A 120,289-nucleotide genomic window follows, 5' to 3' on the forward strand; every position below is an offset into this window, starting at 1 on the left:
AGGAGCTTGCGAGAGCCTCTCCCTGCCCACCGTTTCTGAGTCTCTTTCTTCACTGACTGCCCCTCTGTCTGTCTACCACTCCCTCACACCCTGTCTTTCTGTCCCCTCCTGTTGTCTGTCCTTGTGCTGTTTCTTCTGCCTGCCTGTCTCTATTTGGGATTGTTTCTCTTCCTATCGCTGTCTCTCCTCCTGCCATCCATCCCATCCTGCTGTATGTCTGACCCCTGAGTCAGTTCTGTCTGTCTGTCCCTCTCTCTAGGAGTGGATCTACTCCCTTGATCTTTCAGCCCATCTCCCCCACCTCCCCTGAAAGCTCTGTTTCCCTCCATGTGGGTTCAGATGAAGGGAGGCACACCCCCCTGCCCACGACTTCCCCCTGCTCAGAACCAGAAGAGGGAAGCTGAATTAAAGTTAAAACTTTACAGGAAAAAAAATCCGCCTGCCAGATGGGGCCCGGCCAGGGCAGTGCTGATTAGCTGCCGAGCAAGCCGGGCGGAGTTGATTGGTCAGAGGGCAGGCGAAGGCAGGGTCTGGCTGAGCGGGAGCCCTGCCGCCCGGCGGGGTCCCAGAGCCCTAGTTCTGAGTTGCTGCCGCTTCAAGAGCTGAGAGGAGCAGGGAGGTGAGAAGGGGGTGCTGGCCATCTAGGGGGGCTCCTGAGTCCCCAAGGCACGAATGGGGGTCCTGGGAGAGGGCTCAGGGGTTTCCTGGAGGCATTTTTAGCACTAGTGCGGAATTGAATGGGAGGGGGAATCCTTTTGGTACCCTGATCCCAGGAAATGAATTCAGGAGTGGGTGAGAGGCTCCAGAGGGTGCTCATGGCTGACGATGGGGCTCCTTGAGAGCCTTCCCTGACCCAGGAAGGGGATTCACGGCTTGGGTAGGGGGTTTCCTGGAGGGGGTTTTAGTCACGATGGGGACCTTGAATGGGGGTTTCTGAGATACGGCATTCCCAGGAAGTGAGTTCAGGGCTGGGGGCTTCTTCAGAGACACTCCATCCAGAAGAGGGTGGCTCCAGGCTTGCGTGGGGATTGCAGAGACACCCCACCCCAGGAAACACATCAGGCCCTGGGAGGGGGCTTTTGATGATTGTCTCAGAGACAGCTGCTCTTCAGGAGGGGAAATTAGGGTTTGGCCATATTCCTGAGACACCCCAAGCCCAGAAAGGATCTCAAGTCTGGAAGTGTCTCTAAAGTGACTTCTACTGGAATAGGAGTGTTTAGGACTTGACGAGGGTCCCAGAAAATACCTCTCTAGTCCCTAGAAGGGGGATTAAATGAGGGTCCCTGGGTCACTTCTATCCCTGGAGGGGGTTCAGTTTGGGGAATTGCTTTTGGCCTCTAGTGAGAATATTCAGAATTGTGGCAGAGAGCAGTTTGCTGCGTCCAGGGGGTGGGGGGCTGGGGTCGCTAAACCCGCCTCCCATCCTCAGCCCCTCCAACAGGTTGCATCAGCTCTGGGCTCAGGCTGGCGGCCGAGGCGGGGAGGAGGGGGGTAGGGGGCGTTAGGAGGGGTGGGGCAGTCAGGCGGACACGTGTCCCTGTAAGGAGTGAGAGGCATGACCACGCGGTGAGGGTGGAGGGAGAGGGGGGTGCGCGGGGGACCGGGGAAGGCAAGAGACAGACAGCAAGAGAGAGTGAGTCTGGGGTCTGGGAGGAGAGGCTATCCCAGCTCCAAATGGCCATCTCATCTGCTGAGGGGTCGGTATCTCTCTCTTTCTGTCTCTGTCTCTACCCCTCTATCTCTTGCTGCCCTCTTTTTCTCCATGTCTCAGTGAGTAACTGTTGGCGTCTCTCCCCTGAGTCTCTCTCTCTCTCTCTCCCATCTCTTTCTTTGTTGGCCTCTCCCTCTTGTCTCCAATTATCTCCACTTATGTCCCTGTCTCTCTAACCCCTCTGTTCCCATTCCCCTCACCTCATCTTTGTGTCTCTGTTTCTATATCTATCGGACCCCCCCGACCCCCTTCATTCAGTTCTCCCCACTTTGTAAGCCCCCCTGCTCCATCTCTGACCCCCCACCCCATTTCTCTGCCCACAGGATGGAACTGCAGGATCCAAAGATGAACGGAGCCCTCCCCGGGGGTGCTGTGGAGTGAGTCGGGGACCCAAGGGGGTTGAGGTCAGGGATCAGAATTACCTTCTCATCAGCCTCTATTTCCCTGCCTATTCTAGCTACAGGCAGGAGCACGAGGGCTTCCTGCCCAGCCATAGTCCTTCTCCTGGGAGGAAGCCAGCCCAGTTCATGGATGTGAGTGACCCCACAGGATCTGTCCCAGCTGCACCTTGCCCGGCTCAGCCCCTCCCCTACTGCTCTCTCTTCCCGATTATTCCCTTCAGCTGTTTTGCCTCTGGTCGCTGCCCCACCCTGCCCTGTTCCTCTCCACTTCCAGCTGCTCCCCTGTAAAATCTCACCTAGCCTTTCCCTTTCCAGCTCTCCTCGTCTTCAAATCCGTTTCCTTCCTCGGATGGCCCTTCCTGGGCTTCTCCTCTGCCCCAGTCGCTTCTTCCCTAGTCTTTCCCAGGCCCCAGCACTGGTCTCCTTCCCTGGTCCCCCTCCCCATGTGTGCCCGGGCCTTGCCCCTTACCCGCAGTTCGAGGGGAAGACATCGTTTGGAATGTCAGTGTTCAACCTCAGCAACGCCATCATGGGCAGCGGCATCCTGGGGCTGGCCTATGCCATGGCCCACACAGGGGTCCTCTTCTTCCTGTGAGTCCTAGGCAGTCGGGGGTGGGGGAGGGGTGTGGTGGGCAGGCGGGAGGCCTGGGGGCCAAGTCCGAGCAGTGCCATCTGCCACAGGGCCCTGCTGCTCTGCATCGCTCTTCTGTCTTCGTACTCCATCCATCTCCTGCTGACCTGTGCTGGTGTTGTAGGTGAGACCCAGAGCTCAACCTAGACCTTGGACCCCAGATCCTGGACCCAGGACCCCAGACACCACTCTCAACTCTCTGGCCTCCGGACCTCAGATGGCTCCCTGGCCCTCAGACCTCATCTGGGCTCCCAGATTCCCAACCCTCAGCCCTCAGTCTGGCCATCAAACCAGACCCCCCTACCCCAGACCACCCCACGCCACTTCTAGCCCCCACCCCTCAGTCTCCAGCACACGTACCCATTTAAGCCAGCCCCGTAACCCTGAGACTACCGGTCCTCAGCCCCCAGCTCTGACTTCACTCCTGCCATGGCCTCAGTCCATATCCTGCCCCAAGACCCCAACGACCCATATCCGGCCCCCAACCTTCTCCCTGGCCCACAGATCCACCTACCAGACTCCAACCCCAACGTCTTAGCCCTCACCTCCAGCTCCCAGCAATGAGGCCCAATTAGCCCTAGCCCCAGCTCCCCAGCTCCCAGACTCTCTGGCCTCCAACTCATCCCTGGCCTGGTCTCCTCGACCCACAACCTGTTCCTCTCTGGTCCCCTCCCCTCCAGGCATCCGAGCCTACGAACAGCTGGGACAGAGGGCGCTGGGGCCTGCGGGGAAGGTAGTGGTGGCCGCGGTCATCTGTCTGCACAATGTTGGGGGTGAGGACTCTGGGGGGTGGGGGTCAGCTTGGGGGAAGAGGGTGGGCTGAGGTGGGCTTCCCCAGGCTGGGGTGGGAGGGAGATGAGAGGGACCCTTCTGCTTACGCCTCCCCCCACCTGCACCAGCCATGTCCAGTTACCTGTTCATCATCAAATCCGAACTCCCCCTGGTTATCGGCACTTTCCTGGACATGGACCCTGAGGGGTGAGTGTGCAACACCCCTTGGCTCTGGCCCACAGACCACTGATTCTGCCCGCGAGGTCTGGCTACTAGCTTCAACTGTGTGTCCAGCTGACCCCCAGGTCTTCCATTTTGAGACAGTTGGGCAGGCCAGTTTGTTCAGACTGCGATTCCTATGTGTTGTGATGCCAGTAGTATGTGTGACTGTTGCTCTGGCTGTAGGAGTCCAGTAAGACCATGTGTTGATTTTGGTGACTGTTCTGGCTGACTCTCTGTGTGCAGTGTACTCTGATGTTGACCGTGTGGCTGTACCTATCCAGTTGACCTAAACTCTGTCCGTGGGTTTGATTCTGTGACTCATACTGGCAGGTTCTCTGGCCATCTGTATGCTAGCTGACTACAGCTGTGTCCTGTATACTGTGGCTCCAACCATGTGTGTTTGACATTTGCTTACTCTGACTTTCTCTGTCCAGTGGATTCTGTTTGATTCTGGGTCCATTAGGCTGGCTGAATCTGTCTAGCTATAAGTGTATGGTCAATGACTCCAAGAGAGTATGTGCATGTGTGTGTGCAGTGTACCGTGGTGCCAGCTAAGTATATGTGATTTGTGTTTAACTTTCTGTGTTTAACTTGGTGACCATCGTTCTGGCAGATTCTTTCTGGCTGTTTGTGTGTGATCCTCAACTACAACTGTATATGTCTTCTGTATTATGGTTCTAGCCATGTATGTTTGCCTGTTGTTCTGAGTATGTATCCAGCTGACTGTGTGTTTAATTCTGGATCCATCGGCTGGCTGAATCTTTTCAATTGTTTGTATACGATAGCTGATTCTGTGTATACTGTTAGATCTTTGGTTTGATCCTGAAACCATCCAGGTAGCTGACAGTCTAATTAGGTGTGTCTAATTATTATAATTAGCTCCCACTATATATATGACCAATGGTGCTTTGTTGGTTTATGTCTGTGTAACTGTGTGTCTAAGGTAGAAAGAGAATGTGTGACTACCTGGAGCATAGTAAGCACTTAATAAAATTCTTTTGAATAAATGAGCAGTTGTTCAGTCAATTCTGTATTAACAGACTATCTTGCCTGGGCACCTCTCTCCAATCTCTGTACAGATCCTGCTCTTTCTTTGAGCTTGGTTCCAACTGAGTGGCCAGCTGGCTGATTCTGTCTCTATTTCCATCTTTGACTGTGTGGCCAAATCGGCCCAGCCACTTTCAGGTGCTCAACAAACCTTGAGTTATTCAAACAACCACACATGTGTGTTTCTGACTTTTTGTCTGACTCTGCATTATTCCCTGCCTGCCAGATCATCAGACTGGTGTTCTACCTATCAGACATACCAGGGTCATGACTCTCTCTGTGTCTGGTACCTTGTGTTGGACTATGTGAGTCTGGCTGATGTGGGGTATTGTTTGCTCATCTGGTTGTATGTCCATTTGGGGTCTGATGGCACAGTTTTGTCCAGCTGTGTGTGTGTTTCCAGCTATATCCCTCTGACTGTGTGTGACTGACAGTCTGATAATCCGTCTGGCTGTTTCCATCAATCATTTTGTGCCATTTGTCTCTGTAACCACCTGGATGACTTCTCACAGCTGAGGGGTCAGCCCATCTCTCCTGACTGCATGCAGAAATCTCTCTGTCCGGCTGTTTTCTATGAGCGTCTGCCTGACAGTTTTCTTTGGTAGGCAGCTAGTCACTATGTTTACCTGTCTCCTTAGGGACTGGTTCTTGAAGGGAAACCTCCTCATCATCATTGTCAGTGTGTTAATCATCCTGCCACTGGCCCTCATGAGACACTTGGGTAAGAGGCTTCCTGTGTTGGTCCTTGGATGGTGGAATTAGAGAAGGGGAGCCAGATTCAAAGAATCTCCACTTTCAAGGGCTGTGGAATACCAGAGGAGAGCTTGTTTGGTGTGGGTTTTTAACAGATGAATAGGAGTTTGCTAAGTGTGTGTGTGTGTGTGGGGGGGGGGTCCAGGTAGAAGTAGAAGTTTGTGCAATGTGTGGCAAAATTGGGGTGAGGGGGCCTTGAAGGCCAGCCTGGGGGGGTTGATATTTGCTCTGGGGGGTCCCTTGATTTCTGAGGCTCCATATATTGCCCCTTGCAGGCTACCTGGGGTATACCAGTGGTCTCTCTCTGACCTGCATGCTATTTTTCCTCATTTCGGTGAGTCTGAGGGAGAAGGACATGAAAAAGTGCGGAGGGAGTTTGGGGCATTGGGACATAGCCTTCCCCATGACCTCACTTCCACACTCTCCCTCCCCCAGGTCATCTATAAGAAGTTCCAGCTTGGCTGTGCTATAGGCCACAATGAGACAGCAGTGGAGAGGAAGAGCCCCCCAAGCCTCAACACAAGCTGTGAGGCCCAGATGTTCACAGCTGACTCACAGGTTGGTGTGCAGGCATATGTCTATGCCTTGCACCACACTCAGGTCCTCTGGTTCTGTCACACAGTGCACTCTGCTCAGAGTGGAGCTAGGTATCAGACACTGGGGGCTTCCATGTGTCTGATATGGAGGGCAGTGGTGGGGCTGGGGGGATGGGGAGGAGAGGATGGAACCCTGCAGGCTCTAATCTCTTGTACTTGGGCCACTCCCCCAGATGTTCTACACAGTGCCCATTATGGCTTTTGCTTTTGTCTGCCACCCTGAGGTGCTGCCCATCTACACAGAACTCTGCCGGTGAGTGGGCAGGCAAGTGGGCATGCGTGATGGGGCAGCAGGTGGGGTGATAGTCATAATGTCTGATAAGCTCTACAACAGTCATTGTGCTGTAGCTTGATTGTGGCTAGATTGTGCCAAGGGAGAGGTTTGAGGTGGCCAGGAGGCCTTGGGGGATGCAGGGCAATGACTGTTTACTAATTGGGACTTAAGTATTCTACTCTTTTAACATCCAGTACAAGTGTGAATGGACAAGTGGGGAGGCTGAGAAGATGAGCTGGAGGGGTGGCATACATGGATGGGATGCGGAGATGGGGATGGTCAGATGGAGAGGGATATGGATGGACAAAGGGAGGGCAGAGATGATATGATGGGGGGATGTGTGGATGATCAGTCAGAGGGACAGCATGGGTGATCAGAATGAAGGGAGAGGCTGTGACAGTCTAATGGAAGAGAGAGGCAGAGATGGGTGGAGAGATAGGCAAAGATGATCATACGGGGTAAGATGGATGGACAGAGAAGGGAGGCGTGGCTAGTACAGGGGAGGCAGAGATGGGCATCCCAGTGTGTACTAGCTGAACTTCAGCTCTGGGAGGAGGGGACTCTGGAGGGTGGGGGCTGGTTTTGAGGGGCCTGGACCAAGTCCAAGGGTCTGGGCATGACAGTTCTATGACCTCTATACCTCAGGCCCTCCAAGCGCAGAATGCAGGCCGTGGCCAATGTGTCCATTGGGGCCATGTTCTGCATGTATGCACTCACAGCGACCTTTGGCTACCTGACCTTCTACAGTGAGTGGGGCTGGGGCCAGGGTTGGGTAGGGAGCTGGGATGGGGACTGGGCAGACTGCTAGGCAGGAACCTGAGCATTTTCCCTCCATGCCCTCAGACCTATCAGTTTCCAAAGGGACTGTAGGCATCACACATGGAGATTTTGTCACCGTATGTGTGTGTGGGGGGGCGTGCATGTGTGCACACGTATATGTTTCTGGGACACTGGTCCTGGTGCTCCAATCACATCCTGTATCCCATGTCCCATGTCCCAGGCAGCGTGGAGGCGGAGATGCTGCACATGTACAGCCAGCAGGATCTGCTCATCCTCTGTGTGCGCCTAGCTGTGCTGCTTGCGGTGACTCTCACTGTGCCAGTCGTGTTGTTCCCTGTGCGTTGGGGGCGAGGGTGGGCCCATGGAGTGGAGGGACATGGATGGATGGGTAGAGGGCATAGACAGGAATGTTTGGATGGACAGTGGAGATGGGAGTGGATGGATGGATGGATAGAAGAGGTTGGGATGGACAGACAGGGAAGGCAGAGTTGTCAGATGGACAGAGAGGGCAAAAATAGATGGTCAGACACAAGGTGGACATAGATGGCAGAGCAGAAAGAATCAGGAGGACAGGGGCAGTCAGTTGGAGGGAGGAGGCGCAGATGTCTGGCTAGACTAGACAGAGGGGGGGATGTATGGAGGTTGTCAGATGGAGAGAGAGGGACAGGGATCTCAGGGTGAAAGCACAAGTGGGTGGTCAGACAGGAGGAGGCAGAGATAGTTGGATAGAGGAGGAGGACAAAATTTCAGACAGTGAGTGGAGGAATAGATGGATGATCAGACAGAAGGAAGAGTCATGGGTTGTCAGACAGAAGGGAGGCAGGATGCTCATTCAGAAGGTGGAAGCACAGAAGGATGGTCAGACAGGGTGGAGAGACAGTCAGATGGAGGGGAAATCAGGGATCTCAGACTGAGGGTGGTGTTAAAGACAGATGACTACATGGAAGGGGAGGTAGTGCTTGAGCCCTGACCTGTGTCCTACTCTACTCTGGTCACAGATCCGCCGGGCTCTGCAGCAGCTGCTCTTCCCAAGCAAGGCCTTCAGCTGGCCACGCCATGTGGCCATAGCCCTGATCCTCCTTGTCTTGGTCAATGTCCTCGTCATCTGCGTGCCAACTATCCGAGATATCTTTGGGGTTATTGGTCAGTACCCCCAACCCCAGTCCCAGACTCCACCTAATATGGGCCTTGTACCCCAAACTTACATTGATTCTGTCCCTCCTGCTTGTCCTTCAGGGTCCACCTCAGCCCCCAGCCTCATTTTCATCCTTCCCAGTGTCTTCTACCTCCGCATTGTACCCTCTGAGGTGGAGCCCCTCTACTCCTGGCCCAAGATCCAGGTGAGCATTCCAGGGGAGGGCCAGGGAAAGAGCGAGCATTCCGAGGGGGGAGCACTCCAGGATGGCTAGAAGTTGAAGGAACATTCTTCAAGAGGAGACTCGGCGGGGAGGGGGGCAGATGGTCTGGAAGAATGAAAGAGATTGTCATAGGAAGGGCCTGAGCAGACAGAGCACAAGAAGGGTCTAAGAAGACAGGAAGCACTCAAAAGGGGGCTGGCTCATAGGAAGCATTCTTCAGACAGATGGAAGGAGCACTCTTAGAAGAGGGTTGGAACGTTTTCAAGGAGGATGTGGGAGAATACTCCCTGAAGGGTTCTAGGAAGATGGAAGGAGGATTCACAGGAAGGTGCTGGTTTTAAGGAAGGAGAGGGAGCAGGAAAGGAGGGTCATGAATGAATGGGACAGTCTCTGGAGGGGGTGGAGGGCTTGATGAACATCCTTTGGAGGAGCTTGGGTGTAGGTACCCAACCAGCTCTATCTTTTCTCCCTCACATCCACAGGCTCTGTGTTTTGGTATCCTGGGGGTCCTCTTCATGGCGATCAGTCTAGGTTTCATGTTTGCCAACTGGGCCACAGGCCAGAGCCATGTATCTGGACACTGACCAAGCCCTGCTCCGCCTGGGCCCCCGTGTGCATGTGCCTGTGCACGTGGAGTAAGATGGGGCTGCTCTCCCGGGTCCCTCCTGCCTGGGGTGTGGAGGTGGCTGGTTCCCATCAATGTGGCTGTTTCCCATCAACATGGCTGTTGGAGGTAGGGGGCTACAGAGGCTGAAGAGTGGTCCTCTCCCTTCCTCTCCAGGGGATGCCGAGCTTGGATCATGGCCCTAACCCCAACTCCAGCCCCACAGGAGGAGGGGGAAGCCAGGTCCTTGGGGAGCCCCTGCCCAGCCTAGTCTTTTCTGCCTCCTCCTGGCAGAAGCTGTTTGTCAGGATCACCCTCAAGCTAAAGGGGAAGAATAAAGATGCTGAATTGCAACTCTGGCTTCAGTTTTTTGATCTCTTTCTAGGACTTCTTGGGGGACCTTTCCTAGGTTCACACAGGGGTAGATTGAGACCCCGAGAGTAGGACTGCCAGCTCTCATCTGTTCACCCATATCTCCACAGTTCAGTAGCTTGCTACACAACTCATAGATCTGTTCACTTGCTCACTCAGGAAATATCTCTTGAGAGCCTACTGGCTGCCAGGCACTGCTGTAGGTTCTGGGGATATAGCAACGTATCAAGCAGATAATAACCCCTGAAGTTGATGTTCTAACACCAGAAAGGGCAAACTATTGCCTGCAGGCAAAATTCAGCCCACTGCCTTCTTGTATGTCCCACAAGCTAAGAATGGTTTGCACATTTCTAAATGATTGAAAAAAATAAAAAGAAGAATAATTTGTGACCCTTGAAAATTAATATGAAATTAAATTTCAATGTCTACAAATAAAGTTTTATTAAAACACAGTCACGTTTGTTCATTTACACATTGTTGATGGTTCTTTAGTGCTACAGCAGCAGAGCTGAGGAGTTGCAACAGAGACCATAGGGCTCACAAAGCCCAAGCTATTTATTATCTGGCCCTTTTCAGGAAAAAAAAATGCTGATCTCTGATCTAGTAGAAGAGAGGAAAACAGATAATCATTCCTGATAAAGATGAGCACTATGAGGGAAATGAGTGATGACTGTGACACCAGGGACGGTGGTTGGGGGGTGGGGGCAGTCAGGGAGACCTCACTGAAGAAAGGACAAGAAGCTGGGTCCTCGATTGGCTAGAAGGAGCAAGTCCCATGGTTATTTAGACAAAGTTCCAGACAGAGGCTGCAGCAAGTGCAGAGGGCCTGAGGTAGGAGCAAGCATAACAGGTCCAAGGAGGAGCCAGGGTGGCCATTTTGCTCTCCCATCAGCCAATTACACCACAGCCTTGCCAACAGCCTGTTATGAAACATGGAATTTTGGCCCCCAATAGGTGAAAATGGTATTGCTTTTAAAATTCACATGTGTTTCTTGATGAAAGACGTTCTCAAGTGTTTAAGAGACATTCATTTGTCTTCTCTGATAATTTTTATGCAAATACAAGCCAATACAGTTATATAATCTTTTTTCTCCTCTCCATATTTAGAAATGGGACAGTTGACTAGAGTTTACTTCTGTATACTCCTTGTTTCACTGTTCCTTCCTTCCTTACTGCCACTAAAGTTAAGCACAAACTTGCTTTTTTAAAAAAATATTTATTTTTAAAATTTATTTATTTTTTGGCTGTGTTGGGTCTTCATTGCTGCATGCGGGCTTTTTCTAGTTGTGGCGAGTGGGGACTACTCTTTGTTGCAGTACAGGGACTTCTCACTGCGGTGGCTTCTCTTGTTGTGGAGCATGGGCTCTAGGTGCGGGGGCTCAGTAGTTGTGGTGCATGGGCTTAGTTGCTCTGCAGCATGTGGGATCTTCCTGGGCCAGGGCTCAAACCCGTGTCCACTGCACTGGCAGGTGGATTCTTAGCCACTGTGCCACAAAGGAAGCTCAACAAGCTTGCTTTTTAATAATAAATGCTAACTTGAAATTCCAGTGCCTGGCCTTAAAAATGTAAATCTTCAAATTGAACACCACCCAAAGAGATCATCCTCTCAACAGGGTCTCTTGCAGAGTGAAACTTAAATTTTGATGAAGTCTAAGTTATCTTTTTTTTTAATGGGTTGTGCTTTTGGTGTCATGTTTAAGAACTCTTCATCATGCTCAAGTTTTAAATTTTTATGTTTTACATTTAAATCTATGATCTATTTGAATTAATTTTTATATTAGGTATGAAGTTTAGGTCAATGTTCTTTTTGGGGAGCCTATGGATATCCAGTTGCTCCAGCATCATTTCTTAAGAAGACAATCCTTCCACTGAATTACTTTTGTAATTTTGTGCAACTAATCAGTGTGCAAATATTTCTGGGTTTTCTATTTTTTTCCATTGAGCCATGTGTCTATTTTCTCCCCAACATCACAGTTCTGATTCCTTGAAATTTGGTAGAGTGATTCCTTCCACTTTATTCTTTTTCAAAATTGTTTTTAGTTATTCTAGTTCCTTTGCCTTTCCATATAAACTGTAGAATAATCTTGTCTATAGCTACAATATTGCTGGAATTTTGATAAGAATTGCATTAAGTCTGTATATCAAAATGTGGAAAACTGACACCTTTACTATGTTGCGTCTTCTCTGGTTCTTTTCCTCAATGTTTTGTAGTTTTCAGCATACAAATTCCATACATGTTTTATTAGATTTATACCTAAGTATTTCATTTTCTTTGCAGCAATTGTAAATGATATGTTTTAAATCTCAGTCCTCATGTGTTCATTGCCCACTATTCCCACTATTAATCACTATTCATCAATATTGATTTGGACATGATGCCCAGTGCAATAAGAGGGGTAAGTATTTTGAAATGATGGTAAATATAATATTTTTTTCAGATGATGAGATTATCTACTTAGGAGGTCCAAGAAAATCAACAAAAGTATTAGAATTAGAAAGAGAATTCAGTAAGTTGGCATGGACACAGAATAAATATCCAAAAATCAATTTGTATTCCTGCCTCTTGGCAATAATCAGATAGAAATTATAACAGGGGAAAATATTCCATTTACAACAACAATAAAATGGTTTAAAAAACTCACTAAGAATAAACTGAATCATAAATATGCATGACTATAGTAATAACACTATAAAACTGAACTCAAGAATAGAAAAGAAAATAGTAATAAATTTGCAGAAATATTCTATTCCTGGATGAGGAGATTCAATATTGTACAGATGTCTTTTTTTTTTTTTTTCGCGGTACGCGGGCCTCTCACTGTTGTGGCCTCTCCCGTTGCGGAGCACAGGCTCCGGACGCGCAGGCTCAGCGGCCATGGCTCACGGGCCCAGCCGCTCCGCGGTATGTGGGATCTTCCCAGACCGGGGCACGAACCTGCGTCCCCTGCATCGGCAGGCGGACTCTCAACCACTGCACCACCAGGGAAGCCCAGATGTCATTTTTTTTAGTTAATTAATTTATTTTTGGCTGCATTGGGTCTTCGTTGCTGCATGGGCTTTCTCTCGTTGCGGTGAGCGGGGGTTACTCTTCATTGCGGTGTGCGGGCTTCTCATTGCAGTGGCTTCTCTTGTTGCAGAGCATGGGCTCTAGGCACGCGGGCTTCAGTAGTTGTGGCACATGGACTCAGTAGTTGTGGCTCGCGGGCTCTATAGCTCAGGCTCAGTGGTTGTGGCACACGAGCCTAGTTGCTCCACTGCATGTGGGATCCTCCTGGACTAGGGCTCGAACCCGTGTCCCCAGCATTGGCAGGCAGATTCTTAACCTGCCACCACTGCGCCACCAGGGAAGTCCCCAGATGTCATTTCTGATATCTATTTTATACAATTTCTATGTACTGCAATTTTCTACTTAATGCAATTTCTAAACAAAATCCAGGTGGGATTTTCTTTGGATTATGACTGGGTTTTTTTGGATTATGCCATATTGATTCTAAAGTTTGCCAGTGGAAAACCAAGTGGCAGAAGAATAAATATATGGGAATAGCCAAGAATTATTTTTAGTTTTTACAAATTATTTGAAGTTTAGAAAATTATGAAACATTTTTATTTATTCTTTTGAGAAAATACTCAGATGTACAAGCCTGAATTCTTTTTTTAAAAAATTGTGATATAATTTACATATAACATTATATTAGTTTCAGGTGTACAACATAATGATTCAATGTTTGTATATACTGTGAAATGATCACCACAATAAGTCAAGTTAACATCCATTACTACACATAATTACACATTTTTTTTCTTGTGATGAGAACTTTTAAGATCAGTTCTCTTAAGCCCCACACGCAGCAATGAAGACCCAATGCAGCCAAAAACAAATAAATAAATAAAATTTATTTTTTTAAAAAAGATCAATTCTCTTAGCAACTTTCAAATATACAGTATAGTATTATTAACTATAGTCACCATGCTGTACATTACATCACCAGGATTTATTTATTTTACAACTAAGATTTTTTTTGCAAAAGAATAGTAGGGTATTCTTGCCTTAACAAATGTTGAGATGTACTTAAAAATCAGTAAGGGGTCTGTAATAGTGCCTCTTCCTACAGAGGTGTCCATATCCTTATCCCCAGAACCTGTGAATATGTTGTTATATGTAAAGGGGAATTAAAATTGCAGGTGGAATTAAGGTTGCTAAACTTTTAAAATAGATTATCCTGGATTATCTGGGTGGGTCTAAGGTAATCACAAGGGACTTTATAAGTGGAAGATGGAAGAAGGAGTCAGAGAAAGAGATGTGATGACAGAAGCAGGGTCAGAGAGATGGTATGTGTTGGCTTCATGGATGAAGGAAAGGGGACCATGAGGCAAGGAATGTGGGCAGCCTCTAGAAGCTGGAAAAAGCCAGAAAATGGTTTCTTTTCTGGAGCCTCCAGAAAGGAACACAGCCCTGGGAACACCTTGATTTTAGCCCAGTGAGACTCATTTTGAATTTCAGACCTACAGAGGTATAAGATAATAAATTTGTCTTGTTTTAAGTCACTAAGTATGTGGTAATTTGTTATAACAGCAAGAGAAAACTAATACACAGAGAAACAATTAGTGAAACAAAATAGAAAGATGATAAAATAAGCTGAGCTATATACAAAACTTTAACATGTATTTCCAAACAGTGGGCAAAAGACAGATTGTATAGTAAATGAAAGTTTGACAAGTGTCCATCCATTTGGAAAAAATAAAGATTAAATTCTTACCTTTACCATATAAAATAATAAATTCAAGAAAAATTAGAGATTTAAATGTGAAAATTTGAAGTCATAAAGAGCTAGAAGAAAATTTATGAAAATATTATGATAAATTTTGAGGTGGCATGGCATTTCTTGTCATTACACCAAGGGTAAGAGCAACAAATCTGACATATTTAAGATGTAAAAATTAAAGTGTTACCTAAGTCAAAAGACACCACAGACAACAATTTGAAAAGCAAATTTGAAGGAAAATGTTGGAACGTTGTAGGGGAGGAAAAAAATCTTTTCCTTCTACCATTCTAGGTTCTTGGTTGGGGCTCTGTAACAAAAGACATTAATAAGAGGAAAACAAGTGGAAGTTTATTAATATGTGTAAATCATATACAGATGGGAGAGACTCAGGGATGAGTAACTCAAAGCGTTAGATAGAGCTTGGATTCACATAGCAACTTGGCTTAAAACAAAGGAAAAAAGGGTTTGGGGCTTCTGGTTGAGAGGCAAGGTATGGGAAAGTGACCAGGGCAAGTATGGTAAACAAGGATAAGATTTGTTATGCAGATTTAAGTCAGTGCTTTCTTCATGTATAAGAGTTTCTTGTGATTTACAGTCATCCTTCTCTTCCTAGCAGAGAAGGTGACAGTCTTACAAATGGAGATTTCCTTTATAAATGTAAATTTCCCTTACAAAAGAGTAACTTCTCTCTTTCTAGAACTTCTCCAGTGTCCGCTGTTTCTCAAAATAATCAGCTTAAAGTAATCTTTATGCCAGAGAGGCATATTTTAGGGTGGCATATTCTATTCTCCTACAATATGCAACAAATTAAAAGCAACTATCCTTAATATATAACAAAGCGTTTACAAATCAGTAAGAGAAATTGGAGCAAACCAATAAAAAAATGTGTTCAGGTAATGGCATTACTTCACAGTATAGCACAAATGGATTAAGAAGTAGAATGTATGAAAGGAAAAAAATAAGGGAAATGGAGAATAGATGCCAGAAGTTTCAACATTCATCTAATAGGAGTTCCAGACATAGAGAATAGAAAGACTGGAGAGAAGGCAATACATGAAGAAATAATGTTCTAGAATTTACTAAGCTGAAGAGAGAAATGAATCTTCAAACTGAAAAGAGACACTAAGTTCTGAGCATGACTCAAACACACACACACATACACACACAAAATAAAAATTTTAGGTTAAAGATAAAAACCCAAAAAGTAAAGGGAAAATCCTGAAAGTTTCCAGGGAGAAAATGGAGAAAATATAATGGAGAAGTTCTTTAAAGAGCTGATGAGAAATAACTTTGAACCTAGATTTCTAGATCCAGCCAAAATAATCCAGACGAGAGCAAAAATATTTCAGAAAGTTCATCATACACATACCCTTCCTGAAAGTATGATTAAGGTATGTGATCCAGCAAGAAGAAAAAAAATGGATTTAGGAGGAAGGAAGGGGTTCCAGTAAAGCAATGCTGAGGGGGAAAACAGTAAAATTTATTGAAAAATCTAAATAAGTTTGATTTTAAATTTAAAAAATTACAATGTTGGGACTTCCCTGGTTAAGTGGTTAAGAATCCACCAGCCAGTGCAGAGGACACGGGTTTGATCCCTGGTCCAGGAAGATCCCACATGCCTCGGAGTAACTAAGCCCATGCGCCACAACTACTGAAGCCCACATGCCTAGAGTCCGTGCTCTGCAACGAGAAGCCACCGCAATGAGAAGCCCGTGCAGGGCAACGAAGAGTAGCCCCCACCCGCCGCAAGTAGAGAAAGCCCGCGTGCAGCAATGAAGACCCAACGCAGCAAATAAATAAATAAATAAATAAAATAAAAATAAGAAAAATAAAAAATTACAATCTTGAACTACAATTTCAGGTAATATAAGCATGGAAGATGAGGGGAGGGACAAGAAAGAAAAGAGAAGTTCTTGTGTTGTTTAAGGGATGGATAGAGATGCTAATTAATGGTTGAATTCTAGAATAATTAAGAGCATTAGCCTTTTAGAGTGCAAATCCTTAAGCCAGAATTTATGGGTTCAAATTCTGGCTTCCCACGCAACTTAATAGCTGTGTGACCTTGAAGAGATGAGAAGGTGGTTGGGTTTCAGAACAGGTCCCAGCAACAAAACTCTTGATGGTTTGTGGGGAAAGGCCAGAGGCCACAGATGGAGGATAAGCTGAGATGGAGCTTTCTAATTGCATCCCTTTTTCTCCTCATATTTTCTAGAAGGCTCATTACCTGTCCTTTAAACACCACAGAGCAGAAAAGTGGCTGGGCTGGTCCAGTGCCAGTCCAAAGTGGCATGGTCACATCAAGTCATAGTGGAGTTGGAAAGCTCATAGAAAAAGTGCAGTCAGGCTGACTGGTAACTAACCATTCCTTCCCTAGCACTCCGTCCACCCACTGGGCTAGGCAATTATAACAAATAACAGCTCCACCCCTATACCCCCTCTACATACCCCTAGACACAGTGAAATGTAAAATTATGAAAGATAAGCAAAAATTGTTTTTAAAACTTTCAGAGGGAAAGAGTAGCTTACTTACAAAGGAAGAATAATTAAACTGACATCAGATCTCTCAGACACCACCGTGGAGGCAAGGAGACAGTGGTATAATAACTCCAAAGTGTTGAAAGAAAGGAACTTTTATATTGGGTGGATTAAAAACAGTCTCAGGCACGCAGAGTCTTGGAAGGTTTAAGACAGAGAAAGCACAAGCATTAAAAACAGCACAGCAATACAATTAATGTATGATGAAGGAGAATTTTTGCGCATTTGCTCAATAAAGAATCTGCATTAACCATTCATCGTTTGTATGACATATTTAAGGTTTTTTTTTCTCCCAAGGTGAGTATTATCTTCAACTTTAAAATTAATTCTATTGTATTTCTGATGATTGCTTTACTTTGTGTCTTGCTATGGACTTACTGGATATTTAGGCACTGTAAACTATCCAGAGAAAGGCAGAAATGGCAACGGAGATAATTAAAGAATGGTAGTGTAACTATAAAAGAATAACCAAAGGGGAAAATTGTTAGGGTAAATAAACACAAAATTGAATTTTCCCTGTTGTCAAAAGGGAAAGACACTTCCCCTTCATTTTTCATCAAGCATCTCCTTGATAAACCTAGTATTTGTGAATACTTCCTCTGCCCCTTTGATATGTATGTACATATTTTTAAAAGCTAAATAAGCCTCTTGCCAGCCCATAAGCCAGGAATGTCTTTCTTAAAAGCCTTGGAGCCATCTCTTTGAAATGTGGATGTTGAGGAAGATAAGCGCCCTGGCTCCCTGTCACCTGAGAGTTTAGCCTAGGCGCCCGGCTCCAGGCTGTAAGCACCTGCTAGTCTTAGAGACAGGAGTTTTAATCTTTCCTTCGGATACAGGCAATTAGCTAGCACAGATGGCTACTCCAACTGCCAGGTGAATTTAGGACTTGCCTGGGAGTATTTAGCTCTCACGCTTAAATGCCATTGTAAAGCCAGGCAAATGAGCAGCATGCCTGGACTTTCTGGCCCCTCCCACCACTTATGGCTCCTCTCACCACTTTTGGATTGTATGAAACACTACACCTCAAAGTGTGAGATCTGGCTTCCCAAAGAGCTGCCCAAGTGGCCAGATGATGCAAGTAAGGGGGAGTTAATGGCTATGGGGTACATTTTGATCTATAAGAAAAGAAACTGGGAATGAGCCAGGCAGTTAAATTCTCCTTTCTTCCTCCCTCTCAAGTACTGTTCCAAGCAGGGTTTCTATGTATAGTCTGTCTGGAGATGTCCTATATGGCCCAAAGGCTGTTTCCTTGGGAACCTGAGCTAAAACAAGAACATTTAAGACAGTGTTAAGTGCTGAGTGTGGAGGACCCAGGTCTAGAGAGAGTAAAATTGTCCCAATAAGAAAATAGACATTTTGAGGATTGGGGATAGAGGAAAGAAATAGAAGAACCCAGTTGTGGAATAACTAAGGGTGATATTTTTGGACAAAAAGGAAGTTCAGGTGATTTTTGCAGTGAACTGCTTAGCTTTGTAAAATATATACTTCCTTCACTTCTACCAGTCTGCCCTATGAAATCTTCAATGAAGTATCCTTCTGTAACCATTGTCTCGTGAAATGAATTTTTTTTGGAGAATAAAACAGATTGAGGGCTTCCCTGGTGGCGCAGTGGTTGAGAGTCTGCCTGCCAATGCAGGGGACACGGGTTCATGCCCTGGTCCAGGAAGATCCCACATGCCGCGGAGCAGCTAGGCCCGTGAGCCATGGCCGCTGAGCCTGCGCATCCGGAGCCTGTGCTCTGCAACGTGAGAGGCCACAACAGTGAGAGGCCCGTGTACCACACACACACAAAAAAAAAACCAAACAAACAAAAACAGATTGAGTCCTGCACCAAATTTGGTGCAAGGAACCTGCAGAGCCGAGCCTGGGGAAGCAGCAGATCTCAGAGGACCTAAGCCTGCTACATGAAGAAGCCCAGGCTGGCCTGTTGGAGGATAAGAACACAAGAAGCAAGGACTCATCCTAGCTGAGGCCTCAATCCACCTGCCAGCTGACTGTAGTTATATCAGTGATCCCAGGTAAGACCAGTGGAAAAACCACCTGGCCCAGCCCAAATAGCTGACCCACAGGATCCTAAGCAAATCACATGTTTCTTGTTATAGGTAATAATAATAATAATAATAACCATTTAGAAAATAAAATGGAGAAAAATTACATTCATATAGTGACAAAAATGCACAACACACCTAAAAAGAGGCAAGTGGAGCAAGGTGACAGACACAGCTCATATGTCCACCTCACATCCCACCCAACATCCCACTGATTTGGGAGGAAAACTGTTTTTAAGGATAAATTCTTAACAGTCCAGGAAAACAAGAAACGGTGCTTGTGGGCACCAGAAATACCGAGGCACTCCTGGGAGATAGAAAGAAGGTGGGATCAGACTTGTAGAGAAATCTGAGGAGATGAGATCACAACTCAAATCACCAGAGGCAAGAGCTGTGCTTTGTAACCAAGGCTCTGAAAAACTCCAAACTTAGAATCAAAAGGGAGAAACAGCAGGAGTGGGCCTTAGAATAATCAGGTTAAGTTAATTTAAAGGTTCATTTGTAGACTCCCCTCCCACACCTCACAGATTGGCTGATATCAATCACTTTTGCCTCTAAGATGAAACTCCAAGAATTGCTCATTAAAGAAAGTGAAAAATCTGCCCAACCTTCTGTATAATACCCATAATAGGCCATAAATACAATCTTTTTTTTTTGCGGTATGCGGGCCTCTCACTGTTGTGGCCTCTCCCGTTGCGGAGCACAGGCTCCGGACGCGCAGGCTCAGCGGCCATGGCTCACGGGCCCAGCCGCTCCGCGGCATGTGGGATCTTCCCGGACCGGGGCACAAACCCGTGTCCCCTTCATCGGCAGGCAGACTCTCAACCACTGCGCCACCAGGGAAGCCCTATAAATACAATCTTGATAAATTCCACCACCACCAGCACCACCCCTGGCAAAATGTAGAAGAATACAAGGGACATTCTCTGAACACAATGTAATAAAACAAAAACAACTTTTTCTCTAGGCAATTTAAAAAACACCCTTAAAGACTATGTGAAGATGGCTGTTCAAGCAAACTTGTCTATCTCCCCACTGCTCCACTGAAATGATGGAAAAATTTCATAAAATACTGGAAAAGAAGAAAGGGTGTCATCCAGGAACCAGAAATTGTGAAGAATTCCTAAAAAGAGAAAGCAGTTCAGATAAGATTTACAAGGGTAAAGAGAACCGGAAGCCAAAAGGAGTGGGCAGAAACAACTAAGGTTAAGAGTATATCCAGAGAAACTGCAGGTGGAGGGTAAATGGATAGAAAGAGCAAGAACTACCCCCCAGAACTACAGGGGGGTAGTTGGGTCCTTACACGGGGTGGACGGCACTTTAATGACTTCTAATGACAGTGAAATCCCTATCTGCTACTTGGGAAGGGCCCCGAGGATAGGTGTGGGGAATGCTGAGAAAGAAGCAAATTAGAGCCTGAGGTACCTCCAGCCTCCACAGTAATAATGAAAGAGAGAAACACATTTGTAGAGAGGGGACCGCTTCCAGCCTGTCTGTTCCATGGCTAATCACCCCAAAGTGAACAGGATACTCAGATGTCCTACCCACTTATGAAGATTCTGAACGGGTGATACCTTGATCCATGCATTTCATGAATATAATATTCAGATAAAACTGTAAAACACATAAAATGTTGTCCAAAGCATCATTGGCCTATGTCATGGGCTCAAAAACTGTGTTCCTACAAGACCATGTGTCTCCCTAAAGGAGAATAAATCTTAATTTATTAAGTCAACAAAATAAAGTGAACTGGACTAAATCCAAAGTAATATTATGAAGCCAGTATAGTTTTCTCATTGTCTCTCAGTCTCCCTTCTGCCTCTGTCCCCCACCCAGTACCTTCCAGATTTCTAAAGTCTAGTGTTGCATTGAAAGTAGAAATATGATTACTGTGGTTCCCATATAATTTCTTCTACAGTGTGGTTGGTTGGCTGACTTTCAGTGCAAATGGCACCTGCCCCCAGCAGCGCACCCCAGCCCTCTGTCTCTAATGGAAGAATACATCTGTCCTCTTTTACAGTTCCTTCAACTGGGAACTGGAGAGTGGGGTCTGGCCTCTTCTTTGAATCTCAGGTCTCCACCAACCCCATAGGTTCTTGTGAGAAATAGAGACAATAGCAGAAAATAAATCTAACAAAAAATGTGTGAACTGTGGATGCAATAAATTATAAAACTTTATGGAAGACTTAAGAAAGTTCTTAAAAATGGAGACAAAACCCAGGTTCTTAGGTAGGAAGACTCAACAGCGTAAAGATGTCATTAACCCCCATGTTGATCGACAAATTCAATGAAATTCCAGTCAGAATCCCAACGGGGACCCTTTTTTTCAATCCTGGAACTTGACTGGCAGATTCTAAAATGTACCTGTATGTGCAAAGGACCTAAAGAAGGACAAAGAGGAAGGACTTGCCTTCTGAACAGCCAGTCATATTGTGGAGCTACGGTTCCTGACATAGGGCGGTGCTGGCACAGGGACCAACAGCTTGACTGTGGGACAGAAAACAAAGCTGAGAAACAGATCCATACGCAGACACCCTTGACTTTAAGCTGAGATGGCCCTCAGAGCAGTGGGAAAAAGAGGACACATTCACCATCAACTTTTTCCCCTAGGATGATGACAGGAACGCATCTCTTACCTTGTCAGCCTTTCCCACAGAGTTCTGTACACAGTCAAGGCTTAATAAGTGCCTTGTGATAAATTGACTGACAGAGAAAAACTGTACCATTCTCCTTCTTGCCTACCCTCGCTGAGAGATCGCCTCTGTCTAATGCCTGAAATCTTTCCATTTAAATAGCATTCCTTTAGCCAGGTGTTTCAACCTTGGCACCACTGACATTTGGGGCTGGATAATTTTTCTTGGGGGGGACAACACTGTCCTCTGCATTGTAAGATGTTTAGCAGCATCCTTGACCTCTACCCACTAGATGCCAGTAACCTTCCCCCCATCAAGTCATGACAACCAAAAATGTTTCTAGACGTTGTTGAATGTCCCCTAGGGGACAAGAGCCACACCCACTCTCCCCCATTGAGAACCACTGGGTTAGGCTGTTCTCCCACACCACACTCTTTTATGATGCCTCATCCTCCTTGTGGCTGACTTTAGAATGTTCACAAATATCCTAGCTCTCTCTGCTCCCAGAGGACCGCACTCTCTCACCCCTTCGAGGGTCAGACTTGACCATTTGATGAGACAGTTCATGCTTAGCCACTCTCTTGTCTCTGCTAGGCCACCCACGTGGCTTCTCTGTGTCCCTGGGACCTAGCATGAGGGTGTTGATAATGTGGAGAAGAGCCCCAGTCTACCTGTGGTGGCCAAGCAGCATGAGTGGGAAACAAACTCTGATTGTCTGTCATTTCTTTATAACCCAATCTACTTTGAGCTGGTATCCCTCCCCACCAAAAGGGTGATGCCTGCTTGGAAATAACAGAAAAAAATATATATATATTGGTCTCTGACCCTGGTTCCTGGCACAGAGCTCCTAAAACCCACATAATTTCCTATGTGATAAGAGTACTAGCAGTGCCTTTTGTCCTCATGAGGCGACTCTGGGCGGGATCCTAGTCACCAGAAAGACCAAGCTATGATTTCAAGCTTGGCATTTTCAGCCCCAGGCCCCCATCCTCCAGAGAAGGGAAAGGGCTGGAAATGGAGTTAATACTTGATCATGCCTATGTGAGGAAGCCTCCATAAAATCCCAATAGCATGGAATTCCAGGAGCTTCCAGGTTGGTGAACACATCCATGCTGGGAGACTGGGCACCCCAATGCCACAGGGACAGAAGCTCTTGTGCCCTGAACCCTTCCGGACCTCGCCCCAGGTATTTCTTCACCTGGCTGTTCATCTGTATCCTTTATCATGTCCTTTATTATATATAATAAACCAGTAAATGTAAGTAAGTGTTTCCCTGAGTTCTGTGAGCTATTCTAACAAATGACTGAATTCGAGAAGGGGATTATGGGAACCTCTGATGTGTAGCTGGTTGGTCAGAAGTACAGGTGACAACCTGGGACTATCAGTTGGCATCTGAGCTGGAAGGGGCAGTCTCGTGGGACTGAGTCCTTAACCTGTTGGGTCTGTGCTAACTCCCATTAGTGTCAGGATTGGATTGAATTGTAGGACACCCAGCTGAGGACACAGAGAATTGCTTTGGTATGGGGAAAAAACTCACACATCCCAGAAGTGTTGTGGGTGTGGTAGTAGTGTGAGAGTAAAAAAGAGACATAGGAGTGTTTTTCCCAGACATCTGGGATGGCCTACCCCTCCATACAGCCCTCCCCCCGTCAGGCCTGTGCCAGGGGAGCAGGAAGCCTCCAGGTCAGCACCTTTCAGGGGACCCTGGATTAGGGGGACATCATGAGGCTTCCTTGAACCTTCCCTGCAGGACCCGGAGCAGCAAGTCACCTGGTGGACACACACTGGGACCCTGGAGAAGGACTTTCCACAGGTTGTGACTCATGATCAAGAAAATATTTTATGGATCCTGAATAGAATTGCACATTTTATTTATTTATTTTAATTAATTAATTAATTAATTAATTAATGGCGGTGTTGGGTCTTCGTTGCTGTGCGCGGGCTTCCTCTAGTTGCGGCACGCAGGGGCTACTCTTCATTGCGGTGCACGGGGTTCTCATTGTGGTGGCTTCTCTTGTGCAGAGCACGGGCTCTAGTTGCGTGCAGGCTTCAGTAGTTGTGGTGTGCAGGCTCAGTAGTTTGGCTCGCGGGCTCTAGAGCGCAGGCTCAGTAGTTGTGGCGCACGGGCTTAGTCGCTCCACGGTATGTGGGATCTTCCCGGACCAGGGCTCCAACCCATGTCCCCTGCATTGGCAGGCGGATTATTAACCACTGCACCACCAGGGAAGCCCATAATTGCACATTTTAAATGAATTAGAATGAAATAACATAGCACATCATAAAACAGAATAGAAAATATTGGAGAGTATCACATGTATAAGGGTCAGTATTGTTCTGTGAAGCATTTGTTTTAGAGTCACTTGTAAAATGTGTTCTTTACTATGGGTCTTGGTGAATAAAGCTCAGAACTGTTTTCTTGTGATGGATATACTGTTCTCTCTCACATGTCCTTGCATTTTCCCAGTTCTCTACTATGAATAGGACTTTTTTTTTTTTGGCTGCGCTGTGCGGCTTGTGGGATCTTAGTTCCCCAACCAGGGATTGAACCTGGGACCTCAGCAGTGAAAGCGCGGAGTCCTAACCACTGGACCGTCAGGGAATTCCCAGGACTTTGCTTTAGAACCAGTTTTTAAAATTATTGAAAGAGAAACAAAACAGAGACTGGAAATTTAATAAGTCATTTTAGACCCTTATCATAAGAGCATGTGTGTCCACACTGGGCCCCAGGCTTGATGCAGGGAGGAGGCTGATTGGGGTGTACTTGGGAGCCACATACAGGCTGACTTCTGGGGTCGGGCAAACCCATAGTCTCCCTGCATCTCAAAATTTGGATCTGTCACATGGAGGAGGAGAAGGAGGAGGAGGAGGAGAAGGGGGGGAGGATAGGGGGGGAGGAAGAGGAGGGGAGGAGGGGGGAGGAGGAGGGAGAGGGAGGAAGGAAGGGAGGAAGGAAGGAAGGAAGGAGCTGTATCTACCCAGGGAACCTAAGGGAAAATGCTCCCTGTCATGACTCCGGAGTGTTTTCAAGCCATACTTCCCTGTACCCATCTCCTGTGCTGAGGAATCCAGCTCGTGGATCCCATCTTCCTTGGGAGAAAGAAAAATCAAATCCTTCTATATCTCTTTTGGATGTCCTCTTCCGTATTTGCAGAGAATAGGGTACACAATGTCTATTAGCAGAATATTAAATTTGAGTAAAGAAGAACAGCACTGGGGTAAAATAGAATTTGTTTCCTCTGAGGCACAGGTAGAGTGACCTCACTGACCTGGACAGCACCCACCTCTCCCTGCAGCGCCAGGCAGGGAGTCCTCAAAGTTCTGGGGAACCTCTGACCCCAGCCAGCTGACCCCTCATGCCCTCCTTCCTGGCACCCTCTCCCGCCGATGGCTGTGATAACCCACACTTGGCCCTGGGTCTCCCTTGCCTCTCTGCCAGCCCCTCTTCCACCCACCCTGTATATCTCCGTCCTCCACTGCCCTCACTACCACCAAACCTGCCTCTCCCTCTGGGCACGCTCCACCTCTAGGGTTCCTTGTCTTGGAAAAATGACTCCATATTCTCCACCCTGAGATTTGGGGCAGAACTCAGAGCTCATTCAAGTCTCTCCACCCCGCCAAATACATACCTATCTTCCTTAGTGTCTCTGAAGTCACGGTGAGTTCCAAACTCAGCTCTTCCTGCACATGCCAGGTGTAGGTACTCTGGCAAGAAGCTGGATGTCTCTCTGTGCCTCCATCTCTCATTACAATCTCTCTCTCTAGCTATATATAACATCTATAGTATCATAATGATGATAGTATCTGTGCTCAGACGTTGGTTGTGGAGATAAACAGGAAAATCCATACGAGATACTTAGTATCAGCCCAGGCACTTTGCAAACATAAGATGAATATTAATTGTACTTTCTATGGTTATTATGGAAGGTGAGCTGAGAGGGGGAGACCCCAGTGGACCACACCTCCCTCATTCCTGCAGATGTTGTTCCTGGCCTGGGATGCAGACTCCTGGGCCTGGGACCCATCTAATGCAAAGGTATGACCCTGAGTGGCGAGACATTATTATTCTTGGAGGAGTAGGTGGGGACTCAGGTAAACTGGGATGCCCTCACCATGCAGCCCCCAGGAGCTGGCTCTGCGGGGAGGGTCACCCCTGTGAGGAAGGCTGTGCCTCAGAACATGCTGGTCAGGGAGGGTTTATGTGGGTGTCCACATCTGTCCATACCCAGGGCCATGCGTCCTTCCCCACCTGTCTGTCACAGTCAATGCCAACTCCCAGGTCTAGAGCTCCACAGAGTGGTGATTCTCTGAGGCTTTCCTCAGTCTCCCAGAGCAAGGTCCTCTTGGGCAGGGTCCCCCATCCCCGAGGTCTTTAGGAGACCCAAACCCAGGCCCAGCCCCAGGGCTGCTGTGTGGACAGCAACCTGCGACCTTGCAGCTATCATAGAGTGTTTGTGGGAGGGGGTAGACCCAATTCTGGCCCAGCAACCATGGCTCCAACCTGAGTCACAGTGATCAGAGTCCAAGGAGAGACTTGATTCTTGCCCTTCTCCAGGAGCCCATTATCTGCTGGCTTACGGTTCCTCTTGCCTTTGATTCAAATCTGTTGGGGTGAGGGGATGGGTCCAGTGGTGGGATGAAGGCAGAGGTAGGGGAGATGGAGGCCTCAGCAGGAGAGTTGAGACCTTCCAAGGCTGGATGAGAGCCAGGAGGCTGAGGTGATGGGCAGTGAATGGACAAAATGGTGCAACACTGCCTCCATCTGGGGCTGATGTTTGATGTCCCATGTAAGTCACCTTGGATCTCCGTTTGTAGCCTTAATGTCCCCCCAAACACATAATGGTTTGTTCTAAATTAGAGTCCTCTCTTCCCTTCCCCAGAGCCGACTGTTCCAGCTCTGTGGCCTGCAACGGTTCGTTTGGGACAGGACTGTCCCATTCTCAACACTTGATCCCTATCCCAGCTCCCAAGCCCTTGGTTGTGAGATGGGCAATTTCATGCCTTTGTCCAGTGGACTTTTCCATCTGTTGCTCCCTTGAATCATGATTAAGTGGACTCTTCCATTCCTGTCCACCACGGTCCTCATAATGGACCTCTCCTTCCCTATTCCTCCATGTTCCCCAGTTGACAGTTTCATCTCTGTCTCCTCCCACATACTCCCAAATAGATCATCCCAGTCCCATGACCCTGAAGATCTTAGAAAGAGCAAAGGCCAAGGTGTCCAACCACCTGCAGAATTCTGCCCCAGGACTGGGGTGTACAGCATCCATCAGAATAAAAACTAGCAACATCCCCCACTAGACTGTCACCACCACATGGGCAGGGACAAGGGACAGTTGTTTACCTTGTTCCCAGACATCTCTCCAGCACCTAGAATGGCCCTTAGTACACAGTACAAACCCATTAGGTGTTGGATCTTTGACACAGCAATTCCACTTCTAAGAACGTGTCCTAATGAAATACTCACACAGGTGCATAGGGTTGTGTGCACAAGAACGGGAGGAGCAAACAACTGGGAAAAACTTGTAAATGTTTATTAATTGTCAGTGACTGATGCAGGGTAAATGAATAATGGAGGTTTGTAGCATGGAGCACATGCTGAACAGGAAACAGAGTGAGACAGACTCGTCCAGGACACACTGCTAGAGGGGAAAAGCAGGTCAGAGATGCTCATAGTGGTACCCTGTGTGTGTGTGCGTGTGCGTGTGCGTAAATGCAGAGAAAAACATCTGGAATCAAACACCCAGAACTGCTCTCAGTAGTTGCATCTGGAGAGAGGGAGGTTAGTGCCATTTTGTACAAAGAATACTTGACAATACTTGTTTTTTTAAGGTAGATGCAGGGATACACAGAGAGAAATACACATTAGGTATATGTCTTGCTCATCAACGCAACTCTAATATCTAGCAACTTTTGGCACATAGTAAGAAAAATCATGTTTAACTCTTCACTGTTGTGAACTCTTTCTTTCACTTGCGATACAGCTGATGGCTAGGAGTTCACAGCCATGCCCATGTTCACGAAAGGCCATCAGGTTCTGCTTCTCATCATGGGCACTTGTCACATCCCTGAGGCTGAGGCACGGAAAGAGAAGGAAAATAAGCGGCGGTGAGCTCCCATTGACTGAAAAATCACTACTTAACTCTGATCTACATAGCCCTGTGCACTCCGATTCCACCTTGCCTTGTGGTCTATGCTTTCCTCCCGCTGCTTCGAAAGACCAAACTTCTGCTCAGGCTACAGCGACTCCCTCATCTGTCCTATGAGTTTCTAGGCTAGAGGAAGGTGTGGCCTACACGCCAGTAGCTGACCTGGGGTTTAGGAGCCCACAGCATACTGGGGAGGGAAGATCTCTGGATATACAAAGCAGGGGGTAGAAAGAGAATGGGAAACCTCCTCATTTAGCCTCAGAGCTGCACCCCAAGGGACAGGGAGAAAGGAATAATTTGGGAACAAGCAACAAGATGGGGTACAAGTACCATAAGAGAACAGTGCATTTTGCGGGGATGTGGGGATGGACTGAAAAGTCACTTACAGAGTTAGTCATCTTCCTTGGGATCACAGATCTCTTCATAGACCACTAAGTTCTTTTTTTCCTGCAGACTGTGGGTCCAGTCATCAATCTTCCTTCTCCTGGGTCCTGTGGTGGAAAACAGTTGGTAAATGGGGGTTGGGTGGGTTAGGCAGTGTTGGGCCCTGTTTTGTCAGATAAGGAGATGCCTCCTCCCTCCCAAGTGACCACAGGCCTTTTACATAGTCTTTTTTCCACACCTTCTGGCTCAGAGAGGCTGAGATACTAAACCTGCACCATTACACACCAAACACCAGTTAGTTTTAGCTTCTGGCTCCTTCCATTGTCAGGTTTAGATTCCCAACCTCTTTACTCACCAGAACATTTATTCCGACCTTCTTTCATTCAGCATGTATTTGTTAAGGGCATATTGTGTGCCAGGCATTGAGCTGAAGGTGCGGATAAAACTCTGGGTAAGATATGTTCCCAGGTTACCACAGACGGAATGATGAACTGAGCACCGTTCATGGCGTCAGGGCTTGTAGACTGAATTGAACACTTTTTTTTGGCTGCTCTGTGTGTGGCATGCAAGATCTCCATCAGGGATGGAAACCATGCCCCCTGCAGTGGAAGCACAGAGTCTTAACCACTGGACCGCCAGGGAGGTCCCTTGAATTGAACACCTTTGAATAACCTGTGAACTCTGATTCTTTATTTCCATTTTATGGACTAGGAATTGAAGCTCAGAGAATTTGGAAGGCTTGACCAGAGTTACACAGCTTTCATATCGATGAAACTCAAGTCTGTGACTCTGGAAATCAGGTTTTTAAAAATCTTGTTTTGTTTATTTTTAATTTTTGGCTGTGCCATGTGGCTTGTGGGATCTTAGTTCCCCAACCAGGGATCGAACCTGGGTCCCGGCAGTGAAAGTGCCAAGTCCTAACCACTGGACCACCAGGAAATTCCCTGGAAGTCAGTTCTAATGTTTCAGCTGGAGCTGGGTGAGGTCCTCAGCCCAGCCTGGCTCCAGGCCTGTCCAGGATCCACCTCCCACACCTAGCCCATGTACTTGAACATGGCCAGGGAAGCCAGAGGAGTTGTTCCCAGCTTCCTCTTACCTGATGTTTCCATACTCTGCTGATCAGAGGTATCTTCTTTTCCCAGGGGGCACAGCTGTTCCTGAGCCTGCTCTGAGCCTGATGTTTTGGGTACTGACTTCGAAGGATATTTTTTCTTTTCAGACTTCTTGGGCATCACCTTTTTAATGTGAAGGTCACATACAGAGTATCAATGGCATGACCAAAGCAGCATTGAGTCTTTGAGAGGGGGGTTACTGTTGTTAGTAGTTTTCCTGGAGTTCGGCTTATCCTTAAGGAAAGATATGAACACCCTTGTTGGGGAAGCAATGAAGTGAATGTATAGTTTTATTGAGGGGGGATGTTTTGAGGCAAAGCTGGGGAGGTAAGTCCCAGAGATCATATGGTGTCTCTGACTGAAGGGTTTCAGTTTTCAGGCAGAGGGATGTGGGGTTTTGCTCTGCTGAAAAGAAATGAAGATCACTAATATGAGTGAATTTAAAGGCTATCACTAGGTCCAAATCAATAAAGTCAGAAATGAAAAAGGAGAAGTTACAACCAACATTTCTCGAGTGCTTTAGAGCTTACAAAGTGTCCTTGTGCGCAGTACCTTAATTAAAGTTCTCAACAAGTCTGGGAGATCATTATATTACCTGTACCTAAATTATGAGGAACCTGGGAAGTTAGAAGGAAAAGGAATGGTCTACACGAAGGGTGTTTCCAGGACTAGAACGCTTGTCTTCACACTCTTTCCAGACGGACACTCTCACCAAGAGGAGTCTCCATGTGAGCAGGAGCGTGGCACACGGAAGACCTGGAGAAGCAGAGCACTCTACCAATCCATGAGGTTTGTGAAAATGAGGAGGGGCTTCTATAAAATGTAAGGGATCGAATATAAGCTAGTAAGTAGACAGCTTCTGGGAGAGTACATGGAGCAATGTGCAGAAGGGACCAAACACTGCTGGCAAATGGTGTGGGGGGATGAAGATAGGGAAGGGAGAAGAAAGGAATGGTTCACGGAAATTCATGTAGACAGCCAAAAAAGTGGTGCCAGATGTGACATCCTGTCCTACCCTGGCAAGAACATTTCAGGTGGACTTAAGCAAGGTGGTTCCTCTACCAATTCTACTGGTGTCAGGGTGTCACTGACCAACAACCTTAAGCTAACCTTCATTCAGCTCCTTTGTTTATGAAACAGTGAGCAATAAGAGTATAACCAGCTCCCTCATTTATGAATCAGTGAACAATAACTGGAAAACAAGCTAAGTGAAAGAACTTTCTGAGCTTACAAATGCTGTTTAAACGTGGTAATCATAAAAATGAATACTTTATTTGATGATCCTTCTTTGAATTCTCTCAACCGTGTCCACGCTGGCAACCCACCCGCCAGACGCCTTTACCCTCTAAACTAGAGTTTAATCTGCAATTGTGGAAGAACTTATTCAAGAACACTCTAAGGGTCCCCCTGGGCTGGGACTGAGGCTTCAGAGATGCATCAGGTGCAGACAAGGCCCCGAAGGAGCTCACAGAAGGGAGGGGCCAACAGTCCAGGCGATTCCCAAGCAATGTGAAAGGGGCCCTTTGACTGAGCAGAGGGGAGCTGGTACTTCCTGTTGTGAGAGTGGGCATCTAAACAGAAGCATCAGCAGCATCTGCAAGTTTAGCCCTAGGGGAAACGCCTGAGCTTCAGAAGCATGAAAAATTCACGAATTTGGAAATGGTTTGGGGCTTTGGGTTAGACTACTACCACTGCCACTGTGGTCTCAAGCAAATTATTTAACATCTGTGTACCACAATATCCGCATGTTTATTATTATTATTTAATAATAATAATATCCTCATTATTATTTGGGGATAATAATAGTAGCAATGTCATAGAGGTTTTCTTAGGGACTAAATAAATTAATCCATGTGAATTGCCTAAAATAAATCTGGCATGACTATGAAAACAAAAGAAGTATCAGCTATCACAGTTGTTGTTAATTACTATTAAGCTCTCAATACTACATCAGGCATTGTGATAAAGAGATCAGGAAAGGGAGGCAGTGAGGTCCAGGCCATTTTCAATATTTTCCCACTTTTACCAATATTCACATCCATGGAGAGATAAACGGTCTCTGGTCCTCTGGATTTGGGAGGCACTCACCTTCAGGTGTTTTCTCTCTTGCATGTTGGAAGCCTCCTGAGCAGGTTCATCTAAAAGAAGGCGACAAATCAGAATTTTTCTTTGTTGGTAAAGACACTGCAGAGAGACTCCTGTGGTATCAGAATTCTGCAGCAGAGGGTTATGAGTCCACTCACTGTCAAGGAGTTACTTTGAGACAAGCCTCTGAATTATAAAGGTTTATGCATTTATTTGCAGCATCAATTCATAATTTTCCTTCTGATAGTTTATAAAAAGTGAACTAAACCCCATCACCGCCTCATCCTATTCATTACATATTTCTTACTTGTTTCCCCAAAGAATTAAATTGACTGGTCTTTAACCAAAAATCACTGTATATTTAAAATGGTGAATTTTATAGTATGCCTCAATGAAACTGTTAAGTGTATGATGAACCATGGATGATTTAATCCAGCGGTTCTGGAATGTTTCCAGTATAAGAACACCTCTTTAATGTCAAAAACTATGTTGATACTCAAGCACTGGATTTTCCGTTCTCTCGCAGTAATTTTGGGAGCTTGTGGAATCTGCCCTGTTTAGCTGGAGAGTCAAAGGTCTATTGGAGACACTTTGAACATTCTGACCCTGTCTTCTTACAACTGTGCTGTCAGAGCAAAAGAGCAAGTGAACGCATCCTATCCCCTTTTTAAGTGAGTACATACACTGCTGAAATTCACAGATATCTAGAATCTGTCACTTCTTTAACCCTATGTTGCCTCTGCTCACTAACAAGTAGGAAAGGTCAATGTGTGGAGGACTGCTCTCTCAGACTCTCTTCCAAACTCAACACATAGAATCAGGTGCAATTAGGAGTGAGACAACTATTTGGTTTTGGTAAAAAACACAGAGAAATAGGCGTATGTCATTACATAATGTGTTAATCACTTTCTCTCTTAAGATAGTTATCCAATACCTATGCTCTATTATTTTAGAAGTTTTGGGTAGATTTACACTTTAAATTTTTATTAATCATCCTGTGATTCATTAATGGTATTTAGTAAGAACTAGCTCCTTAAAAAAAGAAATGTTTCAAGCATACAGAAAATTATGGAGAATAATATTGGAAATGCGTGCATCTACTACTGAGTCGAGCTGCATTTCAACATTACCTCACAACTACTTCAGATCACTCTGAGCTCTCTATTAAAAATATAACAAGGCACTATGAACAAGTCACAGCTGAAGCCATCTGTGTGGCCCTCACTGATCCCTGCCCTCCCTCCTTCTCCAGTTCTTCACTCCAGAATTTGATGGGTTTTATTCTCATTCAGGTTTTTATACATTTACCATGTACTTACTAGCCATACAATATATATATTCTTGTTTTGCATATTTTAGGATTTTATATGAATGGCCTTTGACTGTGCTTAACCTTCTGCATCCAACTTTTTTCACTCAACCATGATGCTTTTGAGGGGACAAACTCCTGAGAATCTTTCCCCATCTGGACCCCGAAGTAGACAGGCTTCAGGAGACCCTTTCCTGTCACTTACACTGATTCCTGGGGTTCCGACCTTTAGAATCATGCCCGCTGGATTTTGTGGCTCGTTTTTTAGGACACATGAAAGTTGGTAGGGTAGTCTTGAGACCTAGAATGATGCAAAATATTTGTCTCTTAACAGGCAACATGAGAGGAGGGTAGAATGCTGGGACACAGCACCAACAGTAAAGCTAATCAGCTGGGGGAGGGGGGTTCTGAACCAGGGCCAGTGGGAGAGAAATGCGCAGGATCTGGGACAGGGCATCTCTGTGGCCACTCCCAGTCCACAGCCTTGCACAGGACATAAGAGTAAAAGAACAGAATGTCTGGAAGCTGCCCTGGGATTTCTTCCCACACTAAAGGACAAATGTGGGACAATTGCCACAGACTAAGAAGAAGCCATGGTATGTAAAGAGGGATGGTCATTTGTTCCCAGCCTCGTCTGGACCCAGAACTTCCTGTTACCTAGATCAGTCATGGTGTCATAGTTTCTCTTCATATACACATAGGTGATTTTCTCTGAGTAACCCAGATCTGCCCATTCTTTCTTAGAGAAGTATTTGGAAATATCCTTGAAAGCCTAGAAAAGAAAGAAGAATAAATCCTAGCAGTGACTCAGCTAAACATGTCTGACATTCAGCCAGGAACTCTTCCTTGGCTGCAGGATCTCCATGTTAGATCTGTAAACTGGAGATAATAATCCTTCCTGGTTGATGTCATGGCTAACTGACAGAACATGGGTAACATTGCCTAGGTTCTCACCTGGCATGCAGTAGGTGCTTAAGGCTGGTGGCATCCTCTCCTCTCACCTTCTGGAATAGACTGAGAGTCAACCAATCCAGTACAAGGTCACAGATCTTGTACCCAGGGATGCTAGGCAAGGACAGAGTGAGGGTGGGAAGCTCTGGATGTCCTCGTGACATGCTACTCCTTGTTCCCAGTGCCTCTGACCTCCCCTCCTCAGAAATCTAGCCACCCTACACTGTCCCCTGGTTCACTCCTCTGCCCCCTCCAGATCACCTCACCTTGGAGTTCTTCTCTGGTTTCTGGCTATCTTCCCTGGGGCTTTTTGCAAAGGAGCTGCCTCTGTTCATGGTGCTGGGGTTGGTCTGATCTAGAGGAACATGTCCTGGATCTGTCCAGCCACAAGGCCAAAAGTTCTGTTGGGAGAGAAAGTGCTGAGGGAAGGCCCCACACTCAGTTAGTCACCTGTAATTAAGGTTCTACTTTTCTCCATCCCTGGCTTATCTGTCCCTGAGTAAGGACATGGGGGTGGGGAAATAAGATGAGAATAGGGGATTGGAGGTGTCTGGGAGAAGGACTGATTAGGGATGACATGTTTTCTGTGGGCATGATCAAAGCAGCATTGAGTCTTTGAGGGGGGTTACTGTTGTTAGTAGTTTTCCTGGAGTTTGGCTTATCCTTAAGGAAAGATATGAACACCCTTGTTGGGGAAGCAATGAAGTGAATGTATAGTTTTATTGAGGGGGGATGTTTTGAGGCAAAGCTGGGGAGGTAAGTCCCAGAGATCATATGGTGTCTCTGACTGAAGGGTTTCAGTTTACAGGCAGAGGGATGTGGGGTTTTGCTCTGCTGAAAAGAAATGAAGATCACTAATATGAGTGAATTTAAAGGCTATTACTAGGTCCAAATCAATAAAGTCAGAAATGAAAAAGGAGAAGTTACAACCAACACCACAGAAATACAAAGGATCATAAGAGATTACTATAAAAACTATACACCAATAAAATGGACAACCTAGAAGAAATAGACAAATTCCTAGAAATGTACAATCTCCCAAGATGGAACCAGGAAGACATAGAAAATATGAACAGACCAAATACCAGTAATGAAATTGAATCAGTAATTTAAAACTCCCAACAGACAAAAGTCCAGGGCCAGATGGCTGCACACATGAATTCTACAAAACACTTAGAGAAGAATCAATATCTATCCTTCTCAAACTATTCCAAAAAATTGTAGAGGAAGGAACACTTCTGAACTCATCCTATGAGGCCAGCATCACCCTGATACCAAAACTAGAGAAAGATATCACAAAAAAAGAAAATTAGAGGCCAATATCAGTGATTACTATAGATGAAAAAATGCTCAACAAAATATTAGCAAACCGAATCCAACAATACATTAAAATGATCATACATCATAACCAAGTGGGATTTATCCCAGGGATGCAAGGATGGTTAAATATCTGAAAATCAATCCATGTGATACACCACATTAACAAATTGAAAAACAAAAATCATAAGATCATCTCAATAGATTGATGCAGAAAAAGCTTTTAACAAAATGTAACATCCAATTATTATAAAAACTCTCCACAAAGTGGGTATAGAGGGAACATACGTCAACATAATAAAGGCCATATATAATAAGCCCATAGCTAACATCATACTCAACAGTGAAAAGCTAGACATTTCTCCAAAGAAGAAATGGCCAAAAAGCACATGAAAACATGCTCAACATCATTAATTATTAGAGAACTGCAAGTCAAAACTACAATGAGGTATCACCTCACACAGGTCAGAATGGCCATCATTAAAAAATCTACAAACAATAAATGCTGGAGAGGGTGTGGAGAAAAGGGAATGTTGGTGGGAATGTAAATTGGTACAGCTACTATGGAGAACAGTATGGAGGCTCCTTAAAAAACTAAAAATAGAGTTACCATATGATCCAGCAATCCCACTCCTGAGCATATACCTGGAGAAAACCATAATTTGAAAAGATACATGCACCCCAATGTTCATAGCAGCACTATTTACAATAACCAAGACATGGAAGCAACCTAAATGTCCATCAAAAGAGGAATGGATAAAGAAGATGTGGTACACATATACAATGGAATATTACACAGCCATAAAAAAGACAAAATATGACATTTGCAGCAACATGGATGGAACTAGAGATTGTCATACTGAGTGAAGTAAGTCAGACAAATATTGTATGATATCGCTTATATTTGGAGTCTAAGAAAATGGAACAAAGGAATTTATATACAAAACAGAAATAGTCACAGATGTAGAAAACAATTTTATGGTTACCAGGGATAAAGTGGGGAGGGATAAATTGGGAGACTGAGATTGACATAAACACACTACTCTATGTAAAATAGATAACTAATAAAGACCTACTGTATAGCCCAGGGAACTCTACTCAATACTCTGTAATGATCTATATGGGAAAATAGTCTAAAAAAGAGTTGATATATGTATATGTATATACACATACACTTCAATGTACAGCAGAAAGTAACACAACATTGTAAATCAACTATACTCAAGAAAAATTTTAAAAAAAACAGTGAAAAGCTGAAAGCATTTCCTCTAAGATCAGGAATGTGACAAGGATGCCCACTCTTGCTACTTTTATTCAACACGATATTTGAAGTCCTAGCCACAGCAATGAGATAAGAAAAAGAAATAAAAGGAATCCAAATCAGAAAGAAAGAAGTAAAACTGTCACTATTTGCAGATGACATGATACTCCACATAGAAAATCCTAAAGATGCCACCAAAACCACTACTAGAGCTCACCAATGAATTCATTAAGTTGAAGGCCACAAAATCAATATACAGAAATTTGTTGCGTTTCTATACAATAACAATGAACTATCAGTGGGGACTTCCCTTGTGGTCCAGTGGTTAAGTGTCCACCTTCCAATGCAGGGGATATGGGTTCGATCCCTGGTCAGGGAAGTAAGATCCCACAACCGCAGGGAAACTAAGCCCATGTGCCAAAACTACTGAGCTTGAGTGCCACTACCAGAGAGCCTTGTGCTGCAACTACAGAACCCACATGCTCTGGAGCCTGCACACCACAACTAGGGAGAAGCACGTGCGCCACAACAAAGAGCCCACATGCCACAATGAAAAATCCCACATGCCGCAACTAAGACCCAATGCAGCCAAAAATAAATAAATAAATAAAAATTAAAAGAAAAAACAATGAAAGAGGATTAAGGAAATAATACCATTTAAATTTGCATCAGAAAGGATAAAATACCTAGGAACAAATCTAACTAAACAGGTAGAAGACATGTACTTGGAAAACTATAAGACACTTATGAAAGAAACTGAAGACTACACAAACAGATGGAAAGAATCTTGTGTTGGAAGAATTAATATTGTTAAAATGACCATACTACCAAAGGCAATCTACGGATTTGATGCAATCCTTATCAAAATACCAATGATATTTTTCAAAGAACTTAAACAAACAAACAGACAAATTAATTAATTAATTAATCATTTATTTTTTGCTGCACCACACGGCATGCAGGATCTCAGTTCCCTGACCAGGGATTGAGCCTACACTCCATGCAGTGAAAGCACAGAATCTTGACCACTGGACCACCAGGGAAGTCCTTAGAACAAATAATTTAAAATTTTTATAGAAACCCAAAAGACCCCAAATAGCCAAAATATTCTTGAGAAAGAAGAACAAAGCTGGAGGTATCACACTCCCAAACTAGTAGCTGGAGGTATCTTCAGACTATACTACAAAGTAAAGTAGGGCTTCCCTGGTGGCGCAGTGGTTGAGTGTCCGCCTGCTGATGCAGGGGACACGGGTTCGTGCCCCGGTCCGGGAAGATCCCACATGCTGCAGAGCGGCTGGGCCCATGAGCCGTGGCCGCTGAGCCTGTGCATCTGGAGCCTGTGCTTCACAACAGGAGAGGCCACAACAGTGAGAGGCCTGTGTACCGCAAAAAAAAAGCTAAAGTAATCAAAACTGTATGGTACTGGCACAAAAACAGACCCATAGATCAATGGAACAGAATAGAGAGCCCCAAAATAAATCCACGCACATATGGTCAATTAATCTATGACAAAGGAGATAAAAATATACAAGGGGGAAAGAAAGTCTCTTCAATAAGTGGTGCTAGGAAGATTGGAAAGCTACAAGTAAAAGAATGAAATTAGAACATTTTCTCACACCATATACAAAAATAAACTCAAAATGGATTAAAGACCTAAATGTAAGACCAGAAACCATAAAATTCATAGAAGAAAACACTATGACATAAATTGTAGCAATATTTATTTGGACTTGTCTCCTACAGCAAAGGAAACAAAAACAAAAATTTAAAAATGGGACCTAGGACTTCCCTGGTGGTACAGTGGTTAAGAATCCGCCTGCCAATGCATGGGACATGGGTTCAAGCCCTGGTCCAGGAAGATACCGCATGCCGTGGGGCAACTAAGCCTGTGCACCACAGCTACTGAGCCCATGCTCTAGAGTCCATGACCACAACTACTGAGCCCACGTGCTGCAACTACTGAAGCCTGTGCACCTAGAGCCCATGGTCTGCAACAAAGAGAAGCCAATGCAATGAAAAGCCCCTGCTTGCCTCAACTAGAGAAAGCCTACATGCAGCAACGAAGACCCAAAGCAGCCAAAAATAAATAACTTTAAAAAAATAAATAAATTTATTTAAAAAAATGGGACCTAGTTAAACTTAAAAGCTTTTGAGCAGCAAAGGAAACCACTGACAAAACAGAAAGGCAACCTACTGAAAGAGAGCAAATATTTGCAAATGATATAACTGATAATGGGTTAATATCCAAATTATATAAAGAGCTTATACAACTCAATATATTTAAAAAACCCAAATAATGGGCTTCCCTGGTGGCGCAGTGGTTGAGAATCCGCCTGCCGATGCAGGAAACACGGGTTCGTGCCCTGGTCCGGGAAGATCCCACATGCCGCGGAGCAACTAAGCCCGTGAGCCATGGCCGCTAGGCCTGCGCGTCCGGAGCCTGTGCTCCGCAACGGGAGAGGCCACAACAGTGAGAGGCCCGCATACCGCAAAAAAAAAAAAAAAAAAAAAAAAAAAAAAAAAAAAAAAAAAAAAAAAAACCAAAAAAACCCCCAAATAACCTCATTTAAAAATGGGCAGAAGAACTGAATAGACATTTTTCTGAAGAAGACATAGAGATGGCCAACAAGCCCATGTGAAGACGCTCAATATCACTAATCGTCAGAGAAATACAAATCAAAACCACAAAGAGATACCTACCAGAATGACTATCATCAAAAAGACCACAAACAACAAACATTGGAGAGGATGTGGAGAAAAGGGTACCCTTGTACATTGTTGGTGGGAATGTAAATTGGTACAGCCACTGTGGGAAACAGTATGGAGGTACATCAAAAAACTAAAAATAAGACTACAATATGACCCAGCAATTCCACTCCTGGGCATATATCAAAAAAAAAAAAACCAAACCCAAAAACTTTCATTTGAAAAGACACATGCACCCCAATATGCATAGTAGCATTATTTACACTAGCCAAGATATGGAAAGCAATCTAAGTGTCCATCAACAGAAAGTGGGTAAAGCTGTAGTATATATAGACAATGGAATACTACTCGGCCATAAAAAAGAATAAAATTTTGTCATTTGCAACAACATGTATGGACCTGGAGTGTACTATACTTAGTGAAATAAGCCAGACAGAAGAAGACAAATACTGTATGCTATCACTTATATGCAGAATTTAAAAAATAAAACAAATGAATATAACAAAAAAGAAACAGACTCACAGATATAGAGAACAAACGAGTGGTTACCAGTGAGGAGAGGGAAGAGGGGAGGGGGAAAAACAGGGGTAGGAGATTAAGAGATAAAAACTGCTATGTATTGGGCTCCCCTGGTGGCACAGTGGTTGAGAGTCTGCCTGCCGATGCAGGGGACACGGGTCCGTGCCCCGGTCCGGGAAGATTCCACATGCCGCGGAGTGGCTGGGCCTGTGAGCCATGGCCACTGAGCCTGCGCGTCTGGAGCCTGTGCTCCACAACAGGAGGGGCCACAACAGTGAGAGGCCCGCGTACCGCAAAATAACAAACAAACACTGCTGTGTATAAAATAAATAAGCAATAAAGATATATTGTACAACACAGGGAATATAGTCAATATTTTGTAACAACTTTAAATGGAGTATAATCAATTAAAATATTGGATCATGTTATATGCCTGAAATTAATATAATATTGTAAATCAACTATACCTTGATTTTAAAACGGCTATTATTACGTTATTTGAAAGTTATCAGAGTGAAGAGAGCTGGAATCTCTGAGATTGTAGGACCACCTATCACTGAGGCTGAGAATGTAGGAAGTTTCAATGAAGCAGTCTGGCGCACCCCAAACTCATGGCATTGGGAGTCTCTCGGGGAGGGGAGGGTCTTAGGCTAAGAACATTGCTTCTTTATCCCAGAGGAGGCGATAAGAGTCCCTTAGGCAAAAGCTATTATCTCTGGTTTCGGAAATGTAGGGGCGTCTGGCTGATTTGGGGGTTTCTGGGGCTGAAGGGTGTTTTGCTTCCCTCAGGGAGAGCAATTAGGGAGCCTCACACACTGAAGATAGTTTTAGTTTTACGTCTGCCTGACAGGGATCACCCCAAAAGGCTTTAAGTCGTCTCTCAGTCCTAACGATCTTGAGGATGTTGGGAGGCACAGAAAATACCCAACCACTTTAATTACCAGCAGGAGCTCTTGGTTTTTCTACTTGCTCCCCCCGTTAACCTGTGTAGGGTGGCCCTCAGAGAGAATTTACCTCAGAGATGAAGCAGCAGCGAAACACTGCTCGACAATGAGATGAAATCCCAGAATCCAACTGCCCAAGAACAATCAACTAATCAGAACAGTTAATGAACTTGATGTAGCCAATCGGAGATCAGGAAAGTAGGTGGGGCAAGTGAGGAAGTAGTGGGATTTGTCAGTCCAGACTCCGCGCCTTTTCGAAGTCAGCAGAAATTTCGAATTTCCCGCTTGAAGCAAGATTGCTTCTCACCAGAATTGGCCACTCCAGGTTCTGTAGGCCAGTTAGCACGCATGCTCAGATGTTACCTTTGCATTCAGCTTACATTTGTCTACCCTCAGCTGTTTTGTTTTTTTTTTTTGTGGTATGCGGGCCTCTCACTGCTGTGGCGCCTTCCGTTGTGGAGCACAGGCTCCGGACGCGCAGGCTCAGGGGCCATGGCTCACGGGCCCAGCCGCTCCGCGGCATATGGGATCCTCCCAGACCGGGGCACGAACCCGTGCCCCCTGCATCGGCAGGCGGACTCTCAACCACTGCGCCACCAGGGAAGCCCTGCTGTTTAATTTTAATAAATTGTATATCTGAGGCAGGTCGCCATCTCAAGTCCTTCCCGTCAGTCTCCAATTTCCTCAGATATGGGGTCTTTCCTAGGGCCTCCTAGGACCTCTCTAATAACTTAAAAATTTTAAACTTAAAGAAAAGAAAACCTGTTTTCGATATGTGCGTTTTCGATATGTGCTTTTTCTGGAAGACCCGATAACCAGAAACATGCTTTATCCCTTAATACTAATATTTACAATAATAGTATTAAAAAGAATACCCATGTAATTGGGGCTTGCTGTATCCCTCATGGGGCTCAGAAGTCACTTTTTTCTAGGAAGTCTTTCCTACACCCACCCCAAATAGGTCCCCAATAGTGCCTCCAATAGGTCCCAAATACCCCCTGGGCTTTCCATCACAGCCCTGATCTAAGTTCCTCCTCCTTCTTAGGGCAAGGAGGACAGCGCAATGACCCATGTGCCAAGCACAAAGCCATTTATGTGCATCATCCCATTTAATTTTCACAAATGCCCCTTAAGTTAAGTACTGTTATCATCCCCTGTGTGCAGGTGCTGAGACTGAGGTGCTGAGAGTTAAGCAACCTGGTCAAGGTCACAGGATCAGTAGGTAGCAGAACTGGAGTTCACCCCCAAGTTGAATTGAGTCCAAAGTCTGTGCTTTTACTTACTCTTCTATATTGCCTCAAATATTTGTTGGTTGGTTGAATGAATGAATGAGTGAATGAATCTTAAAATTACAAAGGACCTTTAACATAATTTACTTAATCTTCTATAATCACACATAATTTTATGTGGCTGCTGTAACAAATTATCAGAAACTTTGTGGCATAAAACAATAGAAATGTATGTATGTATTTTTTGTTTTTGGGGTTTTTAAAACATCTTTATTGGAGTATAATTGCTTTACAATGTTGTGCTGGGGCTTCCCTAGTGGCACAGTGGTTGAGAGTCCGCCTGCCAATGCAGGGGACGCGGGTTCGTGCCCCGGTCAGGGAAGATCCCATATGCCGCAGAGCGGCTGGGCCTGTGAGCCATGGCCGCTGAGCCTGCGCGTCCGGAGCCTGTGCTCTGCAACGGGAGAGGCCATAACAGTGAGAGGCCCGTGTACTGCAAAAAAAAAAAAAAAAAAAAAAATGTTGTGCTAATTTCTGCTGTATAACAAAGTGAATTAGCTATATGTATGCGTGTATCCCCATATCCCCTCCCTCTTGAGCCTCCCTCCCACCCTCCCTATCCCACCCTTCTAGGTGGTCACAAAGCACAGAGCTGATCTCCCCCGTGCTATGCGGCTGCTTCCCACTATCTACTTTACATTTGGTAATATATATAAGTCCATGCCACTCTCTCACTTTGTCCCAGCTTACCCTTCCCCCTCCCCGTGTCCTCAAGTCCATTCTCTAGTAGGTCTGCATCTTTATTCCCTTCCTGCCCCTAGGTTCTTCATGACCATTAATTTTTTTTTTAGATTCCATATATATGTGTTAGCATACGTTATTTGTTTTTCTCTTTCTGACTTACTTTGCTCTGTATGACAGGCTCTAGGTCCATCCACCTCACTACAGATAACTCAATTTTATTTCTTTTTATGGCTGAGTAATATTCCATTGTATATATGTGCCACATCTTCTTTATCCATTCATCTGTTGATGGACACTTAGGTTGCTTCCATGTATGTATGTTTTTGTATTTTTCAGTGAAATATTCTGATCTTTATTTCTCACAGTTCTGGAGGCCAGAAGTCTGAAATTAGTTTCTCTGGGCTGAAATCAAGGAGTCAGCTGGGCTGCACTCCTTCCAGAGGCTCTAGGAAGGAATCTTCTTGTTGCCTCTTCCAGCTTCTGGTGGCTGCCAGCATTCTTTGGCTTGTGGCTGCATCATTCTAATCTCTGCCTCCATGGTTATATTGCCTTCTTCCCTTGGTCTGTGCCAAATCTCCCTCTGCTTTCCCCTGATGAGGACACTTATGATACATTTAGGGCCCACCCAGATAATCCAGGATAATCTCCCTATCTCAAGATTGTTAACATAATCACATCTGCAAAATCTTTTCTATTGTTGTTGAAAGGTAACACTCATAGGTTCCAGGAATTACGATGTGGCTATCTTTTGGGGCGAGCTGCTATTAAGTCTCCTCTCTGGTACCCAAGACTTCATGTCCATCCCACATTCAAAATACATGCACTCCATCCCCAAGTCCCCAAATTCTCAATCCATCACAGTATTGGCTCAAGTCTAAAATCTCATCTAAATATCATCAGCTCAAGAGTACCAAATCTCATCTTCTAAAATAGGTATGGGTGGTACTCTGGGTATGATCCATCCTGGGGCAAAATTCCTCTTTGGACTTGGACACCAGAAAACAAATTAACTGTTCCTAAAATACAGTGGTGGGACAGGCATAGAATAGTAGCTATAGACATTATCATTTCAAATAGGAGAAAATGGAAGAAAGGAGTCATTGGCCCTAAGCAATTTTGAAATCTAGCAGGGAAAATTCCATTGGGTTTCAAGGTCTGGGAATAATCCTCTCACTTGAGGCTCTGTCCTATGGGCCTACAGCTCTGCCCTCAGAGTCATTCTTCCTTTCTCTTGAAGTGTGGCATATGTTTGTAATTGAGTAGTTTTATCAGCCTTTTTGATGCCTGTAGAATTTTGGGAGTCTGGCAGTCTTTCCTTCATTTTTTTCTTGCCTCTGTTTCATTCAGTTCAATCTGTCCATGTTTCTGAAGATATAACATCAAAAATTGTGTGGGTCTCCCACGTATGTCCAGAGATTCACACCATTAGACCAGATGGTCCTTCACTTATCTTTCCTAGATTATCCTAGCTCTATTCCTGGGTATGGCTGAGATGGTTGAAGAGTTTCACGAGTCACACATCTAATCTTTGCAGTACTAGCAAACACCGCCACACTCTTGACTTTCTCTCCAGAGCACACCTTCCTGAGAATTAATCTCTTAATTTAATGTCTTTTGCAATCTCAATAGATTGAGAATTCTCCAAATTATCAAATCCTAGATCCCTTTTGCTTAACCATTTTCCCCTCAATTTACCTCATTCCTTTGACATTTTACTATATGCAGCAAGAATAAATCAGACCACACCTTCAACATTTTGCTTGGAAATCTCCTCAGCTAAATATCCAAGTTCATTGCTTACAAGCTCTGATTTCCACACAACTGTAGGACACAATTCACTAAGCTTTCTGCCAGTGTAACAAGGATTGTCTCTCCTTAAGTTTCCAATAACATGTTCCTCATTTGCTTCTGAGCCCTTATCAACAGCACCTTTAATGTTCATATTTCTACGATTTTGCTTATGACAATATATGTATTCCCTAAGATGATGTAGGTTTTCTCTTCCATGCTCCTCACTTCCTTCTGAGATCTCACCAGAATCACCTTCAAAGTTGTTATTTCTACTGAACAGTCTTTTCAATTCAATCTAGGACATTTCTATCAAGCTTCTCAACATTCTTCTAGCTTCTACTCATTAGCCAATTCCAAAGCCACTTTCATATTTTTAGGTATTTGTTACAGCAGCATTCCACTTTTAGGTAGCAAAATCAGGTATTAGTTTCTTGTGGCTGCTGTAACAAGTGACCACAAACTTGGTGACATAAAACAATAGAGCTTTATTTTCTCACAGTCTGGAGGTCATAAACTTGAAATCAGGATCACTGGCCTAAATCAAGTGTGTCAGAAGGGCTATACTCTATCTACAGGTTCTAGGGAGAATCCATTTTTTGCCTCTTTCAGCTTCTGATTGCTCACATCATTCCTTGGCTTCAGGTGGCATTACTCCAATCTTGAAGGCCAGCATCCTCAGATCTCTCTCTATTCCATCTTCACATTGCTTTCTCCTCTGTGTATCTCTTCAAATCTCTCTCCACCTTTCTTCCTTCCTTCTTTCCCTTCTGTCCTTCCTCCCTCCCTTCCTCCCTCCCTCCCTTCTTTCCTTCCATGTTCAGTTTTTATTTTATCTAAAAACTGAGGTAAAGGAAACTCTTTAGAAAATGAAACAATCTGCATGATTGAAAATGGAGGTCCTAACTTACACAGTGTTATATGTCAATTATATCTCAATAAGGTTGGTAATTTTTTTAACCTTAAAAAAAGAACTGGAGGGGCTTCCCTGGTGGCGCAGTGGTTGAGAGTCCGCCTGCCGATGCAGGAGACACGGGTTCGTGCCCTGGTCCGGGAAGATCCCACATGCCGCGGAGCGGCTGAGCCCGTGAGCCATGGCCGCTGGGCCTGTGCGTTCGGAGCCTGTGCTCCGCGACGGGAGAGGCCACAACAGTGAGAGGCCCGCAAACCGCAAAAAAAAAAAAAAAAAAAAAAAAAAAAGAACTGGAAAAAGAAAATGGGAAGGTCCAGCTTCATACAGTGGCTTCAGGATGCTCAGAGGAAGGAACTAAAGTTGGCCAAGGTTAGCCAAGATTTTCCTGAGTTGCCTAGACTCAAGAGATGCGACTAGTATTCCAAAGAGAAAAGAGATCAGTCAAAAGTTTGAGTCTTACAGTCCCTGGAAATATGTAACCCTGATGCTCCTGTCGCCTCAGCTGAAAATGTTGGCTGGCATTTCTGGTATTGATGAAGAAATTGCCTCCAATTTCCCAGGCTCTTCTGCCTTCCCCACGCCCACCTGGGATCTGCCCAGTCCTCCTGTCCCAAGAGAGCACTCTATTCATGAAATTCTTGGAGAAGAATCCTCTGCAGTCGTGAGCATCTCATGCTGTGAGCCAGCTTCACAAGAGCATTGGGTGTGCCAAGGTTTCCATAAGGGTCAGGAGAATCAGAACAGGGCAGGGTTTGCAACAGCAGTAAACCAGAAGGAAAATCCTTCAGGTTGGTCCTTCTCCTTGGTCCCCTTTCATTATGGCGTGGACTTGGCCTGATAAGGCTGTGGCTCTTCCACCAGCTCTACTCCCACTGGATTTCTAGAAGCTCACAGCTGACGTTCCACAGGCACTCAGCCATTTTGTTACTTCAGGCCCTTGGAGATACCCAGGTCCTCTTGTGGTCATTGAAGTACTTGGCACTCAGGGGCTCCAGGCCCTCCATTATGCACAGTGCAGTCTGGTCTGCGCCCCCTTCTCCCACACCAATTTGACAAAGAGGGAGAAGAGCTGCCGGAGCAGGCACAGCAGGAATGAGTATTGGACAAGCTCAGAGTGGACCATGTGTGGGTGCACTGCATAGAGGGTGGCCCCCATCCATTGGAGCCTCTTGGCCAGCTCCCAAGTAAAAAGTATATTGGCCATCTTGCTGTGGCAATATGCAAAACCCCAGCTGTAGCACTTCTCACTCTCAAGGTCCTGGAAGCGAATCTTGCCAGCATGGTGAGTCACCGATGACAGGTTCACCATCTGTGCAGGAGCAGACTCCTTTAGCTGCTCCAGGAGAGAGCAAGTGCGTAGGGAGTGGCCCAGGCAGTTGATTCCCAGGTGGTTTTCAAAGCTGTTAGCTGTCTTGGGATATGGACACATCATCATTCCTGTACTGTTGATCAGAATATGGAGCTGCTTTTACACTGCCAGAAGGCTTTCAGCAAAAGCTCAGATGGGTTTGGTATTGGATAGGTACAGTTTCCACACCAGCACCTGAGAGTTCTTTGTATTAGCTCAGGTTTAACTAGCAGCAGATTCCCACTTCAGTACATCTCAGCAGGCAATGCATACTCCTCTGCAAGTGAGCTCTCTGGCCGTCTCCTTACTGATGCCCATGTTGGCTCCGGTGATCACCACTATCTTCCTGGGAAGCTGCACATTTGTTCTCCAAATCCCACCAGCAAAGAACTTCCTAATGGACAGAGCTATCACATACAGGAAAGAAAGGAGGGAGGTGAGTAGTCCTAAGATAACCAGCATCTTTTCAATTTCTTTAGTTGCTGCTGCTTTAGCAAAAGCAGCTTCGACTCCAATTCTGGCTCCAGCCCCTGGTCTGGCTCCAATTCTTGGCTTCTTCTCTCTGCTTCTCCCTCCCACTCCCTTACCTCCTCTCTCTTCTGGACTCTGGGCATCTCTTATGCATATCTTATGAGGATACATGTAGTTGCATTTAGGACCCACCCAGATAATCCAGGATAATCTCCACATCTCAACAGCCTTAACTTAATCATATTTGCAAAGAACCATTTTCCAAGTAAGGTAACATTTACAGTGTCCAGGGACTATGACCAAATATCTTTGGGGGCCATTATTCTGCCTACTTCAAGGAATAAGTCAGATACCTTGTTCTGAAGTTCTGGGGTCACTGGGTTTGGAAAGGAATGACTGAAGCTCTTTGAGGCCAAATGGGGTGGAAGACAGTGCAGCCTGGTGGGAGGGATGTGGGCTCTGTAGGCAGACAGACCTGAGTTCACTTCCCTGCCCCAACACCTGATGACTGAGTGACCTTGGGCAAGTCACTCAACCTCCCTGACTTTCCATTTCCTCCTCTGTGAAATGAGGTAATAACTGCACCTCCCTCACAGGGCTGTTGTAACTTGTGCTTGTAAAGCACTTAGCATAGGGCTAGGCACATAGTGAGTAATCTATGAACATTACCTGTTGTTATTATTAACTGATGAACATGGTGATAATAATACCATGCATGTATTCTGTGCTTACTCTGTTTTGGGTTCACGAGAAACCCAAACGCTCCCAGGAGCATGTGATATAGATGTCACAGATGTAGATTCAAGAGCCCAGAATTTGCCTAAGGTCAGACAGTCAACAAATAGTAGAGGGAGGAATGAAGACCATGTTTGGCTAATCCTTCACCACAATGCTAGTCTCCACCCCATGAGGAGATTGTAAACTCCAGCACCTTCAGAGAGCATGTGTAAATGATAAATACATCTACAAGCAGGAAAGCCTGTGGCCAGTTGTGTGGAAGGACTTGCCAACTGTCAGGGCTACAGACTATAGTGTGAGAAAACAGGATGGTGGAAGTCTCTGTGCTCAGTACTTTTCCACCAAGGGAACAGGAGAGACTCTCTGTGCTGGTGGTGGTGACAGACTCCTGTGTGAGGGCAAGGCCTGCACCAGGACCCAGGATGCTGTGGACCTTCTGACTCCGGGATGGATGAATGAAAAGGCCAGCATTATGTGGCTGTGGGAGTTTCCCATATTGTCTAGAATATTGTTCATTGAGCTGAAGATTCTTTTGCTCTATAGTATATTTCCACTTCTCTTTTAAAAGAGTAAACTTTATATTGAAGTATAACATAAAGATGGAATTTTGCACAAATCATAACTATATCACTTGAGAGAAGTGGGGGAACTCAGAACCTGAGAGTTGGTGTTAAAGACAAATCATTGCTGCTGGGTATGAGATCAGAAAAATATATCTGCCAGTTTTATATCTCAACATCTTAGACTTCCTTGCATGTATTTCTGGCATGACTGATCATACAGATTGCTGCTATCGATGACGTTTTTTAAAAACAGCTTAATTGAGGTATAATTGACATACAGTAAATTGTACATATTAAAAGTACACAATTTGATAAGTTTATATTATATATAAATATATTCACCATAATCAAGTTAGTAAACACATTCATCACACTCTCATCCCCACTTGCATACACCTAATCAAGCACTGATTTGCTCTGTCACTGAAGATCAATTTGCATTTTATAAGGTTTCATGTAAATAGAAACATACTCTAAGTACGCCTGGTTGTCTGTCTTCCTTCATTCAGTATAATTATTTTGACATTTATCCATGTTGTGTTATATGGACTCCAATTTGTTTATTCAGTCACCTGTTTTTAAAAATATGTATGCATTTATTTATTTGGTTGTGCTGGGTCTTAGTTGCGGCAGGCAGGCTCCTTTGTTGCGGCTCACTGGCTCCTTAGTTGAGGCATGTGAACTCTTAGTTGCAGCATGCATGTGGGATCTTGTTCCCTGACCAGGGATCAAACCAAGGCCCCCTGTATTGGGAGCATGGAGTCTTATCCACTGCGCCACCAGGGAAGTCCCTCATTCACCTGTTGATGGACATTAAATTGTTTTCAGTTTTTGACTATTACAAATAAAATTGCCATGTAAATCTTGTACAAGTCTTCATAGGGACATATATTTTCTTTTCTCCTGGGTGAAAACCTAGAAGTGGAATAGCTGTTAAACCCTCCAACTTTGTTTTTATGGTAGGTGCATTGTTAGATTTTAAAGAAACTACCAAACTGTTTTCCAAATTGGTTGTACCATTTTACGTTCCCATCAGCAGTGTATGGGCATTCCAGCTCTTCCACATCTATGCCAACACCTGCTATGGGCAGTCATTTTAATTTTAGCCATTTTAGTAAGTGTGTAGTGGTATGTCTTTATGCTTTAAATTTGTGTTCCCCTAATGACAATGGTGCTGAGCACCTTTTCATGTATTCGTCATTTGTATATCTTCTGCTCAAATCCTTTGCCCGTTTTTTACTGGGCTATTTTCATATTGATGAGTTTTGTGAGTCTTTTTTATGCTTAGATACACGTTTTTGCAAAGACTTTTCCTAGACTGTGGCTTGTTTTTTGGTTTTTGTTTTGTTTTAATTATAACAGTTTCTTGAGTACTTTATTTATTTATTTATTTTTGGCTGTGTTGGGTCTCCGTTGCTGTGCACGGGCTTTATCTAGTTGCAGTAAGCGGGGGCTACTCTTTATTGTGGGGTGGGCTTCTCATTGAGGTGGCTTCTCTTGTCGCGGAACATGGGCTCCAGGCACTCGGGCTTCAGTAGCCGTGGCCCGTGGGCTCCACAGCGCAGGCTCAGCAGCCGCGGCACATGGGCTTAGCTGCTCCACTGCATGTGGGATCCTCCCAGACCAGGGCTTGAATCCGTGTCCCCTGTATTGGCAGGCGGATTCTTAACCACTGCGCCACCAGGGAAGCCCTGTGGCTTGTTTTTTTTAATGATCTTAACTGTGTCCTTTAAAGAATGGATTTTTCAGTTTTGGTGAAATCTAATTTATCAATTTGTTCTTTTATGAATCGTGTTTTGCTGTCAAAACAAAGAAATATTTGCCTAACAATGCCAAAATTTTTTCCTGTGATTTCTTCTAGAGGTTTTATACTTTTAGGTTATACATGTAGGTCTATGATCCATTTTGAGTTAATTTTTGAATATATTGCAAGGTATAGATCCAAGTACATTCTTTTGCAATGAATATCCAATTGCTCCAGCACCATTTGTTGAAAAGGCTATCCTTTCTCCACCACAATGCCTTTGTACCTTAAAAAAATCAGTTGTCTGTATACATGTGTGGGCTTTTGTCTGGAGTATCTACTGTGCCCTGTGGACTGGTACACTGGTACAACCAATCTGGAAAACAGTTTGGTAGTTTCTTTAAAATCTAACAATGCACTTACCATAAAAACAAAGTTGGAAGGTTTAACAGCTATTCCACTTCTAGGTTTTCACCCAGGAGAAAAGAAAATATATGTCGCTATGAAGACTTAAATGAGATTTGCATGGCAATTTTATTTCACTGCTTCCCAGCAGTGAAACTGATGTGTTAATGGGGCTGTGTAACCTTGGTCCCTACAACAGCAGCCCGAGTCAGCTGGATCACCAAACCCAGTACCCTTGAAGGGTTGCAGTGATGTCCAGGCTCAGCATCCCTTCCAGGTGGATGTTGAGATGCACACTGCTTCTTGGTAGCAAAATCCAGATGCTGGTCATCAAATCCTGAATAATTCACCAGGTGTTCTTTCTCTGGCCCCATTGGACCTTGTACCCTCATTCCTTTCAATCTGCAGAGCTGCAAAGCAAAGCAGCTTAGGCCATCTGCCAGGAAACCTGGGACACACAATTCTCCCCTTAGGCTTTTGAATCTCCTGGTGCGGCTGGTGTGTGCTGGTACCTGGCTACCTGGAGGCAGGAGGTTGGACAAAATCACCTACTGGGGCATAGACAGCACAGAGAGGAGACACTTACCATAGCCCAGGTCCAAGGGTGTCAGATGTGGGTCCCTCACTCCTGCCCTGAGGATACCCCAGCTGCTCCTGGGCAGAGAGGCAGTTTTTCTGCTTCCCTTAGTCCCTCCCAACCCCCTCCCCAGGCCTGTCCAGTGGGAGGAAGGCATCAGCCCACATTCTGATCCTTTTCCTTGGGAGTGTTCTCCGTAGGTTTCGCTGGACATGTGAATTTATTCTGGAGGGGCGATAGTAGGCACTCAGTGGGACAGATGACAGGGCAAGGGTTTCTCCAGAGAGAGGCTAGAGTAGCCCAATCCCTGACTTAGATTCTTATAGATTCCCCTCCAGTTTTGCCTGTGAGTTGAGTGCACATTCCTTAGGCAGAAGACCCTCCATCCCTGCCTCACCAAGTTGCACACTCTATCTTTTATCTGCTTATCTCTTTCTGACTCTTTCTCTCTCACAGCCTCTCAGATTCCTCTCTCCCTCCCTCACACTCTCCCTCTTCTGTTTCTCTCTCCTCTTTACCTGTCTAAAGGTGTTTGTGGCAGCATCTATAGCCAATGTCCAAACCCTAATACAATCACAAACCAGGGCAGTGACGTTGCCTTTTAGTTGTTGCCATATCTTGGGACCCCAGCAGGACCTGGACACCCTGCTGAGGTCACCAGTGTAGCATTTACTTCCAGCTTTGAATGAAATAACTCATTGCAAACCACCCCTGGAGATGTGACATCAACCACCTGGGAGGCAGTGAAGGATGAGGAACTCTCAGCATCATCTTTCCACTTTGGACCAGGCTCCTGAACTGGAAAGGGCCCATCTGCTCAGCCCTCCCCACTCTCCATGCTGTAGGGTTTTGCAATGAAGTTTTCTTTTCTTTCCTGATATCGATAACCTTTCTGCTTTTGCAAAACCAAAAATTTTAAGTTAATTTTGCATAATTAACTAGATTTTATTTAGAGGAGAATTTTCATTCATGTTTCTTAGAAAAATAATTTTCTGTAGCCTTTTATTTCCTATTATTGTAGCAAGTACTCTAGAGATAATAACTAAATATTGGTCACACTGGCATACAGGACAAATTTTATCTTTCATTAAACCTAAATTAAATAAAATAGTGAAACTCCTCAGTCCTTAGGCTGAATAAGCCCACAACCAAGAGCTCAGATGAATCCTCTCAACCTTCAACACACCATATCCAGGGAATCCAGTAGGCAGGGATACTTGCAATCAGGCCTCTAGACACATTTACTGCAGAAAGGAACTGGAGCGTAGACTCACAGGGAACCCCTCTCCCAGGGCCCAACACTTCACTCTGAGCCTGCACATGAGGTAATGAATGAAATTTGTAGTCCAAAGGGAGTGGGGTGGGAACGTGGTAGAAAGAAGGAGTGGGTGGGGACTAGGACGGAGCAGGAAGCAGTATTTCTCTGGGTATACCTTTTTGCAGAGCTTTGAGTCTTAGAACAATAGTCACGTTTCACAGACTCTAAAAAAAAAATAAGGAAAGTAAAAAAGTGGTTGCAAAATAAATAAATTAAAATAAACTAGGATGAGGGGGAACCCCAAATCGGATGTAAACAGAAATAATGGAACCTAACTGTATTACAAATGAATAATATAACGACACTGAAGGGCATGGGGGAGAAAATAACTAACCTAAGTAGCTTTGGGAAACAATATTTATTTTGAAGGCTGAAAGCAAAAAGAACTGTACACAAATGTTGTACTTTAGTTAGTAAATTTGTTTTTAAACAGGGGTATGTTTAGGAATTCTGAAACTACCTTATATGAATATCTGAGCAAACAAATATATCATAGATAACAAGAGTCATGTTTTCCATTGTCAGAGAAAGGCATTTCAAATATGGGAAAGGGATAAGATTACAATAACCCTGAGGTCTTGGATTGGAATCAGAGATATAAGAATGAATCCAAGGGACAGTCTACAAAACAACCTGCCTATGTTTGACAAAAATGTCAATGTCATAAAAGATGAAGAAAGGCTAGATTTCAAAAAGACTGAAAAAAAAAGACTGAAAGATGTGACAAGTAAATGCAACACGCTATCCTGGACTGGATCTGGGAACAAAAAAAAAAGGTTTTCTTTTGCTAGTAAGGGCATTGTTGGGACAATTGGCACATTTTGAAAAAGATTTGCAGATTAGATAATAGTGTTGAATCAATGTTAATTTTCTGGCTTTGTTTTTATACTGTAGTTATATAAAATAATGTATAGCTTTTTAGGAAAAATACACAGTATTTAGGGACATTTACTTTCAAATGTTTCAGGAAAAAATATAATTACTATTCTTGCAACATTTTCTGTAAGTCTGAAATCATTTCCAAATTAAAAGTTAAAATAAATGCAGATTATTGGACCTCAACCTTACCTACTGGATCAGAAAATTTGGGTCTAGGGCCCAGGAATATGCATGAAGTGTATTACTCACTGTGTCAAAAAATTCTTGAGAAGAGATTTGATTTTTTTAACATCTTTATTGGAATATAATTGCGTTACAATGGTGTGTTAGTTTCTGCTTTATAACAAAGTGAATCAGCTATACATATACATATATCCCCATATCTCCTCCATCTTGCGTCTCCCTCCCACCCTCCCTATCTCACCCCTCTAGGTGGTCACAAAGCACTGAGCTGATCTCCCTGTGCTATGCGGCTGCTTCCCACTAGCTCTCTATTTTACTTTTGTTGGTGTATATATGTCCATGCTGCTCTCTCACTTCGTCCCAGCTTACCCTTCCCCCTCCCCGTGTCCTCAAGTCGATGTCTACGTTTGTGTCTCTATTCCTGTTGTGCCCCTAGGTTCATCAGAAAAGTTTTGTTTGTTTGTTTTTTAGATCCCATATATATGTGTTAGCATACGGTATTTGTTTCTCTCTTTCTGACTTACTTCATGCTCTGTGACAGACTCTAGGTCCATCCACCTCACTACAAATAGCTCAATTTCGTTTCTTTTTATGGCTGAGTAATATTCCAATGGCTTCAATTTTTCACCATTGAAAACGATGTTTGCTGTGGGTTGTCATATATGGCCTTTATTATGGTGAGGCAAGTTTCCTCTATGCCTACTTTCTGGAGAGTTTTTTATCATAAATGGTTGTTGAATTTTGTCAAAAGCTTTTTCTGCATCTATTGAGATGATCATATGATTTTTCTCCTTCAATTTGTTAATATGGTTTATCACATTGATTGATTGGCATATATTGAAGAATCCTTGCATTCCTGGGATAAACCCCATTTGATCATGGTGTATGATCCTTTTAATGTGCTGTTGGATTCTATTTGCTAGTATTTTGTTCAGGATTTTTGCATCTATGTTCATCAGTGATATTGGTCTATAGTTTTCTTTCTTTGTGATATCTTTGCCTGGTTTTGGTATCAGGGTGATGGTGGCCTCATAGAATGAGTTTGGGAGTGTTCCTCCCTCTGCTATCTTTTGGAAGAGTTTGAGAAGGATAGGTGTTAGCTCTTCTCTAAATGTTTGATAGAATTCACCTTTGAAGCCATCTGGTCTTGGGCTTTTGTTTGTCAGAAGATATTTAATCACAGTCTCAATTTCAGAGCTGGTGATTGGTTTGTTTATACTTTCTATTTCTTCCTGGTCCAGTCTCAGAAGGTTGTGCTTTTCTAAGAATTTGTCCATTTCTTCCAGGTTGTCCATTTTATTGGCATAGATGCTTGTAGTAATCTCTCATGACCCTTTGTATTTCTGCAGTGTCAGTTGTTACTTCTCCTTTTTCATTTCTAATTCTATTGATTTGAGTCTTCTCCCTTTTTTTCTGATGAGTGTGGCTAATGGTTTATCAATTTTGTTTATCTTCTCAAAGAACCACGTTTTGGTTTTATTTGATCTTTGCTATTGTTTCCTTCACTCCTTTTTCATTTATTTCTGATCTGATCTTTATGATTTCTTTCCTTCCACTAACTTTGGGGTTTTTTTGTTGTTATTTCTCTAATTGCTTTAGGTGTAAGGTTAGGTTGTTTATTTGAGATGTTTCTTGTTTCTTGAAGTAGGATTGTTTTGCTATAACCTTCCCTCTTAGAACTGCTTTTGCTGCATCCCATAGGTTTTCAGGTGTCATTGTGTTCATTGTCATTTGTTTCTAGGTATTTTTTTATTTCCTCTTTGAATTCTTCAGTGATCTCTTGGTTATTAAGTAGTGTATTGTTTAGCCTCCATGTGTTTATATTTTTACAGATTTTTCCTGTAATTGATATCTAGTCTCATAGCGTTTCAGTCAGAAAAGATACCTGATACGATTTTAATTTTCTTAAATTTACCAAGGCTTGATATCTGACCCAAGATACGATCTATCCTGGAGAATGTTCCATGAGCACTTGAGAAGAAAGTGTATTCTGCTGTGTTTGGATTAAATGTCCTATAAGTATCAATTAAGTCCATCTTGTTTAAAGTGTCATTTAAAGCTTGTGTTTCCTTGTTTATTTTCATTTTGGATGATCTGTCCATTGGTGAAAGTGGGGTGTTAAAGTTCCCTTCTATGATTGTGTTACTGTCGATTTCCCCTTTTATGGCTGTTAGTATTTGCCTTATGTATTGAGGTGCTCCTATGTTGGGTGCATAAATATTTACAATTGCTATATCTTCTTCATGGGTCGATTCCTTGATCATTATGCAGTGTCCTTCTTTGTCTCTTGTAATAGTCTTTATTTTAAAGTCTATTTTGTCTGATACGAGAATTGCTACTCCAGCTTTCTTTTGATTTCCATTTGCATAGAATATCTTTTCCCATCAATTCACTTTCAGTCCGTATTTGTCCCTAGGTCTGAAGTGGGTCTCTTGTAGACAGCATATATATGGGTCTTGTTTTTGTATCCATTCAGCCAGTCTATGTCTTTTGGTTGGAGCATTTAATCCATTTACATTTAAGGTAGTTATCAGTATGTATGTACCTATTACCATTTTCTTAATTGTTTTGGGTTTGTTATTGTAGATCTTTTCCTTCTCTTGTGTTTCCTGCCTAGAGAAGTTCCTTTAGCATTTGTTGTAAAGCTGGTTTTGTGGTGCTGAATTCTCTTAGCTTTTGCTTGTCTGTAAAGGTTTTAATTTCTCCATCTAATCTGAAAGAGATCCTTGCTGGGTAGAGTAATCTTGGCTGTAGGTTTTTCCCTTTCATCACGTTAAATATGTCTTGCCACTCTCTTCTGGCTTGCAGAGTTTCTGCTAAAAGATCAGCTGTTAACCTGTTGGGGATTCCCTTGTATGTTATTTGTTGCTTTTCACTTGCTGTTTTTAATATTTTTTCTTTGTATTTAATTTTTTTTTCGGTACACGGGCCTCTCACTGTTGTGGCCTCTCCCATTGCGGAGCACAGGCTCCGGACGTGCAGGCTCAGCAGCCATGGCTCACGGGCCCAGCCACTCCATGGCATGTGGGATCTTCCTGAAACCGGGGCTCGAACCCATGTTCCCTACATCGGCAGGCGGGCTCTCAACCACTGCGCCACCAGGGAAGCCCTGTATTTAATTTTTGATAGTTTGGTTAATATGTGTCAGCATGTTTCTCCTTCGATTTATCCTGTATGGGACTCTCTGCACTTCCTGTGGTGCTTGATTGACTATTTCCTTTCCCATATTAGGGAAGTTTTCAGCTATAATCTCTTCAAATACTTTCTCAGTCCCTTTCTTTTATTCTTCTTCTTCTGGGACCCCTATTATTCGAATGCTGGTGCATTTAATATTGGCCCAGAGGTCTCTGAGACTGTCCTCAGTTCTTTTCATTCTTTTTTCTTTATTGTGCTCTTCGGTACTTATTTCCACTCTTTTATCTTCCAGGTCAGTTATCTGTTCTTCTGCCTCAGTTATTCTGCGATGGATTCTTTCTAGAGAAGTTTTAATTTCATTTATTGTGTTGTTCATCATTGTTTGTTTGCTCTTTAGTTCTTCTAGGTCCTTGTTAAACGTTTCTTGTATTTTCTCCATTCTATTTCCAAGATTTTGGATAATCTCTACTATCATTACTCTGAATTCTTTTTCAGGTAGACTGCCTATTTCCTCGTCATTTGTTTGGTCTGGTGGGTTTTTACCTTGCTCCTTCATCTGTTGTGTGTTTCTCAGTTTTCTCATTTTGCTTAACTTACTGTGTGTGGGGTCTCCTTTTTGCGGGCCACAGGTTCATAGTTCCCATTGTTTTTGGTGTCTGCCCCCAGTGGCTAAGGTTGGTTCAGTGGGTTGTGCAGGCTTCCTGGTGGAGGGGACTGGTGCCTGTGTTCTGGTGGATGAGGCTGGATCTTGTCTTTCTGGTGGGCAGGACCACGTCCGGTGTTGTGTTTTGGGGTAACTGTGACCTTATTATGATTTTAGGCAGCCTCTCTGCTAATGGGTGGGGTTTTGTTCCTATCTTGCTAGTTGTTTGGCATGGGGTGTCCAGCACTGTAGCTTGCTGGTCGTTGAGTGGAGCTGGGTCTTAGGGTTGAGATGGAGACCTCTGGGAGAGCTTTTGCCGTTTGATATTATGTGGAGCCGGGAGGTCTCTGGTGAACCAGTGTCCTGAACTCGGCTCTCCCACCTCAGACGCACAGGCCTGACACCCAGCCGGAGCACCAAGACCCTGTCAGTTGCATGGCTCAGAAGAAAAGGGAGGAAAAATAAGAAAGAAAAAAAAAATAAAATAAAAGTTAAAATTAAAAAAAAATATTAAAAATAAAAAACATTTAAAAGTCATTTAAAAAAAGAAAGAAGAGAGCAGCCAAACCAATAAACAGATCCACCAATGATAACAAGTGCTAAAAACTACACTAAAAACAAATAAGACCAAAAAAGCGGTCAGAGTGAACCCTAGGACAAATGGTAAAAGCAAAGCTATACAGACAAAATCACACAAAGAAGCATACACATACACATTCAGAAAAAGAGAAAAAGGAAAATAATCTATATATATATACAAAAAAGGAGGAAAGCAACCAAATCAATAAATAAATCTACCAATGACAATAAACTCTAAATACTAAACTAAGATAAACAAAAAACCAGAAACAAATTAGATGCAGAAAGCAAACCCCATGTCACAGTTGCTCCCAAAGTCCACCGCCTCAACTTGGGATGATTTGTTGTCTATTCAGGTATTCCACAGATGCAGGGTACATCCAGTTGATTGTGGAGATTTAATCCTCTGCTCCTGAGGCTGCTGGGAGAAATTTCCCTTTCTCTTCTTTGTTCACACAGCCCCTGGGGTTCAGCTTTGGATTGGCCCCACCTCTGCATGTAGGTCACCTGAGGGCATCTGTAATTTCCTCAGACAGGACGGGGTTAAAGTAGCAACTGATTAGGGGGCTCTGGCTCGCTCAGCCGAGGGGAGGGAGGGCTACAGATGCAGGGCGAGCCTGTGGCGGCAGAGGCCGGCATGACGTTGCACCAGCCTGAGGTGCACCGTGCATTCTCCCGGGGAAGTTGTCCGTGGATCACGGGACCCTGGCAGTGGCGGGCTGCACAGGCTCCCAGGAGGGGAGGTGTGGAGAGTGACCTGTGCTTGCACACAGGCTTCTTGGTGGCGGCAGCAGCAACCTTAGCGTCCCATGCCTGTCTCTGGGGTCCGTGCTCATAGCCGTGGCTCGCGCCCATCTCTGGATCTCGTTTAGGTGGTGCTCTGAGTCCCCTCTCCTCATGAACCCTGAAACAATGTTCTCTTGCCCCTTAGGCAGTTCCAGACTTTTTCCCAGACTCCCTCCCGGCTAGCTGTGGTGCACTAGCCCGCTTCAGGCTGTGTTCGTGCCGCCAACCCCAGTCCTCTTCCTGGGATCTGACCTCGGAAGCCCAAGCCTCAGCTCCCAGCCCCCGCCCACTCCAGAGGGTAAGCAGACAAGCCTCTCGGGCTGGTGAGTGCTGGTCGGCACCGATCTTCTGTGCGGGAATCTCTCCGCTTTGCCCTCTGCACCCCTGTTGCTGTGCTCTCCTCCGTGGCTCTGAAGCTTCCCCCCCGCTCACCCCCCCCGTCTCTGCCAGTGAAGGGGCTTCCTAGTGTGTGTAAACTTTTCCTTCTTCACAGTTCCCTCCCACTGGTGCAGGTCCTGTCCCTATTCTTTTGTCTCTGTTTCTTCTTTTATCTTTTGCCCTACCAGGTATTTGGGGAGTTTCTTGCCTTTTGGGAGGTCTGAGGTCTTCTGCCAGCGTTCAGTAGGTGTTCTGTAGGAGCTGTTCCACATGTAGATGCATTTCTGATGTATTTGTGGGGAGGAAGGTGATCTCCACGTCTTACTCCTCCACTATCTTGAAGGTCTCCCCCCGAGCTTTGATCTTAACTTCATGAAAATTCTTAATTTCCAGGGGTCCTGTCATACCTAGTTTACCACATAATTGAGAGAACTCTTAAAAATGTACATAGTTTTGTATTATTCTGCTTGGGCTGTCAAAATACCATAGACTGGGTGGCTCAAACAACAGAAGTTTGTTTTTTCACAATTCTGGAGCCCAGAAAGTCCAAGATCAAGGTTCTGGCAGGATTTGGCTTCTGGTGAGAGCTCTCTTCCTGGCTTGCAGATGGCTATCTCCTCTCTGTGTCCTCACATGGTGTCTCACAGATGTCTCTGGTGACTCTGGCTCTTTTCTAAGGACACCAGTTCTATCAGAGCAGGGCTGTACCCTTATAACCTCATTTAGCCTTAGTCACCTCCTTAAAGGCCCTATGTCCAATACAGTCACATGGGGATTAGGATGTCAACATGTGGGGGGGCCTCAATTCAGTCCATAGCCACTACTGTATAACACTACTGAAGTCAAGACATGATTGTGGCTTTAGTCAGGACCACACAGAAGATTACGTGTCCCCTGTTGTCCATATTGAATCTGGGTCTTGGGTCAGACTTGTACCATCTATGTCCCTCAGATCTGAACCTTGATACTGGTCCTCTGTTAACTGTTCCTCTCAGGTCTGACTTGTACCTGGTTCTCTGTTCAATTTTCTCTCTACAGAGCTTTCTGTTAATACTTCTGCCACTAATGTGCTGCTTGTCGGGACATCTAACTTAGGTCTCTGTTAAGTAACTATTTCATCATCAGTTCAGTCTGGCATGAAACCCAAACCCGAGTTCTATTTTTATTTCTTCCTTCATCAATGACTCTTCTGATCTGTCAATTAAATCCAAGTTTCTTAACACCATTAGTTCCCCTCTCTGATCTGTATATTAAACCCAGATCACAGTTGTAGATTTTACTACCAATGCCCCTCTTTTCTGACCATGAATCTATCTGTTAATTCTTTAATCATCAGTGACCTTCAGTTTTTTTAATTTTTGCAGTATGCAGGCCTCTCACTGTTGTGGCCTCTCCCATTGTGGAGCACAGGCTCCGGACACGCAGGCTCAGTGGCCTTGGCTCATGGGCCTAGCCGCTCCGCGGCATGTGGGATCTTCCTGGACCAGGGCATGAACCCGTGTCCCCTGCATTGGCAAGCGGACTCTCAACCACTGTGCCACCAGGGAAGCCCAGTGACCTTCAGTTTTAATCTCAAACCCAGGGCTCTGTTAAGTATTCCACCATCAGTGTGCCTGTTTTAGATCTTAAACGTGGGCCTCTGTTAACGTGTCCACCATCAATGCTCCTGTAAGCTTGGTCCAGAGTCTCTGTTGAGATTTCTATCAATTTCCTTTGTTCTTATCTTGAACCTAGGCCTTTGAAACAATTCTGACACAACAGCTCGAGCCCCTCATTGATGCCCATCTGGTTTGAATTCAAACCTGATCTACCATCAATTGTCTTCCCCTATTAATACACTGTGTCTGAATCAGATTTTTCACCACCATTGACCCTGTGGTTTGACCTCAAAATTCGGCATTATGGTAGATAGAATAATGGTTTCCCAAATACATCTACATCTCAATCCTTGGAATCTGTAAATATGTTTTCTTACATGGCAATAGGGACATGGTAGATGTGATTAAGTTAAGAATTTTGGGACTTCCCTGGTGGTTCAGTGGTTAAGTCTCCTGGCTTCCATTGCAGGTGGCATGGTTGGGAAACTGAGATCCCTCATGCTGTGCGGTGCGGCCAAAAAAAAAAGAAAAAGAAAAAGAATCTTGAGATGGGAAGATTATTGTGGATTATCCAGATGGGTCTAATGTAATCACAAGGCTCCTCAAAAGAGAGAGGGAGAGAGGGAGGAGGGTCAGAGTCAGAGAAGGAGGTTTGATGGTGGAAACAGAAGGTCACAGTCAAAGAGAGAGTTGAAGATGCTACATTGCTTGCTTTGAAGATGGAAGAAGGGGTCATTAGCCAAGGAAGTTGGAAAAAGCAAGGAAATGAATTCTCCCTAGAACCTCCAGAGGGAGTACAGCCTTGCCAACACCTTGCCTTCAGCCCAGTGAAACCCACTTTGGACTTCTGACCTCCAGAACTGTAAAGTAATAAACTTGTATTGGTTTAAGCCAACACAAGTTTGTGGTCATTTGTTAGAGCAGCAATAGGAAACAAATACAGGCATCTTTGAACTATTCCACCATTGATGCCCATTTGGGCAATACTCAAACTATGTCCTTGTTAACTCTTCCACCATCCATGCCCTCTGTGTGATCTCAATTCCCAGCCACTGTTAGCCATTCCACCATAAGAATCCCTTATCTATGTCCTCCCAACCTGGGCCTCTGTTAACTTTTCCAACCTAAATCAATCTCTGATTTTACCTTGAACTCAGGCAACTGTTATCTATTCCACCATTAATGGGTTCTGATCTAGATGTAGAATCTAGGCTTTTGAGGGTAGATAGTTAACAGTCCTTTGTGTCTGTGTATTGCACTTGGAGGTCTGTTCACTTTTTCACTATCAGGGCAATTTATGCGTGAATCTTTTCTCAAGCCTGTTAACTCTTTCCCTATGGTTGCTCCCCAGGGTCCGTACATTGACTACAGGTCTCAGCTAAATCCTCCCCATCTATGCTCCTTTGGTGTGTATGGAAAATCAAACATCTGCTAACTCTTCCATTGTTAGTGCCCCTTCTCCTATGTGCATCAACCCCAGCCCTCAGTTAATGCTTGTATCATGAGTGCCCATTACGTGTGAACTTGAAGTCAGGTCTTTGTTAACTCTTCCACCATCATTGCCCCTTTGGTATAGGTTGTGAGTTGTGGGCCATTGTTAATTATACCACTATTAATGCTTCTCTGGTCTATTTCAGATTTGGGTCTAAGTTAACATTTCCATTTTCAAAGCCTCTCTGAATGACTTTGGAACTGGGCAACCATTCCACTATGAGGGCCCTCCTAGTTTGACCTTGAAAGCAAGGTTTTTGTTAAGTTTTCTCCATCCATACACCTTGGTAGAGATCTTGAATCCTAGGACATTCTTAAATACTGCCATCAGAGATCCCCTATTTTGTAGATATAGAACCTACGCCTTTGTTAACTATTTATTCCCGCTCTGGGCTGACTTCAATCTAGCCCTTTGTTAAGTTTTCTAAAATAAGTGCCCCTTAGGTTTTGCCTTGAACCTCGGACTCAACTCTTTGAGCTTTGATACGGGCTGCAAAAGGTTGCTTCTGCCCACTTTATATGACGCGGGTAGGAAGTCCGGCTGTGAGTGACAGGAGGGGGCGGGCCCTGACCTGAGGAAGGAGCAATAGGAGGGCAGGAGGGCGGTGACGCTAGGCTCGGAGGAGTGCGCGGCCCCCAAGTGAACAAACATTATGTCAAGGTACTTTTCACTTTCTCCAGACGCCTTAGAAATGAGGCTTCCACAGAACAGTCTTTCAGGTGGTGCTTTCACTCCCAGCCTCGCCCCCCGGTTCCCACCGAACACTCCAACCAGTCGCATCGCCATGCCTTTGCTCAGGCGGTGCCTCCGCACAGGGCCTGGAATCCCTCCCCCAGGATAGTCGCGGCGCTTCCGAGCTTCACACTGCTTTCGAGTACACTGCCTCGGAAATATCACAGGGACTCCCCGGGCTCCAAAACGCATATATCTTCTGGCTGGAATGGCAGCCCCCAGAAGCCCTGGGAGGCACCAGCCATTTCCCGGCCGGCAACCGAGTTGCTGGCGCAGAGCGAATGACGCCATTTTTGTTACTGGCAGAGCTGGGCTTAGCCGCTGGTTCTGAACGGGCGAAAGATAAGCTAATGCGCCATCCAGACACACCGAGGAGGGCTGTAAGGGGAAGGGATTTTCGAGGGATGTTGAGCCCATTTGTGCAAGCGCAGAGCCAAGCCTGGCTTGAGAAGAAGCTTTTGGGTCCTGAGAGCAGGGCCAGGGTGAGGGGCCTGGCTGAGTGATGGGAGTCTGTCTGGTCAGTGATGGGGACATGTGGAAGCTCTAATGAGGGGTCCTTTGGACTGAATGATGTGAACAACAGTGATAGGGGAGTCTGGAGGATCAGGTGTGTGGGGGTATGTGATGGGGAGTTTATGGGGGTGAGTGATGGGGGATCTGTGAGATGAGCAATGCTGCCTGTAGGGTGAATGATGGGATTTCAAGGGGGTGAGTAAAGGGGGTCTATAGAGTGAGTGAAGGGGGTCTGGGGTGAGTGATGGAGGGTCTCTTGGGTGAGTGATGGGGGATCTGTGAAGTGGATAATAGGAGGTCTACAGGATGAATGACAAGGGTCCATGGAGACAGGAATGGGAATGTGAAGGGTCATGTTGGGATTCTTTGGGGTCCATGATGTGTGGGTCTTTGAGATCAACAATACATATATGAATAAACAAAAATCCCAGCCCTTGTGGTTTCAACATTCCAATGGAGGATTCAGACATTGAGGTTTTGATATTCCCTGATGACTACCTTTTCAAATATGTATTGATCTCTTGGAGATCCTGTTTTGTGAGGTGCCTGTTCAGATCTTCTGCTCATTTTTATGTTGCATTGTCTGCCTTTTCCTTACTGATTTGTAGGAATTGTTTTCATATATTCGGATACTACTTTTTTATTGGTGATATGTGTTTTGCAACTATGTCCTTAATTTTTGGTTTCTCTTTTCCTTATTGTGGCTTTGAATATTAAGATTTTAAGTTAAACTGTAGAGCACAATGTAAATTTAACATTTTGTTATTCTTGAGTTAAAAACCAAACAATGTTTTCTGTAGTTTAGAAGGAGAATTAATTTTTTAGGGCATCCAGAAGCAGACTGAGGGTTGCATCTCTGAAAACCGTGGTGCCACATCAGCTAGGGAGGAGTTCTCTGCTTTTCATTTTCTCACCACCTCACCCTCTAATCACTGGTTGTGTGATCTCAGACAAGTCACTTTTCCTGTCTAGGCCTCAGTATCCTCTCTAGGAAATGAGGATGATAGCAGGGCCTATCCTGTGAGGCTTGGGATGATAATTAAGTGAGTGAATACCTGATTATTATCCATTCCCCATGGTTTTGTAGCACCGATCATGTATATATTTAATGGATCTTCCATGAACTCTATGTCAGAGCTGCTCCTGTGGCACCCAAGAAAATCCAATTAAAGAAATTAAATACCAAGGAATAAGATTGTGTCAGGTAGAGTTGAGCCTTGGAGGGCCGCAAACTATTGTAATATCTTGGGGGACAGATGTTTGTTTGTTATTAAACAATTGGGAGCATGATCTTGTGGCCTGCCTCTTCTTCACTTCACAGCTATCCTTCCATGCCATTAACTTTATTTCCATAGTAGTTTATTTCCAGACTTAGTTTATTTCTGTGGACGTTTTCAAACATTGAGAACTGTATAATGAAACCCCATTATACACATCACCCAGTCTCATCAATCATCAACTCTTGGCCAGTCTTATTTCATCTAGACCAGGAGATGGAAAACTGCAGGCAGTGGGCCAAATCTGGCATGCCTTTATACAGCCATAAGCTTAAGAATGATTTTCACATTTTTTAATGGTTGGAAAAAAAGTCAAAAGAAGAATAATATTTTGTGATATGTGAAAATGATACAAAATTCAAATCATAGTGCCCATAAATGAAATATTATTGGAACACAGTCAAGGAGCATAATTGTTTTGTGTATTGTCTGTGGCTGCTCTCACCCTGCAATAGCAAAGCTGAGTAGTTGCTGCAGGAACCATAGGCTTCACAATTCTAAAATATTTGCTATCTGGCTCTTTACAGAAAAAGTTTGCCAACCCCTAACCTAGACTACCCATTCAGTTCTTCCTCCCAGATTGTTTTTTATTTGTTTTTAATTGAGGTATAACATAAAATGCACAAATATTAAGTGTACAGCTCAATAAAATTTTACATGTCTGTTATTATTTGAAACAGGTCCCAGACATATTGTTTTATCCATAAATACTCCATTATGTATCTGTAAATGGTAAGGACTTAAAGGTCATACCATTATTCAAGGTAAAATAATTAACAATAATATCTTCAGATCATTAGTGGTTAAATTCCTTAATATCAAATATCTAGTCAGGGCTCAAACTTTAATGATTATCTCCAAGATTTTCTTGTCTGTTCAAATTAAGATTCTAGACAAGGTTCATACTTCAAATTTGGTTGCTGTGTCTCTTTAGCCTCTTAATCGTCTATAGTGTTACTTTTAATGGTTGCCTGCCTTTCCATCCTTTGGGGGTTCCATAACTTATTCTCTCAGTGATTGGGCATTTAGGTTATTTTCAATATTATGGTTTTAAAGACAAAGCTGTGATGAAGGTTCCTGCAGTTAAATCTCTGCACACATCCATGATTCTTTCCTTAGGACAAAGTTATAGAAATGGAATTGCTGGTCAGATGAGAAACACAAGTTATCAATGAATGAACAAACAACACATTTCACATCCAGCCATTGCAGAGTGGCTAACCCAACTTGGTCTGTGAAGACTCTTCTGTACCCACCCCACCGCCAGTAGCTTTCCAAAGAGGAAAAGAAAATGATTGAGTCTCAGATAGCTTGTTTGTTTCCCACTTGGTTTTTCCACAGCAAAATGGGAAAGGACAATTAGTTGAAAATAAGAATTAGAAAAATTTAGAGGGAATAGAAGATCAAGAAGCAGGTAAAGTTGCTGTGAAGAGACACAGATCATCTGGCCTTAGTTCAGATTAACTGAGCTGAACATTTTATCTGTGAGCTTCATGGCAGCCACAGTGAAAAGAGCAAACATGATCAGTTAGATGATTTGTGCTGCCCATCAAGAGAAATCAGTTTATCACTCCAGCTCCTCAGCAAGTCAAAATTTCTGGGCCTTTGTTGAGTTTTCCTAAAGACCAGTGGTTTTCAGCTCTGCGTGGTATCATCAGTAGTTCCAAAGAGGCTGTTATTAGTTAAAAATTTCTGGCAGAGCCTTGGAGTGTGAGTGGTTTCCTGGTTTTCCTCAACAAAAACTCTGTAACCATCAAACAGTAACAACCCCATTTTCCCTCCACCAGCCCTTAGTAACCTCTATTCTGTTTTCTGTCTCTATGAATTTGCCTATTCTGGGTACCTCGTGTAAGTGGAATCTACAATATTTGTCCTTCTATGTCTGGCTTATTTCACTAAACATAGTGTTTTCAAGGTTCATCTATGTTATAGCATGTAACAAAATGCCATTCCTTTTTTGGCTTAATAAATCCCACTGTGTGTATATACCATATTTTGTTATTCATCAGTTGATTGACACTTGGGTTTTTTCCACCTTGTAGGTATTGTGAATCATGCTGCTATGATCATTGGTGTACAAATATTTGTTCAAATCCCTGCTTTCAGTTCTCTTAGATGTGCAGTGTAGGTAGTAGCAGAGTTGATGGATCATATGGTAGCTCTACGTTTAACCTTTGAGAAACTGCCAAACTGTTTTCTACAGCGTTGTCTTGTTTTTAAACAATTATCACAAATTTTAAACATATACAAAAGTATACAAAATACTGTGAGTGTTCCCTGTAGACCCATGAACTCATCCAGCTTTAATATTTACCAACTGATGGCTGTCACGTTTTATATATACCCCCACCTCTTTCACCCTATTCCATATTATCTTGAAGCAACTCCGAGCCTACATGTAATTACACGTATACATTTTTGGTATGTATAGTTAAAATATAGGACTTTTATTCCTTAATATCATTTTTTACTATTAAATACCCAGTGAGTGCTCAAATTTGCAGATGTCTCCTAAATGTCATAAAAATTGTTTTTAAGAATTTTGAACTAGATTCAAATAAGGTCCACACTTTGCTGTTGACTGTTAGGTCTCTGAAGTCTTATTTAATCTACAGGTTCTCCCTCCATGTCTCTCTCACTTTTTTTTCCCTCCTTGAAATTTATTTTTAAAGAAACCTGGTAATTTGTCCCATCTACATTTTTATAAACATCTTTATTGGAGTATAATTGCTTTACAATGGTGTGTTAGTTTCTGCTTTATAACAAAGTGAATCAGTTATACATATACATATGTTCCCATATCTCTTCCCTCTTGCATCTCCCTCCCTCCCACCCTCCCTATCCCACCCGTTTAGGTGGTCAGAAACCACCTAGCTGATCTCCCTGTGCCATGCGGCTGCTTCCCACTAGCTATCCACCCTACGTTTGGTAGTGTATATATGTCCATGCCACTCTCTCACTTTGTCACAGCTTACCCTTCCCCCTCCCCATATCCTCAAGTCCATGCTCTAGTAGATCTGTGTTTTATTCCCGTCCTGCCCCTAGTCTCTTCATGACATTTTTTTTTCTTTTCTTTTTTTTTTTTTTTTTTTGCGGTATGCGGGCCTCTCACTGTTGTGGCCTCTCTCGTTGCAGAGCACAGGCTCCGGACGCGCAGGCCCAGCGGCCATGGCTCACGGGCCCAGTTGCTCCGCGGCATGTGGGATCTTCCCGGACCAGGGCACGAACCCGTGTCTCCTGCATCGGCAGGCGGATTCTCAACCACTGCGCCACCAGGGAAGCCCCATTTTTTTTTCTTAGATTCAATATATATGTGTTAGCATACGGTATTTGTTTTTCTCCTTCTGACTTACTTCACTCTGTATGACAGCCTCCAGGTCCATCCACCTCACTACAAATAACTCAGTTTCATTTCTTTTTATGTCTGAGTAATATTCCATTGTATATATGTGCCACATCTTCTTTATCCATTCATCTGTTGATGGACACTTAGGTTGCTTCCATGTCCTTGCTTTTGTAAATAGAGCTGCAATGAATATTTTGGTACATGACTCTGTTTGAATTATGGTTTTCTCAGGGTATATGCCCAGTAGTGGGATTGCTGGGTCATATGGTAGTTCTATCTGTAGTTTTTTAAGGAAACTCCATACTGTTCTCCATAGTGGCTGTATCAATTTACATTCCCACCAGCAGTGCAAGAGTATTCCCTTTTCTCCACACCCTCTCCAGCATTTATGGTTTCTAGAGTTTTTGATGATGGCCATTCTGACTGGTGTGAGATGATACCTCATTGCAGTTTTGATTTGCGTTTCTCTAGTGATTAGTGATGTTGAGCATCCTTTCATGTGTTTGTTGGCGATCTGTATATCTTCTTTGGAGAAATGTCTATTTAGGTCTTCTGCCCATTTTTGGATTGGATTGTTTGTTTTTTTTGATATTGACCTGCATGAGATGCTTGTAAATTTTGGAGATTAATCCTTTGTCAGTTGCTTCATTTGCAACTATTTTCTCCCATTCTGAGGGTTGTCTTTTGGTCTTGTTTATGGTCTCCTTTGCTGTGCAAAAGCTTTTAAGTTTCATTAGGTCCCATTTGTTTATTTTTGGTTTTTTTTCCATTTCTCTAGGAGGTGGTCTAAAAGGATCTTGCTGTGATTCATGTCATAGAGTGTTCTGCCTATGTTTTCCTCTAAGAGTTTGATAGTGTCTGGCCTTACATTTAGGTCTTTAACCCATTTTGACTTTATTTTTGTGTATGGTGTTAGGGAGTGTTCTAATTTCATACTTTTACATGTAGCTGTCCAGTTTTCCCAGCACCACTTATTGAAGAGGCTGTCTTTTCTCCACTGTATATTCTTGCCCCCTTTATCAAAGATAGGGTGATCATATGTGCGTGGGTTTATCTCTGGGTTTTCTATCCTGTCCCATTGATTTATATTTCTGTTTTTGTGCCAGTACCGTACTTTCTTGATTACTGTAGCTTTGTAGTATAATCTGAAGTCATGGAGCCTGATTCCTCCAGCTCCATGTTTTGCTCTCAAGATTGTTTTGGCTATTCGGGGTCTTTTGTGTTTCCATACACATTGTGAAATTTTTTGTTCTAGTCCCATGAAAAATGCCAGTGGTAGTTTGATAGGGATTGCATTGAATGTGTAGATTGCTTTGGATAGTACAGTGATTTTCACAATGTTGATTCTTCCAATCCAAGAACATGGTATATCTCTCCATCTATTTGTACCATCTTTAATTTATTTCATCAGTGTCTTATAGTTTTCTGCTTACAGGTCTTTTGTCTCCTTAGGTAGGTTTATTCCTAGATATTTTATTCTTTTTGTTGCAGTGGTAAATGAGAGTGTTTTCTTAATTTCATTCTCAGATTTTTCATCATTAGTGTATAAGAATGCCAGAGATTTCTGTGCATTAATTTTGTGTCCTGCTACTTTACCAAATTCATTGATTAGCTCTCGTAGTTTTCTGGTGGCATCTTTAGGATTCTCTATGTGTAGTATCATGTCATCTGCAAAGAGTGACAACTTTACTTCTTCTTTTCTGATTTGGATTCATTTTATTTCTTTTTCTTCTCTGATTGCTGTGGCTAGAACTTCCAAAACTATGTTGAATAAGAGAGGTGAGAGTGGGCAACCTTGTCTTGTTCCTGATCTTAGCGGAAATGTTTTCAGTTTTTCACCATTGAGGAAGATGTTGGGTGTGGGTTTCTCATGCATGGCCTTTATTATGTTGAGGAAATTTCTCTCTGTGCCTACTTTCTGCAGGGTTTTATCATAAATGGGTGTTGACTTTTGTTGAAAGCTTTCTCTGCATCTATTGAGATGATCATATGGTTTTTCTCCTTCAGTTTGTTGATATGTTTTATCACGTTGATTGATTTGTGTATATAGAAGAATCCTTGCATTCCTGGAATAAACCCCACTTGATCATGGTGTATGATCCTTTTAATGTGCTGTTGGATTCTGTTTGCTAGTATTTGGTGAGGAGTTTTGCATCTATGTTCATCAGTGACATTGGCCTGTAGTTTTCTTTCCATGTGACGTCTTTGTCTGGTTTTGGTATCAGGGTGATGGTGGCCTCATAGAATGAGTTTGGGAGTGTTCCTCCCTCTGCTATCTTTTGGAAGAGTTTGAGAAGGATAGGTGTTAGCTCTTCTCTAAATGTTTGATAGAATTCGCCTGTGAAGCCATCTGGTCCTGGGCTTTTGTTTGTTGGAAGACTTTTAATCACAGTTTCAATTTCAGTGCTTGTGATTGGTCTGTTCATATTTTCTATTTCTTACTGGTTCAGTCTCGGCAGGTTGGCATTTCTAAGAATTTGTCCATTTCTTCCAGGTTGTCCATTTTATTGGCATAGAGTTGCTTGTAGTAATCTCTCTTGATCCTTTGTATTTCTGCAGTGTCAGTTGCTCTCCTTTTTCATTTCTAATTCTATTGATTTGAGTCTTCTCCTTTTTTTTCTTAATGAGTCTGGCTAATGGTTTATCATTTTTTTTAATCTTCTCGACGAGCCAGCTTTTAGTTTTATTGATCTTTGCTATCATTTCCTTCATTTCTTTTTCATTTATTTCTGATCTGATCTTTATGATTTCTTTTCTTCTGCTAAATTTGGGGATATTTGTTCTTTCTCTAACTGCTTTAGGTGCAAGGTTAGGTTGTTTATTTGAGATGTTTCCTGTTCCTTAAGGTAGGATTGTATTGCTATAAACTTCCCTCTTAGAACTGCTTTTGCTGCATCCCATAAGTTTTGGGTTGTCATGTCTCCATTGTCATTTGTTTCTAGTTTTTTTTTTTTTTTTTTTTTTTTTGCGGTACATGGGCCTCTCACTGTTGTGGCCTCTCCCGCTGCAGAGCACAGGCTCCGGATGCACAGGCTCAGCGACCATGGCTCATGGGCCCAGCAGCTCTGCAGTATGTGAGATCTTCCCAGACCGGGGCACGAACCCGTGTCCCCTGCATAGGCAGGCGGATTCTCAACTACTGCACCACCAGGGTAGCCCTCTAGATATTTTTTGATTTCCTCTTGGATTTCTTCAGTGATCACTTCGTTATTGAGTAGTGTATTTTTTAGCCTCCAAGTGTTTGTATTTTTTGAAGATCTTTTCCTGTTATTGATATCTAGTTTCATAGCGTTGTGGTTGGAAAAGATACTTGATATGATTTAAGTTTTCTTAAATTTACCAAGGCTAGGTTTGTGACCCAAAATATGATCTATCCTAGGGAATGTTCCATGAGCACTTGAGAAAAATGTGTATTCTGTTGTTTTTGGATGGAATGTCCTATAAATATCAATTATGTCCATCTTGTTTAATGTATCATTTAAAACTTGTGTTTCCTTATTTATTTTCATTTTGGATGATCTGTCCATTGGTGAAAGTGGGATGTTAAAGTCCCCTACTATGATTGTGTTACTGTCGATTTCCCCTTTTATGGCTGTTAGTATTTGCCTTATGCATTGAGGTGCTCCTATGTTGGGTGCCTAAATATTTACCATTGTTATATCTTCTTCATGGATCAATCCCTTGATCATTATGTAGTGTCCTTCTTTGTCTCTTGTAATAGTCTTTATTTTAAAGTCTATTTTGTCTGATATGAGAATTGTTACTCCAGCTTTCTTCTGATTTCCATTTGCATGGAATATGTTTTTCCATCCCCTCACTTTCAGTCTGTATGTGTTTCTAGGTCTGAATTGGGTCTCTTGTAGACAGCATATATACGGGTCTTGTTTTTGTATCCATTCAGCCAGTCTTTGTCTTTTGGTGGGAGCATTTAATCCATTTACATTTAAGGTAATTATCGATATGTACGTTCCTATTCCCATTTTCTTAATTGTTTTGGGTTTGTTATTGCAGGTCTTTTCCTTCTCTTGTGTTTCTTGCCTAGAGAAGTTCCTTTAGCATTTGTTGTAAAGCTGGTTTGGTGGTACTGAACTCTCTCAGCTTTTGCTTGTCTGTAAAGATTTTAATTTCTCCATCAAATCTGAATGAGATCCTTGCTGGGTATAGTAATCTTGGTTTTAGATTTTTCTCCTTCATCACTTTAAATATGTCCTGCCAGTCCCTTCTGGCTTGCAAAGTTTCTGCTGAAAGGTCAGCTGTTAACCTTATGGGGATTCTCTTGTTTGTTATTATTCCCTTGCTACTTTTAATATGTTTTCTTTGTATTTAGTTTTTGACAGTTTGATTAATATGTGTCTTGACCTGTTTCTCCTTGGATTTATCCTGTATGGGACTCTCTGTGCTTCCTGGACTTGATTAACTATTTCCTTTCCCATATTAGGGAATTTTCAACTATAATCTCTTCAAATATTTTCTCAGTCCCTTCTTTTTCTCTTTTTCTTCTGGGACCCCTATAATTCGAAAGTTGGTGTGTTTAATGTTGTCCCAGAGGTCTCTGAGACTGTCCTCAGTTCTTTTCATTCTTTTTTCTTTATTCTGCTCTGCAGTAGTTATTTCCACTATTTTATCTTCCAGGTCACTTATCCATTCTTCTGCCTCAGTTATTCTGCTGTTGATCCCTTCTAGAGAATTTTTAATTTCATTTACTGTTTTGCTCATCAATGTGTATTTGCTCTTTAGTTCTTCTAGGTCCTTGTTAAATGTTTCTTTTATTTTCTCTATTCTATTTCCAAGATTTTGGATCATCTTTACTATCAGTATTCTGAATTCTTTTTCACGTAGACTGCCTCTTTCCTCTTCATTTGTTAGGTCTGATGGGTTTTTACCTTGGTCCTTTATCTGCTATGTGTTTTTCTGTCTTTTTATTTTGCTTATCTTACTGTGTTAGGGGTCTCCTTTTTGCAGCCTGCAGGTTCGTAGTTCCCGTTGTTTTTGGTGTCTGTCCCCAGTGCCTAAGGTTGGTTCAGTGGGTTGTGTAGGTTTCCTGGTGGAGGGGACTAGTGCCTGTGTTCTGGTGGATGAGGCTGGATCTTGTCTTTCTGGTGGACAGGTTCACGTCTGGTGGTGTGTTTTGGGGTGTCTGTAGCCTTATTATGATTTTAGGCAGCCTCTCTGCTAATGCATGGGGCTGCGTTCCTGTCTTGCTAGTTGTTTGGCATAGGGTGTCCAGCACTGTAGCTTGCTGGTCGTTGAGTGAAGCTGAGTCTTAGCATTGAGATAGAGATCTCTGGGAGACTTTCGGTGTTTGATATTACGTGGAGCTGGGAGGTCTCTTGTGGACCAGTGTCCTGAAGTTGGCTCTTCCACTTCAGAGGCACAGCACTGGCTCCTGGCTGGAGCACCAAGAGCCTTTCATCCACACGGCTCAGAATAAAAGGGAGAAAAAATAAGAAAGAAAGAAAGAAAGAAAGTAAGAAAGAGGATAAAATAAAGTAGGATAAAATAAAATAAAGTTATTAAAATAAAAATAATTATTAAGAAAAAAATTTTAAGTTTAAAAAAAAAGAAAGAAAAGAAAAACAGACGGTCGAAACCCTAGGACAATTGGTGAAAGCAAAGCTATACATACAAAATCTCACACAGAAGCATACACATTCACACTCACAAAAAGAGGAAAAGGGGAAACAATAATATATCTTGCTACCAAAGTCCACCTCCTCAATTTGGGATGATTCATTGTCTATTCAGGTATTCCACAGATGCAGGGTACATCAAGTTGATTGTGGAGCTTTAATTCGCTGCTTCTGAGGCTGCTGGTAGAGATTTCCCTTTCTCTTCTTTCTTTGCACAGCTTCTGGGGTTCAGCTTTGGATTTGGCCCCGCCTCTGCGTGTAGGTCACCTGAGGGCATCTGCTTTTTGCTCAGACAGGATGGGGTTAAAGGAGCAACTGATTTGGGGGCTCTGGCTCACTAAGGCCGGGGGAGGGAGGGGTAAGGATGCGGGGCGAGCTTGGGGCAGAGGCTGGCATGACTTTGCACCAGCCTGAGGCACGCTGTGCATGCGTTCTCCCAGGGAAGTTGTCCCTGGATCATGGGACCCTGGCAGTGGCGGGCTGCACCAGCTCCCGGGAGGGGAGGTGTGGATAGTGACCTGTGCTCGCACACAGGCTTCTTGGTGGCAGCAGCAGCAGTCTTAGTGTCTCATGCCCGTCTCTGGGGTCCGTGCTGATAGCCGTGGCTCGCGCCCGTCTCTGGAGCTCCTTTAAGCGCGCTTAATCCCCTCTCCTCTCGCACCAGGAAACAAGGAGGCAAGGAAAAGTCTCTTCGGCAGGTCCAGACTTTTTCCCAGACTCTCTCCCAGGTAGCCGTGGTGCACTAGCCCCCTTCAGGCTGTGTTCACGCCTCCAGTCCTCTCCCTGAGATCCGACTGAAGCCCGAGCCTCAGCTCCCAGCCCCGCCCGCCCTGGCGGGTGAGCACACAAGCCTCTCGGGCTGGTGAGTGCTGGTCGGCACCGATCCTTTGTGCGGGAATCTCTCCGCTTCACCCTCCGCACCCCTGTGGCTGTGCTCTCCTCTGCGGCTCCGAAGCTCCCCACTCCGCCACCCGCAGTCTCCGCCCGTCAAGGGGCTTCTAGTGTGTGGGAACCTTTTCTCCTTCACAGCTCCCTCCCACTGGTGCAGGTCCCGTCCCGTCCCTATTCTTTTGTCTCTGTTTTTTCTTTTTTCTTTTGCCCTACCCAGGTACGTGGGGAGTTTCTTGCCTTTTGGGAGGTCTGAGGTCTCCTGCCAGCGTTCAGTGGGTGTTCTATAGGAGCAGTTCCATGTGTCGATGTATTTCTGATGTATCTGTGGGGAGGAAGGTGATCTCCACGTCTTACTCTTCCGCAATCTTCTCACCATGCTCAAAACTGGAGACTTAGTTCTCTCAAGGCAACCAGAAAACTAATCTTGATCCCTATTAAAAGGGCCCTTGCATCATCCTCTTTACATCACTAACACTGCTGCCAAACTCCGGGGCGTCAAACCCTGGATTGGTGTTTCTCAACTGAAAACATATTGAAATCTACTCTAAATGGAAGTCCATCCCAACTGCAGACTCTAAACTGAGGGTCTCCGAAAGTGGTGAGTAAGATGGAAGATGAGGAAGTCCCTGAGAGCTGGGAGGCGGCAGACAGTGGGGAAATCCAAATCTCCTCCGAAGTGCTCATTGTGATTCAGGACGAGAGCCTTCCCATGGGGCCCCTCCACAGATCCACATCCTCAACAGGCCCACCAGCATTGGTGTGGTCAGCAGCCCCAGCTCCACCAGCATTGCAGCCCTTCCTATCAAGTCCCTAGTGCATCGTGAGGCAGAGTGCATGGAGGCCTGGAAGTGGATCCTGGGCAGTGCCAGCCCAGAGGAGGAGCAAGAGAAACCCATCCTCGACAGGCCAGCCAGGATCTCCCAACCTGAAGGCAGCAGGCAGCCCAATGATGTGATCAGACAGCTGTTGGGTCTTGATGGGTTACAAGGCTTCAAACAGCACAGATAAGTGCGGGCAGGAAAGGATGCCACCGCCACTGCCTCCGTCACCACTTCTTGGGTCGTCTGCTGCGGGTTGCACTGCCGTGGCAGACAGCTGGGCTTGAGCAGAGGGAACAACCTGACTTACTTGCAATGTGATTCCCTTTGCTCCGCCCACTGTGACCTTGAACCCCATGCACTGTGACCTCCCTCCCCCCCACTGTGATTGGCATGGCTACAAGGGCTGTCCCAAGTCAATGGAAAGAGAAAGGGTGGGTTTAGAGAAGGGTTGGGGGGGACCAACCAAGGACTCAGAGAGTCAGACTGTGCCACTTGGCCACTTGGGGTAAAGCCAGTGCCAGCAATAACAGTTTATCATGCTCATTAATTTGGGATTTAAAAACACAAATGAGAACTCCCATCCACCCACGCTCAAGTGCATGTTTTCATCACTTAAAAGCAAGTTCCATCTGAAAATATCCTTTTTGTTTCTTTGCTTCCTATTTTTATTTCTTTATACAATATTTGATTTGCAAAAGTAAAAGTGCATGGGAGGGGTTTTAGCAGTTTAATGAATTTTTAATTGTGAAAGAGTAGTTTGGTAGTCTACTTAAAAATGTTTCTGGGCAATTCACTAGAAACATTAACCAATAGGATTTTGGTGAGCTTAGCTTCTGTATTCCTACTGCAGCGCAGAAAAGGGGCAGGGCTCTGCAGCCCCCAGGACAGATGAGCACCCCATGCTTATACCTCCCTCCCCCCACCTAAGTCCCAGAGCATCTGGGCACTACCTGAAGACTGGGCTAGCTCTATAGAATCAGAGAGCCTGGAGAGGGTGCCAACCCCTCACCTCTAGTGTATTTTGGGAGATAGGGAATGTGAACAGACTTCCCCTTCTAAAACCTCTCAGGAGTGGTTCCTTACCAGCCAGGCTTACTACTTCTAGAAGTGGGCAGGGAGTGAAGCTGCACTCTGGGGCTTTAGGAGTAAGGGCTGCGAGGAACTTCCCTGGTGGTCCAGTGGTTAAGGCTCCGCACTTCCACTGCAGGGGGCGTGGGTTGGATCCCCGTTCAGGGAGCTAAGATCCCACATGCCACGCAGTGCAGCCAAAAAGTAGAAAAAAAAAAGAGTAAGGGCTGCGAGCCTTGCTCAGTATTTTGCTGTCAGCACAAAGAAAGCCAGGAGAGAGTCTTGACTCCAGGACTCCAAGCCTTCTGCCGAGTGTGGTCAGAAGGTAGGTAGATCTTCCTGCTCCAGCAAGGCTTAGAACTCTCAAGGGTCTGTGGAGTGCCATCTCTGTTGATGGCATCAGCTCCATAACTCTATCCAGCACATTTCCCTTGTGAAATCACTACCTTGGGAGCAGACCATTCTCAATACATTTGGGAAGAGACAAGCTGTGCATTGCAAAGATTGGTAATGACAGACTGGTTCCCCATAGGCCTAGGCTATCCTCCACCCCTTCTTCCAGAGCAAGGGCCTGGAATGAAGGCAGTTTGCCCTCTGTCCTTGGAGCCTGGAGATTTGCTTTGGTTCTTTGAGGTGGAAGAGACTTAGGGGGCCCTGCCTAGAGCAGCTGTGTGTGTACACTCTGGCCCCTCTCGGGCTTTCTGATCTCTTCCATCACACTGCACCTTATATCCCTCAGCCAGCCAGATGGCATCCTCGCTCATGAGTGGTTGGTGTGACATTTGTGCAAGTCTTGGCCCACTACATCTTCCCCTAGGAGGAAAGGTCAGCTGTCAGTTGAGTCAGCAGTTAGTCCACAGGCTTACAACTACATGAAGGCAGGAAATTGTCTGTGAGCAAAGCTAGAACAAAGCTTCAGGCAGTAAGAACCTGTAGGATGTTGAATGGTGCCCACAGGCTGCTCTGAGGGGAAATGACCTCCAGGAGTGGGGACGGGAGAAGGTTGCTGCTGTCTTTACAGTTCCACTGCCAAGACCAAGTTTCTGCATTCTAAATGGATAGTGTCCATCCCTCATGTAATAGTGGTTTCTGGCCCAAGATGAAACTATCCTTTTCAGTTGGACAAATACAGAGGTAGGCCAGGTGGGAAGGCCAGAAGTGCTGATTGCTCAGCCGTCGGGACCACCTGTTCTTGCTCCCCTTCTCTAGTGGGAGCCGAGGGGAGGCTGGCTGATGGGTGTCTGTGGATCAAGGATATAGTAGGGACTGATGTTCCCATCTCCCTCTGGCCAAAGATGGGGCTCTGCCTGCTGTGTGCCTGTCACAGCCCACCAGCAGTAATATCCTGGCTTCCCAGATGGAGAGGTGGCAGGCAAAATTTTAAAAAGAAAGAAATGAAAACAGGAAACTATGGTGTTGGGGGGAGGTGGGAGGGGAGATGGGAAAACAGTTTGGATTTTGTGTGTGTGTTTGTGAGTGTTTTTGGTTTTTGTTGTTGTTGTTTTTATGCAGTTGTCTGTAACTTTCCTTAAGTGCTTTTTCTTTTTTTAAATTTTCACATTTTCTTCAATACATATAACAATGCATATTAAAATATTTAACAATAAGGAGATTTTTAATTTTTTGCTTTTATAAATTGCTTTTCTTTTCTTTTTTAAAATTTTTTTTTAAAAAAGTGAGCTGTAGGCTTTGGCTTGGAAAACACCAGGGGAGTGGGGGGCAGAAACCTGAGGCTGCTGCCCCTTATCTGCTTTCACGGTACTGTCCCCTTCTCGCAGCTCCTCCCTGACTCTGTGAGCCAGGCCTCAGACCTTCCAGCTAACCACTTCCCATGAGCCACTACTCTGATGTCAGCCTATCACCAAAGGAGCTGGGGGTCTGGGCCTGGCGACCAACCCTTCGCCACCCACTCAGTCAGGGTGCTCCCCACCTGCAGGCAGGAGGCAGCACCCTATCTGCTACCATCAGCCCATTCCAGAACCCACTGCCCCACCCCTCCCTGTCTAGCCCAGCCATATGCAGCTCTGCCCCATCTGGGGATGCTCTGCTCAGAGATGGGCCGGCAGGGCCGCCCCAGCCTCCCTGGTAGGAAAAGACTCTGGAAACCTCTGGAGTCCTGTGTTCGGCCATGTGATCCCAGGGGTGCACATGGGCCCCTTGGGTATCTGAACAGAATGGTATGGGAGGGAGGGCTGCACCCCTGCAGTCCTGCTCTGCTGGTGTAATGGGCAGCTTCCCACCCTACCCCACCCCGTACTGCAGGCTCCTGAGTCGGCAGATTAAGCATTTTATAAATTGCATTTTAAATACATGTTTTAAACTTGAAAAAAAATAAACTGAGGGTCTCTCGAGAGCCCCCAGAAGCAGATGTTGCCACAAGGTAGACTGCTTTCCTAAGAGCTTCAGACCAAGTAAGTAGATGCCATCATGAGGTGGTCAGCTTCCACCCAAGATGCCAAACAAGACCCTGTAGGATTCTCTTATATACTTCCTAATCTCACCATTTTTACTGTTCTTCTTGCAGTATCATCCTTTTTCTCTATCCCCTCCAGCATCATCTTTGCTATCCACATAATTCCCCCCATTACAACTGCAGCTTTCCATAATGAGCCTTCATTTGTATTATTTCCTCTTCCCCTTCACCCAAGCTGTTCTCCCCTTTAACAATTCTGCCATCCCTGCAAGGACCCCAGAATCTATAGCGTTCCTTCACTCAACTCATAGTACAGTCTCACAACCTTACTTTAGAATGCTGGTTATGTTCTTCCTCTTCTTCGGAAGCCTCCAGCTTCCCTTAAATTCCTATGCCATCTCATATTTAATGGCATCCTTTGTGCTATCACTCAGGGTCCCTTTAGCTTTTCCCCCTAGACTTCAAAAGGAGTCTCCTTCAACCTCAATACTCTTAAAAAAGGGCCATCTATGCTTAACCAGACTGCCTTCTTTTCTCACCTTAACTACTCTATTACCTCTGGTTTAAGTTTTCCAGACACTAGATGAGGCAAGAGGTCTACAAAACATGTTACAACTACAAGCTTAGGCAGAATCCAAGCCCCAGGAGGAGGCTGTGCTCTTCTTGTCTCATCAGGTTTTTAAGAAGCCTTAGAACAAGAAGCTAAGAGACTGGGAGTAAATCTAAAAAACTTGCTGCAACAAGTCAACTATGGGCAACCTGCATGCCTAGAGCTGCTGCAGTGTGGGCCACTTAGAAGTTCACCCAACCACCTGCATCTTCTGTGCTCTACTACAGAAAATAACCATGACTGTGGATCTTACCACTAACATCTAAAACCACTAACATCATTGCCGGAGAACTACAGGAACTCCAATGAGTGGATCTTCATAATTGTCTGGCATTGGACACCATCCTGGCTTCTCAAGGGGGGCGCTTTTGTAATGATCGGAAGCCATTGCTCTGCATGTGTTCCCTGAAACCTCTCTGATGGATATGCCATCACCAAAAACATTGAGACATTCCAGAAAATTCTTCAGATTTCCACTGTCATCTTCACTCCACTATCTGAATACCCTTCAGGCCCAATGTCTAGGAATCTTCTCGACTTGCTCTCTCTGAACCTCAAATCTTGGTTTTACTCGCTTATTCAACCTTTAATAACTATTATTTTATTTTATTCCTGAGTATTTCTCTTGTTAAATGCCTAATCGCTAAGGCCTTGCAACAGTCAGCCTAACAGCACAATCAACAGATGATACAGTAGTCAATTCTTCAGGAACAAGAGGAACATGAAGGCCAGCAACCCCTAGAAAACTATATGGACCTAAATCAGCTTCCCAATGCCTCTTATTCCGTCCCTAATAGTGCTCAAGGACAGATTTTGTCTGACTTAAACAATAAGGGGGGACCGACTAAGTGTTCACAATTACCTGTTGCTTACCCTCTGCTTTGTCTTGACCAAACTTTAGTCAGGCTTCTCCCTTCCTACAGGTTCCTGAACTCTGCTTGCCCCCAAGCCTGAGCAAACACAAAAAAAGTGAAATTTGCCTCCCTTCTCAGCTTCTCCTGAGAATTGACTGACAACAGCAGGATACTTTCCTGTCAGACCCCACTGGCCTTTTCCCCTTGCTTGTCCAACTTCCCTTGAAAGATTCTGCTTATCTCTGCTTGCCTCCTCCTTACCCTGTGACAGAAAAGCCTTTTTCTGTTTGATTTTGAGACCCTTGTAGACCTTATGGTCATAGCATTCTCCCTATTGCAACCAGCCCTCCCCCATTACAATAGTCCCTTTCCCTCCCTTCCAATAATCCTTCTGAAAAACAGTTTCTCCTTACTAAGTTCTGATTTGTTTTTCTTTGACAACCAACATGCAACAAGATGTGTTAATAAGGGCCCAGAAATAGGTAATCTAGAGCTATGCTGTTATCTAACACCATGGCTACTAAAGTATGGTGAGATTCAGCCAAGAGTTCCAGTCCTTGGGCAATTTATTTAATTTGTGTGGATAACTCCTAGGACATGACTGGCTGCGTTTCTTTTCACTGTTGTGTGGTGTCCTGCACATACACTGTTCCTACTGCCCATCCCCCCACCAATTAGTGATCCTAAAGCCGTTAGTATCAGGGGAATATTTGGAAAGATTGTGGCGTTGGAGAGTTGTGGCTAGTGTGGTTGGTGACGGTAAGTCCTTGTGGGGTTCTGCTGCTGAGTAGAAATCTACTGCACTTTTGAGTCAAACCCAGTGTCCAGTGTTGGACAAGGGGAAGCTTGTAATAGGGAAAGCCCTTTACCAGGGATTCCCTTACAGGCCCACCAAGGCTCGCATTGTTGCCTATATTCTGTGTTCCTGTGAAGGCAAGTTGTGCGGCTTAGTGCAATTCCAAGTGGTGTTAATAGGAGCTTATAATGTTATAGCCAAGTAAATGTGCATGTTATCTACCTCATACTCAGCTCCTGAGTCAACTCAATTGGTTATGTGCTCAGCCCGTGATTGGCCACATATTTGAAGTTAGAGTTGACCCACAGAACTAGAAGGCACCTGTGAGTTCACAAGCCCCATCTTAGAGCCTGGCTTAGCCAGAATGGGTGTTGCTGGTAGCAGTAGAGATGGACGGAGGAGGAGTGCTAGCCTCAGTGGTAGCGTCTGTGGGTCATATTAGTAGGACTGACAAACCTGAATGGCCAGCAGCGTGCTTCCTGTGGTCCCATCCTGACCCATGTTGTGTGTCTCCCATGTTGTGCATGTGGCATGTTGTTTCCAGACCTTGTCAACAGTAGGGTGTAGTTTGCCAGGGGAGGATGATCCATCAATGGGTGTGTAGTCGACACTGGTGAAGGGAGGAACTTCTCAGGTATGGAAGGGGCACAGCAACAGAATAGGGGTGAGAGTCAGAGGTCATCTGTGGGCAGCAGTAGAAGTTCTGACTGTTCCTTGGGTATCATCCAAATGGTGTTACCCAGTCCGCGGGTAATTAGTTCCACCTCCTGGGTATCAGGAGCCGGTCCAAGATGGTTCTATGGTGATTTAGTGGAGTATGTGAGCAGCAGATGAGGACAACTCTCTCTCCAGATAGTGGTGAGTGGTCTGCTCGGCTTACACTGGATGAGGAGTAGAAACATGCTGAATGTGGTCCCAGAGTTGGTGGTCCACAGCAGGTCCCTGTTGGGATCAAGGGAGAAGTGGCTGCTAGGCTCCGGAGTTTCTATGAGGGAGAAGGGAAAAAGGTGGAAGTACCAGGTGGATGCTCATTTGCTCTGGGCAGCATGCAAGGCTCCCATGTCCATGAAAACTGGTAGTTGGGTTGTGTCCAGTGTGGATGTGTCCACCAGGAGAGGTCACAGCGTCTCTACAGGTGGTCGTTTCATTTGTTGTGAATTTTCATACAGTGCAGTTAAGTCTTAGGTCTGCACTTTTGAACTTGATGGACCATCTTCCTCCAGGTTCTCTCAGGAGCCCTTGTTTTAAAATACCATTATGCCTTTCTGTGACATCTGTTGCTGTAGGACAATGGAGTAGGTGAAAACTCACACAATGTGATTTTCTAATGCCCGCTGTTGTGTTGCTTTGCAATGGGAGCCTTGATCTGTTTGTATAACTGGCAGTACTCCCATGGGCTGTGAGGCTGCAGTGTTAACACTTCAGTAACATTAACAGAGGTTGGGGCCCCACAAGAGCCATCAGTGGAAGGCCTGTGTGGGCACCCACCACTGTTAACCATGTGTTAACATATATGTTCCTGCCACTGTGGGGGGGGGAGGCCCAATGAAATCAATTTGCCGTCTCTGATGTGGCCCTCCTCCTCTGTAAATTGTCCCTCCAGTGAGGTAGGCCCAATGTCTAGATTTCTGGCTTCTGGTACAGCCACTAATGTTTTGTCTCCCTGCTGAGCCAAATCCTCTACTAACAATCCATTTTCATAACCCTGTGATGCCCCAAAGCCCTGAACTCTCATGCGCTCCTTGATAGAAGGGGAGGATGGCTCCTCCCAAAGGTCTGGAGATCTCCCCCTCCTTCCAGAGCCCTAGCTGCTTTGGTGGTTCAGTTAGCTCATCAGGCTTTGAGTCGTAGAGCACTTCCTCTGTGTCTTGTTTGGTATGAGCCGAGGTATGGTGCACCCAGATGGGCAGAGCGGGAGCCAGTGTGGCAATTGGCCCCATACCTCTTTAGCCCAAATGTCTTGGCTTGTATTTTCCAGCCCTGATTTTGCCAAAGTCCTGACCAAGTAGTTAGCTCATGAACACCAACCAGGAGTCAGTAAAATATGAACCTTGGGAAAATGTTTGTCAAAGGCATACTCTATTGCTAGGACTATTATATGCGGCTCAGCCCACTGGGCACTTCGGTCTGTGCCCCGTATGGATTTGGGAGTGACAGGCTGTGGCTCTCTATTGTCTGGTCCCTTACACCTTGTGCTCACTCCATCGGTAAAGGAAGACTGTTGCTTTGCTTGTTCTGAGGGTGCTGACCATCCTCCCTCCCGTCCCCATTGAGCAAGGGGTAGAGGCATTTCTGGGGTTTGGGCGAATTAGCTTCAGTGGCAGGTATGTGGTTATTTCCTCATGGAGTTTGTGACACTCCAGTAGGGCTGGGTTTAGCTCAACCCTGTAGACAGCATTTCCATTTTAATAATGGGGCCTCTGATGCCAATCTGATTTTATGGGGAGTTTTTCTTCCATTACGTACGGCATACGAGGAATCTCGGTCTGTGGGATAACTGGCTCTGCCCCAGAAAGGGCCTCAGTTTCCATAAGTGCCCTGTATGCTGCTAGAAATTGCCTCTCCAGTGGCAAATACGTCTGGATTGAGGCTAGGAGCCCCTTACAGCAAAAGCCCAGGTAGAGGTTTGCCTGTCCATCTGGTCCAGAGGCCCCAGGAAGCAAAGTTTGGGGTAGGAGCAGAAACTTCTAAATGTAAGTCCTATCCTTGGGGCACTAGTGGGAGAGCTGAAGCGATAGCCTCCTTTAGTTTATCTAGTGCCTGTTGTAGCTCAGGTCCTCACTCAAAATGGAAGACTTACAGGTGACTCAATACGTACATAGGGTCTAGCAAATAGTAGACGTGAGGAACGTGTTGGCACCAGAATCCAAACTTTTCTACCAAATGTTGGGCCTCCTTGCTGATGTGGGAGGTTGGAGCACTAGCTTTTATTTTATTGGATTGGGAAGAGTTTGCCCTTCTCAGTTCTGAATGTAACCCTCCAATTTAACAGACTGGTAGGGGCCTTGTACCTTATGGAGGGAGGCAGTCGCCCATCCCCTTTCAGTGAGGTGTTCACTCAGGGTTGTGACTGCCTGGCCCTCAGTACCTTGTCATATCCTGTACTATGGCATGTTTACCGCCCACACCAATAACGAAATGGTAACTGGTTCCCACTGGTTGGCTCCCACCAATAGAGTAAAAGCCTTGGGTTTGTTCCATGAAGTTAGCTGCTGACTGAGCTGGTCCCATAATGGGAACAGGGATAGTCTCCAAGGGAACAACCAGGAAAGAAACATCTTTTAGCAAATCTGGGCCAATTTTAATAGTTAAGTGAGTAATTTTCCTTTTAATTAATTGTCTTCTGAAGTCAGTCACCTCCTTTGGGGGGAGGGGGAGTTCCCTTTAAAGCATGAATGCTCCCTGGGATTAGGAAGGTTTGAGCACCTGTGTCCAACAACCAGCCAGTGTGTTTGTGTTCTGGAGCCCAAACTACAGTTAATGTGATACAAGGGCGATTCTCTTCCAGGTGGGGCCCTACTTCTGTGACTGCTGGATCCCTCTGTGCAGGCTGTCCTGGCCACCGGTGGAGACAAGAGTCAAGTACTAAAGATGAGGCTGCCTCTGAAAGGGAAGCCTGCCGCAGCTCGTAATCTAACCCTAGTAAGTAGTACTATTGCTGCACTGATTTATCAGAGAACCTCCAATTTGGGACCCTCTTGTCGCTTAACCTGTGATGGTTAAGTTTATGCATCATCTTGACTGGGTCACAAGTGCCAAGACATTTGGTCAAACATTATTCTGGGCATGTCTGTAAGGTTCTGGATGAGATTAACATTTGAATTGGTGGTCTGAGTAAAGCAGATCACCCTCCCCAGTGTTTGTGGGTCTCATCCAATTAGCTGAAGGTCTGAATAGAACAAAAAGGTGACCCTCCCATAAGTAAGAGGGAATTTCCTCCTGCCTGACTCCCTTGAGCTGGTACTTTTTTCCCTGCTTTGGGACTCAAATTGAAACATTGGCTCCTCCTAGACCTCAATCCAGCAAATCTTTGGACTGGAACTATACCATGGTCTCTCCTAGAGCTCCAGCTTGAGGACTGTAGATCGTGGGACTTGCCAGGATAGCCCTGTGAGCCAATTCCTTATCAAAAAACACCCCCTCTTTTTATATATACATCCTATTGGTTCTGCTTCACTGGAAAATTCTGACTAATATATAACCTGTCTTGTTTTCTCAGAGTTCACGCTTAAGCAGAGGCCAAGCTGTAAGTTTGTTTGACTTAGGAGGGGGGAGGCTTCACTCTCGATAGTAATTTTGATTTAGGCCAGGTGGCTTAAACACTTGGATCTGAGTTTGTCTTTCAGGACTTTCTATTAAATCCAAGGGCAGCTGTGACTTTTGAACTGTTTTCGTGTTAACCATCATTGCCAGTAAAGAGGACTTACCTTTGTCAGGAGCCCCTCTGAGAAACAACACTGTGGACTCAGGACTCTATTCACCCTCCTCCCACTTGCTCAGTCATCCTGCTGCACACCATCTGTTACCTGATAAGCCCTCTTCAGCATCCCTAGCTGATGGAGGAGATCTTTGGCCTCAGCTGGTGTTTTCCGTTGACAGTCTGACCAGGTGATTATGAGGCCTCATGTGGGGTGGGTGGCCCTCCAAGCCATAAAAAAATCCGTATCTGGGCTTCCCTGGTGGCGCAGTGGTTGAGAGTCCGCCTGCTGATGCAGGGGACACGGGTTCGTGCCCCGGTCCGGGAGGATCCCACGGGCCATGGAGCGGCTGGGCCCGTGAGCCATGGCCGCTGAGCCTGCGCGTCCGGAGCCTGTGCTCCGCAAAGGGAGAGGCCACCGCAGTGAGAGGCCCGCGTACCGCAAAAAAAAAAAAAAAAAAAAAAATCCATTTCAACAAGGTATATGTGAACTAGGGTCCAGAGCGGCCTCTGGGGGTCCTTCCTCCCTTCCTCACTAATGGTGCAAGATCCCTTACCAGGGGCCCATTTTTCCATCCCATTCTGTGGCCACCAATTGTTTAATTGCAGACCCTGTTAGGTGGAATTCTTGCTCTGCCTGATACATTCTATACAGCCAGGCAGCCCCTTTTTCATTTGGTTCCTGGACTCTGTCCTTATGGAGGACTGGGCCTCAGGGAGAAGGGGGATGTGTCGCTTCCCCCAAGTGAGAACCTATCCCTTATTTTTGACCTTCCCCTCCTGTGTCTTCTGTCTGTTACTTTGTGGGTGGTCCTGGGTGGAGTGTAGATTCTCTCACCATGACCGTGCTGGCATTGTGCTGCCTGGGCCTCTAGAGGGCACCAGTCCTCTTCTCCAGGGCCCTCCCCTCCATCTGGTCTTCCCACGAGTGTAAGTTCCTACCTCCTCACCAGGCTGTGGCCTGGTGAGAAGCCACCAAGAGGAAGTTCTGGCTTGCCTCTCTCATTCAGCAAGATGTCCCCCTGTTTAGGAGTCCTGGGAGAGGCAGGAAGATAACTTCCTTGTCTTCGTCATTTTACGTAATGCTTTAGCCGCCTCAGCCCAAGAGTTGGGGTCCAGATAGCCCTCCAGGGAAGGGCTAGAATGATGCCACCTGTAACAGCAGATCCAAGTGCGACAGCATCAGAGTCAGGCTAGCTGTTTGCAAAGGTGCCTCCCCCAACTGCACTTAGGGGACTAACCTTGGCCTGATGCCTCTGCCTTATAGGTTTGTTTAGCTGCCACAGTGGTCCCCAGCGACAAGGATGTCCTCTCGTCAAAGAGTAACCCTGAATCGCTGGCCATTGTCAGGGAGCTCCTCCCATTATAGCCCATTATGGGGTCAGGGGTATCCACCCCTCAGTCCAGAGGTGTGCACCCCTCCCGCTTTTTCTGTTCAGGCCCACAGGTCTTACAGTGTCCACCACCTGCCTAATGGATACCCAGGTGGGCAGGCTGACTTCCTACCACATGCAGCTGGGCCCCTCTGCCACCCCCCAAATTAGTTCCAGTGTCATGTGTTCACTCAAATACTGATGCTATCACTTGGCCAGGCTATTGAAGCACAGGAGGATACCCCCCAAAATATAGAGTGTAATACAGTACAGAGCAGTGCCACGCCAAACCGAAGCAGTGGCATTCCAAAATTTGAATCCCACCCATTTGAGGCCATCCAGGATTTTTGCTAATTGATTTTCCTGCTGACTGGGTGGCCTCCATATCTATTTCCTAATTATCTCCAGAAGTTCTCCCCTTATTGCCACTTATGGGGTTTGAGGTATTTGGGGGTTATCAAGAAAAAAAATATGACCACGAGGTGGCAGGAGCACACACAAGTGTTACTGGGCTTGCATGCTGGGGAAGTGCCTCACAGCAGGAGCCCGTATGAGGAGGAGGGCAAAGGAACTGCTGGGGGCTAAGGGGTTAAGAGAGGGAGCTTTTGCATCTAGGTGATGTCACTCAGCAGCAAAGTGGGGAGTCTCTGGATCAGAGAGCCCTGAAGGGCAGCAGCAACATGGGTCATTTACAGCCCGGGCTTACCTTATCTATTGCCAGCAGATGTAGGGTGAGGTTTCGTTGGGTATGCAAAGCAGGTAGGCTCTAAATGGTGAAAAATTACTTGTTTGGGCTATTTATAAAATAATTGGATGTGTACAAATTTAAGTTGGCATCAGCAGGTTTTGAGCTATTGGGTCTCAGCCTGCAGTGAAGAAATAAACAACCCAAGGAACAATACAGAAAGGCCATCTTTGACCTATCTATATAACAGGTGAAGGTACAACCCATCCCATTAGACCCTTAGGAATTCTGGTGGGATCTTAGTTCCCCAACCAGGGATCGAAACTGTGCTCCCTGCAGTGGAAGTACAGAGCCCTAACCACTCGACTGCCAGGGAATTCCCAGAATTCTGGCATCAAGGTTTAAAGGTAGAGTTACAGTTTCTCATTTAGGGATCATCCCTGCTTCTGGCACCTGCAGCTGTAGCCCTGGTCCCAGGACCACTGCATCAGGTCAGAAAGAAGAATGTTGAGGTGTTGCAGGGAAAGAATTGTGTAGTAGTAACAGCATCTTCACTGCCCTCTCTGCCTAAGACCTCACAGAAAAAGGGAGGAATCTAACTAGCAGGGACTCTCCCTTGGCCTGTATCATGTTAAATGTGAGCATACATTCATGAAGGGGTGTAAGCCAGTTCTTCATGCCTTTATCTCCCCCACTTTAGGCATCTACCTGTTCCAATTCTCTATCAAACGAATACTCTGAGCTATATATGCAACATTATATATTCATTTAAGGCACTATCTCTTTGCTCAGTTTTGGACACTGAGCTATAAAGTGTGTTCTATGGTTTGAAATAATGTAACTCAGTGGTCCTAATTGCTATAGTAGCTTCTATTACAGTCCTTTTCCTTTTTTTAATGCATCTTTATTGGAGTATAATTCCTTTAAAATGGTGTGTTAGTTTCTGCTTTATAACAAAGTGAATAAGCTATACATATACATACATCCCCGTATCTCCTCCCTCTTGCGTCTCCCTCCCACTCTCCCTATCCCACCGCTCTTGGTGGTCACAGAGCAGAGCTAATCTCCCTGTGCTATGCAGCTGCTTCCCACTAGCTATCTATTTTACATTTGGTAGTGTATATATGTCCATGCCACTCTCTCACTTCATCCCAGCTTACCCTTCCCACTCTCTGTGTCCTCAAGTCCATTCTCTACATCTGTGTCTTTATTCCTGTCCTGACCCTAGGTTCTTCAGACCCTTTTTTTAAGATTCTGTATATATATATATATATATATATATATATATATATATATATATATATATTAGCATACGGTATTTGTTTTTCTCTTTCTGACTTACTTCCCTCTGTATGACAGACTCTAGGTCCATCCACCTCACTACAAATAACTCAATTTCTTTTCATAGCTGAGTAATATTCCATTGTATATATGTGCCACATCTTCTTTATCCATTCATCTGTCGATGGACACTTAGGTTTCTTCCATGTACTGGGTATTGCAAATAGAGCTGCAGTGAACATTGTGGTGCATGACTCCTTTTTTTCTTTAAACATCTTTATTGGAGAATAATTGCTTTACAATGGTGTGTTAGTTTCTGCTTTATAACAAAGTGAATCAGTTATACTTATACATATGTTCCCATATCTCTTCCCTCTTGTATCTCCCTCCCTCCCACCTTCCCTATCCCACCCATCTAGGTGGTCACAAAGCACCAAGCTGATCTCCTTGTGCTATGTGGCTGCTTCCCACTAGCTATCTGTTTTACACTTGGTAGTGTATATATGTTCATACCACTCTCTCACTTTGTCACAGCTTACCCTTGCCCCTCCCCATATCCTCAAGTCCATTCTCTAGTATGTCTGCGTCTTTATTCCCGTCTTGCCCCTAGGTTCTTTTTTTTTAAAAGCTTTTTTTTTTTTTTTTTTTTTTTGGTGCTAGGCGGGCCTCTCACTGTTGTGGCCTCTCCCGTGAGCACAGGCTCCGGACGCGCAGGCTCAGCGGCCATGGCTCACGGGCCCAGCCGCTCCGCGGCATGTGGGATCCTCCCGGACCGGGGCACGAACCCGTGTCCCCTGCATCGGCAGGCAGACTCTCAACCACTGTGCTACCAGGGAAGCCCCGCCCCTAGGTTCTTCATGACCATTTTTTTTTCTTAGATTCCATATATATGTGTTAGCGTACGGTATTTGTCTTTCTCTTTCTGACTTACTCCACTCTGTATGACAGACTCTAGGTCCATCCACCTCACTACAAATAACTCAATTTCGTTTCTTTTTATGGCTGAGTAATATTCCATTGTATGTATGTGTCACATCTTCTTTATCCATTCATCTGTTGATGGACACTTAGGTTGCTTCCATGTCCTGGCTATTGTAAATAGAGCTGCAGTGAACATTTTGGTACATGACTCTTTTTGAATTATGGTTTTCTCAGGGTATATGCCCAGGAGTGGGATTGCTGGGTCATATGGTAGTTCTATTTTTAGAGTTTTAAGGAACCTCCATACTGTTCTCCATAGTGGCTGTATCAATTTACATTCCCACCAACAGTGCAAGAGGGTTCCCTTTTCTCCACACCCTCTGCAGCATTTATCGTTCGTAGATTTTTTTTTTGATGATTGCCATTCTGACTGGTGTGAGGTGATACCTCATTGTAGTTTTGATTTGCATTTCTCTAATAATTAGTGATATTGAGCATCTTTTCATGTGCCTCTTGGCCATCTGTATGTCTTCTTTGGTGAAATGTCTATTTAGGTCTTCTGCCCTTTTTTTAATTGGGTTTTTCTTTTTTTTTGATATTGAGCTCCATGAGCTGTTTGTATATTTTGGAGATTAATCCTTTGTCTGCTGTTTCACTGGTAAATAGTTTCTCCCATTCTGAGGGTTGCCTTTTTGTCTTGTTTATGGTTTCCTTTGCTGTGCAAAAGCTTTTAATTTTAATTAGGTCCCATTTGTTTATTTTGGTTTTTATTTTCATTACTCTAGGAGGTGGGTCAGAAAAGATCTTGCTGTGTGTTTTTTGTTAAAGAAGACTACTTTTTCTTTTTTAAAAAATTTATTTATTTTAATTTATTTATTTTTGGCTGCATTGGGTCTTCGTTACTGTGCATAGGCTTTCTCTAGCTGCAGCAAGTGGGGGCTAATCTTTGTGTGTGTGTATGTGCTAGGTGGGCCTCTCACTGCTGTGGCCTCTCCCGCTGCGGAGCACAGGCTCCGGACGCGCAGGCTCAGTGGCCATGGCTCACGGGCCCAGCCGTTCCACGGCATGTGGGATCCTCCCGGACCAGGGCACGAACCCGTGTCCCCTGCATCGGCAGGCGGTCTCCCAACCACTGCGCCACCAGGGAAGCCCGGGGGCTAATCTTTGTTGTGGTGCACGGGCTTCTCATTGTGGTGGCTTCTCTTGTTGCGGAGCACAGGCTCTAGGCGTGTGGGCTTCAGTAGTTGTGGCATGTGAGCTCAGTAGTTGTGGCTCAGGAGCTCTAGAGTGCAGGCTCTGTAGTTGTGGCACATGGGCTTAATTGCTCCACAGCATGTGGGATCTTCCTGGACCAGGGATCGAACCCATGTCCCCTGCATTGGCAAGCAGATTCTTAACCACTGCGCCACCAGGGAAGTCCCTTGCTGAGCTTCATGACAGAGTGTTTTCCCTATGTTTTCCTCTAAGACTTTTATAGTGTCTGGTCTTACATTTAGGTCTTTAATCCATTTTGAATTTATTTTTGTGTATGGTGTTAGGGAGTGTTCTAATTTCATTCTTTTCCATGTAGCTGTCCAGTTTTCCAAGCACCACTTATTGAAGAGGCTGTCTTTTCTCCATTGTATGTTCTTGCCTCCTTTGTCATAGATTAGTTGACCACAGGTGTGTGGGTTTATCTCTGGGCTTTCTATCCTGTTCCATTGATCTATATTTCTGTTTTTGTGCAAGTAACATATTGTCTTGATTACTGTAGCTTTGTAATATAGTCTGAAGTCAGGGAGTCTGATTCCTCCAGCTCTGTTTTTCTTTCTCAAGATTGCTTTGGCTATTCAGGGTTTTTTGTGTTTCCATACAAATTGTGAAATATTTTGTTCTAGTTCTGAGAAAAATGCCATTGGTAGCTTGATAAGGATTGCACTGAATCTGTAGATTGCTTTGGGTAGTATAGTCATTTTCACAGTGTTGATTCTTCCAATCCAAGAACATGGTATATCACTCCATCTGTTTGTATCATCTTTAATTTCTTTCATCAGTGTCTTATAGTTTTCTGCATACAGGTCTTTTGTCTCCTTAGGTAAGTTTATTCCTAAGTATTTTATTCTTTTTGTTGCAGTGGTAAGTGGGAGTGTTTCCTTAATTTCTCTTTCAGATTTTTCATCATTAGTGTATAGGAATACAAGAGATTTCTGTGCATTAATTTTGTATCCTGCAACCTTACCAAATTCATTGATTAGTTCTAGTAGTTTTCTTGTGGCATCTTTAGGATTCTATAAATATAGTATCATGTCATCTGCAGTCAGTGACAGTTTTACTTCTTCTTTTCCAATTTGTATTCCTTTTATTTCTTTTTCTTCTCTGATTGTCGTGGCTAGGACTTCCAAAACTATGTTGAATAAGAGTGGTGAGAGTGGACATCTTTGTCTTGTTCCTGATCTTACTGGAAATACTTTCAGTTTTCACCATTGAGCATGTGGTTTGCTGTGGGTTTGTCATATATGGTCTTTTTTATGTTGAGGTAGGTTCCCTCTAAGCCCATTTTCTGGAGAGTTTTTATCATAAATTGGTGGTGAATTTTGTCAGAAGCTTTTTATGCATCTATTGAGATGATCATATGGTTTTTATTCCTTAATTTGTTGATATGGTGTATCAAATTGATTGATTTGCATATATTGAGGAATCCTTGCATCCCTGGGATAAATCCCACTTGATCATGGTGTATGATCCTTTTAATATGTTGTTGGGTTCTGTTTGCTAGTATTTTGTTCAGGACTTTTGCATCTATGTTCATCAGTGATATTGGTCTATAATTTTCTTTTTTTGTGATATCTTTTTCTGGTTTTGGTATTAAGGTGATGGTGGCTTCATAGAATGAATTCGGGAGTGTTCTTTCCTCTGCAATTTTTTTGGAAAAGTTTGAGAAGGATCAGTGTTAGCTCTTCTCTAAATGTTTCATAGAATTTGCCTGTGAAGCCATCTGGTCCTGGCTTCTATTCCAGTCCTTTTATAGTATTCTGAGTATTTGCATCTATCACCTAGTATGCAAAACCTAGTACAGAGTGTCTGTTCCTGTCAAGACTCATGTATAAGACTCATTTATGTGATGCAATAGACGTGGTTGCTAATGCTACAGTGGTAATCATATTACACTATATATATATATATGTATCAAATCAACACGCTGTTCACATTAAACTTACATAAGTGTTATATGTCAACTGTATCTCAGTGGAAAAAAAAAGATCCATTTATAACCTCCTGGAACTACCAGCAGAAGTCTGACATAGACTAGTTGCCAGCTATGTGTGGAACCTTCCTCCGGGGAATATGCCCCATAGTCATCTGAAGTCTCTGCCTCTTTTGCCAGACAGGACAGTTCTGGTTCACGTTTTGTATCTCAGTGGGTGCTAGAGGAAGGTGTCAGTGATCAGCTCATCCTTGCATTGCTGTATCTTTCCCATGTCCATTCATTTCATGGACCCAGGCGGCTACCTCAAGCAAGCATATCAGGATATCCACTTGTAAAATCCTCTGGCTCCTGTAAAGGGGTTCTTCTGATGGGCATCAACATGTTCTACTTTTCAGCACCATTTAAATTCCCCTAGTGCTTTCCATAGGGCTGTGCCCCATATGGGGATCCCTTTAATAGTCCAATTTCTGTTGCTCCTCTGCCTGACCATACGGCCAGGCCATTGGTGAAAACCCATTAGTCGGTAAAATCTCAAACATAGCAGCTCTCTTCTTTGTTCAATTCTTCCATCATTGCCAGAAAAATAGCATGCAATTCAGACCACTGAATTGATTTGTTCTCGCCTTCTTCAACTGGACTTTCTATATGAGTCAGTTGTAGTGTGGTGGCCTTCCAAACAGGATGTTATCTGTCCACTTTGGAACTGCCGTCTGTAAACTAAGTAGCTTTCTGATATTCAATAGAGAGCCGTTTATAGGACACTACCTTTGTGGTAATAGGATTTGGCAGCTCCTCAGGTGATTTCAACGTCAGCCCTAAGAAAAAGAGTCTGCCTGCTTGTGAATATGATTTATTGCATTCCTTTGGTAGCATGTTCCTATAGAAATCATTTAAATTCTATTATGGAACTGTTTTGGGCACTGCCTTTCTTCTCGGAGTGTTTCTCTGACATTACCCAAGACATTATGGGCATTTCATACTGCAAGATTATTTTAAATCCTTCAGTCATAGGGACAGTTTCAATTAATGCCTAATAACAGGCTGGTAATTGTCTCTCAGGTGATGTCTACTGTACTTGCCATGCCTGGAAATTTTCTGGTCCAGAATCCTAGTGGTCGCCACTGGGTAGCACTCATGGACCTTTCCCATAAGCTCTGGTCTATGTCTTTTCGTCCACCACGTATTCTATACGGTTTCAAATTAACAATGTGCATGAGTAAGTTCCCATTTAACAAGTTCAAGTAATACTGTCCTCCTCATCAAAAAATCTACAAACAATAAATGCTGGAGAGGGTGTGGAGAAAAGGGAACCCTCCTGCACTGTTGGTGGGAATGTAAGTTGATACAGACACTATGGAGAACAGTATGGAGGTTCCTTAAAAAACTAAAAATAGAACTACCATATGACCAAGCAATCCCACTACCAGGCATATATCCTGAGAAAACCATAATTCAAAAGGAGTCATGTACCACAATGTTCACTGCATCTCTATTTACAATAGCCAGGACATGGAAGCAACCTAAGTGTCCACCAACAGATGAATGGATAAAGAAGATGTGGCACATATATACAATGGAATATTACTCAGCCATAAAAAGAAATGAAATTGAGTTATTTGTAGGGAGGTGGATGGGCCTAGAGTCTGTCATACAGAGTGAAGTAAGTCAGAAAGAGAAAAACAAGTACTGTATGCTAACACACATATATGGAATCTAAGAAAAAAATGGTCATGAAGAACCTAGGGACAAGACGGGAATAAAGACGCAGACCTACTAGAGAATGGACTTGGGGATACAGGGAGGGGGAAGGGTAAGCTGGGACAAAGTGAGAGAGTGGCATGGACATACATACACTACCAAACGTAAAACAGATAGCTGGTGGGAAGCAGCCACATAGCACAGGGAGATCAGCTCAGTGCTTTGTGACCACCTAGAGGTGTGGGATAAGGAAGGTGGGAGGGAGGAAGACGCAAGAGGGAAGAGATATGGGAACATATGTATAAGTATAACTGATTCACTTTGTTATAAAGCAGAAACTAACACACCATTGTAAAGCAATTATACTCCAATAAAGATGTTAAAAAAAAAAGAACGGACCCAAGGGGAAGAACAGAGTGTTGAAAGACCTGGGTGGCAAGCAGCTTTCTATTGGAAGTTGTAAAATTGTTGTCTCTTCATATGAACTACTTGTTGCCCTCCTTTGATCCAGCAATTCTATTTATAGTTCTAGAAATTCATCCTAAGGCAATAATCATGTATTTTCACAGAGATTTAAGTTTAGATGTCTTCATTACAGGTTTGTTATTAACACCAAGAAATTGGGAATAACCCAAACTCCAACCATGGGTGTTGGAGAAAGAAATGATACCTCCAAAGTGTGGAATGCTAGAGGATCATTAAAAGCAATATTAAAGATGATTAAGATACTCCTGAGACATAGCAGGCAAATGAAACATGTGGGTCCAAGATTGAGGTCTAGATTAGAGGAGGAACTGGTAGTGAAGTGGTTTTAACAGGACCAAGTTCAAGGTAAGACCAGAAGGTCTGTGTTGGTACTATAGTAACCAAGTGCTTGGGTTCTAGTTCAGACCTGAAAGACATGGATGTTGTAATATTTAACAAAGATCCATATTCAAGGTAAGACCAGAGGAGCATTGGTGGTGAATGGCTTATTAGAAGCCTGGGTTCTAGATCAAAGAGAGAGGAGCATTGATGGGGAAATAGTTAAAAGAGGCCTAGGTTTAAGATCATAGCCAAGAAACACTGATGGTGGAGGAGTTAACAGACAGGAAAAATTGAATCCTAGACTAGGGAGCCATTAATGGTGGGCAGGTTAACAGTGGTCCAATTTTAAGATCTATTACAGAGGAACACTGTTGGTGGAAAAGTTAACAGTATCCCAGGATTTGACATCTAGACAAGAGAGTCATAGACTATTGAAGAGTGTTGAAAAATAATCATTTGATCTAAGAAAGGATTGGAAAATTTTATGTGAGCTAAATTTTAGGATTATAATCTGGGAAGAGCATCACAGAAAGCTGAGAACTGTTCCACCGGTTAGAAGTCATGGCACAGTTACATAAGTTTTTTGAGACAGAGGGCTGTACATTAAATGACATATTATTGACAGTTTACATAATCCAGATCTAAGTGTTAGCCTGGTGGGTCATGTGACCCCTTACAAGATCAAGAAGGAATGTTTTCTTTTAAGGAGTTGTCTTGCTGATGCTAGGAGAATGTTCCTCTTTATGGTTGAGCAGGTACTCCTGCCAATGGGGGAGGTTTGGTCGATGCATAATGCAGATACACAACACACAGTGTGGGGGAGGGAGGAGGCCAAAGGGCAGAGAAGAATTTTTATGTTTAAATTTTTCTTGTCTTACCATAAAGTATGAATTTTGTTTCACATGAGTTAACAGAATCCTAGTTTAGATCATGGGTTCTACTTGTAGAAGCATTAATAATGAAAGAATTAACAGAGGCCTAGGGTCAACATCAGCTCACAGGAACATTAATGGTGGATGAGTTAACAGAGAGTTGGGTTTGAGGTCTACAAAGAACTCTTTTGCTGGAATAATTAACAGAGTTTTGGACTTAAGGTTATAATAGAGGGTGTTTGATGGTGAAAATATTGAGAGGAACCTAGGTTCAAGATGAGATTAGAGGAGCATTTGAACCAAGTCCCCCTAAAACAGAGTTCCCCCACCAAGTTTTTGATTAACATCTCTATCTAAAATTTTATTTTCTTCTTGTCCTGTCCCTGTTCCCCTCAGGATAGAGGAATATCAAAAAAGGGGGGGGGGATTGAAACTGAGCAGGACCCTGCAGGAACTTCCTGGCTACAAAAGCCCCTCTTTGTCCACTGTTTCTTGTTTGTAGAAAAAGACTTTAGTCTCCTAGACCTTCTCTGAGCTCCAAAGAGCAGACTCAAGCAGTTACTAATTAGGGAAGTGAGGGAATGCTGAAATAAAGGAAAATCAGTCAATAAACAATAGTTCAGTGACAAAACAGAGTCCTAGTTCCTCCTCAAGGGATATACATAACAATCTGACACATATCTTTGAGTTGTTCAATGGGAACTAAAACACTCTACTCAGGTGAAGGAGGATGACTACATGCTGAGCACAAGCACTAGACCCCAGACTGGTTGGAACCAGAAGCTTGATGAGTAAGATTTCTGAAACATCACCCTATTACCATACCACTAACAACCAATCAGAAGAAAGTCCATGAGCTGATCACACACCCTGCAATCCCCAACCCTAATGTTGCTTTAAAAGCCTTTCTTGAAAGCCATGGGAAGTTCTGGTCTTTTGAGCATGAGCTGCCCCTTCTCCTTGCTTGGCATTTTCAATTAATTCTGTACTTTCCTTGACCATAACCTGATGTCAGTAGTGCTGCACAGTAGGCAAGCAGACCCAAGTTTGGTTTGGTAACACACTGATGGTTGAAAATATAATACAAGCATTGATTTGAGGTCAAACCAAATAGAACTTTATGGTGAAATTTGTTCCATATGTCCAGGAACAAGATACAGACCAGAAGAGTATTGATGGTAGAAGAATTCACAAAGTCACAGATTTAAGAATCACAGGCCATTAATATTGGAAAAGTTAACAGAGACCTGAATCAGAAGGTCAGTGATGTGGGAATTGTTAACAATTGTGGCAGATTGTTATATTAATGTATTTCATGCCTTCCAATGAGTCACTCCTCCTGGTATCCAAACTCTTCTGTAGTCACTTGAAGGGGTCCAGAACTGAGATTGGACCATAGCAGCATAAATGGTGGAAAATTTAATAAATATCCAATTTTTCAGTCTGTCCAGGGGGCATTAACATTAGAACAATTAACAAGTGCTTGAATTGACAATAAAAACAGAGAGGCAGTGATGGTGGAAGAAAGCTCAGAGACCTAGGCTTTGAGATTTAGACCAAAGAGCCATTGATAGTGGAAGAGTTAAGAGTCGCCTAAATTTGCAATCAAAGCAGAGGGGCACAGGGGGGGAAGTATTAATAGAGGCCTAGGATTTGATATCTAGATTAGGGGATCATTGCTGATAGAACTGTTAGCAGAAGGGTTCAAAATCTAGACTAGAGGGCTTTGGTAGCAAAATCATGACCAGGATAGGAAGTCAGAGCAGAGGGATAATGGTGGTGGAAGAGTAAAAATAAGCCCAAGTTCAAGTCAACAACAGATTGTGGAAGAGTTAACAGAGACAAATTTTGAGTTCACAAAGGAAAATTGTCAGTGGATGAATAACAGAGGCCTGGATCAGAGTAGCAATGATGGTGGAATAGTTGAAGAATGCTGGGATTGAAGTCATTGATGGTGGAAATATTAACAGGGGCCCAGGTGCCAAAGCAGAACAAAGGTGTTGTATTAATCTGGGTTCTTCAGAGAAACAGAACTGATTTGTGTGTGTGTGTGTGTGTGTGTGTGTGTGTGTGTGTGTGTGTGTGTGTGTGCGCGTGCATGCATAAAAAGATTTATTATAAAGTAATTGGCTCACACAGTTATGGAGACAAGGTCCAAGATCTGCAGTCAGAAAGCTGGAAACCCAGAAGAGCCAACGGTCTAAGTTCCAGTCCCAGTGCACAAGACAGATGTCCAGCTCAAAGACAGGCTGAGAGAGTGAATTCTCCCTTACTGAGTCTTTTCTTCTATTCAGGCCTTCAATAGATTGGATAGGGCCCACCCACTTTAGGGAGGGTAATCTACTTTACTTGTCTACAATTCAAATGTTAATCTCATCCGGAAACACTCTCAGACACTCCCAGAATAGTGTTTAACCAGTCATGGCCCAGTCAAATTGATATATAAAATTAACCATCACAGGGTCATTGATAGATGAAGAATGAACAGGGGCCCAAGTTTAGGATCAGGCGAGAAAGGCTGTTGGTTTGATGTTGGCATAGTTAACAGTCTAGTTCAGAATCAAGGGACACTGATTGTATAAAAGTGAATGGAAGCACAGTTTCAAGGTCTAGAATAGAGAGTTACTGATGGAATAATTTGAAGATGCCCAAGCTAAAGGTCATTTCAGAGCAGCATAGATGGTACAATACTAAAAAGAGGCTTGATATCAAAATGAAAAGAGATAACAAGTGTTGGTGAGAGTGTGGAGAAAAGGAAACATTTATACATTGTTTGTGGGAATGGGAATTGGTATAGCCACTATGGGGAAAAGAATGGAGATTCCTCAAAAATTGATCCAGTATTCTCACTTCTGGGTATATACCCAAAGGCAATGAAATCAGGGTCTCGAAGAAGTATCCGTACTCCCATGTTCATTGCAGCATCATTCACAATAGCCAAGGTATAGAAACAACCTAAGTGCCTTTTGACAGATGAATGGATAAAGAAAATGCACACACACACACACACACACACACACACACACACAGAAATATTACAGAGCAATAAAAAGAAGGAAATCCTGCCACTTGCAACAACATGGATGAACCTGAAGGACATTATGCTTAGGGAAATAAACAAGATGGAGAAAGACAAATACTGTATGGTATCACATATATGTGGAATATAAAATAATCAAACTTATAGAAACAGAGAGTAGAATGTTGGTTGCCAGGGGCTGGGGGTAGGGGAAATGGGGAGATGTAGGTCAAAGGGTTCAAACTTTCAGTTATAAGATGAATATGTTCTGGGGATCTAATTTACAGCATAGTAACTACAGTTAATAATACTACATTGTATACTTGAAAGTTGCTAAGAAAATGGATCTTAACTGTTCTTACCACACCAAAAAAAAAGTAACTATGTGAGGTGATGGATGCGTTAATTAACTTAATTGTGGTGCTCATTCACACACACACACACACACACACACACACACACATATGTCTCATCGCTTGCATTCCTTAAATATATATATTTTCTGTTTCTCAATTATACCTCAATAAAGCTGGGGAAAAAACTGAGAGGCTTGAGTTCAAGTTCAGACTTGAAAAGCTGGATATTAAAATATTTAACAATGACCCAGATTCAAGGTTAGACTAGAAGGGCATTAATGGAAGAATAGTTAACAGACTCATGAGTTACACGTGGGTCAGAGGAAGAGCATTGATGGTGGAACAGATAACAGGTATCCAGGTTCAGTATCAGTCCAGAGAGAATCTGAAGGTAAAAGCATTAATTCTAGGCCCTGAGTTGAGAAGAGCATTGATAATAGAATTTGTAACAGAGGTTCATGATTTTAGATCTATACCAAATGGGCACGGATTTTGAAAGAATTCACAGACCAGTTTGAAGTCAGACTAGAAGAAAACTGATAGAGGTAGATAAATCAGAGACCTGGAATTTGAGATCTAGACAAGAAGGTAATTTGTGGTGGAGGAGTTAAGAGGGGCCTGGGATTAAGGTCAGTCCACAGAGACAATGATGGTACAATAGTTAAAAAATACTTGAGTTTGAGGTCTGTCCAGAGGGACATTCATGTTGGAAGAGGTAACAGAGGCTCTGAGTTTGAAGTTATAGCTGAGGGACACTGATGGAGGCATAGTTAACAGAAGTTCAAGGGGTATTTTTAAAACTTAATTAATTAATTATTTTTTGGCTGCACTGGGTCTTCATTGCTGCACGGGCTTTCTCTAGTTGCAGTGAGTGGGGGCTGCTCTTTGTTGTGGTGCATGGGCTTCTCACTTCAGTGGCTTCTCTTGTTGCAGAACACAGGCTCTAGATGCAGCGGGCTTCAGTAGTTGTGGCTCACGGGCTCAGTAGTTGTGGCTTGCAGGCTCTAGAGTGCAGGCTCAGTAGTTGTGGCGCATGGGCTTAGTTGCTCTGCGGCATGTGGGATCTCCCTGGGCCAGGGCTTGAACCCGTGTCCCCTGCATTGGCAGGCGGATTCTTAACCACTGCACCACCAGGGAAGTCCCCAGAAGTTCAAGGGGTATTAATGGTGGTAGTTTAAAGTGACCTGGCTTCAAGGTCACAACAGATGGATATTCACAGTGGAGAAGTTGACAGAGGTCTTTCTCAGTTTCAAAGTGGAGAGTCATTGATGAGGGAATTAACGGAGGCCCAGGATTTGAAGCCTAGACCCAAGGGTATTTATTGTTTTGTATTGCACTAATTATTAAAGGGTTAACTAGGATAGTTTCAAGTTCTAGGTGGAGTAGTTTAGAGAGGCTGACTTTGAGGTCAGTGTAGAATATCAGAGATACTGGAAGACTTAATGAGGCATTAATTCTCATTACAATACAGAGGGGAGTTGATCAAGGACAAGATAATAGAACCAAGGACAAATTCTAAAAAAGAAGGAAATTGATGGTAATTGAGTTAACAGAGACCCAAATTGGAGGTCAGTTTAGGGGGACAGTGATGATAGAAGAGTTGTTTGATGCTTGGGATTTGGTATCCAGACCAAAATGAAATTGATGTTGGGATAGTTAACATAGGGCCAGATACAAGGTTAGAAGCAGAGGGGTATTGATGGTGGTATTGTTAATAGAAGTCTGAATTCAAGATTTACACCAAAAAAGCTTTTATGATGGAATAGGGCTGGAATTGACATGAGACCAGAAAGCTATTAATGGCACAATATTTAAGAGACCTGGGCTTAAGGTTAGACCAGAAAGGTGTTGATGGTGAAAGTGTTAACTGAAGTACAGTTGGGATGTCAGATCCATTAGTGGTGAAATAGATAAGACAGTCTCAGGTTTATGGTTAGGAATACAAAACAGGTGATGGTAGAATAGTTTGTAGAAGTCCAGATTCATGGTGAAAGCAAAGGGATTTAGATGGTGGCTCTTCAATGTGGCAGAGCCTACCCCTACCTGTCACTCTTGGTCTGAACATTACCACCTGCAGCCCTCCTATTGGCTTCAGTGCTGGTACCACTTCTCCTAGCCCCGGGGTCACTGCCTCACATTGGGGCTTCATATTGGCAAGGCCTGTCCCTGCCCATCACTCACAACCCAGGAGTCACTGCTGTCTAGGTTTTCCATTGGTCCTTTAATGGTGTCAGGGTATGCCCTCAGTCTGTCACTCATAGCCCTAGCATTACAATTTCCATTGAGTCTTCAATGCCATCAGAACCTGACCTGGCCTGTCACTCACAGGCCCAGCATTACCACCCTCCATGTCTCTTATTGGTACTTAGACCCAGTGTCACCTCCCCCTCAACCTCCCATTGGACCTTCAATAGGATAAAGCCTGCCTCTGCCTGTCAGTCACAGCCCTTGTGTCCACCTCCTCCAGAATTTCCATTGGTCCTTCAGTGCTGGCAGGGCCCACCTCACCTGACCATCAAACCCCAGCACTGCCATCCTTCAGATCTACCATTGATTCTTCAATGCTAATAAAGGCAACCCTCACTTGTCACTTGCAGCCACAGGGTCAGCACCCGCCAGGACTCCCGTTGACGCTTTCATTTTGGCAGGACCCCCCCAGTCTGTCAGCACCAGCGTTACCACTTTCCAGGCCTCCCATTGGCTTTTCAATGTGACAGCGCCCATCCCAGGCTGTCATTCAGAGTGCTAGTGTCACATTCTCACTGCCTTCTGAGCCTCCCATTGGCCCTTCAGTGGGGCAGAGTCAACTCCTGCTTGTCACTTATAGCCCAAGCATAACTGTCCCTCAGGGCTTCCATTGTCTTCCTAGTGTCTATCCTTTCCTGTCACTTTCAGCCTAGTATTGTCACTGGCCAAGCTTTCCATTGGCCCTTCAAATGAGTACAGTTCACCTCTGCCTGTAACTCACAGTGTTAATATCTTCCAGCCTCCCATTGGGCCCTCTGAGATCTTCCAAGGCCAGTCTTTGCCTATCACTTACAATCTTTCTGCCCCTGGAATCCCAAAGTCTCAGAATTAACAGAAGTCAGAACAGATTCAGTATTCAGATTCAAGAATACACTTGATCTATACTGATAATGGAAAAGTGGACTCATAATTTGAGACCCATACTTTGATTACAAAAGAATTTTAAAAGTCACAGTTTTATGATCCATAGCAGAGTCATTGATTGTGAAATGGTTGCATGAGATCTACGTTTGATGTTCAGGCAAGAGGAGTATTGCTAGTAGAAGTGTTAAGAGAAACCTGGACTCTTTGCATACTTTAGAGGGGTTGTTTTAGGGGGAATATTAACAATACCAAAGATACAGTTTAGACTTTAGTGATATTGATGGTGGAAGAGTTAACAGATCCATGAGTCTAAAAAACAGAGAAGCATTGATAGTGGAAGAATTGATAGCTAATTTGATTTAAGATCTAGATCAGATGGGCATTGATATTGGAAAAGTTAGCAGGGGCATTGTTTCTTTGTCACATGTGGTAAGTTTAAAATGGCCACAATCCTTTGCTGCTTCTCCCATTCTTACATTGGGTTGACCTTGTTACTTACTTTGACTAGTAGAATGTTGCAGAAGTGATGTCATGCTTGTTATAGCCCAAATCTCAAGAGTTTCAGATTTGCAGTTTCTGACTTTACTCTCATAGAACTCTTCCTCCATTATGTAAAGAACCCCAGGATGGAAATCCAAGTGGAGAAGAGAGGCCCAGCGATTCTAGCCATTACAGCCATCCCAGGTGAGGCCCCAGACATGAGAGAGAGGTCTTCCTGGACCTTCCGGCTGACTGCTGCTGCATATGTGAGCCCATGTGAGAACAACAGAGGAATCACCCAGTCAATCCTCAGAATCCTTAAAAATAATACATTGTAGTTTAAAGGCACTAAGTTTTGTGGTCATTTGTTACACAGCAATATATAACTGAAATCTCATATCAGAGGAGTTTTAATGGTGGAATTGTTATCAGAGGACAAGGACAAGCCAGGGTCCATTGATGGTCCAGAAAGGAATTGGTAATACAATAATTGATAGGACTTGGGTTTGATTTCAAGATCACAGGGGCAATGATTGTGGAAGAGTTAACATACACATAGGCTGAATTTCAACGAAATGATCACTGACAGTGGAATAATTTAAAAAGGCTGAAGTTGAAGCTCAGACCAGAGGAGCCTTGATGGTAGAATATTTAGGAAAGTCCCAGGATTCAAGATCTCTACCAGTGATATGTTGATATGGAAAACATAACAGCCCTGGTTCAAGGTGAAATCAGAAGGACCTTAATGGCGGAAAAGTTAATAGAAATCTTAATTAAGTTAATAGTAACTTTTGAAAGTTTTGCTTAGTAGCTACTACCCAAATAATGTCAGAAAGTTACAAACAGGGAAAAAAAGATGAAGAATAAAGTGAGGGAGCATATGTATATAAGCAAAGGGTTGTGATTAGATATGAATAAGGCATTATTTGTATTGGAGAACTAATTAGAACACAGTGGAACAGAAGCTACTTGATTTCATCTAATTTAAGCTACCATCAATTGTAAGATGCACCATTATTTTATGTACCTCTAAGGAAGAAAAATCCCTCTGCTAATGGAACCATTTCTTGCCATTAATAGTAAAACAACCTGATTTTACAGATGTTACAGTGTGAATAAAAATGTGTGTCCTTGGGCTTCCCTGGTGGCGCAGTGGTTGAGAGTCCGCCTGCCGATGCGGGGAACGCAGGTTCGTGCCCCAGTCCGGGAGGATCCCGCGTGCCGCGGAGCGGCTGGGCCCGTGAGCCATGGCCGCTGAGCCTGCGCATCCGGAGCCTGCGCTCCGCAATGGGAGAGGCCACAGCAGTGAGAGGCCCGCGTACCACACACACACACACACAAAAAAAACAAGAAATGTGTGTCCTTGGGCTTCCCTGGTGGCGCAGTGGTTAAGAGTCTGCCTGCCGATGCAGTGGGCATGGGTTCGTGCCCTGGTCTGGGAAGATCCCACATGCTGCGGAGCGGCTGGGCCCGTGAGCCATGGCCGCTGAGCCTGCGCGTCCGGAGTCTGTGTTCCGCAACGGGAAAGGCCACAACAGCGAGAGGCCTGCATACCACACACACACACACACACACACACACACACACACACACACACACACACACAAAATGTGTGTCCTTAATAGAATGAAACATGACATTTTTGGGGAACTTGTGTAATGCAAATTTAGATGCATGGGTGAATCTTTATTTTTAAATTAATTGTTGTGTCTTAAATTAAGTGTTGGGTCTTCATTTCTGTGCGAGGGCTTTCTCTAGTGGCAAGTGGGGGCCACTCTTTATCGTGTTGCATGGGCCTCTTACTATCGCGGCCTCTCTTGTTGCAGAGCACAGGCTCCAGATGCGCAGGCTCAGTAGATGTGGCTCACGGGCCTAGTTGCTCCATGGCATGTGGGATCTTCCCAGATCAGGGCTTGAACCCATGTCCCCTGCATTAGCAGGCAGACTCCCAACCACTGCACCACCAGGGAAGACCCCCATGGGTGAATCTTGACTGTGTTAGGCATTGTTTGTCAGGCTTATCACTGTAAAATTTTTCTCATTCAATAGAATTTAGAGATAGGAAAACCAAGATCTAAAAAGTAGAGGTTAAAGTGTGGGGCATCTTTTAATGTTGGCCATAATGTAGTAGCTCATATTGGACTAACTCTCTTGCTAAAACAACTATAAATGCTGGATAAATACATACAAAACTTGTCTGAAGGTACTGGAAGCCCACCAATGAATGCAGGACTTGAGGAGCTACAATTCTTGAGAGAAGGGAAGCACATGGAGTCCTACTTTTTCTTTGGTATTTTCCAAATGGCAGTGCAAGACAATAAGAGGGAATAGAGACCATTCAGAAAGTGACTAGCTTGCCAAAACAGTTGGGATTAAGAAGCAGAAAATCTCAGAGAGGAAGGAGGTGCAGAGAGAGAGCCAAAATATCTGTGTACAAATACCTCTTTGTCTGACTCTAAGCTCTATGTGTGCAGGGCAAGATTTCAAGAAACACAATAGAAAACTGTAGCTTGGAGAGTGAAGAGATGAGTGGAGATTTTGGTAGCTATTTGGTACTAGATAAGCAAAAGATGGAGTTCAAGCCCCACCAAGGTAGAGAGGCCCTGACATGCACTCTAGGCTTTCAGTTGAGACCCAGAAGAGCCATGCCCTTGGACTAAGAGCTACAATTTAGTAGTAAGGGTTACACCCTATGAGTGAGGTATAAGTGGAATAGACCAGCCTCAACAAAGCCTAAAATCAAGTCTCAACGGGATCGATGTGATTTCACCAGATTCTATCTGCAGCCAGAAGAAAACTATGATTAATATGTTCAAGAATATGGAGGGAAAGATGGACAAATAGATGTAAAGATGGAAAAATTTAACAGAGAACTACGATCACTAAGGAAAGGATCAAATGGACATGCTAGAACCCAAAATTCTAATATCAGTGATTAAGAACTCATTGGAAGGGCTTAACTTTAGATTGAACACAATAGAAAATAGGAATAATGAACTAGAAGACAGGACAATAGAAAATATACAAAAGTAGCCCAAAGAGAAAAAAGAATAAAGTATAACAGTATAAAAGACATAAATGAAAGAAAGCTATGGTGGAACAGCTCCTCCACAGTGCCCTGGTGACCTTGTATGTATCCACATAGGCCACATAGACATGGCTGGAACTAGAGCTGAATCTATGTCTTGGCAGAATGACTGTATTGTTCATGGAAAATGAGAGCATGAGAGGCTTGTGAGGAGCTCCTATAGGGTCATTTCCCACTTGCCTCCCTATCTCCTCTGGGAGGGCACTTCTCTCTCGCAGCAGGTTCTAATGAGGTATGAAGTTTTCTGCCTCACTCCCTTAAGGTAGAGCTGCAGGCTATAAAACTTCTTAGCTGCAGCATGGCTATAGGTTTCTCAGTAACGGAGTGTCCTATCCTTCCTGTTGCAGTCATCAGGCCCCTTTGTTTTGGTGTTGCCATGCACAGGGTCTTAGGGAGCTGTAATCTTTGGTTGATCCTTTTGTTTGCTGTCTAAGTAAGTAATAAACAGTCTGAATCTAGAAGGGGCTCATTGTTTCTTTACAGGCTGAATATGTCAGGCCTTGGCCTGGCCTTGCCTTGTGCTTGACAAGAGGATAGAGAGAATGGGGACAGAAGTAATATTTGTAGAAATATTGAGTATTTTCCAACACTAATGGAAGTCATCAGCCCACAGTTTCAGGAAGCACACCAAACCCTAAGTACTAAACACAAATAAAACTACATCTAAACACATCATACTCATATTGATGAACCCCAAAGTTATAAAGAAAACCTTAGAAGCTGTCCTTAGAAAAAAGGACAAAGGAAAAACAATAAGATGAATGGCTGTTTTTTTCAAGAGAAATTCTGGTAACCAGAAGAAAATGGAATGATATCATTGAAGTACTGAAAGGAAACAAAAATCTGCCAATTGAGACTTCTATACCCAATTCTATACCAGTAGTCCAAAAAGGCAAGTGAAATAAACACAAATATTTATTACAAAGCTTACTACAAAGCTAAGAGAATTCATCATCAGTAGACTTATACTACTAGAAATACTAAATATTAAAGTTATTTAATCTGATCCCAAATGGAAGCAAGAAACATAGAAAGGAGTGAAGAAGCACAGAAAGGCTGAACATAAAAAAGTGAAAAAATATATGCAATGCAAACACTAATAGAAAGCTGTTGTAGCTATAACAATAGCAAAGAAAGTAGGCTGTAAGGTAGAAGTAATGCTAAAGGTAAAGAGGGAAATTTCATAATGATAAAAGGGTCAATTCAAGAGAAGATAGAACAATTCTAAAATTTTAATCTACCTGCATTATTAGTTTTTGTTGCTGCTGTAACAAATTACCACAAACTTAGCTGCTTAAAGCAACACCCATTTATTACTTCACAGTTTCCATGGAGCAGAAGTCCAGGCAAAGTGCGGTTCAGCTGGGTTCTCTTAGGGTTTCATAAGGTTGAAATTATGGTGTTGGCAGTGCTGTGTACCTTTCTGGAGGCTCTAGGGAAGAATTTACTTCCAAAGTCATTCAGTTTGTTGTCATAATTCACTTCTTTTTCACATGGTCCCCTCCATCTTTAAGCTGACAATAGCATGGCAACTTATTTCTGTGCTTTGAATCTCTGACTTTCCCTTCTTCCTTCCTCTTCCAACCCTCTCCCCAGGTATCTGCTTTTAAGGGCTCATGTAATTACGCTGGGCCCATATGGGTAATCTGGGATAATCTCTCTAAATTAAGATCAACTGATTAATAATATTAATTACATCTGTAAAGTCCCTTTTGTCATGTAACAAAACATTCATGTGCATGGCAACTCATCATATTTAGTTTCTGGGGATTAGGACAGGACATCTTTGGGGGTCCATTATTCTACCTACTACATCACCTAATAACATAGGTTCAAAATATATAAAGTGAAAGCTGATAGAATTACAAGATGAAATAGACAAATCCACAACATAGAGGTTTTAACACACCTCTCTTAGTAATAGAATAAACAGAAAAAAATCAGACATGTTATAGAAGAGTTGAACATCACAATTAACCAACTTCATATAATTGGCACAACTTCATGTAATTACTACACCCAACAACTGAAGAATTCAGTCTTTTCAGGTGCACAAGGAGCATTTATCCAAATAGAACCCATGTTGGGGACTTCCCTGGTGGCTCAGTGGTTAAGAATCTGCCTGCCAGTGCAGGGGACACAGGTTTGAGCCCTGGTCCGGGAAGATCCCACATGCCGCGGAGCAACTAAGCCCGTGCACCACAACTACTGAGCCTGTGCTCTAGAGCCCACGAGCCACAACTACTGAAGCCTGTACACCTACAGCCCATGCTCCGCAACAAGAGAAACCACCACAGTGAGAAGCCTGCGCACCACAACGAAGAGTAGCTCCTGCTCGCCGCAACCAGAGAAAGCCTGTGTGCAGCAATGAAGACCGAAAGCAGCCATAAACAAATAAATAAATTTATTTTTTAAATAAAGAACCCATGTTTGGTCCATAAAGAAAGTCTCAACAAATTTCAAAGGATGAAGTTATACAGTGTATATTCTCTGACCACAATGGAATTAAACTACATGTCTATAACAGATAACTAGAAAATCCTCAGATGTTTGAAAATAAGTCACGGACTTGTAAATAACTCATGGATCAAGTAGAAATTAGAAAATATCTTGGACCACAGGATACCATCTCACTGATGCAGAAAAACCATTTGACAAAATCCAATATCCTTTCATGATAAAAACACTCAACAAACTAGGAATAGAAGGGAACTCCCTCAACCTGATAAAGGACATTTATAGAAAACCCACAGCTACTGTCATACTCAATAGTGAGACTGAAAGCATTTCCCTAAGATCAGGAACAAGACAAGGAGGCCCACTTTTGCCACTTTTACTAAACATTGTACTCGAAGGTCTAGCCAGAGCAATTTTCAGTCAAGAAAAAGAAATAAAAGGAACCCAAATTGGAAAGGAAGTAGACCTATTTCTATTCCCAGGTGATATGATTTTATATGTGTGTGTGTGTGTGTTCCTAAAGAATTCACAAAAAACTATTAGAGCTCATAACTAAATTCAGCAAAGTGGCAAAATACAATGTCAACATATAAGAATCACTTGTATTTCTATACAGTGGCAATGAACAGTCTGAAAAGAAAATTAAGAAAAATAATTCTATTTATAATAGGATCATGTGGAGAAATAGGAGGATGTGGAGAAATTGGACACTATGATGCTGATGTGGAATGTAAAATAGTGCAGTCACAGCGGAAAACAGTTTGGTTGTTCCTCAAAAAGTTAAACATAGAAACACCATATGATCCAGCGATTCAACCCCTAGGTATATGCCCAATAAAACTGAAAACAGGAGTTCAAACAAAAATTTGTATACAAATGTTCATAGCAGCACTATTCACAACAGCTAAAAGGTGGAAACAACCCAAATATCTATCAACTGATGAGTAGATAAACCAAATGTGGTATAGCTCTACAATTTATCCATGAAAAGGAGTGAATACTGATATCATGCCATTGCATGGATGAATCTTGAAGACATTATGCTAAGTGAAGTAAGCCAGAAACAAAAGGCCACATGGTATATGATTCTATTTATATGAAATATCCAGAATAGGCAAATCCATAGAGACAGAAAGTAGATTAGTGGTAACCATGGGCTGGGGGCAGAGGGGAATGGGAAATGAGTGCTTAATGGATACGGGGTTTTCTTTTGGGGTGATGAAGATGGTCTGAAACTAGATAGTGGTAATGGTTGCACAGCATTGTGAATGTACTAAATGACACTGAATTGTATACTTTAAAATGAGTAAAATAGTAAATTTCATGTTATGTGTATTTTACCACAATAAAAAAAGGTGTTAACTCTCTCTCCCTTTCTCAACCATTGTGGTGTGTGTGTGATTGATTCTGTTCCTTGCCATGTCTTTCTTCTCACAGACTTTCAGGATCAAGTGATTCCTGGCCAAGAAACAAAAGCAGAATGGTCCCATTCCTCAATGGATTCAGATTAAACTGATAATAAAATCAGCTACAACTTTAAGAGGAGACAGTGGAGAAAAACCAAGCTGGGTTCTTGGCATACATGAGATGGCACACATATTTATGCTATATCAAGGTCACTAGCATCTTATCATATCAAGCTGAAAACATCACTGCTATCTGGACATTTGGACCTGTTTTATTAGAAAGGTGATTTTTCTTTTTGTTTCTATGTTCTCTTTGGTTCAGTAATAAATATGTGAGAACTTCTGTTTGAAAAAAAAATGGTATTAATATGAGGTACAGTGTGTATGAATGGTGGCCACGAAGCAGAGTGAATGGAAGTGAATAAACAATGTGATTGAATGGAGGAAATCTGGGGCACAGTGGGAGGGAGTAGATTTGAATGATTGGTAGAGGAAGGAGGAATGGGAGCCATGAGGGGCGGAGTGAGCTGGAATGGAGGTGACGGACAGTGTTACACTTTATATCTGAGGGAGGCCTGTGCTTCTGGAAAGCAGTGATAGTGAAGAAATCCCCCTACCCTTTTGTGTTCCAGGAAAGGGAACTACAAAGGTCCCTGTATTAGTCGGTTCAGGCTGCCATTACAAAATACCATAGACTGGGTGGCTTAAACAACAGAAATTTATTTCTCACAGTTCTGAAGGCTGGGAAGTCCAAGATCAAGGGTTGGCTGATTTGCTTCCTGGGGAGAGCTCTCTTCCTGGCTTACAGAGAGCCACCTTCTCACTGTGTCCTCACACAGCCTCTTCTTTATGTAGTTTTCTTATAAGGGCGCAAATCCCATTCGACCTGAGTCCCACCCTCATGATGCCATCAAACCCTAATTACCTCCCAAAGGCCCCATTTCCGAATAATATCACATTGAGGGTTAGGTCTTTAACATATGAATTTTAGGAGGTTCATAGCAGTCCCCAATGCTTCTGCATATTCCAAGATAAGACCTGTCCTCATCCTTCTTCATGACTCATCTATGACTCCTTTTTTACCTGCCTCTATAAAAGCCCAGGTCCCCTTCCTTGCCTTTGTCCCTATTGCAATAATCTCCTTTAGTGTCACATGCATTTTGCCTTTCACATGCCTAAGTGGTAGAGTATGATTAATATGGTAGAGTGTTTAAGGTTCAGAACCTGAGCACTGGTTTGTCCCCTGTTTGTTCCTCTAGGCCTCACAGAGGCCCAGAGCCCCTCCCCTGATACCAGAGCTCTGACCGTGGTATCTTGGTCACCCCTCATCTTTCTGGGGTAGATTCCCAGGAGGAGGATGTAAAGTGGGCCTGGTGGGTCACCATCAGGTCTGGATTCTCACCTAGTCTCCGATTAGGACCCCACCTTGCCCCAATTTCCCCTTGGCTTCTGTCTCCAACTCTCTCTGCACTTATGTTTACCGGTACCACTTTCTTCATACATCTCTTTCCCTGAGTACAGAATTGTACCCTGCCCCCCCGCCATCTGCCCCAGTGGTATCTCTCACAGAGGAGTGTACCAACCTGGGCCTTCACCTCTCCTAGCCCAATAGTGTCTATCATAAGGACTGCTTTCCTCCATCTCCCTAATGTTATCTTCTGGAGAGGACTACCACCCCATACTTTCTCCCCATCACCCCAGTGGTACCGATCTCTAGAGGAATGTATCATTCCTGGCTTTGCCTCTCTTCTTCCCAGTAATAGTTCCCAGGGAGAACTGTATTATTCCTGGCCTCCCTCCCTCATTTCTGCAGTGGTATCTCCCCATGGGATTCTGTGGTCCTCAACTCTACATTTGTACATACAAGTTCTCATCAACCCCCCAAAACGTGAGTATAACTTGCCCATCACTAGCCTTTAGGGCTCCACTCTTATCGCAAGTTTTCAAATTCTTCCCCAAATCCCATCTGTTCTAAACTTTAAGAGGCACATTTCTCCGCTGTACAGAGTGGTAACCTTTGTAAAGATGTCTTCTCCCTTGATGGTTTATTGGTGTGACCATTTTTCTGGCCAGCCACATATGGTCAAGGCTGCTACAGAACACTACTAGCAGTGATGCTATGGGCTACTAGCATCAGTGGCATTAGGAAGAGCAACTGCGCATGAGCAGGAAGAGTGACAGACTGTACCGATGGTGGGGGTCAAGGACCAAGAAAGTAGTTGTTGGAGGAAGTTGTGACTGATTTTGGAAACACCAGGCAGACCTCGCCAGAATAAGAATTCTGTTCTTAACATCAGACCAGGGGATGAATGAAGGCAGAGGGTTCACTCAGAATGGAAATGAGACAGGGCTGGTGGTCTGCGGGCAGAGTGAAACGGGTGAGTGTGGGCTTTGTAAAGATGTGAACTTACTGGGTGGTTACTTGGAGGGGTGCTCTGAGATGACTAATAAGAGTCTCCAGGGGTATGTGACGAGAGGTCCGTAAGCTGAGTGATGGGGTCTATGGAATCAGTGACTGGGGTTGTGGTGTGTGTGACGGGGGGCTGTGGGATGAGTGATAGGGTCTGTAAGGTAATTGATGGGTGTGAGTTGCGGGTGTGTGCGGTGATGCATTTGTGGGGCCTGTGATGGGGGAATCTGTAGGGTGAATGATGGGGATATTTGGAGTGATGGGTGGGTTCTGTAGGGTGTGTGATGGGGGGGTGGGTCTCTGGAGTCAGTATAGGGTGAGAGTGAGTGTTGGGAGGTTTATGAGGTCTGTGATAGGGTGGTGCTGTTGAATGATGGGGGTCTGTGGGAAAAACAAATGTTCTTTCCCATTTTTCTTGGCTACAGCACGGACATTTTACCAGCTGGCATTTATGGATTTCTAGCCTGATGATTTGGTGAACTTTTGATATGGGTTTTCCATGCCATCCCCGACTCTTCTCTTTTCTTCTCCCCTCCTCTCAATAGATCTGCCTTTTTAGGCCACTGCCCTCGCTCCACAAGTCAGACATAACTAAGTTCCAGGTAAGTTGTTATTTGCTCCTCTTCCTGCGACCTAGGTTAGGACACTTGGAAGCAAGGAAGCAGTAGTGGTTAAGAGCACAGACTCTGGAGCCAAAATGTCCTTAATAGCTTTGTGAGCTTAGGCAAGTCTCTAACCTCTCTGTGCCTTAGTTTCCCCATCTGTAAAATGGGGATGATGATGATGATGATGGTAATAATAATACCTACACCTTTATCATTGTTGTGAAGATCAATTGAGTTAATACTAAGTGTTTAGAATAATGCCTGGCACACACATAATGAGCCTTATATCTTTAGTATATTATTATTTATACCATAAAATGTATCTATATAAACACACAAAAAGTTAGGACTAGGGAAGTAGAGCAAAACTAAAGCAAAATTGAAATGTGTATATGTAGATCATAGTATCCTTCATAATTATGTTGAGCTATAGTTATTTTTCTGAGCTTTCTGGAAGCCATGACATAAAGGGAAGGAAACACAATCATTTGCTTTATTTATCTCACCCATATAAAGTGAGCCACTTCTCAGAAGCAAAGATTTCCTGAGGTTGATGTTTCAAGACATTTCTCTTATGGGTTAGCCATGTCCTCATCAGCAATCCTGTGATAAATACAGGGATAGTATTGCTCTGTGTGTGACTTAACATATGTCTTCATGTCAGCCAAAGGTCTCCTGCTGAGGCAGAACTAAAGGAATGCAACTCTTCAGGAAACCAAAGCCATGACAGCACAAGGGGATCTCATGTTCTGGCTCAATTCAGGGAGAAAACTGTGATGATCAGGAAGAATCAGTAAGCCCCATGCCTTTCAAATTATTTTCCAATACATTTTTTTTCTCATCTGGGACCTCAGCACAGCCTGAGCAACCCATAGGTCTGCCCTTCTCCTTTACAAGCTCGGAATTCATGATGTCCCTGACTATATTCAGTTCTTTCCCTTCTGCCCTTTCAAAAAAATCTTTATTGTTTTGTCACTTTTTCCCCTCTCATATATATCTCATCATATAGAAGTGGCACCATAACTTCAAATTCTTTTAGGAATGTACAACCTGAAAGTAGCAAATATCTCATGATCTCACTCATCCCAAATAACCAATTCTATGGAATATTTGATTAATTTCCATCTATATACCTCTCTCTCTCTCCCTTGTTCTTTATGTTTACATACATATATAAACATATAGTTAACATACGTCTTCCTTTTGCTAAATTTTGCTCATGATATACAAACTGTCTTGCAACTCCCTGTTTTTACTTTATGTAATAATATTGATAATGGTAGTAATAGTAATGATAATGATAATACAGATGATGATGAGAATGATAATATTAGTGGCAGTAACAGGGGCTAACATGTAAAGAGTCTACATTGCACCAGGCACTGTACTAAGCACCTTATATGCATGACCACCTTAATCCTCACAATCACCCTAAGAAGTGAATACTATTATTATTTTCATCTTACAGATTAGGAAACTGAGTCCCAGAGTGGATAAGCAAGTGGCAGTGGGGTTGCACAGCTGGTCATTGGCATAGCTGGGATAGTCCCTACTCAATGAACACTTGTTGATAGAAGATATTTCACTTGTAGGACATAGCAATTATATTTTTATTGAAGTATAGTTGACTTACAATGTTGTGCTAATTTCTGCTGTACAACACAGTGATTCAGTTATACATATATGTACATTCTTTTTCATATCTTTTCCATTCTGGTTTATCAAAGGATATTGAGTATATTGTAGTTCCCTGTGCTATACAGTAGGACCTTGTTGTTTATCCATTCTATGTATAATAGTTTGCATCTGCTAAACCCAAACTCCCAATCTATCCCTTCCTCATCCCCCATCCCCCCTTAGCAAGAACAAATCTGTTCTCTAAGGGACATCTATTTTGTTTGCTCATGTTTGAATTCATTACATGGATCCAAAAGTCTACTTACTCCAATAAAAAAAAGTCTAACCATGCCTGTAGCTACTCTTTTACTTTGACATACAAATATTAGCAGTTAATATTTACTGAAAGCTTGTTATGTGCAGGCAGTAAGAAGAGTAACTTTTATGATTAAGCTCATTTAATTCCCCAAAGAATCCAATTTGTTAGATATTATGTTTATTTTTATTTATAGGTGAAGTTATCGAAGGTTAGATAAATTAATTAATCGTGACATCTAATAAATGGGAATGCCAATATCTGAATTCAGTTCTCTCTGAGAGCAGAGCCTGAGTTCTGAAATAAGAAACTATTTACCTTGCATCTTTACCTGGCAGGGAAGGAAAACAATACTTATTGATATCTCATGCTAGACATTGTGACAAATTCTTACACTTAAGTCATTATATTTAAACCTTGCAACACCCTGTGTGCCAGGTATCACTGTTGCAATTTTTTAAATTCTTTGTATCAAAGTAATTTGTGTTTAAACAACAATTTGGAAGACTTGGGAGCTGAAAAGAGATATAGTTTTTAACATCTTTATTGGAGTATAATTGCTTTACAATGGTGTGTTAGTTTCTGCTTTACAACAAAGTGAATCAGTTATATATACACATATGTTCCCATATCTCTCCCCTCTTGCGTCTCCCTCCCTCCCACCCCTCTAGGTGGTCACAAACCACTGAGCTGATCTCCCTGTGCTATGCGGCTGCTTCCCACTAGCTATCTATTTTACATTTGGTAGTGTATATATGTCCATGCCACTATCTCACTTCATCACAGCTTACCCTTCCCCCTCCCCATATCCTCAAGTCCATTCTCTAGTAGGTCTGTGTTTTATTCCCATCCTGCCCCTAGTCTCTTCATGACATTTTATTTTCTTAGATTCCATATATATGTGTTAGCATATGGTATTTGTTTTTCTCCTTCTGACTTACTTTACTCTGTATGACAGCCTCCAGGTCCATCCACCTCACTACAAATAACTCAGTTTCATTTCTTTTTCTGGCTGAGTAATATTCCATTGTATATATGTGCCACATCTTCTTTATCCATTCATCCAATGATGGACACTTAGGTTGCTTCCATGTCCTGGCTATTGTAAATAGAGCTGCAATGAACATTTTGGTACATGACTCTTTTGGAATTATGGTTTTCTCAGGGTATATGCCCAGGAGTGGGATTGCTGAGTCATATGGTAGTTCTATTTGTAGTTTTTTAAGGAACCTCCGTACTGTTCTCCATAGTGGCTGTATCAATTTACATTCCCACCAGCAGTGCAAGAGTGTTCCCTTTTCTCCACACCCACTCCAGCATTTATTGTTTCTAGGGTTTTTGATGATGGCCATTCTGACCCGTGTGAGATGATATCTCATTGTAGTTTTGATTTGCATTTCTCTAATGATTAATGATGTTGAGCATTCTTTCATGTGTTTGTTGGCAATCTGTATATCTTCTTTGGAGAAATGTCTATTTAGGTCTTCTGCCCACTTTTGGATTGGGTTGTTTGTTTTTTGTTATTGAGCTGCATGAGTTGCTTGTAAATTTTGGAGATTAATCCTTTGTCAGTTGCTTCATTTGCAACTATTTTCTCCCATTCTGAGGGTTGTCTTTTGGTCTTGTTTATGGTATCCTTTGCTGTGCAAAAGCTTTTAAGTTTCATTAGGTCCCATTTGTTTATTTTTATTTCCATTTCTGAAAAGAGATATTTTTAACAGCTGCATATTTTCCTCTTGTATGTGTATGACATGATTTATTAATCAGCCCCATTTTCAAGGACTTCTGTGTAATTTCTGTCACACCATGGCAGTGGCCTTTCTTGTCATCTATCATTGTATGCTGTGGTGAGCATTTCTAAAATTTCTGGTTCAAAAGCTGAGCACATTTTGAGCTTTCATATACATTGCCAAATTGCCATTTGAAAAGTTAATGCAAGTTTATATTTCCACTAATAATGAATAAAAATACCCTTCCTAATCATTTTATCATGTTTTTAATCCTTGCCATTGGACAGTTGAAAATATCTCATTTCTTTTGTTTGTGTTTATTTAATTATCAGTTAAGGTTGAGTATCTTTTCATATTTTTTCCTTTTTATATTTATTTTGTGAGTTGTTCTTTTATATACATTGTCCTTTCTCCTGTGGGTTTTTAAATCTTTGTCTTACTATTTAAAATATCTTTTATGTAAATATAACTTACGTAAAAGTCTTTTGGGATAGACATTTTGTTGAAGCATAACATACAGAGAAAAGTATATAATGTATATAGTTTCATAAATTTCTACAAATTGGAAACACCTGTGTAACCAGTACCTGAATCAAGAAACAGTAAATGACAAGCCACCCAGAAGCCTCTTTCATGCCCCTTTCAATTGCTATCCCCTGACTCATAGGTAACCACTATCTGATTTTCACCATCATAGATCAGTTTTGCTTGTTCTTGAATGTCATATAAATGGAATCATATGTTATTATTCTTTGGGTTTGGCTTTTTTTTTTTTACTTATCATGATGTTTTTGAGACTCATTCTTGTTATTTTATATATCAGTAGTTTCTTTTCTTTCCATTACTGTGATTCTATTGTATAAATATATCACAATTGTTTATCCATTCTACTGCTGCTGGATGTTTCCATTTTGGCTATTACAAATAGTACTTCTATGAATATTCTTGTTTATATCTTGGTGAACATATGTGCTCATTTCTGTTGGATATTTACCTAGGAGTGGGATTGCTGGGTCCTAGGTTAGGGGTATGCTCAGCAATAGTAGATTGAGTTACAATGTTTTCCAAAGAGGCTGTACCATTCTACTCTCACCATATACGAGAGTTCCAGTTGTTTCACATCCTCACCAACATTTGGGTTTTTGGTCTTAATTTTAGCCGTTCTGTTGGTATATAGTGGTATCTCATTGTGGTTTAAATTTGTAATTTCCCTGATAACTAGTGATTTTGAGCACCTTTAAATATGTTAATTGGCCATTTATATATCATCTTTTGTGAAGTGTCTGTTCAAATCTTTTTCTATTGGATTGTTTATGTTTATCTTACTGGGGGCTTCCCTGGTGGCGTAGTGGTTAAGAATCTGCCTGCTAATGCAGGGGACACGTGTTTGAGCCCTGGTCCAGGAAAATCCCACATGCTGAGGAGCAACTAAGCCTGCACGCCACAACTGCTGAGCCTTCCCTCTAGAGCCCGTGAGCCACAACTACTGAGCCTGCGTGCCACAACTACTGAAGCCCGCATGCCTAGATCCCATGCTCTGCAACAAGAGAAGCCACCACAATGAGAAGCCCGCGCACCGCAACGAAGAGTAGCCCCCACTCGCTGCAACTAGGGAAAGCCCGCGTGGAGCAACGAAGACCCAATGCAGCCAAAACTAAATAAAGAAAATAAATAAATTTATTTTTAAAAAATATATATTTATCTTACTGATTTGTAGGAATTCTTTATAGTTTCTATAGTACAAAAGTCCTTTGTTAGATACAGGTATTGCAAATATCTCAGAGAAGGCACCTTTGAAATGATTAAACAGCAGCTTTTCTCTTAAGAATATTCCCTTCTTAAAAATATTTTATTATTTTAAAAATCATCTTTATTGGACTATAATTGCTTTACAATGGTGTGTTAGTTTCTGCTTTACAACAAAGTGAATCAGTTATACATATACATATGTTCCCATATCTCTTCCCTCTTGCATCTCCCTCCCTCCCACCCTCCCTATCCCACCCCTCTAGGTGGTCACAAACCACCTAGCTGATCTCCCTATGCCATGCGGCTGCTTCCCACTAGCTATCCACCCTACGTTTGGTCACGATAAAATATATATATATATATATATATATATATATATATAATTTTAATTTTGGGACTTCCCTGGTGGTCCAGTGGGTAAGACTCCACGCTCCCAATGCAGGGGGCCCAGGTTCAATCCCTGGTCGGGGAACTAGATCCTATATGCCTTAATTAAGAGCCCTCATGCCACAACTAAGAAGTCCTCATGCTGCAACTAAGAAGTCAGCATGCCGCAACTAAGAAATCCACATGCCACAATGAAGATCCTGCGTGCTGCAACTAAGACCTGGTGCAGCATAAATAAATAAATAATTTTAAAAATATATTATTTTAATTTTTATCAAACTGATTGAATAGAAGTATGTAATTACAGGGATTGGTGTCATTCGAAGATGTGTCTGTGGACTTCATTCAGGAGGAGTGGAATCATCTGGACCCTACTCAGAGAACCCTGTACAAAGATGTGATGCTAGAGAACTATAGCCATTTGGTCTCTGTGGGTGAGTACAGCTTCCCTGAGTAATTCATAGTGTACCCAATAGAACAACTTTCCATCTCTGAAGTGTAGTAATACTTTGACCTCAAGTTCCAGGAACTAAAGATTCTTATTTTTATTTTTTTATTGACGTATAGTTGATTTACAATGTTGTGTTAGTTTCTGGTGTACAGCAAAGTGATTAAGTTTTATATATATATATATATATATATATATATATATATATATAATTTTTCATATTCCTTTCCATCATGTTTTTTTTAAGTTTTTGGATGTACCGCGCGTCATATGGGATCTTAGTTCCCTGACAAGGGATTGAACCTGCGTCCCCTGCAGTGGAAGCGTGGAGTCTTAAACATTGGACCACCAGGGAAGTCCCTCCATTATGGTTTATTACAGTATATTGAATATAGTTTCCTGTGCTATACAGTAGATCCTTGTTGTTTATCTATTTTATATATAGTAATTTGTATCTGCTAATCCCAAACTCCTAATTTATCCCTCCCCCACTCCCTTTCCCCTTTGGTAACCATAAGATTCTTAAAAATTTTTTTAATTGAAACATAGTTGATTTACAATATTGTATTTGTTTTAGGTGTATAGCAAAGTGATTCAGTTATATATATACATATATTTTTGAGATTGTTTTCCATTATAGGTTATTATAAGATATTGAATATAGTTCTCTGTGTTATACAGTAAATCCTTGTTGCTTTTCTATTTTATGTATGGTAGTTTGTATTTATTAATCCCATACTCCTAATTTATCCCTCCTCCCCTTCTCTTTCCCCTTTGGTAACCACAAGTTTGTTTTCTATGTCTGTAAGTCTATTTATTTTTTAAATTTATTTTTTAACATCTTTATTTGAGTATAACTGTTTTACAATAGTGTGTTAGTTTCTCCTTTACAACAAAGTGAATCAGTTATACATATACATATGTTCCCATATCTCTTCCCTCTTGCGTCACCCTCCCTCCCACCCTCCCTATCCCAGCCCTCTAGGTGGTCACAAAGCACAGAGGTGAACTCCCTGTGCTATGCGGCAGCTTCCCACTAGCTATCCAATTTACATTTGGTAGTGTGTATATGTCCCTGCCACTCTCTGTGAGTCTATTTCTGAGGAACTAAAGATTCTTAATCTCTCTTAGACTGAACAAGGTGTTTGTATTTTCACCTCTCATGGGAAAGTTA

The 120,289-nt window shown here is 43.6% G+C and overlaps 2 protein-coding genes, 1 long non-coding RNA gene and 2 pseudogenes across 8 annotated transcripts; 3 read left to right on the top strand and 2 right to left on the bottom strand.

The window, feature by feature from the left end:
* Positions 1-441: 441 nt before the first annotated feature.
* On the top strand, positions 442-9,502 carry SLC38A5 (solute carrier family 38 member 5). 4 transcript variants are annotated; one of them, XM_059051217.2, is made up of 16 exons: positions 442-619; positions 2,035-2,088; positions 2,169-2,244; positions 2,588-2,703; positions 2,794-2,867; positions 3,424-3,516; positions 3,643-3,721; positions 5,422-5,504; positions 5,812-5,870; positions 5,972-6,094; positions 6,306-6,385; positions 7,052-7,152; positions 7,407-7,522; positions 8,185-8,329; positions 8,423-8,526; positions 9,027-9,502. In XM_059051217.2, the coding sequence occupies exons 2-16, from the start codon at positions 2,036-2,038 to the stop codon at positions 9,126-9,128; spliced, it is 1,404 nt and encodes a 467-aa protein (XP_058907200.1). In that variant the 5' UTR covers positions 442-619; position 2,035; the 3' UTR covers positions 9,129-9,502. The 4 variants fall into 4 exon arrangements, with proteins under 4 accessions (XP_058907200.1, XP_066879087.1, XP_058907198.1 ...); XM_067022986.1 differs by having other exon boundaries at positions 538-619; positions 2,428-2,703; XM_059051215.2 differs by lacking the exon at positions 442-619 and adding an exon at positions 1,536-1,697.
* An 18,533-nt stretch (positions 9,503-28,035) lies between these two features.
* On the bottom strand, positions 28,036-33,821 carry SSX4 (SSX family member 4). The gene is made up of 6 exons (XM_059050211.1): positions 33,753-33,821; positions 33,193-33,307; positions 32,741-32,836; positions 31,230-31,279; positions 29,126-29,264; positions 28,036-28,136 (listed from the first exon to the last, which is right to left on the bottom strand). The coding sequence occupies exons 1-6, from the start codon at positions 33,819-33,821 to the stop codon at positions 28,036-28,038; spliced, it is 570 nt and encodes a 189-aa protein (XP_058906194.1).
* Positions 33,822-45,770: 11,949 nt separating this feature from the next.
* On the bottom strand, positions 45,771-46,717 carry LOC131748860 (retinol dehydrogenase 12 pseudogene; annotated as a pseudogene).
* A 15,952-nt stretch (positions 46,718-62,669) lies between these two features.
* On the top strand, positions 62,670-110,182 carry LOC131748873 (uncharacterized). 3 transcript variants are annotated; one of them, XR_010838750.1, is made up of 3 exons: positions 62,670-63,083; positions 84,204-84,337; positions 109,885-110,182. It is a non-coding gene; the product is annotated as an uncharacterized lncRNA (long non-coding RNA). The 3 variants fall into 3 exon arrangements; XR_010838751.1 differs by having other exon boundaries at positions 62,670-62,993; XR_010838752.1 differs by having other exon boundaries at positions 62,670-62,958.
* On the top strand, positions 74,732-75,141 carry LOC131748869 (SUZ RNA-binding domain-containing pseudogene; annotated as a pseudogene).
* Positions 110,183-120,289: the final 10,107 nt, after the last annotated feature.

The sequence above is a fragment of the Kogia breviceps genome, chromosome X (assembly GCF_026419965.1).
Source record: "Kogia breviceps isolate mKogBre1 chromosome X, mKogBre1 haplotype 1, whole genome shotgun sequence".
Taxonomy (NCBI): Eukaryota; Metazoa; Chordata; class Mammalia; order Artiodactyla; family Physeteridae; genus Kogia; species Kogia breviceps.

Coding starts and splice junctions, on each gene's coding strand:
- SLC38A5 (XM_059051215.2), top strand. CDS start 1,675: ATGGCCATCTCATCTGCTGAGGG. Junction 2,089..2,168: donor CTCCCCGGGGGTGCTGTGGA/GTGAGTCGGGGA, acceptor TGCCTATTCTAG/CTACAGGCAGGAGCACGAGG. Junction 8,330..8,422: donor AGATATCTTTGGGGTTATTG/GTCAGTACCCCC, acceptor CTTGTCCTTCAG/GGTCCACCTCAGCCCCCAGC.
- SSX4 (XM_059050211.1), bottom strand. CDS start 33,821: ATGAACAGAGGCAGCTCCTTTGCAAAAAGCCCCAGGGAAGATAGCCAG. Junction 32,837..33,192: donor TGACACCATGACTGATCTAG/GTAACAGGAAGT, acceptor GCATCATTCTAG/GTCTCAAGACTACCCTACCA. Junction 29,265..31,229: donor AAGAGAGAAAACACCTGAAG/GTGAGTGCCTCC, acceptor CACATTAAAAAG/GTGATGCCCAAGAAGTCTGA.